This window comes from Scyliorhinus torazame, chromosome 10 (assembly GCF_047496885.1).
Source record: "Scyliorhinus torazame isolate Kashiwa2021f chromosome 10, sScyTor2.1, whole genome shotgun sequence".
Lineage (NCBI taxonomy): Eukaryota > Metazoa > Chordata > Chondrichthyes > Carcharhiniformes > Scyliorhinidae > Scyliorhinus > Scyliorhinus torazame.
In genome coordinates, this window is record NC_092716.1 from 97,718,080 (window position 1) to 97,826,538 (window position 108,459).

General features: G+C 46.3%; 1 protein-coding gene across 2 annotated transcripts; it reads left to right on the forward strand.

Annotated features, from left to right (window-relative positions):
- Positions 1-959: 959 nt before the first annotated feature.
- phaf1 (phagosome assembly factor 1) lies at positions 960-101,217 on the forward strand. 2 transcript variants are annotated; one of them, XM_072518471.1, is made up of 15 exons: positions 960-1,095; positions 12,153-12,236; positions 40,419-40,462; positions 49,835-49,914; positions 51,158-51,252; positions 52,753-52,850; positions 53,483-53,595; positions 63,021-63,154; positions 65,510-65,593; positions 65,685-65,767; positions 86,430-86,473; positions 95,121-95,173; positions 98,350-98,408; positions 99,076-99,148; positions 99,524-101,217. In XM_072518471.1, the coding sequence occupies exons 1-15, from the start codon at positions 961-963 to the stop codon at positions 99,611-99,613; spliced, it is 1,269 nt and encodes a 422-aa protein (XP_072374572.1). In that variant the 5' UTR covers position 960; the 3' UTR covers positions 99,614-101,217. The 2 variants fall into 2 exon arrangements, with proteins under 2 accessions (XP_072374572.1, XP_072374573.1); XM_072518472.1 differs by lacking the exon at positions 95,121-95,173.
- The last annotated feature ends 7,242 nt before the right edge of the window (positions 101,218-108,459 follow it).

The window sequence follows — 108,459 nt, forward strand, 5'->3', positions numbered from 1 at the left end:
GTACTGTTGTGCAAGCTGTTTACTGGAATTGAGTGGCTTGCAATGATTTGCCAGGTATTATTGATTTTGTTTTGTCTCTTGCTTCCCCCACCCCCCCCCAATCTTTCTCTTTCTGGCTGAACATTATTTTAACATGCCATTATACTTGAATGTTTTTAAGCAGCTTTTTTTTGTAAAATATTTTATTAAGGTATTTATAATTTTATTATAATAACAGTAAACAGTACAAATAAAAATATAAACATAGTGCGTAAACCATCTCCATCCCCAACAAATCCCACCTACCCTAAACAGAAAATAGCCCAACTTTCCCCCCCCCCGTCCCCCCCTCGCCTTTTTCCTATTGCCTCTGCTGACATTTAGTTTCCCCCGAAGAAGTCGACAAACGGCTGCCACCTCCGGACGAACCCTAGCATTGACCTTTTTTTAAAATATAAATTTAGTGTGCCCAATTCACTTTTTCCAATTAAGGGGCAATTTAGCGTGACCAATCCACCTACCCTGCACATCTTTGGGTTGTGGGGGCGAAACCCACGCGAACACTGGGAGAATGTGCAAACTCCACCCACATGGTCAGTGTCCCAGAACCAGGATCTAACCTGAGACCTCGGCGCAGTGAGGCAGCAATGCTTGCCACCGTGCTGCCCCAGCATTGACCTTCTTAAGGCGAACTTAATCTTCTCAAGTCTGAGAAATCCAGCCATGTCGCTAACCCAGATCTCTGATTTTGGGGTCTTCAAGTCCCTCCACGATAGCAATATCCGTCTCCGGGTTACCAAGGAGGCAAAGGCCAACACGTCGGCCTCTCTCGCCCCCTTGACTCCCGGATCTTCTGACACTCCCAAAAATTGCCACCTCTGGACTCGGCACCACCCTTGTTTTTAGCACCGTGGACATGACCTCTGCAAATCTCTGCCGGAATCCTCTCAGCTTCAGACATGCCCAGAACATATGGACCAGATGGAAAGACCTGGTTATAAACTGATTCATTTGCATTGTTTCTCTTTTTCAGGAATGCCATTGGCTCAGGGTGTTGCTATTCTCCAAAAACACTGTCGCATCATAAAAAATGTGCAGGTTCTCTACAGTGAACAGGTGAGTGTGACCAGCCCTCAAGCTTGCTTTGGGAGCAGTGTTTGTTTCCAGTCAGTTATGGTGTTAATTTAACACTCAGTAAAATGTACGTCACAGTTAAAGGCAAAAGACGTTATGCTATCGCAATATTTGCTCTCGCTATTGATTATTAACCCACATTTTACTAGCCAGGGTCTCTGACTGCATGTTTTGGATGAACCAAGAACATTGACGTGTAGTGTTGACCAGATTTGCGACCCGATAGGTAATTGGTGCAAATTTCACCGTTATAGTTTGGTACTCTTCAAGCTGTTATCCTTTTTCATAAATTGTTGTGGTGATTAGTAGGCATACTCACTGTTCTGGTGGGAACAGGGCTTGTTAGTACAGTGGGATTAGTCCTCCGTCTTTTATGGTCTAGTTAAGTTATTCTGAAGTGAACAATGAATGCTTTTGGGGTACAGTTGTTATCTAACGAGGTAAGAAATGCAGTTCTGAATGAAATGGAAGGCAAAGGGAAACTTCTGTGCAACTGTCTGATATTTCTTTTGCCTGGGAACTGGGAAGCTAATTTATTTGCTCCCATGATGCTTTAAGAATGAAATAGGGAAAAGAGCTTAATTTTGTATTGAAGAGATTGATATTTCCAATTACATTCAAAAGGTCCAAGGTTAACAGCTAAGCATAAAGAAGCTAGATTGTAGGTTGTTTTCCTGGCATCACTCCATAAGGATTAGGCTGGAAAGTGGTTAATTTGCTGGCTGACTGCCCAGTAGGTCTTCAGTTGAACTTGTCTAAACTTTACTCGTTTGCAGAGCTGCTTGATTCGGGACTTTTGCCATATAACCCCCACAAAAATTGAAACAAAGCCACAGAATTTTGAGGATAGTATGAGTTTCATCAGCACCTAGGAAGATATTTTATCGCGAACGAAGCACTAAAGTTTCTCCCTCTCCAGTTATGGTTGGTTGTGCTATGTATTTGTTGCAATTCTTTTATGTTGAACATTTGACATCTATTTAATAATGAGAAGTATTCGAGCTGCCCTTCAACATATTGTCAATTTTCCTGCGAGATTGTTTCGATTGTGGTCTGGGGAGGCATTTGAGAGCTGAGACCAATCTTCCCCTTGCTTGGTACCCAGACACATGATGGGATCACAACAGCCCTGTCAGTGAATTAAAGGGTAGAAATGTCAGTTTTTATAATAGTTTTGACATAACTTGGCTTAAAATGGAAACTGATGTCCTTTGCCCAACTTCAAGCTAGATAGCTGAAGTTGAATTGTCTATGGACTGGTCCATTTTTGATCTGCAAACCAATTTGTGAAAGCTTTGTTCCATGCACTAAACTCAATGGGCAAGTTTTAAAAAAAAAAAAAAAAAAACTTTTTATTCAAGATTTTTCCATAATTTTTACAAAACACTACAATAGGAAATATAATGCAAAGAAGGCAAAAGACTGTGCCAACAAAACAACTTAACCCCTTAACCAACTAAGAATTTAATAAACAAAAGCAAAGCAAAGTAGGGCATCAGTCCACCCCCACCCCCCCCTCGGTTGCTGCTGACCTCCACCTAACGCTCCACGAGAAAGTCAAGGAACGGTTGCCACCGCCTGGAGAACAGACCCTCGCAGGGCAAACTTTATCTTCTCCAACCTGAGAAACCCCGCCATGTCATTGACCCAAGCCTCTACGCTTGGGGGTTTCGCGTTCCTCCACATTAACAAGAGCCTTCTTCGGGCTACCAAGGAGGCAAAGGCCAGGACTCCGGCCTCTTTCGACTCCTGGGGCTTTATTCTCCGACCCCCCGCCGGGTCGGAGAATGGCCGTAGGCCGCCGTGAATCCCGCCCCCGCCGAAGTCTCCGGGACCGGAGATTGGGCAGGGGCGGGAATCGGGCCGCGCCGGTTGGCAGGACCCCCCGCTGGATTCTCCGGCCCCGATGGGCCGAAGTCCCGCCCAGAAATTGCCTGTCCCGCCGGCGTAAATCAAACCTCGTATTTACCGGCGGGACCAGGCGGCGTAGGCGGGCTCCGGGGTCCTGGGTGGGGGCGCGGGGCGATCTGACCCCGGGGGGTGCCCCCACGGTGGCCTGGCCCGCGATCGGGGCCCACCGATCTGCGGGCAGGCCTGTGCCGTGGGGGCACTCTTTCCCTTCCGCCTCCGCCACGGTCTCCACCATGGCGGAGGCGGAAGAGACTCTCCCCACTGCGCATGCGCGGGAAACTGACAGCGGCCGCTGACGCTCCCGCGCATGCGCCGGGAAACTGTCAGCGGCCGCTGACGCTCCCGCGCATGCGCCGCATTTCCGCGCCAGCTGGCGGGGCAACAAACGCCATTTCCGCCAGCTGGCGGGGCGGAAATCCCTCCGGCGTCGGCCTAGCCCCTCAATGTTGGGGCTAGGCCGCCAAAGATGCGGAGCATTCCGCACCTTTGGGCCGGCGCGATGCCCGTCTGATTGGCGCCGTGTTTGGCGCCAGTCGGCGGACATCGCGCCGTTGGGGGAGAATTTTGCCCCTGAACTCTCAGATCGTCCGATACTCCAAATTTCGCTATCCCCCAGCTCGGTTTCACCCGAGTGTCCAAGACCTTGGACATAGCCTTTGCAAAGCCCTTCCAAAATTCCGTAAGCGCTGGGCATGTCCAGAACATATGGGCATCGTTTGCTGGGCTCCCTGAACACCTCACGCACCTGTCCTCTACCCCAAAAAACCTACTCATTCTCACCCTTGTCATATGCGCCTGGTGCACCACTTTAAACTGAATCAGGCTAAGCATGCCGCAAGATGAGGAGGAATTGACCCTGCCCAGGGCGTCAGCCCACAGGCCCTCATCCAGCTCCTCCTCCCACTGGCCCTTCAGTTCTTCCGCCGAGGCCTCCTCCACCTCCTGCAGCTCCTGGTATATGTCTGATACTTTGCCATCCCTCACCCACACCCCCGAGACCACCCTGTCCTGTATCCTCCGGGCAGGCAGCAGCGGAAATTCCCCCACCTGCTTTTTCACAATGCCCGAATCTGCATGTACCTAAAGGTATTCCCTGGGGGTAGCCCAAATTTCTCCTCCAGCACCCTCAGACTGGCAAAAGTCCCATCGATAAACAAATCCCCCATCCTTCTGATTCCCGCCCTGTGCCAGCCTAGGAACCTACCGTCAATCCTACCTGGAATGAACCTGTGGTTGTTCCGTATCGTGGTCCAAACTGAGGCCCCTACCTCCCCCCTATGCCATCTCCACTGCCTCCAAATCCTCAGTGTCGCCGCCAACACCGGGCTCGTTGTATACTGCGTCGGCGGATGCGGCAACGGTGCCGCGCTAAGTTGAGCTTGTGCAAGATCCCCTAGTTCTTGGCCACCTGGATGCCCAAGTACCGAAAGCTCCTCTCCACCATCTTGAGCGGTAGCTCCCCCAACCTCTCTTCCTGGCCCCTCACATGCACCACAAAAAGCTCGCTTTTCCCCACGTTTAGCTTGTATCCAGAAAAGTCTCCAAAATCCCTTAGAACCTGCATGACCTCCCCCATCCCCTCCACCGGATCCGCAATATACCGGAGCAGGTCATCCGCATACAGCGAAACACGGTGCTCGCCCCCCTCCAGTTTCTGGACTCCCTCAACGCCATGGCCAGCGACTCAATCGCCAAGGCAAACAGCAGGGGGGACAAAGGGCACCCCTGCCTCATTCCACGATATAACCTAAAGTACCCTGACTGCAGCCGGTTCGTTGACCCACCCTATGAATTCCTCCCCAAATCCAAATGTGCCTAACACCTCCTAGAGGTTCTCCCACACCACCCAATGGAAGGCCTTCTCCGCGTCCATTGCTACTACCACTTCTGCATCGTCCCCCTCCGAGGGCATCATGATCACATTCAGGGGCCTCCGCACATTCGTATTCAGCTGCCTGCCCTTCACAAACCCCGTCTGATCCTCATGAATCACTCCCGGGACACAATCCTCAATCGTAGTGGCCAAGATCTTTGCCAACAGCTTGGCATCCACATTAAGGAGTGAAATCGGCCTATAGGAGCCGCATTGCAGCGGGTCCTTATCATGCTTGAGGGTAAACGAGATCAGAGCCTGCGACATCGTCGGGGGAGGGATACCCTTTTCCTTAGCCTCGTTAAAAGTTCTCAACAACAGCGGGCCCAACACCTCCGAGAATTTCCTATAGGACTCTACGGGGAATCCATCCGGCCCCGGGGCCTTGCCCGCCTGCATACTCCCCAACCCCTTAACTAGCTCCTACATCCCAATCGGGGCCCCCAGTCCCTCTATCCGCCCTTCCTCCACCTTTGGGAACCTCAGTTGGTCCAGGAACTGCCGCATCCCCTCCCCACCCTCTGGGGGTTCTGACTCATATTGTTTACCACAGAAGTCCTTAAAGACCTCGTTTATTTTAGCTGGACTCCGCACCATGTTCTCTTTCCCACCCCCCCCCCAATCTCTAATTCCCCCAATCTCCCTAGCCGCCTCCCTCTTCCGCAGCTGCTGCGCCAGCATCCGACTTGCCTTCTCCCCGTACTCGTACACTGCTCCCTGTACCTTCCTCAACTGGGCCTCAGCCTTCCCCGTGGTTAGCAAGTCAAACTCCGTTTGGAGGCTTCGGCGCTCCTTCAGCAGCCCCTCCTCGGGGGATTCCGCATACCTCCTGTCTACCCTCAGTATCTCCCCCACCAATCTCTCCCTCTCCATCCTCTCCCTCTTCCCTGTGGGCCCTGATTGAGATTAACTCCCCCTGACCACTGCCTTCAGCGCCTCCCAGACTATACTCACCGCCACCTCCCCATTATCATTGGCCTCCACATATCTTTGGATGCACCTCCGAACCCGCCCACAGACCTCCTCGTCCGCCAGTAGTCCCACGTCCATTCGCCACAGCAGGCGTGGCCTCTCTCCTCCCAACCCCAGCTCCACCCAGTGCGGGGCATGGTCCGAGATCGCAATGGCCGAATACTCCGCCCCCTCCACCCTCTAGATCAGCACCCTGCTTATCATGAAAAAACTTATCCGCGAGTAAGCCTTGTGTACATGGGAGAAGAAGGAAAACTCCCTCGCCCTTGGCCTGGCAAATCTCCACGGATCCACTCCCCCCATCAGGACCTTGGCCGCTGCCGACCGCTTACCCGACCTTAACCTAGACCGGTCCAGAGTCGGGTCCAGGACCGTATTGAAGTCTCTCTCTTCCCCCCCCCCCCCCCCCCATTACCAAACTACATGACTCCAGATCTGGAATCCAACTCAGCATCCGCTTCATGAACCCCGCATCGTCCCAGTTCGAAGCATACACATTCACTGGCACCACCCGGGCCCCCTGCAGCCTGCCACTCACCATAACATAACGACCTTGTCTGCCACAGTACCCAGCGCCTCAAATGCCACCCGCTTATTCACCAAGATTGCAACCCCCCCTGTTCTTCGCATCCAGCCCTGAGTGGAAAAACCTGCCCCACCCGTCCCTTCCTCAGCCTGGTTTGATCCGCAATCTTCAGGTGTGTTTCCTGTAGCATGGCTACGTCTGCCTTCAGCCCCTTTAAGTGCGAGATCACACGGGCCCTCTTGACCGGCCCATTCAGGCCTCTCACGTTCCATGTGATCAGCCGGATCGGGGGGCTGATAACCTACCCATTGCACTCCCGTAAGCCAGTTGACTCATGCTGACCCCGGCCGCTCCCTCCTCTGCCTCCAATCCCCCTTTGGATTCCCCATCCAAATCTCCAGCCCCCCCCCCCCAGTGGGGTAGAGAGAGCCCCCCCCCACCCCCCCACCTACACTGCATATAAACCAGTGCGGGCATCGAACACAGTACCACCCCCATCATTTTGCGGGGGAAAACGCGCTCCCTGCCTGGGCTGATCCCACCCCCTATGACACAGCACCTCCCAACTGCGACCTCGCCCCAATCCCCGAGGGCCCCAGGCCACGGAGCCACCCAGACCCAAGTAAACGTGGGGAAAAAACCCACCCAAACATCGCGCCATCTCCCTCACCCACAACCCTCATATCATACTGCAAACCATTAATTCGAGTCCAACTTCTCATTTTTGATGAAAGTCCATGCCTCCTCCGGCGTATCAAAATAATGGTGTCGGTCCTGATATGTGACCCACGGCCTCGCCGGCTGTAACATCCGGAACTTCACCCCCTTCCCGTGGAGGACTGCCTTGATCCGATTGAATCCTGCCCGCTTCTTGGCCAGCTCTGCACTCCAGTCCTGGTAAATCCGGATCTCTCTGTTCTCCCACCTGCTGCTCCGCTCCTCCTTCGCCCATCGCAGGACACTCTCCCTGTCGGTGAAGCGGTGGAACCTTACCACCATAGCCCTCGGCGGCTCGTTCGCCCTTGACCTCCTGGCCAGGACTCTGTGCGCCCCATCCAGCTCCAGGGGCCTCGGGAAGGCCCCGGGGCCCATCAGCTTACTCAGCATCGTGACCACATACGCCCCAGCATCCGACCCCACGCCTTCAGGGAGACCCAGAATCCGCAGGTTCTGCCTCCTTGACCTATTCCCCAGGTCCTCCAGCTTCCCCTGCCATTTTTTGTGCAGCTCCTTGTGGGCTTCTACTCTGACCGCCATGCCCAGAATCTTGTCCTCATTCTCGAGGCCTTCTGCTGCACCTACTTAATCGCCGTCCCCTGCATCTTCTGATCTTCTGGGTCTCCACCAACCTTTCAATCGACGCCTTCATAGGGGCCAACATATCCGCCTTCAAGTCCGCAAAGCAGCTTCTCAAAAACTCCTGCTGCTCCCGAGACCACTGGGGCCACGCTGCCTGATCACCGCACGCCGCCATCTTGTTTTTTCACGCCTGTTCTCTCTTCTCTAAAGCCACTCTTTTGACCGCTCCGCTCCTGGTCCACTCCATACAGTGCTGGGGAACCCTCACTGTTTCCTTCCCACACCGAATCGTTGTCCAAATGCCGCTGGAGCTCCTTAAAAGGGCCCAAATGTCCGTTATCGGCAGGAGCTGCCGACCGTGCGACCTACCAAGGCATAGCCGCAACCTAAAGTCCCTCAGTGGGCAAGTTATTAGTAGATGTGGGCATGCTCATGTTTTCAAAAAGAAAATGCTATTGTCACTTTATTGGTAGCTCTTTATTCTGAGGGGTTGCGTGTGTCGTAACTCTAAGCACTATACACCATGTAGGGCTGTGCGCTTGAAGGTTGTGGAACAGGAGAAATGTTTTATATAACATGAACAAATTGTTATTTCCTAAAGCAAATAAGAGGTGCTGACTGGGACATTAAATCCAGAACAAATGCTATGCAGTCCAGGTATTAGACCTTGGTTAGGCCTAGTTTTGGCCTCCTTGCTTGTGAGTAGTTATAAAGAACCTGAGAGAGGGTCTGAGGAAGTCCATCAGATCAATAATACAACAAATAATTACAATTATATAGCACAGTGGTTGTGGGGGGGGAAAAAACGAGGTTCATAGAAAAATCCGCACCAAGTCAAAAATAATATAAGGGGAGGTGACTTAAAAAGCTTGATGAAAGAGGTGGGTTTCAAGAAGGGCTTTTAATTCCAACAATGCAAGAAATGGACCGGTTTAGCTCAGTTGGCTGGACAGCTGGTTTGTGATGCAGAGCGAGGCTAACCGCAGAGGTTCAACCCCATACCAGCTGAGGTTATTCATGAAGGACCTGCATTCTGAACCTTGCCCCTCGCCTGAGGTGTGGTGATCCTCAGGTTAAATCACCACCAGTCAGCTCTCCCCCTCAAAGGAGAAAGTAGCCTATGGTCATCTGGGACTACGGCAACTTTACAAATGTGCCCCATCACCAAGAATACCCACCTGCACCTCCGTTCGTCCCCATTCATGTCTGAGCTCACCTATTCCTTTACCTCTAGACTTAACAATTCTAATATTTTCCTGGCTGATGTCCCATTTTCTTTCCTCCGAAAACTCTTTACTCATCCAAAACTCTGCTGTCCATACCCTAACTCGGACCAGGTCTTGTTCACCCATCTTTTGTGCTCATTTATCTATATTGGTTCCCAGTCCAGCAATGTTTCAAGTTTATAACTCTTATCCTTGTTCCAAAATCCCACCATTACCTCACGCTTCACACTCCCTGTAACTGAGTAACCCTACAACTCTCCAAGATATCCAAGGTACTCTAATTCTGTCCTTTTGCACATCCAAGATTTTATTCGCTATGCTATTGATGGCCATGCCTTCTGCTGCCTTAAGCTTTGGAATTCCCTCACTGCACCCCTCTCTACTTCTGGTTCCTCCTTTCAGACACATCAGCATAAGCTGCTTTTCTCCATGTACTTCTCCAACATCTCCTCAAATGCATCTGCCCTACATAACAACTGCTCCTTGTGGTAACAAATTCCACATTCTAATCATGTGCTGAGTAAAGCAATTTTTGACTAATTCCTTATAGGTTTATTAGTGATTATCTTGTATTTACAGTCCATAGCGTTACTGTATTTGGGGTGCTCCACGTGGCCTCGGAGTTGTGAGGAGACTGAAAGACAATCCTGAACCTTACTGCAGCCACTTGTCAACTTCTGGTGGAACTTGTCTATATGCATGAATAGCGGGATTAGACTCAGATAATTTACTTGCTATATTGACTCACAATTAAAGAGTGCCTGTTCGGTGAAGCACTAGTGGAACTGTACCACAGCAAGACTTGGTAGTTCCTTGAGGGGAGAAAAAATAAAAAATAACTTTCCAAATTGTATCCACTCCGTAAACTCAGGAATAGATTTATAGATTACAAGCTACTTTAGCAACAGTTGAATGGTGGTTTGTAAGAATTGAAGATTGGCTCATTGGAACCAGTCTCATCTTTGTAATTCCATTGAATTTCTTTGTCTTTGGTTCATCCACTCCTAGTGTTAAGCGTCCAGTCAATTGACCACATGTAACATCAAGAAACTGCAAGCTGTACTGGATGCAGCGATGGCTTTGGGGCCCTGACAACACCCTGATTCTGGTGCATAGATCTTCAGCACTATAACCACTCATTCCCCTTACTATTTTAATACAGCTACAACTCTGACACCTAGTTGACAATATGAAAGGTTACCCAGTATGCCCTTTATGCAGAAGATCATAAGACATAGGAGCAGAATTAGGCCTCTCGGCCCATCGAGTCTGTTCCGCCATTCAATCGTGGCTGATATTTTTCTCATCCCCATTCTCCTGCCTTCTCCCCAAAACCCTTGATCCCCTTATTAATCAAGAACCTATCTATCTCTGTCTTAAAGACACTCAGTGACTTTTTAAAAAAAAATTTAGAGTACCCAATTAATTTTTTCCAATTAAGGGGTCATTTAGCATAGCCACTCCAGCTACCCTGCACATCTTTGGGTCGTGGGGGCGAAACCCATCCAAACATGGGGAGAATGTGTAAACTTCACATGGACAGTAATCCATAGCCGGGATCGAACCTGGGACCTCGACGCCGTGAGGCAGCAGTGTTGTCCACTCGGTGACTTGGCCTCCACAGCCTTCTGCGGCAAAGAGTTCCACAGATTCACCAACTTCTAGCTGAAGAAATTCCTCCTCATCTCTTTTTAAAGGATCGTCCCTTTAGTCTGAGATTGTGCCCTCTGGTTCTAGTTTTTCTTACAAGTGGAATCATCCTCTCCATGTCCACTCCATCCAGGCCTCGCAGTATCCTGTAAGTTTCAATAAGATCCCCCTCATCTTTCTAAACTCCCAACGAATACAGACCCCGAGTCCTCAACCGTTCCTCAAACGACAAGTTCTTCATTCCAGGGATCATTCTTGTGAACTCTTGTAAACAATAACTCAGATGTGATAAATGGCTATCCTACAGCCTTCTCCCTGTTTTATTTGCTACTTTTGTTCATTCACCAATTTGCCTTTCTTGTAGCTTTCTCTTGGTCCTCAGAGTTATTTATTCTACTTCCAATTTTAATGTCTGCAAATATGAGCACTTAAACCGCTGCGCACAAATCATAGATGCACAGTGAACTGAAACAGTCCCAGGAAACTACGACTGTGCTGCACACTTCAAATTAGCTGGAGAAATTGCCTTTAACTGCTACGCTTTCATCCCTTCTGCTCAATTTTCCATTCCAATTTATTGCCCTTCTCTGAATTCAATTACTACTTAATCTCTAATGACTCCCTGTTTGGCACTTTCAAAGACTTCTGACTCTCCACATACACTACATCCACCCTATCCATCTTGTCTGCCACATCAAAGAATTCCATGAGATTTATCTGGCATGATTTGCACAACACAAGTCCCAGAGAATTATTATCTTGAACAAGGGAAAGCCCAGCCATCTCCTCTTGACCTTTGCAACACTGTCATTGCCAAATCTGCCATCAACAACTTGGGGGCCACCTTGACCAAAAACCTAACTGTATCAACACAGATGAGCAGGGTAGATGCAGTTTAATCTCGAGTGCCTCTTCCTAACACCTCAATGCTATTACTGTTCTAAAAGGTTCACCATTTGCTCGATTGGTGCATCCAAGCTGCTTGATCGATTGATTTTCCTGTCCCCTTCTCCAAGCGCATGGATAGGATGGGTTTGGAGGGATACGGCACAAAAGAGTGCTGAGGATTTTGGCAAAGGTTGGTATCATGACCGGTACAGGCTTGGAGGGCTGAAGGGCCTGTTGCTGTGCTGTATTGTTCTTTGTTCATTGCAAAAGGTGCAGGGTGTACAATCTTGAGATTAACTTGGATAATTCATCATTCAGCAGCATCTTCCTCCAGAATGACCGTGACCACCAAAAAGGGCAAGAGCAATTGTCCCATGGAAAAGCATCTCCAACCTCCCCACCCTAGTTATGGACCATTCTGATAGGCTGGCATCACCTTCTCCATAGCTATGCTGCCTTGCCAGGATTCCAAAACCCAAAAATGAATATAAAAAGAAACATTTGATTTAGTACAGAAGTGCAACCAGCTCTATGCCCTTTTTGAGGCCCTTGAGTTTTAGTGAGAGTAAGTCATTTATTGGCAATCCATTCCACATGGTTGTGCAAAAGAACTTTAATGCAACTATTTACTATAAATGTTATGATGGGTATCGTCACTCTTAGTTTTTTTGATGAAGTTTTCTTTTGCTTGCAGTCGCCACTCAGCCATGACCTCATCCTTAATCTGACTCAGGACGGAATCAAACTACTTTTCGATGCTTATAATCAGAGACTAAAGGTCAGAGACACACCTTTATGCTTTCTTTTCCCATACAGCAGTTAGTATGTGTAAAAATTAATTCTTATATGAAACATTGAGATATCGTGATGTGACAGGGCATTATATTTTGTTAAAATATATGACACTGTATTCAGAAGTAAAGCGGAGATATAATCAGTGTGGGAAGAAGGGAATAATTGAATGAGGGTTCACAGGTACAACTCAGTCCTTATTTTAAAGTCTTGCTTTTCATGAGTTTTTATTTGTAGCTAAATTAACAGACCCATAAGAAGATTAAAGTAATTGTGAACTGCTTTCTCCTAGTTGTAAAGAGTTGCATCTGATTGGCTCGATATTATTCGAGGAATAAACTCTTATTTCCTTGAAATCTGCCAGTTATAATTTCAGCATTTGTCTTTGAAGGAAGTGCTTCCTAACTACCATCTTTTTCCATGACAACTACTTATTTAGGATTCAAGTTTCCCATTGACAATCTAAACGCTCAATCCTTGAGTCTAATTTAGTATGTAGGCATGCCCATTGGAATTAGCCTGCATTGAGGCTCTGTAAGTCATGGATTGTAATCATCCTTTTCGTCTACAGAATCAATATTGATATAATTCTCTTCAGCTCTTCTAAGATGTTTTCACTAAATTTAGTGAATCTTATTTTTTAGCAAAAAGGATAGATTTCAAATAAATTGCATCAGATTGTCCCTGCCATTTTGCCACACTTAACCAAATCTTGCTCAATCTCCAGCCAGAGTAGCTTTGTTGGGCTCCCCGTGCCTTCACTCTCCCCACCCCACTCCTATCAGCTACTGCCATCAACTGCTCACAGCAGCATGTGCGTCATGCACTCCACTCGACTGCACGTCCCAGGTGTCTCCGCTTGCGCCAACCACCATCTGCCACACAATCTCACCAACAGACGTACCATTTAAAGGGACCAATCAAAACAATCCAGACAGACAACGGAATATTATTATAGAGAGCAAAATTTATGGAAGATTTTTCTGTATTATGAGCCAAAGGGCTAGGCAATACATAGTTGATGTGTCACAGCTCCACCATTGACAGAAGGGTGTAATTAGTAATGTAAGTTTACACAGGCAGTTTCCATTCTAACCATGCACATCATTTGTAATTGGGAAATTTGATTTATATTTCTTGGTATGCAGGTGTCAGCATGTATTATCCATTCCTAATTGCCCTTTGGAGGCCGTGTGGTCTTATCCCTGCTTTTGAGTCATAAGCTCGAGGTTAAGTCCCACCTGAGGACTTGACCAAGCAAGGTACATTCATAACACAGGAAAATAAGTTGATTATCAACCTGCAAATCATTCCAACGCATACCCATAGCGAGCAGTAGGATTGACATAGATTTTTCGTCAGCCATGTGATGGAAGGTTAGTTGGAGCCTCTACCATCATTATCCATAGCTCCAGACTATAATGTGCGTGTAAAAATACATGTTGCATGTAACACGCGCTACTAATTATACTTGAGAAGTTGGTGGTGTACACTACACCATCTGTTAAGGATGGAGTTCTTGGATTTTGATCCAGTGACAGTGAAGGAATGGTAATCTAGTTCCAGGTCAGAATGCTGTGTGACCTGATGGTGAATTTGCAGGTGGTGGTGTCCCCATGCACCTGCTGCCCTTGTATTTCTCGATTTTGCGGATTTGGAAGGTGCTGACGAACCCCAGTGAGTTGTTGCAGTGCATCTTGTAGGTGGTACACACTGCTGTGCTGTGCACCAGTGGTGGAGGGTGTGGATGGGGTGCTGATCCAGCAGGCCTTGGATGGCAACCTGCTTATTAAGTCTTGTTGATGCTTCACTCAACCGGGCAAGTGAAAGGTATTCCATCGCACTCCTGTTGACCTTGTCAATGCGGACATGTTTTTAGGAGTAATGAGGGGAATTACTTGTCACAGATTTCCCTGCTGTTGTACCTACAAAATTTACATGGCTCGTCTGGTTCAGTTTGGTCAATGGTAAACCTCTGAATGTTGACAATGGGGATGCAGTGATGGTAATGCCATTGAGTATCATGGGGAGATGGTTAGATTCTCTCTTGTTGGAGATGGATTCCCATCAATCTCAATTTTGCTAGGGCTCCTTGATGCCGCACTTAGTTAAATGCTGCCTGAATGTCAAATGCATTCACTCACCTCACCTCAGGTATTTGCCTCGTTGTGCCCAGATGCAACATTTTGAATGTGTTTGAGATGTGATGTACTAATTTGATCAGAGAAACTTCAAATTTTGCTGCAACGTTCGAGCAACTCTTAACAAAATAATATATATACCTTTTGTAGAGTGGCACACCCTGCCAAATTTTCTATCACAGTCTGCCCCAGTGATTTGATATTAACCATGTTGTCCTTGCTGAACTCCCAAAGCTGAAAGCCATTAGTTTTTACATAGATTACATAGAACATACATAGAACATACAGTGCAGAAGGAGGCCATTCGGCCCATCGAGTCTGCACCGACCCACATTAATCCCTCACTTCCACCCAATAACCCCTCCCAACCCTTATGGACACTACGGGTAATTTAGCATGGCCAATCCACCTAACCTGCACGTCTTTGGACTGTGGGAGGAAACCGGAGCACCCGGAGGAAACCCACGCGGACACGGGGAGAACGTGCAAACTCCGCACAGACAGTGACCCAGCGGGGAATCGAACCTGGGACCCTGGCGCTGTGAAGCCACAGTGCTAATCACTTGTGCTACCGTGCTGCCCACGTTGTTACAATGATTATGAGAGGTCATTTCTAATTTTCAAGTTCTTGGGGTTTTTATTGTTCCTAATACCAGTTAATCAACACTCTGATTATCTAAGCGTCCAGGAAAGTTCTCAATTCAGAAAGAAAATTGTGGAAAATTTAAGCTTTTTATGGACCGACACTTCTGCACTATAAATTCTATGACACTTCCGAAAATGACCTCGAGGGACCCTGGCTTCAAGCTCATGTGCACTACCCCTGAAATGACCTTGAAAACCTCCCTCCAATATTTCTCCAGCTTTGAGCAGGACCAAAATATATGTACATGATTTGTGGGGCTCCTTCCAACAGTGCTAACATGCATCCTTCACTCCCTCAAAGAGTCTGCTCATCCTTGTCCTCGTGAGGTGTGCCCTTCAGCTGTATCAGCCCCAGCCTCGTGCACCAGGTTGAGGCATTTACCCTCTGGAGCACCCCACACCACAGATCATCTTCCATAGCCTACCCCAACTCCTCTTCCCACTTAGCTTTGATCCATTCCATGGATAACCCATCTTCCCCCAGAATCCTCTTGTACAAATCGCCGACACCACCCTCTTCCCTGTGCCCCCTGCCATCAGTACCTCTTGCAACAATGAGGGGGCTGCCGCTGTCGGGAAGCTCTGAACCCCCTTTTTAGCCAAGTCCCGGAGCTGCAGGTACCTAAACCCTTCTTGCCCCAGTCCATATTTCTCCCCCAACTCTTCCAGCCTGGCAAAACGACCTCCCAGGAACAGGTCTTTTAATACCCTGGCTCCTCTTTCCTCACATCTTCGAAACCTCCCATCCAACTTACCTGGCTCAAACCTATGGTTCCCCCTTATTGGCATCTCCCCACACCCCACCCTCAGCTTAAAGTGCTGCCTGAGCTGCCTCCAAATCTTCAACGTTGCCACCACCACCGGACTCGAGTATTTACCTGGGGCCGTCTCACCTTTTTGGCATTTGCTGCCCAATAGTAGTATAACAAATTCGGGATGCCCAACCCCCTTCCTGCTGCCCTCTCTACAGAACAACCTTCCTAACCCTGGCCACTCCCTTGTAAAACGGCTTCGGCAAAAAGCCTCCCTCCCCCCGGTACTATGTACTATCCCCTTCCACAACCCCGAGCTCCTCAGAGCGATGGCCAAAGACTCAATCGCTAATGCAAATAAAAGAGAGGGCATAGGACACCCCTGCCTGGTCCCCTGGTGCAGAGCAAAGTATCGCAAATCCATATTATTTGTGCGGACAGGCACCCTCGGTTCCTTATATAGTAGCTGTACCCACTCTGTAAATCTCGGCCTAATCCCAAACCTCTCAAGAACCCGCCCAAACCTCTCGAACCCGCAATCAAATACTCCCATTCCACTCGATCAAGTGCCTTTTCCGCATCCAGTGCAACCACCACCTCTGTCTCCTTTCCCTCAGCTGCAGTCATGATTACATTTAGCACCCTCCTAACATTTGAGAATAGCAGCCTTCCTTTCACAAAGCCCGTCTGGTCCTCCCCTATCATCTTTGGGTGGCACCCCCTCCGACCTAGCCGCCAGTACCTTCGCCAATATCTTCGCATCCACATTCAAAGAATAATACAGCACAGGAATAGGCCCTTCAGCCCTCTGAGCCTGCGCCAATCACGTGTCCTATCTGCTCCAACTGCCTGTATCCTTCTATACCCCGTCTGTTCATGTGCCAACACAGATAAGTTTTAAAGGTCGCTAACGTATCTACCTCAACCACCTCACTTGGCAGTGCATTCCAGGCTACCACCACCCTCTGTGTTTTTAAAAAAAAAAACTTCCCCCACACATCTCCACTGAACCTACCCCCCTCCTCGTGAACTTGTGCCCCCTTGTAATTTTCAATTTTGCTCTGGGGAAAATCCTCCAACTGTTCACGCTATCTATACCCCCTAATAATTTTATAAACTTCTATCAGGCCCCTCAGCCTCGGTCTCTCGAGGGAGAACAATCCCAGTTTATTCAATCTCTCCCCATAACTAATACCCTCCATACCAGGAAACATCTTGGTAAACCTTTTCTGTACTCTCTCCAAAGCCTCCTTATCTGGTAATGTGGTGACCAGATTTGGACACTATATTCCAAATGTGGCCTAACTCGATCCCACTCCAGAACTAGACGCAAGCAGACAAAAGCTGCAGACACAAACTGAGCTACAGCCACCAAAAAAGCTGTTCGTCAGCTACTGCACTCTAGGGGTATTATGCACGAATATGGGGAAAAGGCCAGTCGTCTTCTAGCTCGCCAAATTAAACGGCAAGCAGCCTCCCGTAAGATGCCCCAGATTTTCAACCAGGGCCCCCTCAGGTCAGTGCAGCTTTTAAATCCTATTACTGTGACCTGTATAAATCTAAGCATCCGACAAGCAAGTCAATCATGTCTGATTTTCTGGATAACCTGCCTATCCCAGCTATTGAAACAGTCGAGTGTTATGAGTTGGACTCCCTCTTGCTCCCCGACGAGATTTTAAAATGCGTTGGTCAGATGCAGGCTGGTAAGGCCTCTGACCCGGAAGGTTTTCCGATCGGCATTTATGAGAGGTCCTCTGAACAGCTCACACCATTGATATTAGATATGTTTAACAGCTCCCTATCCCATGGTTCATTCCCTCCGACCCTTACTCAAGCCTCTATTTCCTTGTTCCTTGAGAGGGACAAGCACCTGACCATGTGTGGTTCACACCGACCCATCTCGCTTTTAACCTCTGATGTTAAGCTGCTTGGTGAGGCTCCGGTGCTCCATTTGGAGCCTTTCCTTCCAAGCATAATTTCTGAAGACCAAACAGGCTTTGTAAAGGGCCGTCAATTATCTGCTAATATACGTTGTCTTTTAAATGTTATACCATTCCACCTCTCCTGCACCCAAGCCAGAGGTGATAGCAATCCTTGGCGCAGAGAAAGCATTTGACAAGGTCGAATGGGACTATTTGTTTGAGATTCTTAGATTTGGATTCGGCCATAAATTTGTCTCATAGAACATAGAACGAACGATACAGCGCAGTACAGGCCCTTCGGCCCACGATGTTGCACCGAAACAAAAGCCATCTAACCTACACTATGCCATTATCATCCATATGCTTATCCAATAAACTTTTAAATGCCCTCAATGTTGGTGAGTTCACTACTGTTGCCGGTAGGGCATTCCACGGCCTCACCACTCTTTGCGTAAAGAACCTACCTCTGATCTCTGTCCTATAACTATTACCCCTCAGTTTAAAGCTATGTCCCCCTCGTGCCAGCCATTTCCATCCGCGGGAGAAGGCTCTCACTGTCCACCCTATCTAACCCCCTGATCATTTTGTATGCCTCTATTAAGTCTCCTCTTAACCTTCTTCTCTCCAACGAAAACAACCTCAAGTCCATCAGCCTTTCCTCATAAGATTGTCCCTCCATACCAGGCAACATCCTGGTAAATCTCCTCTGCACCCGCTCCAAAGCCTCCACATCCTTCCTATAATGCGGTGACCAGAACTGTACGCAATACTCCAAATGCGGCCGTACCAGAGTTCTGTACAGCTGCAACATGACCTCCTGACTCCGGAACTCAATCCCTCTACCAATAAAGGCCAACACTCCATAGGCCTTCTTCACAACCCTATCAACCTGGGTGGCAACTTTCAGGGATCTATGTACATGGACACCTAGATCCCTCTGCTCATCCACACTTCCAAGAACTTTACCATTAGCCAAATATTCCGCATTCCTGTTATTCCTTCCAAAGTGAATCACCTCACACTTCTCTACATTAAACTCCATTTGCCACCTCTCAGCCCAGCTCTGCAGCTTATCTATTTCCCTCTGTAACCTGCTACATCCTTCCTCACTGTCGACAACTCCACCGACTTTAGTGTCGTCTGCAAATTTACTCACCCACCCTTCTGCGCCTTCCTCTAGGTCATTGATAAAAATGACAAACAGCAACGGCCCCAGAACAGATCCTTGTGGTACTCCACTTGTAACTGAACTCCATTCTGAACATTTCCCATCAACCACCACCCTCTGACTTCTTTCAGCTAGCCAATTTCTGATCCACATCTCTAAATCACCCTCAATCCCCAGCCTCTGTATTTTCTGCAATAGCCTACCGTGGGGAACCTTATCAAACGCTTTTCTGAAATCCATATACACCACATCAACTGCTCTACCCTCGTCTACCTGTTCAGTCACCTTCTCAAAGAACTCGATAAGGTTTGTGAGGCATGACCTACCCTTCACAAAGCCATGCTGACTATCCCGGATCATATTATTCCTATCTAGATGATTATAAATCTTGTCTCTTATAATCCCCTCCAAGACTTTACCCACTACAGACGTGAGGCTCACCGGTCTATAGTTGCCGGGGTTGTCTCTGCTCCCCTTTTTGAACAAAGGGACCACATTTGCTATCCTCCAGTCCTCTGGCACTATTCCTGTAGCCAATGATGACATAAAAATCAAAGCCAAAGGTCCAGCAATCTCTTCCCTGGCCTCCCAGAGAATCCTAGGATAAATCCCATCAGGCCCCGGGGACTTATCTATTTTCAGCCTGTCCGGAATTGCCAACACCTCTTCCCTACGTACCTCAATGCCATCTATTCTAATAGCCTGGGTCTCCGCATTCTCCTCCACAACATTATCTTTTTCCTGAGTGAATACTGACAAAAAATATTCATTTAGTATCTCGCCTATCTCTTCAGACTCCACACACAACTTCCCATCCCTGTCCTTGACTGGTCCTACTCTTACCCTAGTCATTCGCTTATTCCTGACATACCTATAGAAAGCTTTTGGGTTTCCCTTGATCCTACCTGCCAAATACTTCTCATGTCCCCTCCTTGCTCGTCTTAGCTCTCTCTTTAGATCCTTCCTCGCTACCTTGTAACTATCCATCGCCCCAACTGAAACTTCACACCTCATCTTCAAATAGGCCTCCTTCTTCCTCATAACAAGAGATTCCACTTCTTTGGTAAACCACGGTTCCCTCGCTCGGCGCCTTCCTCCCTGCCTGACCGGTACGTACTTATCAAGAACACGCAGTAGCTGATCCTTCAACAAGCTCCACTTATCCAGTGTGCCCAACACTTGCAGTCTACTTCTCCAACCTATCCCCCCCAAGTCGCGTCTAATGGCATCATAATTGCCCTTCCCCCAGCTATAACTCTTGCCCTGCGATGTATACTTATCCCTTTCCATCACTAGCGTAAACGTCACTGAATTGTGGTCACTGTCCCCAAAGTGCTCTCCTACCTCCAAATCCAACACCTGGCCAGGTTCATTACCCAAAACCAAATCCAACGTGGCCTCGCCTCTTGTTGGCCTGTCAACATATTGTGTCAGGAAACCCTCCTGCACACACTGTACAAAAAACAACCCATCTAATGTACTCTAACTATATCTTTTCCAGTCAATATTTGAAAAGTTAAAGTCTCCCATAATAACTACCCTGTTACTTTCGCTCTTATCCAGGATCATCCTCGCCATCCTTTCCTCTACATCCCTAGAACTATTTGGAGGCCTATAGAAAACTCCCAACAGGGTGACCTCTCCTTTCCTGTTTCTAACCTCAACCTCTTGGAGCTTATGGCCAGCGTTCACACGAATGTTGGTGTTTATTGCAAAAAAAACTAGAGTATTAGAGTAGAGAAGTGTTGTTGCAATTGTGTAGGGTGTTGGTGAGACCACATCTGGAGTATTGCGTCCAGTTTTGGTCTCATTTGAGGATGGATGTGGTGGAATTGGAGGCAGTTCTGAGGAAGTTCACCAGATTGAGTCCGGGGATGAAAGGGTTGACATATGAGTAGAGATTAAAAGTTTGGGTTTATACTCGCTGGAGTTTAGAAGGAAGAGAGGGGATCTGATTAAGGTATATAAAATATTAAAAGGGATTGATAAAGTAAACGTCGAACAAATGTTCCCCCTTGTAGGGAAATCTAGAACAAGAGGTCACAGATATAGATTGAGAGGCTGTAGTTTTAGAACTGAGATGAGGAAGAACAACTACTCGCAGGGAGTGGTGAATTTGTGGAACTCGCTGTCCCATAGCGCAGTGGAATCTGAATCATTAAATGATTTCAAGAAGGTGGACTTCCGGTTGCGGCCATACCTGAATAGGTCGCACGTTCGGCAGCTCCCGCCGGGAACGGACTTTAGGGCTCTCTAGAGGGGCCCCAACGGAACTTGTTCGACGGCATCCAGTGTGGGAAGGTGACAGCAAGGTCCCCCCGACAGTGTATGGATTGGACCAAGAGTGGAGCGGTGAAAAAAGAGATCTTGGAGCAGCGAAAAGTGAGAGGGAGAAAAAGCAAGATGGCGGCGGGTGGAGACCAAGCAGCGTGGTCGCAGGAGCAGCAGGAGTTTCTTAAACGCTGCTTTGAGGAGCTGAAGACCGAAATGCTGGCGCCAATGAAGGCGGCGATTGAGAAGCTAGTGGAGACCCAGAGGGCCCAGGGGGCGGTGATCCGGGAGGTGCGGCAGAAGGCTTCGGAGAACGAGGATGAGATCTTGGGCCTGGCGGTGAAGGTGGAGGCACACGAGGCGCTGCATAAGAGGTAGGCGGAAAGATTTGAGGACCTGGAGAATAGGTCGCGAAGGAAGAATCTTCGGATTCTGGGTCACCCTGAAGGAGTTGAGGGGCCTGATACCGGGGCATATGTGAGCACGATGCTCAATTCGCTGATGGCCGCGGGAGCTTTCCCGAGGTCCCTGGAGCTAGATGGGGCTCATCGGGTCCTGGCAAGGAGACACAAGGCCAATGAGCCGCCAAAGGCTGTAGTGGTGAGGTTTCACCGCTTTTGGATAGCGAGGTGTCCTGAGATGGGCCAAGAAAGAGCGGAGCAGCAGGTGGGAGAACACGGAGATCCGAATCTACCAGGACTGGAGTGCAGAGATGGCCAAGAAGAGAGCTGGCTTTAATCGGACCAAGGCGGTGCTCCATCGGAAGGGGGTGAAGTTCGGTATGCTGCAGCCAGCGCGATTGTGGGTCACATTCCAAGATCGGCACCACTATTTCGAAACGCCTGAGGAGGCTTAGAGCTTTATACAGACTGAAAAGTTGGACTCAAATTGAGGGTTTGTTGTTGTGGGAGGGATGTTTGCTGTATATATGGTTTTAAGTACGTGTAGGGAATGTTCCCTTGGTTGGGTGCTGGATGGGGATGGGAAGGCGGGAGAGGCCGGGGTCAGCAGAAGTCAGCTGACTTACGGGAGTGTTATGGGGGGAGCAAAAGAGCTAGATATGGATCTAGCAGGGGGGAGGGGGGGGGGGGGGTGGGGGAGGGGGGGTATAGTGTTGCTGCTGCATTGGCCAATGGGGAACTGGAAATAGGAGAGGTGGTCGGGGCGGGGGTCCGCCGTCTGGGAGACTGGAGGGTGCGGGAGGCGCGAGCGGGGGACTGGCCTATAAAAGGAGATGGCTAGTCAGCAGGGGGGTGGTAAGAAGCCCCCCAATCCGGCTGACAACTTGGAATATGAGGGGCCTGATTGGGCCGGTTAAGAGGGCCTGAGTGTTTGTGCATTTAAAGGGACTGAAGGCAGACGTGGTCATGCTTCAGGAGACACATTTGAAGGTGGCAGACCAGGTCAGGTTACGAAAGGGATAGGTAGGACAGGTATTCCATTTGGGGCTGGATGCGAAGAACAGAGGAGTTGCAATACTGGTGGGGAAGCGGGTGTCGTTTGAGGCCAAGAATATTGTAGTGGATAATGGGGGTCGATACGTGATGGTGAGCGGTAGGTTGCAGGGGGTGTGGGTGGTACTGGTAAACATATACGCCCCGAACTGGGATGATGCTGGATTTATGAAGCGCATGCTGGGTCGAATTCCGGACCTGGAGGCAGGAAGTTTGATAATGGGGGGGGATTGCAACACACTGCTGGGTCCAGCATTAGATCGCTCCAGATCCAAGACGGGGAAGAGGCCGGCTGCGGCCAAGGTGCTTAGGGGGTTTATGGACCAGATGGGGGGGAGTGAATCCGTGGAGGTTTGCTAGGCCCCTGGCCAGGGAATTCTCATTCTTTTCCCATGTCCAAAGAGCCTACTCCCGGATAGATTTTTTTGTTTTGAGTAGGGCGCTAATCCCGAAAGTGGAAGGAACGGAGTATTCAGCCACAGCCTTCTCAGACCACGCCCCGCACTGGGTGGAGCTGGAGTTAGGAGAGAAAAGGGACCAGCGCCCGCTGTGGCGTCTTGATGTGGGATTACTGGCGGATGAGGAGGTGTGCGGGAGGATGCGGGGGTGCATTGAGAGATACTTGGAGGCCAATGACAACGGAGAAGTGCAGGTGAGGGTAATCTGGGAGGCGTTGAAGGCGGTGGTCAAGGGAGAGCTAATCTCCATTAGGGCCCACAGGGAGAAGAGAGAGGGGAGGGAGAGGGAGAGGTTGGTGGGGGAGATCTTAAGGGTGGACATGAGATATGCAGAGGCCCCCGAGGAGGGACTACTTAGGGAGCGGCGAAGCCTCCAGACGGAATTTGACCTGTTGACCACAGGGAAAGCAGAGGCACAGTGGAGGAAAGCACAGGGGGCGACGTACGAGTATGGGGAGAAGGCGAGCCGGATACTGGCACACCAGCTCCGTAAGAGTGTGGCAGCGAGGGAGATAGGTGGAGTTAAGGATAGCCGGGGGAATACGGTGCGGAGTGCGGTGAGAGTAAATGAGGTGTTTAAGAACTTCTATGAGGAGTTGTACAGATCTGAGCCCCCAGCGGGGGAAGAGGGGATGCGATGATTTGTGGATCAACTGAGGTTCCCGAGGGTGGAGGAGCAGGAGGTGGCTGGTTTAGGGGCGCCAATTGGGTTGGAGGAGCTGGTTAAAGGATTGGGGAGCATGCAGGCGGGGAAGGCCCCGGGGCCAGATGGGTTCCCGGTCGAGCTTTATAGGAAATATGTGGACCTGCTAGGCCCGTTGTTAGTGAGAACTTTCAGTGAAGCAAGGGGGAGGGGGACCCTGCCCCCGGCAATGTCCGGGGCGATGATCTCGCTGATTCTGAAACGGGAGATGGACCCGCTGCAATGTGGGTCGTATAGACCGATCTCGCTCCTCAATGTGGATGCTAAGTTGCTGGCAAAAGTGCTGGCTACGGGAATTGAGGACTGTGTCCCTTGGGTGATTCATGAGGACCAGACGGGATTTGTAAAGGGCAGGCAGCTGAACACTAATGTGCGGAGGCTCCTCAACGTGATTATGATGCCATCGGTGGAGGGAGAGGCGGAGGTAGTGGCAGCTATGGACGCGGAGAAGGCCTTCTACCGGGTGGAGTGGGAGTATCTTTGGGAAGTGCTGCGGAGGTTTGGGTTCGGGGAGGGGTTTATCAGTTGGGTCAGGCTCCTATATAGAGCCCCGGTGGCGAGTGTGGCTACGAATCGGCGGAGGTCGGAGCACTTTCGGCTGTACCGAGGGACGAGGCAGGGGTGCCCCCTGTCCCCCTTGTTTGCATTGGCAATTGAGCCTTTGGCCATGGCACTAAGGGAGTCCAGGAAATGGAGGGGGTTGGTCCGAGGGGGAGAGGAACATCAGGTGTCGCTGTATGCGGACGACCTGTTGCTGTATGTGGCAGATCCAGTGGAGGGGATGGTGGAGGTCATGCGGATCCTAAGGGAGTTTGGGGACTTCTCGGGCTATAAGCTCAACGTAGGGAAAAGTGAGCTCTTTGTGGTGCATCCAGGGGATCAGGGAAGGGGGATAGACGACCTACCATTGAAGAGGGCAGACAGGAACTTTTGGTACTTGGGGATCCAGGTGGCTGGGAGCTGGGGGGCCCTGCACAAGCTCAATTTGACGCGGTTGGTGGAGCAGATGGAGGAGGATTTCAAAAGATGGGATGTGCTGCCGCTCTCGCTAGCGGGCAGGGTACATGTCGGTTAAAATGATGGTCCTCCCGAGGTTTCTCTTTGTGTTCCAGTGCCTTCCCATTGTGATCACCAAGGCCTTTTTTAAACGGGTAGGTAGGAGCATCATGGGTTTCGTGTGGGCAAATAAGACCCCGAGGGTAAAGAGGATGTTTCTGGAGTGTAGCAGGGACAGGGGAGGGCTGGCGCTGCCGAATCTGTGCGGCTACTATTGGGCAGCCAACGTGGCGATGATCCGTAAGTGGGTAATGGAGGGAGAGGGGGTGTCGTGGAAGAGGTTGGAGATGGCGTCCTGCAGAGGCTCGAGCCTGAGGGCGTTGGTGACGGCACCGCTGCCGCTCTCGCCGACAAGGTACACCATGAGTCCGGTGGTGGCGGCAACGTTGATGATCTGGGGGCAGTGGAGACGGCATAGGGGCGAGATGGGAGCCTCGGTTTGGTCCCCGATTCGAGAGAACCATCGGTTTGTCCCGGGAAGGATGGATGGGGGGTTTCGGAGCTGGCATCGGGCAGGGATCAGTAGAATGGGGGACCTGTTTATAGATGGGACGTTTGCGAGCCTAGGGGCGCTGGAGGAGAAGTTTGGGTTACCCCCGGGAAATGCGTTCAGGTATATGCAAGTGAGGGCATTTGTGAGGCGGCAGGTGAGGGAATTCCCGTTGTTCCCGGCACAGAGGATTCAGGACAGGGTGATTTCGGGTGTATGGGTCGGAGAGGGCAAGGTTTCGGCGATCTATCAAGAGATGAAAGAAGAGGAGGTGGTTTTGGTAGAGGAGCTAAAGGGCAAGTGGGAGGAGGAGCTTGGGGAGGAGATTGATGAGGGTCTGTGGGCTGATGCCCTGAGTAGGGTTAATTCTTCCTCCTCTTGCGCCAGGCTCAGCCTAATACAATTCAAGGTTGTTCACAAAGCGCATATGACAGGGGCGAGGATGAGTAGGTTCTTTGGGGTGGAGGACAGATGTGGGAGGTGCTCGGGGAGTCCGGCAAATCACGTCCGCATGTTCTGGTCGTGCCCGACACTGGAGGGGTTTTGGAGGGGCCTTGCGAGGACTATGTCCAAGGTGATGAAAGTCCAGGTCAAGCCGAGTTGGGGGTTGGCATTATTTGGGGTAACGAACGAGCCGGGAGTGCAGGAGGCGAAAGAGGCCGGTATGTTGGCCTTTGCGTCCCTGGTAGCCCGGCGGAGGATCTTGTTATTATGGAAGGACGCAAAGCCCCCCAGTGTGGAAGCCTGGATAAATGACATGGCAGAGTTCATTAAGCTGGAGAGGATAAAGTTTGCCTTACAAGGGTCTGTGCGAAGGGGCTCTTCAGGCGGTGGCAACCGTTCCTAGACTATCTCGCGGAGCGCTAGGAGGAGGTCAGCAGCAGCAACCCGGGAGGGGGGGGGTATTTGGGTGGGGGTGGGGGCGGGGAGGGGGGTATTTGGGTGGGGGCGGGGGGGGGGGGTATTTGGGTGGGGGCGGGGGGGGTATTTGGGTGGGGGCGGGGGGGGTATTTGGGTGGGGGCGAGGGGGGGTATTTGGGTGGGGGCGAGGGGGGGTATTTGGGTGGGGGAGAGGGGGGTATTTGGGTGGGGGCGGGGCAACGGGGGTATTTGGGTGGGGGCGAGGGGGGTATTTGGGTGGGGGCGGGGCGAGGGGGGGCTATTTGGGTGGGGGCGGGGCGAGGGGGGTATTTGGGTGGGGGCGGGGCGAGGGGGGGGATATTTGCGTGGGGGCGGGGGGGTTCCCCCAAGGATACTCTTGAATGTCATATGGGGGGTTCATATATGCGGGAGAAACCCAATGTATAAGTAGTTTGTGTTCTTTTTGTTATGGGGCGGGCTTGTTTGTTAAAAAATTTTGTTGGAAAAATTTGAATAATTTTATTTATTTTTTTTTAAATGGTTTCAAGAAGGTGATCAATATATTCCTGATTTTAAAAAAACTGGTTAAAGGGCAACAGGTGGGAGGTGGATTTGAGTCCAGGAAGAGATCAGCCATGATCTGATTGAATGGAGGAGCAGGTTTGAAGGACTGAATTGCCTATTTCTCCTAATTTATATGTTCCTATGAATACTTTATATTCCGATTACTTCCCCTTGCACTAGGCAGAGGTGCCCATTCCCTCCACTTTTATTCGCCCTCGCAATAGAGTTAGTTAATTTTTCTTTGTTTTATCTGTACGATTGACATTTTTGTGTTTTGTTGGTTGATTGTTAATATGTAAAACCTGAATAAACTGAAATGCACAGTACATGTAAGTTGCCACATGGTGCTATGATAAAGTAGCAATAACAGATCTGGCTCAAAGAAAGGTAGGATTGGGAACTTATTCATACTGCAGAATATTCAGGAAAGATAGTCAAAAGTGAAGGGTGTGTTTGGGGTTGGTGGGGGAGGAAGTTGTAGCCCCCGAAAGGAAAGATTCCGTTGAGGGATCAAAGGCAATCTATTTCAGTAAAAATCGAGGAATGATAGAGGAGCTATTGCATCATTTGATGTCGACCAAACCCTACCAAATAGTGGGATGGAGATGAGCAATACATTTTCAGACAAATTCAGGCAAATTACAGAAAGGTGCAAGAACTGCAGAGCTGTGGTAATGAGAATTCCTAACATAGACTGGGATAGTAGCATTGTAAAGAGAGCAGGAGGAAGGGAAGGGAGGAAATGTGTACAAGAACACATTTTTGATCAATCTTTCCATCCTAACAAGAAAGGCAGTGCAGGATCTAGTTCTGGGAAAGAAGTGGAACAAGTTTCATTGGGGCAGCATTTATAGTGATCATTTCAGGTTTAGAATAATTATGGAAAAGGATGAACTATAATCAAACTTAAAAATACTATTCAGTGACAGCACGTGGTGCAGTGGTTAGTATTGGGACTACGGCGCTGAAGACCCGGGTTCAAATCCCAGCCTTGGGTCACTGTCCGTGTGGAGTTTGCGCATTCTCCCCATGTCTGCGTGGGTTTCACCCCCACAACCCAAAGATGCGCAGGTTAGGTGGATTGGCCACGCTAAATTGCTCCTTAATTGGAGAAAAAATAATTGGGTACTCTAAATTTGTATTTAAAAAAATACTGTTCCGTGAGTTGAAAAGGGATCTGGCTCAGGTGGATTGGAATCAAACATTGACAGGCAAATCAGCAATTGAAAAAAGTGGGGCCTTCAATGAGATGGTTCACGTATAGAGCAGACAGATTCTTCTGAGGGAGGAAGGAAAGGCATAAAATGTAAGAGCTCTCTGAATGACCACAGATATTGAGGTTAATGTGAGACAGAAAAAAGAGATGTAGAGGTTAACGTGAGACAGGAAAAATAGACTTTGGACAGTTGTACGGTTCAAAATACAATGGGGAAGAGGTAAAGAGAATAAGGGGTCAGGAGAGAACATGAGAATAGATTCACTGCTAAAATTAAAGGGGAACCCAGAAGTGTTTTATGAACACACAAATTGAAGAGCGGGACCATTAGTAGGAGCTGAATTTTCCAGGTCCATTGGAGTCAGGCTGGGAGGTAGGCAAACTGGCGGGAGAAGTTTTTGGGAGAGGAGCCTATTGTCTTCCTGCCACAATGGCATGTTTCCATTGTTAGGTACCTCAGTTGCTCAGCCATCTTAGTAAGCCTTAATTAACGCCCATGTCCCATTCCTACAAGATTTTACATGTGTTGGGAGGACCTGCAGTCACATTGGGAGACCGCCAGCTAAACTTTGGTGACCTCCCAGCAGGGCCTCCTTTTATTGACACTCCATGGCTCATGAATGGGCTCAATCCAGCTGCAATGCCTAAACTAACGGTTATGGTGCCACTGGAGCAACATGCTCCTGCTCGCTCTCTTTTTCCCGCCCCAGTTGCTGTGACCTTCCTGCAGCCAGTTTCCCCACTCCTTGTCGAGGGAACTTTGACATTGAAGTCCATTCAACCTGGTGCTGCAGCATGAACAGCAGCCACCATTAGCAGTGGTGCAGGTGAGTTGCCAGTCTAATCAGAGGACTGGGCTATTGTCCTCAATTGGATAGCAGCATGTTAATTGGCTATCCCCAGCAAAATGCCACCTATTGAACTGGGGTTGGCTCCCATTTTGGGCCTGGTGGTGGCACGTCAGGATCCCCAAAAATATTCAGCCTGACATCATGTTGAAGAGGCAGTGGGCATGGCTGGGATACTAGTTTGGATTTGTCCAAATTCCAGCTGGTGGGCCAGAAGCAGCCCGTGGAGCTCCTCTAGTTGGCCTACACCAGTTTCAAAATGCCGGTTGAGGAGTGTGTGCGTGTGCATGTGGTGTGTATGAGTCTTCCTGACACATAGACTCATTAAAGAAGTGGATGCTACCAATGTAGTAATAAAGAAGAGCACAGTAGTGCAGTGGTTAGCACTGTTGCCTCATGGCACCAAGAACCTGGGTTCAATCCTGGCCCCAGGTCACCGTCTGTGTGGAGTTTGCACATTCTCCCCATGTCTGCGTGGGTTTCACCCCCACAACCCAAAGATGTGCAGTGTAGGTGTATTGGCAACGCTAAATTGCTCCTTAATAGGGAAAAAAATAATTGGGTACTCTAAATTAAAAAAAAAAAATTGTAAAGAAGAAAACACTGACAATTATTGGATAGGATAAAAACAGATAGCGATATAAAAGCTTGACAGTCCTCAATGTAGAAAAGCCACTCCATCCAAATAGGATACATTCTAAGCTACCGAGAAGGGTAGAAATTGATTTTTTAAATCATCCTGGGCATGGTCAATGCTACGTTGCCATTGCCTTCCACTTTCCGGGCCAGGGCTGTATGGGCTAATAAATGAAAGTCAGCCCAAGTTTATGAAAGGCAAGTATAGTTTGACTAAATTGGTCAAATTCTTTGAAGGAACAGAGTGTCAATGAGTCTAGTGCGGTTCATGGGTGTATAGATTTTCAAGGCATTTGGCAAAGTGCCACATAATAGATTTGCTAGCAAGATTAAAGGCCATGAGGTTATAAGGGACAGTGGCAACCGAATACAAAATTGGCTATGGAACAACAAACACCGAGTTATGGTGAATGGTTGTTTTTCAAACTGGAGGGAAGTGTACAGTGGTGTTCTTTAGGGGTATAACTAGTGTTTCATATCGGGTTTAATATAATTCCATGCTTTTATGCACTATGCCTCTGAGTTTCTCAGTTGCTCCAACCCTTCAAGTTATCAAATTTAGTTCATGTTGCCCTTTCTGATTATAACTACCAAAATCTTTCACTTCACATTTGCTGTGTTAAATTTAAACTGTCTTCATTCTCCTGAAGCCTGTTATTACCAACCTCTTGTCCCTCCACTTCGAGTTTTGTGTCATATGCAAATCTGAAGTTGTACCCTGTATACCATAGTTTAGGTCATCAGCGTATATCGAGAAGAGCAGTGATCCTAATGCTGACTTCTGGGGAACACCACTGAACACTTCCCTCCAGCCTGCAAAACAACCAATCATTATTAATCTCTCTGCATTCTGGTCTTTAACTAATTTTGTACCCATGCTGCTACTTCTCCTTTAATCCCATAGGTTTTAATTTTACAACAAGTCCACTGTGGTCCATTTGAAACCTTGTTCTCTCTGGAAAGAAAACAGCATTTTGTTCCTCAATCAGGGAAAATTTGTTTTCTAAACAGATTGTACCAAGATTATTTCTTAATTTGGCCAACTGTTTGTTTTATGACAGCATATTAATTAAACCAATGCTATCTCGCCATAGACTGCTTAGTGTTGGTTTCGATTTGCTAAGTTATTCCTTAGCTAATCATTAAGCCATGAGTCATAACTTCTGAGACTAATAACTGAAAAATCATCATGTTATTTTAACTGAGCAGTATAGCCAAAATCTGTATCCTGTAGCATGAGCAATCCAAATCATTATTCCAAGTTAGATATAACATTAAAGTTGCCTTTCTTTGCACAATTAATTTGTATGTAAAGGCTGAATTAATTTTAGATTACATACCTTCTATTGATCCTACCCAATCTCAATGCAGTTCTTCCTCCATATGCAGAGCTTCCTTTCCATGACCTGGAGTGCTTTGACATTTATCACTAGAAAATCCATTTTGTTAGTTCAGTTGATTGACTTCTATTCTGAATTAGATCAACTGGTCGTACTGCCAGAAAGAGGTTTCTATTCTAATTTGTCACATTTTCTTCACAGACCTTGAAGGAATCAAGTCTAGATGGGTAGCCGCAGGCGATTTGACAGTGGGGGACATGGCCAAATGCAATCCTATTCTTGCACATCCATAGTGAGCACATCCAGCAGGAATCTTAAAATAGTGATTTAAGAGCAGAGGCCAGAGCTGATATTTTTATTTCTAGCTTGGACATTGAGGTTAATTGTAGTGTCCTTACTGAGACTAATATGACTTAACCTAAGAACCAACACATTGGTCCAATGGTCTTTGCTGCAGTTATTTTGCCAATTTAGCTTTGGAAGAAGCCCTACAAACAAAGTTTGAAAATGATGTGCGCTTTGATTCCTCCATTTGAATATGGAAGATCAACAGTGTTCCAAATAGTGAGTAGGAGCAGACCCGTGTAATGTAACATCGTCTGGCCTCCTTTCTCTTTCTCTCGGTGCATTATGAATGATACAGCAGTGAACTTGGGATATCTAAGAATAGGGAAGCCAACTTAACCACTCACTTTCCTCTTGGGATTGGAAAGTTAACAAGTAATTAGGAATGCAATTGGCATATTGGCATGTATTCCCAGGGCATTAGACCACAAGAATAAGGAAGCCTTGCTATAATTGTTACAGGGCTTTGATGGGACCACACCCGGAGTGCTGTGTACAGTTTTCCTTTCAAATTTAAGGACGGATGTACTTGAATTACAAGTGGGGTTGCAGCCAAGGTTCACTAGATGGGATCCTACGATGAGATACTTCTCTCTGGATTTAGAGGAATGAGGGATGATCTTATTAGAGCACGCTGGAGTCTAAAGGGCTTGACAGGGTAGACAACAAAAGATAATTTCCTCTGGCTGGAGAATCTAGAAACGGGGGCACAGTCCCAGGATGAGGGGCTGATCATTTAGGACTGAGATGAGAAATTTAATCACTTGAGGAGTTGAGCTGTTGGCATTCTCTACCCCAGAGGGTTGTGGATGCTCCACCGTTTAATATGTTTAAGGCAGAGATGCAGATTGTTTGCCCCTCGGAATGGAGGGATCTGGGGAGCGGAAGGGAAAGTGGAGATGAGGCTGAGCAGGTGGGGCTGGGGGGGGGGGGGGGGGGTGCGAGGTCGGTTATAGTCTTACTCCCTCTTCATGTTCTCTACTATTTTCTGTTCTGTATATTATTTTGATGTCTCCCATGTTTGATTACAAATGCCAAATTCCTACATTAGTACATCGTAATAAAAAGGGCATTTTAAAATTTACCAAATTGTGTGTTAATTTTGCTGGAGAAAGTTTTTAGATAGGTTTTGACTGCATTTAAAGTGATGGGCATTAAACTCATTCAAAAAAATTGTCACGTCTTGGTATTCTCGATGTTTTCACAATGTTTGCTGCTGTCGAATTTTTATTTTCCCTTCACGGCAGAAACCTTGCCTGGAGTTTTGTTCCCTCGGAATACAAGAATGTTTGCAACACTGTAGGCTGTGGCTTAAAGGATAACTTCAATAAAAGGCAAGCAGCTGAATATGTTCCTCTTTCTCAATGGGGAGTACAGTGTACTGCTCACACTTTCGACTTCTTCAGCCATGAACATTTTTGTGGTTAATTACCTGAGAGGCTGTTGCTAAGATGTGGAGGCCATTGACCTCTCAAGCAGCATTTAGATGTTGGTTGGAAAGCTGCCATGAAAATTTGAACTTCTAACCACCTTGTGGTAACCTGCCACAGCTGTCTGGCAGCTGAGCATAGGATTCCCGCCGATACTAACTGCTAGATTTATCTATCGGAACTTCGCTGCTGTTCGCAGGTATATTTGTTGGGTTTTTGGAGGATTACAGCAATAATTATAATAATATAATAATAATCGCTTATTGACACAAATAGGCTGCAATGAAGTTACTGTGTTAAGCCCCGATGCACTGTCAAAGCAGGAGAAGGCATTATCTTACCCTGCAAAGTACATTTTCCTTTGAGCATTTTAGGGTCCAGACTATCCTCTTGAGGATGATGGAGGAACGTGGGCAGGCAAGTAGAATGGGATGCTGAGGTGGGGAACAAATCGTGGAATCCATCTTTCATTTTGTTCACGAAAGTATGCGTACACTATTGCACCACATTTCATCACCATTTGTGCAAGTGTGCCAGCGCACTGGTAGTTTTATAATGTTCGCTAAATAGTTTAGAAATGGTGGAAAATTGCAGTTAACTTTCACAGGGCCAAAGGGAAGTGATCTCTCCCTGCCTCTGTTATGCTGGGTCTTAAATCTGCATTCTTTTTCAATCCATTGACAGTAATTGCAGTGTTTGTGAGGTACAAGGAGCAGGCCTATCTGAAAGCATGTCTTAATTAGTGAAAACCCACCCTGAAAGAGAGCTATTCCAAACAGCTAGTCCCTGAAGATGACAGCAATACTGTAGAAATGACAGGCTATTTAGAGAATACCATAAAATACCTGATGCCTCTGCATTTCTACAGAAGTGAGGTGTTTGAAAAAATATAGAATAATGAAATCTGTGCAACATACTCTTAAAGGGTTAACAGAAGCAGGATTTAACAAGTTGTTTTTTTCTCCACTAAAATAGGGGAATTTGAAACAGGAGCTTTTCTTTCTCCTGGCTGACTCTTTTTCCTGCTTGTAGCCCTCTTAGACAACCTCAGCAAGTCTCTCCCCACCTGCATTAGCTCTTCCACCCCCCACCCACCCCACCAAAAGAAAAGACTGGTAGGTATTTAAATATGGAGGTTCTGCTCTGCTGGTGATGTACCCAGTCAAAGGGATGCGGGGGAAAAGCCTAGGTCAATCTATTCGATAGTAGACCAAGTAGTGAAATAGGCGCTCGCTTCTGGCGCCAACCAATATATTATGAAGAGGTTGCGTTGCAGATTAAATTTCCATTTGCCTCTGTCAGACAGAGAGGTACGCTGATGCAGGTTTTACAAATTTGTAAATCTAAGGAGCTGTAAATATTACTTGTGCTTTGCTTTGGACAAACTCTGGATTGAAAATTTTACTGCATTTCATTGCTCTGTGTGCTGGGGATGGGAATGCACTTTTAAAATGCAATCTGTAGGGGACAGTGGTTAGCATTGCTGCCTCACGGAGCCAAGGTCCCAGGTTCGATCCCAGCTCTGGGTCACTGTCTGTGTGGAGTTTGCACATTTTCCCCGTGGTTACGTGGGTTTCGCCCCCACAACCCAAAGATGTGCAGGGTAGGTGGATTGGCCACGCTAAATTGCCCTTAATTGGAAAAAATGAATTGGGTACTCTATGTTTTTTTCAAAATGCAATCTGTAGAGATCCTGCTGAATGAATTATATCAACTTTGCTTTGCTGGTTGAACAGGCAAGTCTTCAGATCTCCTCTAACAGCCTCACAGGGCAGTGCTACCCAACCTGGGGTGTGGAGTTGTGACTGTTGTATTGGATTCTAGTTTTCTATTCTGACACTGTGAAACAGATCTGCTAATTGGTCTGAAGTTGGCATCGAGCTTCATGCTATTGTTCCTTTTTTGGGTTGGAGCCAAGGCATTGAGCAATGTTTTCAAAGTGGCATAATGTTCTTTTGCTCCTAGTTCACGGGGAATGGCCACAGTGTCACTTTGTTTAGACTTGTGCATCTGCCTTTTGTTTCCTCTTGGTTTTGAATGAACACTGGCAAGGTGTGGACAAAAGGGGAATAAAATCAAGTGTCAGCTTGGTTTAGTAGTAGCACTTGGGCCTCGGAGTCTAGGGTTTGAACGAGAGAGTTTTTTCTTTTAATTTCCCAATTAAGGGGCAATTTAGCGTGGACAATCCACCTACCCTGCACATCTTTGGGTTGTGGGGGTGAGAATGTGCAAACTCCACACCAACGGTGACCCTTGGCCGGGATCAAACCCGGGTCCTCGGCACTTGAACGTGCAATCGCGACCATGGTCCAGTGCAGTACTGAGGGACTGCTGCATTGTTGGAGGTGTTGGCTTTCTTTTAAACAAGGCTCTGGCTGCCCCTCGTGGTTGAAGAGGTACTGCTCAGAGAAGAGAAGCTGAGTTCCCCAGGTGTCCTAAGCAACATTTATCTCTTGTTCCAAAACAAAACTAAACAAACTAACTGTTCAGTTATCATGATTTGTATTTCCTGGACTATAGAGGGCTGAAGTGTGATTTGATTGAGGTTTTTAAGATTTTGGGGATAGAGAGAAATATTTTTCTGCTGTTGGAGGGAGTCCATCATGAGGAGATGTAACTTTCTGCCCATCCTCCTCCCTTGTTCCTCTTTGTCGTGTTCTCTCCTTTCTTCTCTTCCTCCACCACTCTTCTCTCTTCACACCCCCTCCCATACCCACAAATTGTGTGCTGATTTTGTAACCAAACAGTTGTACTTCAAAAGATATCCATAGGTTATATGACCGCATCCTGAGATGTGTTAATTTTGTCCTTTGTTCCTGCAATTGGTAGAGTTTGTTAGTATGTTAATTAAAAACTTAGTAAAGTACAATAGAGGAACCGGGTTCGGCCCCAAGTCACTGTCCGTGTGGAGTTTGCATATTCTCCCCGTGTCTGCGTGGGTCTTACCCCCACAACCCCAAAAAGATGTTTTGATGAGCAGACGGGTAAGTGGAGCTGAGTCCACAAAACGTTCAGCCATGATCTTATTGAATGACGAGCAGGCTCGAGGGGCCAGATGGCCTACTCCTGCTCCTAGTTCTTGTGTTCTTAATTTTATTCTCATCTCTCCTCCTAACCCAACTCATTACCATGTCTTATTATGGTTTTGAGCTGCTCTAATTAATTGTGCCAATACTTTTCAAAGCTCCAACAGAACCTCCAGTATTTGTATCTTTTTTCCAAAAATCATTTTGTGGGAAGAAATCCAAACCATTTGCATTTTCACCCCAAAATAACTAAATTATTAAAAGCACCGGTTGACAACTTTCCGTCACTTGAGCTATTAGCCTTTGGGTTTCTACTTCATCACCATAATCACTAGGCTGCCATATTCATTCTGGCTCTTTATCTCCGTATTCTTTTTCATTTAATAGCTTTACCACATTGTCCAGACCGTGAATGATGAGTAAACTATCACATCCAGGCCCTTTTGAGTAATGTTCTGCTCACCTGACGTGGAATCCCATGCTTGGTATGGCATTTGCTACCAGGAGGTCTGAAGAGACGGCCTGTGCAGTGCCGGTGACTCCATGAATTACAGAGACATCCAATCTCACAGATTGAAAGCCATTTTAGGCCATTAACAAAAAGCATATTTTAATCTACAGGCCCCTTATCTCGAACCATATGGTGCCAATGGTTAGAGTTTTTACTCCTTTGCAACCGGAATGGCCAAAATTGGAAATTTGAGGCGGAATCATAAAGTTCTCCACAAAACTCAATGTGGGTAGTTTTGCTTCCTATTGCTGCCAGTTTTTAAAGTGTTAATACACCAGTTTTATACTTTGTGAAGGGTGTTATTAACTCTAGGTAAGTACCAATCTGATGTCAAAACTCAGTCAGCACCCTGCATTCTTGGCTTTCTGATACGGGAATGTGTACAATGCCAAAGGGATCCTTGTGTGGCTAACTGAGGAAGATAAGGATAGTATGTTGAAAGCAAATCAGTGGATCTGCGAGGATTAGTGGGTAGGCCAGAAGATTGAGTGTCACAGAGGTTAGCACTGCTGTCTCACAGCATCAGGGACCTTGGTTTAATTCCAGCCCTGGGTCACTGTCTGTGTGGAGTTTGCACTTTCTCCCTGTGCCTGCGTGGGTTTTCTCCCACAGTTCGAAGATGTGCAGGTTAGGTGGATTGGCCATGATAAAATTACCCCTCAATGTCCAAAGATGTGCAGGTTAGGCGAGGTTGCGGGGAACTAAGCAATTCCTTAATCAACGGATCTGATCTAAGCTATGCAGCCCTGCCACATCCAGTCGTGAATGAAACAACTAACTGGAGGAGGAGGCTCCATAAATGTCCCCATCCTAAATGATGGGGGAGCCCAGCACTTCAGTGCAAAAGATAATACTGAAACAATCACAACAATCTTCAGTCAGATGTGTCAAGTGGATGATCCATCTCTGACTGCTCTAGAGGTCCCCAGCATCACAGATTCCAGTCTTCAGCCAATTCAATTCACTCCACGTGATATCAAACGATAGATGGCCCTGGATACTGAAAAGACTATAGGCTCTAACACTCTGGCAATAGCACCAAAGTCTTGCTATGCCCTGAGCCATGCTGTTCCAGTACAGCTACCCGACAATATGGAAATTGCGCAGGTATGGCCTGTACACAAAAAGCAGAACAAATCCAACCCAGCCAATTACTACTCCATTTGTCTACTCTCATGTAAAATGATGGAAGGGAACATCAACTGTGCGATCAGTAGGACGGCACGGTGGTGCAGTGGATAGCACTGCTGCCCCACGGCGCCCAGGTTCGATCCCGGCTCTGGGTCACTGTCTGTGTGGAGTTTGCACATTCTCCCTGTGTTTGCGTGGGTTTCGCCCCCACAACCCAAAGGTGTGCAGGTTAAGTGGATTGGCCACGCTAAATTGCCCCTTAATTGGAAAAAAAGAATTGGGTACTCTAAATTTATTATTTAAAAAATGTGCTATCAGTTGAGATTTGCTTAGCGATAACCTGATCACGGTTGATCAGTTTGGCGCCGCCGGGGTCACTCGGCTCCTGACCTCATTAGAGCCTTGGTTCAAACATGGACAAAAGAGCTGAATGCTGGAGGTGAGGTGAGGGTGACTGTCCTTGACATCAAGGCAGCATCTGAAAAAGGAACCCTAGCAAAACCAGAGTCAATGGAAATCTGGGGGGAACCTCTTTGGAGTCATACCTTGCACAAAGGAAGGTGGTTGTGGTTGTTGGAGATCAATCATCTCTGTTTCATGGCATCACTGCAGGGGTTCCTCAGGGTAGTGTCCTAGGCCCAAACATCTTCAGCTGCTTCATCAATGTCCTTCCTTCCAACATAAGGTCAGATGTGGGGATGTTTACTGATGACGTAATGTTCAGCACCATTCACAACCACTTGGATACTGAAGCAGACGTGTGCAACAAGACCTGGACAATATCCAGGCTTGGGATAACATGTGACAAGCAATGTTTGTGTCACTCGTGTGCCAGGAAATGACCATCTTCAACAAGAGGCAATCAAACCATTGCCCCATGACATTCAATGGCATTCCCATCACTGAATCCAATACTGTCAACATCCTGGGTGTTACCATTGACCATAAACTGAACTACGCTAGCCATATAAATACTGTGGCTACAAGAACTGGTCAGAGGATCGGAACCATGTGGTGAGTAACTCCCTTGACTCATAGAATTTACAGTGCCGGCTCCCTAAAGCCTGTCCACAATCATCAGGACACAAGTCAGGAGTGTAATGGAATACCCTCCACTTGCCTGGATGAGTGCAACTCCAACATCACTGAAGAAGCTCGACATCATCCAGGACAAAGCAGCCCACTTTGTCACCCCATCGACATAAATTTACTCCCTCCACCGCCAACGCACAGTGGCATCAGTGTGTACCAACTATAAGATGCACTGCAGGAACTCACCAAGGCTCCTTCGCCAGCACCTTCCAAACTCACTACCATTTTGAAGGATAAAGGCAACAGCAAACACTTGGGAACACCCTCATCTGGCAATTCCCCTTCAAACCATTCGCCATTCTGACTTGAAGGGCAATTAGGGATGGGCAATAAATGTTGGCCTAGCCATCGATATCTGCATCCCATGAATTAATTGTTTTAAATTGCTGTGTACGATTTATTAGCATGGAGAGAGGATTGGCGAGCTAACTGGAAACCAAAGTCAAGATAATTGGATTATTTTCAGATTGGCAAACTGTTAACTAATGGTGTGCCACAGGTTGACGGTGCCTCAACCATGTACCATCTACATTAATAACTTGTATGAAGGGGCCAAGTGCATTGTACCCAGGTTGAGTGACGGTGCCTCAACTATGTACCATCTACATTAATAATATTTTCCAGCATTTTCTCTTTCATCTACATTAATAAATTGGATGAAGGGGCCAAGTGCATTGTGCCCGAATCTACTGATAACACAAAAGTCGGGAAGCAAGTTGTGAAAGGACACAAAATGTGCAACGGGAAAAAGGCAGGTTAAGTGAGAAGGCAAAAATTTCCAAGGGCTATAATGTGCAGAAATTGAAGTTAGTCCACTTTGGCAGGGAGAATAGAAAAGTAGAAAATTATTAAAATGAAGAAAGACTGCTGAATGCTGTGGCACAGAGGAATGTGGGTGTCCTTGTACATTAATCATAAAGCCGGCAGTTACAGCAAGTTATTAGGAAATCAAATGGAATGTTAGCCTTTATTGCATGGTCATGGAGAACAACAAGAGGGAAGTCTTGGTACAACTGTACAGGGTATTGGTGAAACTGCACCTTTAGTCTCTTGAGGTATGTTGTACTTGCATATACTATACCTGCACAGTTGGCAATTCCGAGAAGGTTCACCAGGTTGACTCCTGGGATGAAGGCTTGTCTTATGGGGAAAGGTAGAACACATTGGGCCAATACTCATGGAAGTTTCAAAGAATGAGAGGTCATCATCTAGAAACAGATGAGATTCTGCTGGGCCTTGACAGGGTCAATGCGGAGAGGTTATTTCCCCTCGTGGTGGAATCTAGAATTAGGGCACAGTCTCCATTATGAGGAAGAATTACTTTTCCCAGAGGATAATTAATCTTCAGAATTCTCTTCCCCAGAGAACAATGGAGATTGAGTCATTGAATATAATTAAGGCTGAGTTAGACACGTTTTTCATCAACAAGGAAGTCGAGAGTTATGGGGAAGCAGACAGGAAAGTTTGGTTAAGGAAAGTAGGGTTACAGCTGCAAACTTATTGAATGGTAGAGCAGGCTCAAAGGATCGAATGGCCTACTGCTCCTTTTTCTTATGACTGATGATTCAGCCGCTCATAACTCGAGGCATGGAAAGAGTATTTAGCAGTGAGTAATTGTGAAACAAATTTTCTATGATTCATCCCACCACCATCTCCAATTTTCTCCTCTATCATTCTCAGCATCCCCACTCCATTTTCTTTCTCTTCAGTGCTGGGCACCTGCAACCCCTACATTTTTCCAAGTAAAATGTTGGGTGGTGAATAGTAGATGTGTTGGACTTTGTCTTCACACAGTAAACTTTTCATTTCAGTTAGCCAAGGTGAAGGGAGGTGCTGAAGGCTGTGAAGGTATCATTTAGTACTTGGTAAGAGAGAAATTTGAGCAAATTTTAACCGTGACCAGTTATGTATTTATAAGAGGTAGATGAGCAAATTATTTACCTGTTTCCCACCCCAGTTGTAGGTATAGCAGGAAGGGGACGAAACAATACAGAACCATGATGCACATGTAGCAACAGCAGGGAGGCCTCACTATCTCCAAATCTGATGTAATTTGTGGGGCACAATGGGAAAACTGACCTTTTTCATTTTTTTTCCCACCCCTACAGGTCATTGAAGTATATGACTTGAGTAAAGTTAAATTGAAATACTGGTGAGTATTTTACTGTGCTTCCCTCGTTAACCAATCTTGCCAAAGTATAGGCCAGTGACTACAGTGGTGTTAACCAGGGCTGTGAAAGAACATACTGTGCATTGTCCAAGTATATTCTGGTAAACTGATCCCAAGACTGAGTATGCTGCATTCCCATTTATCTTTTTGTTTAAAGATGTTAGAATGTAAGAAGTTAATGAAGATAATCGTATGGTGTGTTTTCTCTAATAAATAAAAGCTCCCTAGACTTTGTGTGTTAATTTTTATGATGGGACAGTATTTTAACATGAAAAGGGAAATCCAGGTTTCATATTTGGACTGAGCTGACCGCTGCCAAGAACAAGCACAGACCCAAAGCTCAAATCTAACACAATTGAAAATGCCATTATTTGAAAATTTCAAAAATAATGTTTTCTGTCGTGTAGTGGCTTTCACATTTGCCTAACACACAAGTCCCTGATATGAGACTAGGTAGAGATAGTGTCATTTAATTTGAGAGTGAGAAAAAGATCTATACTCTTCCCACTAGTATTGATGCCTAGGTGGAGTACGATTCCGCAGGAATAGAGCACTCCTTACATTAACTGTGTTCATGATGTGTGGCAGCTTTGTCTTTAGGCACTTCAGTCTCTGCTCTCCCCCACCTCTACTCCACTGATACTGAGACCAGGAGTGGACACTCGAGCTGCCACCCAAGTTTGAAAACTACTAATCTGGAACATTTTATTCATTAATAGTGCATAGATTACTGCATTTTCCTTCCAGTTGATTGGAAAAGCTCCACTTTTTTTCTTTTGTCTGGTAACTGGTGAGTAAAATGAGGTTGTCCATTTTAACGTTGAATAGGCTTATGTTTTTTTTAAGTTTATTTGACAGCAGCTAATTCCATTAGTTTTCACATGCCAATCAATTTATAAACGCAATAACAGAAAATGACATTTATTCAAAGGGACCACTGCAATCGAACATTAGAATTAATCTGAGATGTTATAATTTATTATTCTTCATCTATTTCCTAATTGAAGATTTTTGCTGGTCTTGTTTGTCAGATTGAATATTTCTGATATTTTGCATTCCTGTAGCCTACTTTTATCATGCGCCAACTTGAGAATAGGATAGTGGGTGTTTTTTCGCAGGCCTCTAGGCCTCTTTTAGGGCTGCTTTGAAGTTGCCAACAAACAATTTGTGAAGGGAGTTTGGTATAGCTATCTAATGGAAACAGCTCTTTTTGTCGTCTTATTTTAACCCTAGCTTCTATTGAATAGTTTGTTTTTCTGCCTATATAGTCACATTGGAAAAGCAGTTTTATTGGCCATTTGTGACACTCTTCATCACAATTGACTTGCTTACTTCGAACAATGTTTGTTTTGACAAATTTGTCACAGATCATTGAACAATGTGTAATCCAACAAAGCTGCCTTTCTTCTGCGTTGGTAATTACAAAGTATTTGTGCATCCTTATAACAGGATAGATATTTCAGTGCATGTCCAATGAAAATTGAGGCAAGGGTTTGTGGAGTTTTTAAGTTGGAAGCTGGAGGTTTTAAGTGTAACTGGAAAGGACAGGATAAGAATCCAGTTTTGGCGACAAGTTAAAACATCAAGAAAGAACAGGTCAGAGAAGGACTGGGTGGACAGACAACATCAGAAACTGGACAGAGGGAGGATTGACAGCAACATACATAATTGCAGTGAACAGCGAGTGATGCTAATACCACCCCCACCTGCCCCAGCGTAGACTATGACCAATTATGGATAAAAACTCAAACACAACAGCTCTGAGAACCATACTGGATTGCTTGTTTACTTTAGGAATTATCGCAGGACCTATAATTACTTCAAAGATTCCAGATCATCAGGGGGTTATACTGAACCTTTATAAAGCTCTGGTTAGGCCAGGTATGGTCGTCGCACTTTCGGAAGGATGCGAAGAACGTAATAGGGTTCAGAGGAGGTTTACCAGAATGGTTCCAGGGATGAGGGATTTTAGCTACAAGGTTAGATTAGAGAAGGTGGTGTTTCGATAATATAGACAAGGAAAAGCAGATAGGGGATTGGGGCGTTGAATGTGAGGAAGAACATTTTTACATAGGAAATGCCAATGACCTGGAACTCTCCACTCACGAGGGTAGTAGAATGATGACAATCACTGACTTCAAAGGGTAATTGGGTTCGGCACTTTACCTTGCAGAGCTCTTGGGATCGAACAAGACTGATTTGAATTCCTCTGCTGAGAGCAGGAGTAGGCTGAATGGATGCCTGATGTACTGTAACGTCTTTAACGTGAAAGATCAGTAGAGGTCTTTCTCTGCCGTTTCAAGTATCATAAGCACCAATGTATCACAAAATGTATGTTATAAGAAGTATAAGAAATAAGAGCTGGAGTAGGTCATTTTCCCATTTGTGCCGACTCCACCATTGAATAAGATTATAGCTGATCTTCAACCTCAATTCCATCTTGCCATACTGTCCACCTATCCCTCCATTCCTTTTGTACCCAAAGATCTACCCTGTCATGCCTCTTGAGAATTTTTGTATATTTCAATGCAATCATGTCAATCTTCCAAACTTCAGGAAATATGGGCCCAGTCCACTCGATCTCGCTTGGAGAGCCAGTGCAGGTATACTGGGACAAATGGTCTCCTCCTGTGCTGTAGCAAATCTGTGATCTCTCCTCATCAGACAAACCCCTTATCTGAGGAACTAATCCAGCAAACCCTCATTGTACTTCCTTTCTAATAATAATCTTTATTATCACAAGTAGGCTTACATTAACACTGCAATTAAGTTACTGGAAGTTTCTTGGACAAGGAGATCAAAACCGTTCACAATACTCCAGGTGTGGCCTGGCCTCTTCAATGCTCTATAGTTGTCGGAAGACATCTTTCCTTGTATACTGCAATCCCCTTGTACCATTTGCTTCGTTGAGTGCTAGCTGTACTTCCATGCTAACTTTCCATCAAGGAAAGCCTGGTCCCTGTGAATACAAATATTTCGCAGTGTCGTTTCACTTGGGAAATATTTTGCTTTTCTATTTTATACACTTGATCACATTGCTTTTCATCTGCCATGTTCCTTCCTCCCTCAACTGATCTGTCTATATCTCTCTGCATCCTCTCTGTGTCCTCCTCACTACTTACTTCAGCTGCCTAATTTTATATTGTGAGTAAATTTGAATCATATTATACTGAGTCTTTTCATTCAAGTCATTGATATGGAATTTCAACAGCTGTGGCTCAAGTGTTGATCCTTGTGATACCTCAGTAGTTATAGCCTGTTAACGGCAAAATGGCCAGTTTATTCCTACTTTGTTTTCTGTCCATACCTGTGCTGACTCTGTTTAATCCTATTAGAATTTTTAAGTGTGCAGTTATCACATTCCTGATAATGGATTTGAGCATTTTCTCGACAGCTAATTGGCTGATCATTCCCAGTTTCTCTCTTCCTCCTTACTTAAATAGCAGTGTTTATATTTGCTACCTTCCAATTATTGGGAACTAATCTCGAATTTAAGGAATTTTGGAAGATCAAAACTAATGCATCCACTTGCTCTGCAGCTACAGTAAAACCTTAGGATACGGGTTGTCAAGGCCAGGGGATTTTGTCGCCACTTAATCTTATTAATTTCCCCAGTATTATTTATTTTTAAAAAGATTTTCATTCTTGCTGGACCCATGGCTCCCCATTATTTCCAGAATGTTTTGTGTTTTCTACGATTCAAGACCGAGACAATGTATTTGGTTAATTTCTCTACCACTTCTTTAATCCTTACTATAATTTCACCTATCTCTGCCTCTAGTGGGCATATAGAATCAGAGAATGCCAAAGTGCAGAAGGAGGCAATTCGGCCCATCGAGTCTGCACCAACCCTCTGAAAGAGCACCCTAACTAGGTCCACACCCCTGCCCTATCCCTGTAACCCCACCTAACTGGCACAACTTTGAACACGTAAGAGGTAATTTTTTAGCATGGTCAGTTCACCAAACTTGCTCATCTTTGGACTGTGGGTGGAAACTGGAGAAACCCACGCAGACACCGGGAGAATATGCAAACTCAACACAGACAGTCACCCAAGGCTGGAATTGAATCCAGGTCCCTGGCACTGCAATCTCTTCCTATTTATGTACCTATTATGTACTCTATTTTTATGTCTCTTGCTAGCCTACTCTCATATTCTCTTTTCACTTTGCTTATCCGTATGAATTTTTAAATCCTCCCAATCCTCTGGTTTTACTACTCGTTTTGGCACCATTAGAAGCCTCTTCCTTTAATCTCGTTATCTTTAACTCTCCTTGTTAACGACAGTTGGACCACCTTTTCTGTGGGGTTGCTGTACCTTAAAGGAATGTACATTTGCAGTAAATTATTTATTCTTTGAATGTTAGCCAAATGCCAAATCTCTTAATGTAGTTTCCCAATCCACTTTGGCACCTCATCTGCGCAATTTGCTTTGTTTAGATTTGAAATCCGAGTCTCAGACTCTACTAAATCATTTTCAAATTCAATATAAAATTCTATAATTTCTTCCCTCGAGGCCCCTTTATTCATGGTTATTAATTAGCCTGTTCCTTAGTTGGCTATAGATCATATACATCTAAAACTTATCTTGTTTACATCCTGTAAACTCATTCCTCAATGTTGCTGCAAGTTTGGTTTTCCCGGTGTCTGTGAAAATTAAAGCCTCGATTACTGTATTGCCCTACTTAGGAGCACCTCTGATTTATACTCCACCCTACACCCCCACTACAGTCAGGGGGCCTATAAACAGCTCCTTCTAATGTTTTTTGCCCCTTGCTGTTTCTTAGCTCCCACCCAAACTAATCCTGCAACTTGAGTTAAGATCCTTTCTCTCTACTGTCTTCACCACTATTTATCATCAGAGCTATTCTTTCCATTTTGCTATCTCTTCTAAAAGATAGATATCCTGGAATTCTGTATTTAGTTCCCAACCTTTCAGTCAAGGGGAGGCCGTGAGTGGAGTAGCGATATTGTCACTGGACTAGTAATCCAGAAACCCAAGACAGGATGTGGGGACCCAGGTTCAAATCCCACCACCGTAGATGGTGAAATTTGAATTCCGCTTTAAAAAAAAAATTTGGAATAACATTTTTTCTTTAATAAATTTAGAATAACCAATTCTTATTTTTCCAATTAAGAGACAATTTATTGTGGCCAATCTACCTACCCTGCACATCTTTGAGTTGTGGGGGTGAGACCCACGCAGATACGGGGAGAATGTGCAAACTCCACACGGACAGTGACCCAGAGCCGGGATCGAACCCGGGTCCTCGGCGCTGTGATGCAGCAGTACTAAACACTGCGCCACTGTGCCGCCCAGAATTATAAATTCTAATGATGACCATTAAATCGTTTGTCATGAATCATTAAATCCCATCTGGTTCACTAATGTCCTTTCTGGAAATCTGCTATCCTTACCTGGTTTTGCCTACATGTAACTCCAGATACACAGCAATTTTCTCTTATGTAACTTTAGTCACAATTACCCTATCACCTTTGTCACTGTCGCTGTCCCTGCTTTGTCCAAACTGTTACTCTGCCCTTGACAATTTCTTTGCTGCTTTTGAATTTACTATTTCCTGAATCCTCCCACCCCAGCTTAATTAGTTTAAAGACCTGTCTGCTATCCTAATTATTCAATTTGCCAGGTCACTGATCCCAGCCCAGTTTAAGTGGATCCTGACCCAAAGGAAAATAGCTCCATCTTTCTCCAGTGCCAATGGCCCATGAAGTGAAACCCCTGCCTCCTACACCATTCTTTCAACTACCTATCTAACCTTTTAATTTGTTTATCTGAGCCCCACCGTTGAGGTGGGGCTCCGATAACCATCTGGAGGTTATGGCCTTTGAGTTCTACTTTTAATTTTAATCCTAACTCTTTGAACCACACTCAGAACATCATTCCTAATTCTACCATGTTGGTTCCTACGTGGACCATGGCACCTGGATCCTTCCTCTTGTCAATCCAGGTTTTTCTCCAGCTGGGAGGAGTTGTTGTTAACCATGGCAATCCAACTTTCGGAATTCAATAGCTGTCTTATTTCCCGGATTATACTGCCTCCTACCACCAATACCTTCCTTTTAACTCTGTCTTCTTGAATGGCGTTCTGAACTATGATGCCGTGATCGGTTTGCCCAATGTACCTGCTATCCTGCGCTCATCCACCTGGGAGCGAGTCCTTCCGACATGGACTGTTGGTCAAAGTAATGGACTGAAGTCCCTCCACTGCATCCTAGGTGCCCATACCTGCCTGACTCTCAGTCACACCCTCCTACCCATAACCATTGACCAACTCTGAAGGACTTTGACTGACTCCTGGAACAGTGTCCAGATAACACTTCACCTTCTCTACTGGCTCGCAATGTCTGCAACTGAGTTCAGCTCAACAATACTGAGGCAAAGTTTCTAGTCATGCAGGCGCTTAAGCAGATATATGATTGTTGGAGATCACAATGCTGTCCACAAGCTCCCACTACAAGCAGTATTGTGAAGTTGAAAGAGTACGTGGCTTCTTAAAGAAGCTACAACCATGATTGAATTATTTCCAATGTATTTAATCGCAAACAAGTGACCTTAACATGGAATCCAAGCCCAAGTCTTTCAAACGCTTCAGGTGTTGAATGAACCATCCAGTCAGCCCACAACTTCAGTTATTTGTTAACTTGATTTTTATTCCCACATTGCACAGTGCTCAGTGCCAATTCTGGAAAGGATTTGAGTGCAAGCATCATGGTAACTAATTCAGACCACACCAGGTTGGGTGTGTTCTTTCGGATTTCCTTGTGACAGGACCTTCTATCATTGATTCAAGCTTAGCAGAGCTTCTACCTTGCATTTATCTATTGCATACCTAAACCATCCTTGATTAATGTTAGCCAATATCCACAAAAACTCTGCTTTGATGTTTGCTGTTCTAATTAATTGATTTAATTATTTCTCAGTCGTGAAGGGAAAATTTGTCCAAATTCCTGCTCCAAATCATTAACCAGCTGCTGTTACAAGCACTCGGGCAGGACATTTGTCAGTAAGGATGTCACGCAGGCTTTCACAAATACCAGCCACTTTGGTAACGTACTGAAGCTCAACCAGTGCCAATTTGTGGGAAGGGTCCATTAAACACCTTTAGGCTGCTGCACATTCTAGAGCAAAATAGGGAATAGGGATAACCCTGGGAATTACAGGCCAGTTAGTCTTTCTTCGGTGGTAGGCAAAGTAATGGAAAGGGTACTGAGGGATAGGATTTCTGAGCATCTGGAAAGACACTGCTTGATTAGGGATAGTCAGCACGGATTTGTGAGGGGTAGTTCTTGCCTTAAAAGTCTTACTTGAATTCTTTGAGGAGGTGACCAAGCATGTGGATGAAGGTAAAGCAGTGGATGTAGTGTACATGGATTTTAGTAAGGCATTTGATAAGGTTTCCCATGGTAGGCTTATGCAGAAAGTAAGGAGGCATGGGGTAATGGGAAATTTGACCAGTTGGATAACGAATTGGCTAACCGATAGAAGTCAGAGAGTGGTGGTGGATGGCAAATATTCAGCCTGGAGCCCAGTTACCAGTAGCGTACCGCAGGGATCAGTTCTGTGTCCTCTGCTGTTTGTGATTTTCATTAATGACTTGGATGAGGGAGTTGAAGGGTGGGTCAGTAAATTTGCAGTTGATACGAAGATTTGTGGTGTTGTGGATAGTGAGGGCGAGGGCTGTTGTTGGCTGCAAAGAGACAGATAGGATGCAGAGCTGGGCTGAGAAGTGGCAGATGGAGTTTAACCCTGAAAAGTGTGAGGTTGTTCATTTTGGAAGGACAAATATGAATGTGGAATACAGGGTTAACGGTAGGGTTCTTGGCAATGTGGAGGAGCAGAGTGATCTTGGGGTCTATGTTCATACATCTTTGAAAGTTGCCACTCAAGTGGATAGAGCTGCGAAGAAGGCCTATAGTGTGCTAGCGTTCATTAACAGAGGGATTGAATTTAAGAGCCGTGAGGTGATGATGCAGCTGTACAAAATCTTGGTAAGGCCACATTTGGAGTACTGTGTACAGTTCTGATCGCCTCATTTTAGGAAGGATGTGGAAGCTTTGGAAAAGGTGCAAAGGAGATTTACCAGGATGTTGCCTGGAATGGAGAGTAGGTCTTACGAGGAAAGGTTGAGGATGCTGGGCCTTTTCTCGTTAGAACGGAGAAGGATGAGGGGCGACTTGATAGAGGTTTATAAGATGATTAGGGGAATAGATAGAGTAGACAGTCAGAGACTTTTTCCCCGGGTGGAACAAACCATTACAAGGGTACATAAATTTAAGGTGAATGGTGAAAGATATAGGGGGGGATGTCAGAGGTAGGTTCTTTACCCAGAGAGTAGTGGGGGCATGGAATGCACTGCCTGTGGAAGTAGTTGAGTCGGAAACATTAGGGACCTTCAAGCAGCTATTGGATCGGTACATGGATTACGGTAGAATGATATAGTGTAGATTAATTTGTTCTGGAGGGCAGCACGGTAGCATTGTGGATAGCACAATTGCTTCACAGCTCCAGGGTCCCAGGTTCGATTCCGGCTTGGGTCACTGTCTGTGCAGAGTCTGCACATCCTCCCCGTGTATGCGTGGGTTTCCTCCGGGTGCTACGGTTTCCTCCCACAGTCCAAAGATATGCAGGTTAGGTGGATTGGCCATGATAAATTGCCCTTCGTGTCCAAAATTGCCCTTAGTGTTGGGTGGGGTTACTGGGTTATGGGGATAGGGTGGAGGTGTTGACCTTGCGTAGGGTGCTCTTTCCAAGAGCCGGTGCAGACTCGATGGGCTGAATAGCCTCCTGCACTGTAAATGCAATGATATTCTATGATTAATCTAGGACAAAGGTTCGGCACAACATCGTGGGCCGAAGGGCCTGTTCTGTGCTGTATTTTTCTATGTTCTTTTCTATGTTCTATGTTCTAAAGGTTCACTGGGAAAATATCAAGGGTTCGAGTGCCTGTGCTGTATTATGCATTCTGACTGAACACTAAGAACAGTCTGTTCAGCTTCGGGAGCTTCCCACAAAGCGAGTAGTGGTGAACAGTGGTTATTGTGATCAGTGGAGAGGGTGTGGAAAGAATGCCTCTGTCATAGGGAGGAGCACTAAAAACTGCTGTCTACTTACACCCACTCGTATATTTCGGAGCAAGCTTCAAAGAAATCAAGCATTCCAGCTGGCAACCTCTTGGGTCTGCCGCTGCAAGTAATTGCCAGCTGATAATGCATCATTTGCCCCGAGGTTGATTTTTGGGTGGGCAGAGTGGGGGAAACATAAAAGTCTCCAGTCTCGGTTATAAACTCTCTTTTTAAATGGATCTTTCTGATTTGTTCCTTATTCTGTTGCAGTGGTGTACACTTCAACTCTCAGGCTATAGCTCCAACCATAGAGCAGATTGACCAGTCATTTGGAGCAACTCACCCTGGAGGTAACTGCTGTGTGTGCATGTGCATGTGCACAGCAAATCTGATTCGAGGTGTAAAAATGAAAGGCTTCCAATGAAATCAGTAGGGAAAACTTAAGACATAAATTGAGATCATTGCAAAAAGAATGGAGAATATATTTTGGAGCGTTGATGGTACCTAGGATGCCCGACCAGGAATAGTGGTGAAAACAGAATCCACAACAGCTTTTAAAAGGAGAAGTGGATAATATTTTGGGAGACAAAAGAAGCTTTAAATAGAATGGACAGGAGAATAGGATTAAGTGGGGGAGGCCCTTTGGGAACTGTTAGGGAGAGTGGGCTGAATGGACACTTTGACTGCTGTGAAATTCTTTTTGATTTGTAGAATTGCAGGTTCCAATTTTCCAACTGATTTCACCAGATTAGCACTTGGGTGGGAGTTGTTAAATTAAAGAAATGCAATTCCTGCCTCGTCATAGACATAGGCAGGAGCTCTGTACCTGAGATTGGTGAAGCCGTAAAAATGTTGATGTTTTGACAAGTGATTTATTTTTCATGCCCTCCTCATCATTTCTTATGATGCTGCTGAGTGCAGGTTAGCTGTAATGCATGCTTATAATGCGAATTAGTTGGAGGACGAGAAACCCGCATGCTCTTTTTATTTTTACGCCCTCTATTTTGTCGCTGTCATGTGTAGGTGTTGATTATAAATTTTACCCTTTATTGTGTAGGGGCAGGGCCTTTTGCTCTGATCCAAGGGAAGCTGTTTGTTGTTGGCCATGGTTTGCCTTGCACAGTGGGTGTTCCCCTCTGGGACCTAGGTGAAGAAAAAGAGAATGAGCAGAAAGGTTCGGATGTCAGCAAGTGAGGCAGCATTGTGCCTAATGTTTCTGCGTGCAGTAACATTGTGAGAATGATGCACACACACTGTACATTGCCAGAACAATGGTCAGATTCACCTCTCAAGCCATGCAGTTCTGTTGAGCTTGACACAGCCATAAGTGCTACAAACACAACAGCTTTGTAATCGCAACAGGTTCTGGATAATCAGGGTTTCCTAGAGCCTGTAGGCCAATAGGCCTGGGTATTTGTGAGAGAGAAACAAAAATGAACAAGTTTGGTACAAGTTGACTTGGATAAATATGCTTTACTGGTGTGTGCAACAGTGTTGGGAGGGATCCAAGAGAATCCTTTACAGTCTGCTGGCTCACAAGGTGAAGTGCATGAGTTTTAACCTTTAATGCTGTCCGTTTCCCTCGCATTCTAGTGTACAATGCAGCTGAACAACTTTTTCATCTCAATTTCCGAGGGCTTTCATTTTCCTTTCAACTGGACTCCTGGAAAGAAGCTCCAAAATTTGAGGTGAGGTCACCAGCTGTAATGATCCCGCTCGCAATTGAGCTGGAGCTTTCCATTGTTCTCAGATGCGATTCATTGTTTGCTGCCTGAAGCTCACAACTGCCCATCGCCCCCAACAGGCTCCCTTGATGGCTTACCTGGTACACACACTGCCCAGTGTGCATTGAGTCATACCAACCAGGAAGTTCTGAATTTGACCACGGGTAAATCTATGCCAAGGATGTGAGAACTCTCCCCATCAAATAGAGAAAATTGGCCCGGCTATCCAATTTCAATGACTGATCATTGATTCATGCTATCCGCATCGGTCATGGATTGGCTAAGGTTAGCTGTGATGCTCTCTCAATCTACCAGTCTGCCATCGTTCTATCTGGAAAGGTGTTTGGGAATTTTCCAAACAGCCCAGTTTGAAAAGCAAAAGGAAAAAAATGGAAGCAATTTCTCGCAGCTCAATATATGAGTCAGAGTTTTTACAGCACGGAAAGAGGCCCTTCGGTCCATCGTGAGCACGCTGGTCATCGAGAACCTATCTATTCAAATCCCATTTTTCAGCATTTGGTCCGTAGCCTTATGTGCTGTGGCATTTCAAGTGCTCATCTAAATACTTATTAAAAGTTGGAATTCCTGTCTCTACCACCCTTTCAGGCAGGGATTTCCAGATTCCCATCACCCTCTGGGTGAAAAGGTTTTTCCTCAAATCTCATCTAAACCTCCTGCGCCTTAGCTTAAATCTTTGCCCCCTGGTTATTGACCCCCTTCTCTAAGGAGAAAGGTCACTTCCTATCCACCCTATCTATGTTCCTCATAATTTTATACAACTCAATTAGGTCCCCCCTCATCCTTCTCTGTTCCAAGAAGCACAACCCCAGCCTATCCAGCCTCTCGCGATAGCTGAAACACACCAGCCCAATGCGAATCTCCTCTGCATCCTCTAGTGCAATCACTTCCTATAGTATGGTGACGAGAACTGCGCACAGTACTCTGGTGTAAAATAAAAAAACTGATGCAACTCTTCTATTAGGGCAGATTTTCCCAGTCTTTCTCTCTCCTTCACCTGGGCTGAGTATAGTGAGATTGCAGCCAAGGGCATAAAGGGGGAAGTGAGGGTGCCAGCAGAAGGTGAAGGGAGGGGGGAGTGTGCGACGGGAGAGGGGGAGTGTGCGACGGGAGAGGGGGAGTGTGCGACGGGAGAGGGGGAGTGTGCGACGGGAGGGGGGCCAAATGATGTGATAATGAGTGAGATCTGACTCTCGAGGACCAATCCTGGATTAGAAGTTGAAGATGAAGGTAAAGATTTGGATTGGTGGAGGCTGTATGGTTATTGGGTATGATGAATAGCGTGGATTGAGAGCAACAAGCAAGTTAATTGAGTTGGGCGTGATGAGGGAGGTGCGGGCTCATTACTTGGTTGTTGGCATCCAAACCTCTTTTTCCTTTATGCGCTATTTTCTCTTGCTGATTGTAATAAAACGAGAAATGTTAAACCAATTTGTGTTTACACAGCCCAAATTTGCACATGGCCTGGCTTCGCTGCAGATTCCTCATGGTGCTACCGTGAAACGCATGTACATATACACTGCAAACAGTCTGCAGGACACAAAGTAAGTAGACTGCCAAAAGAATGAATACCATGTGATTTCCCTGATTGGTTAGGTTGCCTTATGAATTGCATGTTCCATCGGCAAGAGATGTGTTTTTTTTTAAATTTGGCGATTCAAAAATCTGTGCTGTCCAATAACTTTAATGAAGCAGAACATTCAGTTGAACTGAACACTACTGAACATCAGCTTGTAGCAATTTGCCACTTAAAACATATCCCTAAAGCTGCACGTATTTGGTAATTGCTAGATCTGGCCCGCTGTTGAAACCTGGATTGTATTTGTCAGCAGGTGCCCCTTTAATGGCCAATGCCTTTGTGGTGTTTTTATGACAGCCCCACAGCCATCAGATAGTAATTAAAGCTTAGGCTTGGTTAGTCAATGCCACTTACTTGCGTTGTGTATGCATGATACTTCTGCAAAATATTAAAGGCTAATTAAAGACAGCCGGCGCAATAAAGTATGCTCACTATACAGTTTAATATTCACTGCAACCTCTTATCCAGGCAACAACAATCCATAAAAACTCAATGTGGGAATTATACAGGGAGTCTAAGCATGTGAAGATAAATATGTTTATCAGTGGAGTTTCCTGAATTGCTTGTGTACTGAGTGCATCAATCTGGCTTTTACAGAGCTCCCACAATGCCACTAAGTTGTTTCTATGGTAACGTGTATGCAGAGACTGTTGAAGTATTAAGAGATGGCGTGGGACCCCTGGGCCTCCGCCTGCGACTGCTGACGGCAGGTAAAACACAAATCATTTTGCACTTTTTTCTGGGGTATGGATTGGGAAAGGGGAAATCTAGCCACCCATTTACATAAAGGAGCACAAGCAATGCTACAGTCACCCTGTTTAGTGAACTCTTGGTTACTCGGCATATATAGAAAGGGTGCAGCTAAGGTGTGTATGTGAGAAAAGCCATACACGGTGGGAGTCACGCAGGCTGATGAGAATGGGCACAGTATTGGTTATTGGCATTGGCTGAGGTAAATCACAAGTACTGACAGGTCAACCCAATAAACATATATGCTTTTTATTCTGGAAAATGCAACCAACAACTTTTAATCTTGCACGACTTTGCTGCTTGCTTCAATCGGTGTGACTTGTCAGAATCATAGAATCCCTACAGTGTCAAAGAGGGCCATCCAGCCCATCGTGTCTGACCAACCCTTCGGAATACCACGCTACCTAGACCTAGACTTACCACCAAACTTATTCCTGCAACCCCACCCTAAGGGGGCAACTTAGCAAGACCAAACCGCCTAACCTGCATCTTTGGACAATGGGAGGCAACCTGAGGAAACCCACGCAGACATGGGGAGAATGTGCAAAATCCACGCAGTTACCAAAGGCTGGAATTGAACCCAGGTCTCTGGTGTTGTGAGGCAGCAGTGCTAACCATTGAGTCACCGTGCCACCCGAGTTTGAGAGTTTAAGCCTCATCCCTGACCTTGTGTGGTTAACCTAGGCTGATACTCCCAATGGAGCCCTGAAGAAACAATATTATCAGGGGCTTAAGCTGCGACTCTCATATGTTCTGGTCACTGCGGGGTCTTGGGTGCGGTTCAGTGACACTCTTCAAAGCAGAGCAGCGAGTTCTCTTTGACCAACCTTCTTAGCCAAACTCTACCGATTTTTAAAAATCGTGTTAAAATGTAAACTGATCCTTAATCATGTGCCGTTCACGGTATTTTGATGTGTAAAGTAGTGCTGTGTTTGCTTACGTAGCATTGCTGTATTTCAAAATCATTCAATATCTGACTTTTGAGGTGTCTTAAGATGCAGAAATGCATAGTCCGATATATTTGCAGTCTGTCACTGGGCTTTCTGATTTATTACCTACACATTGCCAACCCCTATCTGGAATATTGGCCTTTTCCCCATCAATGTGTGAGAGCACAATGTTTGTAAATGAGAGTTTACTCAAAAAATGTTCCAATGCATATCAAATTACACTATTTACAGATTGACCCCTTTGGCTTTATGAATCTTGCATTTAAATACCCTTGCAGAGGCCAGACTTTGATAAATGCCTATTGATTGAAAAATACGAGGTGTAACTGTGATGCTTTTCAGAAAGAGCTCCCAGGTATTGACAGCAGCAAGGCAGTTTTCTTTTCCATAATGCTGTGTGCTATTGATCATATTGCTTTATTCCCCATGAAGGCGGGAGGGTATCCTTGGAGTGTTGTTATGACTAAATAACCAGCGGAGCCCAAGAAGTTGTAGTTTGTAGTAACTGTAGTTCTGTAGTTAACCCAACCCCACAGGGCGTTCTCAAGCTAGCTGTATGTCTGAATCTCTCTTGGAATTATCCTTTGTCTCCCTCTGCTGGTTCAGATGAATAAATGCACTGCCTGGCTGAGCCTTGCACTGCAGCATATTGTTTATTGTGCCGAGTCCAGTAAACTGTCATGGAGGTGACAGATTGATTTGTGTTCCTGATTTAGGAGTATAAAATGTTTAACCATATCTCGTGGAATCTTCCAGTGCGTGCAAACTGAAAGTCCATGCATGTAATTTGGCTTGTCTGTGATGACTCCTGTGGTTAGGTAGCTCCTTTGTCCAAACTCAAGCAGAAGGTACAGGCACTTTGGAGAAACCAGGCTCACAAGTGGAATCGTACCCAAGTAGGAATCACTATCTTCAGAAGAAAATGAAGATTCAAAACATTTGTGCAACTAGAAATACCAAGGTCAATTAGCCATGTAGCATCACCTGAAGGACAGTGGTAATGTACTTGTTGAATCCTTTGATGGCTCAGTGGTTGAACAAGCCATGTTTTGTGATACTGAACTCCATGATCCAGGAAGCTCCCAAATTTAAATACAGTCAGCTGCCAGAGCAGCTGAGAGGAGTTATCTCCAATGTTCTTAGACCAACGCGATTGGGATTATGCTCTGTACAATCAGTGTTTGACTCTCATGTGAAACACCCATGATGTGGAAGTGTGTAAGAAAGGCTGAAGCTTAGGAAAGAGAAACAATCAGCATTCATCTATTTAGTAAGCCTGATTCTCGTGCTGCTGCATTTGGGACATCTCTAATGGTTTTTTGCTCCAATATCCTGATTAGCAGATTATTCCAAACATTTATCATCCTTGAAGTGCTCTTCCTAATCTGCTTTAAACATTTTATGCCTTCTACTCTTACTGCAAAGCAAATCTTCAAAGAAATGATGTGGGCTTGCCCATCTAAGTAGTACCTTAATATTTCATGTGCCTCATTGAAGTCCTTCCCTTTAACCGGTCTCTTTATCTTTAGTATCACAAGTAGGCTTCCATTAACACTGCAATGAAGTTACTGTGAAAATCCCCCAGTCACCACACTATGGCGCCTGTTCGGGTACACTGTGGGAGAATTTCAAAATGGCCAATTCATCTAATAAGCCCATCTTTGGGATTTGTGGGAGGAAACGGAGCACCCGGAGGAAACCCACGCAGACTCGGGGAGAGCGCGCAGACTCCACACGGCCAGTGACCTGAGCCGGGAATAGAACCCGGGTCCCTGGAGCTGTGAAGCAACAGGGCTAACCACTGTGCTACCGTTCCGCCCTCATCACCATAGATTTAGAGTTTGAACTGCTCTTGAGAAAATCATTAAAATGCATTAAATATTAAATGGTATATAGCTGGGTGAGAACTCGGTATTATTGAAAGCTGAAGCAGAGCCCATAAATGAGAACTTTGCAGTCTCTGTGCCTTGGAAATCCTTTGGGCAAAACCCAGCTGACCTCTTGTGTTTACATGTTTGTTTATTTATTGTTGTTTGGTCCTATTTATAGTAGTGGCAGAGGTTTGGAAAGGGCTGCTTTTAACGCTGTAGCTTCACTGGAGGGTAAATGCTAACACTGAACACCCAATCCTCTTTGTCAGTCATTTGAGATATGGAGAATTTCCCGAGAACCTGGATTGGGTGTGTTGTTAGTAGCTTTTACTTTCCTGCTTTCTCAACTGTCATGGTGTGAAATCTATTCCACTTGTGTCTCTGATCTGATATTATTTAGCCAGCTTATTCTTGTTATTGTGTGGAAGTAGGCCCCTCCAGCATCAACAGTAAGGATTTGATTTCCTGCAAAATGAAAAACAACTTGAGTGAGGCATTGGGCAAAATCTAATCTTGTAAGGCACCTCCTGTCCTTGGTATGGGTGTGCCCTTACAGACCCCATGCTTGCCTGCTCTGCATTCCTAGTTCAAAGCTCTAACTGGGACAGAATATTATTTATTCAGAAGGAGGTTGTGCCTTCCTAATGGTGCTCCCCAGAGTATAAGTCACATGATTTCATGACGAACATGGGCATGGTTGTCATGGTTACCAACTAATCAGAGTCAGTGAGACACCACAGAGTGCTGAAGGCAAAGGCTGGTGTACGTCAGCCCTACGCAATTGTCCCACAGAAATGGTTTTCGCTGCTAGAGTCGTTTTAGAATCACTTCTGGCCACTGCTGGGTAGATTCGGTGTGCAGTGCTTGCTGTCACTTGGAATGTTTCCCACTTCTTCCATCAAACGTGAATCTGTGGAATTCCCTGCCCAGTGAAGCAGTTGAGGCTACTTCGTTGAATGTTTTTAAGGCAAAGATAGATTTTTGAACAGTAAAGGAATTAAGGGTTATGGTGAGCGGGTGGGTAAGTGGAGCTGTGTCCACACACCGATCAGCCATGATCTCATTGAATGGCGGAGCAGGCTCGAGGGACCAGATAGCCTACTCCTCCTAGTTCTTATGTTCTTATGAACTTGTGCAACAGTTGATCCAAATGGAGTGCAAGCCAATCACTGAACATTTCCCGTTCTCAAGCATTTTTGTATTCATTTGATAGATATGGGTGTGGTAGCAAGACTAGAATTTATTGCCCATCCTTTATTGCCCTTGAGAAGAACTGCTGCATTGAACTGTTGCAGTCTATGTGGTGTAGATTCAGCCACGGTGTTGTTGGGGAGAGAGTTCCAGACTTTTGACCCAGTGAAAGTGAAGGAATGGCAGAACAGTTCCAAGTCAGAATGGATGGCAGCTTGCAGGTAATGGTGTTCCCATGCGCTACTGCTTTTGTTCTTCTGTTTTAGTGGTCATGGGTTTAAAATGGAGCCTTACTGAACTGCTTCAGTGGATTTTATAAATGTCATTGTTGTCACAAATCTCGCTGAAGTATCTCAACTTGGAGCACCAGTTCGTGGAGATGTATGGTTTTGGTTTGGGAATGGTGTGAGGAGTCAAGTGAAACCCCAGTGAGAATAATCATAGAATCATAGAATTTACACTGCAGAAGGAGGCCATTCGGCCCATTAAGTCTGCACTGGCCCTTGAAAAGAGCACCCCATTTAAGCCCACGCCTCCACCCCATCCCAGTAACTCCACCCAACGTTTTGGACACTAAGGGGAAATGTAGCATAGCCAATCCACCTAACCTGCATATCTTTGGACTGTGGGAGGAAACAGGAGCACCCGGAGGAAACCCACACAGATATGGGGAGACAGTGCAAACTCTGCACAGACAGTCACCTGGGCTGGAACTGAACCTGGAACCCTGGAACTGAGGCAGCAGTGCTAACCACTGTGCCACCCAAGACTAGCTTTAAATTCAAGACATTTAAAATATATTAATTGAAATTAATTTCCAACAGTTGCCATGGTGGGATTTGAACCCACGACCCCAGAACAATTAGCCTGGGCCTCAGAATTGCTCATCTAGTGGCATTATCACCACACCACCGCAGTCCAGTTGTTACGCAGCAATTATTTATTTATTAAATTGAAGAAAAGATAAATGCACATGAACAAGACTACACTAGTCTAAGACAATTAAGAACATGAATTACTAAACACACACAAAATATACCTTGATCCCTGAACTTCCTATGACTTCCCCTGTTCCAAAGCAACATCCAAATTAAGTAGACCTATAAATTAAATCCAGCGTATAATTACCACACAATACAAGAACAAAGAAATGTACAGCACAGGAACAGGCCCTTCGGCCCTTCAAGCCCGTGACGACCATGCTGCCCGACTAAACTACAATCTTTTACACTTCCTGGGTCCATATCAAGGCTGGGTCAAGGACTTTTCCTGGTTCAGTGAAGATGTTTGAACTGCCTTTACGAAGATTTCTGCACGCCTTTATTTCGGGTACACAGAGGGAGAATTCAGAATGCCCAAATTACCTAACAGCACATCTTTCGGGACTTGCGGGAGGAAACCGGAACACCCGGAGGAAACCCACGCAGACACGGGAGAACATGCAGACTCCGCAGAGACAGTAACCCAAGCCGGGAATCGAACCTGCTGCCCTGTGAGTGCCAATTCAACGATGGTAATGCCTTTGAATGCCATGGGAAGGGGGGGATGGTTTGGTCAGATTCTCTCTTGTTGGAGATGGTTATTACCTGGCACTGGTGTGTGTGTGTGGCACCTATGTTACTTGCCACATGTGACCCCAAGTCTGGATCTTGTCCAGATCTTGCTTCATTTGGACATGGACTGCTTCTGTATCTGAGGAATCATGAATGGTACTGAACAAAGAAATGTAAGGAACAGTCCCTTCGGCCCTCAAAGCCTGCCCCGACCATGCTGCCCACCTAACCTAAAACCTTCTACACTTCCGGGGCCCCTATCCTCTATTCCCATTCTGTTCAGATTGTGCAGTCATCAACGAACATCCTCACTTCTGATCTTATGTTGGAAGGAAGGTCACCGATGAAGCAGCAGAAAATAATAGAGCCTTGGGCACTGTCCTGAAGAACTCCTTTAGTGATGTCTTGGAACCGAGATGATAGACCTTCAACCACGACCATCTTTCTTTATGCCAGGTATAATTCCAACCAGCAAAGAGTTTCCCCCCTGATTCTCATTGACTCCAGTTTCGCTCAGACGTCTTGATGACAGACTCCTTCAAATGTTGCCTCTAGTATTCAGCTCTTCTGTCCAAGTTTGAACCAAGGCCGTAATTAGGAGCTAAGTGACCCTGGCAGAACCTAAACTGACTGTCAATGAGCAGGTTATTGTTGAACTATTCCATCATACTCATGATAGAGCCTTGTAGATGATGTTCCAATAATGGCAACTTTGAAAACAGCACTTCGGACATGTCTGGTTCTCCCCCCCCCCCCCATGTATCTGCTGCCCATGTCCTTCTAGTTGGTAGTGCTCATGGGTTTGGAAGGTACTGCCAAAGGAACCTTGGTGAGTTCCTGCGGTGCATCTTGTAGATGGTACACACGGCCGCTACTGTGGTGGTGGAGGGAGTGATGTTTCTGATAGGGATGCCTATCAAGTGGGCTGCTTTGTCTTGGATGGTGTTGAGCTTCTTGAGTGTTGTTGGAGCTGCACGCATCCAGGCAAGTGGGGAGTATTCCATCACAGGTAGTGGACAAGCTTTGGGTAGTCGGGGGGTGAGTTACTCACTACAGGATTCCATATGTTAAAAGGAAGGTCATTGATGAAACAGCTGAGGATGATTGGGTCTCAGACACTACCCTGAGGAACTTCTGCAGTGATGTCCTGACACTGAGATGACTGACCTCCAACAACCAGAACTATCTTCCTTTTGTGCCAGTTATGACTCCAACCAATGGAGAGTTTCCCCCCTGATTCCCATTGACTCCAGTTTTGCTGGGTTCCTTGATGCCATACTCGGTCAAATGCTGCCTTGATGTCAAGGGCAGTCACTGTGACCTCTGGAGTTCAGCTCCTATGTCCATTGGGGAGACTAAATGCAGGCTGGGTGACCACTTTGCGGAACACCTTCGCTCTGGTGACAAGCGTGACCCCAACCTTCCGGTCACATGCCATTTCAACTCGGCGTCTTGCTCTCAAGCCCACATGTCTGTCCTAGGCCTGCTGCAATGCTCCAGTGATGCCCAACACAAAATAGAAGAATGGCACCTCACCTTTCAATTAGGCACGTTACAGCCTCCTGGATTCAACATTGAGGACTGTAAACGTTGCCCCCCCCCCCCCCCCCGTTGTTTTTCAGCTCCCTGGCCTCTCCCATCACAACCCCTCCCCATTTGGCTGCCTGTCCCTAGCTGCTCAGTTTCTCCCATTAACACATTCAGCTATCTCCCCTTTTGCCGCTATTGGCACTCTTCATCCCTTAATGGCACCTTTAACGCTCCCTTTGTCTTGTGTCCCTGACAGATTTGTCAATCTCCCCTTTCCACTGACCTATCCCTGTTTTTCTAATCTCCACCTCCTCTGCCCCATTCCAACTATATAATTCTTTACATTTCTGCCTTCAATTCTGTAGAATGGTCTTTTAGACTCAAAATGTTAACTCTCTCTCCACAAACGCTACCAGACCTGCAGAGTTTCTTGGCATTTTCTGTTTTTATTTCAGATTTCCAGCATCCGCAGTGTTGTGCTTTTAGATGATGGGCCTGCTTTGGTTTGTTAGGAATGAATTATTCATTGCAGAATATCCACATCTGACCTGATCATGTAAACACTTTATTAATATGGTTGGCTCAGTTGATTCCTGGTACACAGTGGCCCATCCAAATCTCCGTCCCATTGCAAGATTCCAGTTGTTCACTGATGGGGTCTTGTTGTGCAGGCTGTCAACTATCTACACCTCTATTTGGCTCATCTCCATTGGGGCCTGACTCTTATATTGAGGGCCAACATATTTCTATATTAATTCAATAATCAGGAGATCAGCGCGGTGAATGGTGGCTAATTAACTTTTATTCGCTTAGGCAAGTCAGAAATAACTATTTATTCCTGACTACCCCTGAGTGTGCCTTTATCTGTATCTCTCTCTCTTCCTTTCCCCCCCCCCCCCCCATATCTCTCCTTATATCTTATATACTATATAATGTTGTATTTATATATGTCTATCTTGGGATTATATTTAAAACATGCTCTTGCGTATGCTTGCTCTCATGCTCTATATATCGCTCGCTCTTGCATTCGCTTACCCTCGTGCCCTCACTAGTTCTCTCTATTTTTGGGCACTGAGAGGTGAATTTTGAATTCCAGGAATTCTCAGTTGCATTGGCTCGGGAACCAGGAGCCAATGCAACTGAGCGAGCACAAAGTGGCTGTTCAGTGAGGATAGGGGTAGATAAGACTCCAAACAGCAGAGGTTTGATTGAGCTAAAGTTTGTAGCGCATGAGAGACTGGCCATAGAAGCATTGGAATTGTCCAATATGCTGGTAACAAAAGCAAAGATAACCTTAAACCTGAGTGATGAATCCAGTCACATGAGCCCTAATGCCAACCTACAGACTTGAATCATAGAATGGTTACAGCACAGAACGAGGCCATTGTAGCCTGTTGTGTCTTGTGCTTGCTCTCTGAAACAGCAACTCGCCTAGTGCCACTCCTGACTTCAGATCAGCTAACTTTGGACTGACCTTTGACCTTTTTGGTCTTGTTGATTGTGACAATTGAGAAGCTCCAACAGTACATTTTTATTCCAAATTAGAGCATTCCTTTCTGCATCAGGCTATCTCGATATGTAAAGCTGGATCTGAAGTTTGCATTGGAAAGGTAATGGAATTTGAGTGCGATGTACAAAACTTTAACAATCTTTGGAAATTTCATCTGATAAAAATAGAATTTGATTTGCTCATTGGATATATTTGTTGGTTTGCTTTTAAATGGGCAGAATTTCATAAACTGATCCCTAAATTGCTGGTTGAAGATCCTGGAATGCTATGTAATAAAGATGGAATTTGACTTCAATTGTGCTCTGGTTACGGTTTAACTGATTGTTGACTATTGCAGAACTTATTACTTATTAACACAGTAACTCTCCTGGGAACAGGGATTTCTTTATTTCTGTTCCTCTGAACTTGAGCACTCTGGGTCAGACATAGTCCCCTGACTGAGAATGCTGACAGGTGACCCTTCTTTAATTTCTGCTGGTGTTTATTCTGAGTTGCAGAAGGATAACCTGGTGCATTAGCTTTGTAGTGTCTCCAATTTCTTGCCTAACCCAGCTGGGCTACTGTGTTTGGTCAGGGGGTCGGAAGTGTAGGAAATGTTTGAAACCCATATGTCAACATTTCACAGTGTAGCATGTTGGCGAAGCAGACTGCTTTGTCACTGGGTGCCGGTATTTTGGTAACTTCCTTAAATAGATGTTACTGCCTTGACAGAACTGTAACATGTTCCTTTATTCCATGTAGTGAGCTGATTCTAAGCTGCCCTTTTCTGTCTGGTTGCAGGTTGTGGCCCTGGGGTATTGGCTGATACAAAGATGCATACGTTTGAGCGTTGTGTGTATTTTGGGGATTCCTGCCAGGATGTGTTGAGCGCTCTGGGATCTCCACACAAAGTCTTTTACAAGTCTGAAGACAAGGTAAGTTTGACTTGGGGGTGGTTAGGTGTACGATTATGGGACCGTCACGGTGCAGCCTTTTGCTGTCCACTTGTGAACCCTGAGAGTTACACTGTTAAGTCTGACTTTGAGATCATGATGCCCCCGGAAGGTAGGGAGGTGGAGTTAGTGATCGCAATGGATGCAGAAAAGGCTTTTGATCGGGTAGAATAGGATTATCTGTGGGAGGTGCTGGGATGGTTTGGTTTTGGGCGGGACTTTATTGACTGGGTCAGGTTGCTGTATCAGGCTCCTGTGGCAAGTGTACGGACGGATAGGATAACATTGGACTAATTTAGACTGCACCAGGGGACGAGACAGGGATGCCTCCTCTCCCCACTGTTGTTTGCGCTAGCTATAGAGCTGTTGGCAATTACTCTGAGAGTCAAGGAGATGGAAGGGGCTGGTCCGGGGGGGCAGTGGAGAGCACAGAGTCTCGCTCTATGCAGACGACCTGCTTCTGTGTGTATCGGACTCGATAGAGGGGATGGAAGAAATCATGAGGATTCTAGGGGAATTTGGACGGTTTTTGGGTATAAGCTAAATATGGGGAAAAGTGAGATGTTTGTAGTCCAGGCAAGGGGACAGGAGAGGCGATTGAGGGAGCTGCCGTTTAGGGTGGTAGGGGGAGGCTTTAGGTACCTAGGCATTCAAATGGCACGGGAATGGGGCCGGCTGCATTAATTAAATCTGGCCCGACTAGTGGACCAAATGAAGGACTGTTTTCGGAGATGGGATGCGCTTCCGTTGTCACTGGCTGGGAGGGTGCAGGCGGTGAAGATGACGGTCCTCCCGAAATTCCTGTTCATGTTTCAATGCCTCCCCATCTTTCTCCGCAGTCCTTTTTTAAACGGGTCAACAAAATGATCACTGGCTTCATTTGGGCGGGCAAGACCCTGCAAGTAAGGAAGGTAATGCTTGAGCGGAGTCAGGGAGAGGGCGGGCTGGCACTGCCAGAGTTTAGTACCTATTACTGGGTGGCGAATATAGCCATGATCAGAAAGTGGGGGTGGGGGAGGGGTTGGCATGGGAGCGTATGGAGGCGGCTTCATGCAAGTGCACCAGTCTGGGGGCGTTGGTAACTGCGCCTCTGCCGTTCCCGCCGGCACGGTACTCCACCAGCCCCGTGGTGGTGGCGGCCCTGAGAGTCTGGGGGCAATGGAGGAGACATGTGGGTGCAGAGAGAGCATCAGTCTGGTCCCCAATCTGTAGTAATCACCGGTTTGCCCCGGGAAGTATGGATGGGGGGTTCTGGATATGGCAGAGAGCGGGGATTGAGAGGATGGGGAATATGTTTATAGAGGGGAGCTTTCCGAGTATGAGGGCGCTGGAGGAGAAGTTTGGGTTGGCATGGGGAAACAAATTCAGGTATCTGTAGGTGCGGGACTTCCTACGTAAACAGATGTCAACCTTCCCGCTCCTACCGACCGCTAAGGGGGATTCAGGACAGGGTAGTTTCCAGAGGGTGGGTAGGAGAAGGGAGCATCTCTGACATTTACAAGGAACATATGGGGTCAGCGGAGATGCAGACCGAGGAGCTGAAGCGCAAGTGGGAGGAGGAGCTGGGAGGAGAGATATAGGATGGTCTATGGGTGGACGCGTTGAGTAGAGTCAACGCGTCCGCAACATGTGCCAGGCTCAGCCTGATGCAATTCAAGGTCATTCATCGGGCTCACATGACAGTGGCCCGGATTAGCAGATTCTTTGGGGTGGAAGACAGGTGTGCAAAATGTGCGGGAGGACCAACGAACCATGTCCACATGTTCTGGGCATGTCCAAAGCTTAGGGGAATTTGGCAGGGGTTTGCAGATGTCATGTCCACGGTGTTAAAAACAAGGGTGGCACAGAGTCCAGAGGTGGTGATTTTCGGGGTGTCGGAAGACCCGGGAATCCAGGAGGAGAAAGAGGCAGACGTTCTGGCCTTTGCTTCCTGATAGCCCGGAGACGGACAAATATTATTAGCTTGGAGGGACTCAAAGCCCCCGAAGTCGGAGACCTGGCTATCGGACATGGCTAGCTTTCTCTGTTTGGAGAAAATCAAGTTCGCCTTGAGAGGGTCACTGTTGGGGTTCGCCCAGAGGTGGCAACAGTAGACTATACAGTTTTACTTCATGTCCTGAAGACTTAATTAAGGTCCCACATCCAACATTGGGTGGTAACAGAGAGAAATGTCCTTTATTGGCTGTGGAGACTCGAGTTATGAAACCACATGTATTTTGTCCAAATTGCTGTCTGTTTTGTATGTGTATACGCAAAGCCAAGTTTGATGGTCTGCCCCATTGTAACACTGCGCTGTGCACATTCTGGCTAATTATTGTTTGCTCTTTCTTTCTACAGATGAAGATCCACTCTCCCTCCCCTCACAAGCAGGTTCCCTCCAAGTGCAATGACTACTTTTTCAACTACTTTACTCTGGGAGTGGTGCGTATTAGCAGTCTCACTTATTAATGAGGTGGCTTTACACTGTTCACTCACTTCTTGCTACTTTTATTCATCTCTTTCTCCTCGGCAGGACGTTCTGTTTGACGCCACCACACATCAGGTGAAGAAATTTGTCCTTCACACCAACTACCCAGGTCATTACAACTTCAATATGTGAGTGTCAACTGCAGCAGGGTACACTGCATTCCAGTGATACTTGTAGGCTGAAAACCCTAGAATGATGCAGCACAGAATAGAGGTTATTCCTACTCTGAAATTTTAAACAATGGTGTTTTTTGGCAAAAAACTCTACAATGTGTTGGTGTTAAATATTTACAATGTAGGCAAGGAAAAATTGACCAATGTGATGGTGTGGGTATGGATTTTGGATGAGGGCTGGGATTGATGTGTCTCGGCTGAATAGCTAGCCAATGTTCGCTGTCTTGGTTCCTGACTAAAATGTAGCGATTTAAAAGGGTAACAAAAGCATTGCTGATTCTTGTGAAACTTTACCTCTTTTATAGGTCTCAATGCAGAAGGCTTGCAGCTACTGTGAGAGTATAATTTGAATGTGTTGCCTGCTGCTGGACTGGATATTTCAGTGCTGCAGATTCGATTCTGAGAGCAGCTTTTGAACCATATTATGGAGCTGCTTCCATTTATACTAATGTACAACACCACAGAGTGCTCTTAGCTTGATCATCCATCTTAATTCAGGAGGAGGTCGAGCTCCGTTCAGTTCTGTATAGGTAGAAAGTATACCTTGTTCAGTACTGGGAAGTATTTGTTATTTTCCCCGGTACACAAAGTATATTCGCGAATAGATTATTTTGTGGTGGGGGTGGCGTTGCTGGCCGGAGTTGGGGGCTCAAAGTATCTTGGATCATGCACCGCATTGGGTGGATGTGGTCCTGGAGAGGGGGGTAGCCCAAAGGCCGGGGTGGAGAATTGATGCAGGGTTATTGGGGGACCGAAGCTTTTGTGACAAGATCGGGAAGGTGATTGAGGAGTATATGGGATTTAACTGTACAGGGGAAGTATCGCAGGTGGTGGTATGGTAGACCCTGAAGACAGTAGTGAGGGAGGCTTTAAGGCCAAGTTGGATAAAGATGGGAGGGAGGAACTTCAAAGAGGAGAATTTGGAGGTGGACAGGAGGTATGTGGGAGATGCAGATCCGGCCCTTGTCAAGAGGAAGGAACTTCAGGCTCGGTTTGACCGGTTGTCTATGGGAAAGGCAGTGCGCCAACTGAGTGCGGGATAGGACAGGAAAATTGGTGGTGGCTCTGGTGCAGATCAATAAAGCTTTTGAGGAGTTTTACGAGAAGCTGTATAGATCGGAGCTACCAGGAGAGGAACGAGAGATCAGGGAGTTCCTGGGCAGTTTGGAGTACCCAAGGGTGTGGGACGAGGATAGGACTGGGCTGGAGGGGCCTGTGGGGGAACTGGAGGTTGAAGTTAAAATCTCACCACTATTCGTAGAATTCTCCTTATATCAAAAAAGGATCAAGAGATTCTAAATGGTGGACAGGGATTCTCACTCCCTGACTCCTATGCAGACTTGGGCGGGTGCTATTCGGGTCAAACTAGTGTTTCAAGTTATCCCCTGATATAACCCGTTTCTTCATAGAAGAATTCTATCTACTTACCATTTAGTAGCAGCGATCCTGAGACCCGCGTTGCTAAGTAAGTAAAGTAGACTTTTGTAATAACCACTGTTTCAGGTTAAAACTTTTAAGTTATTTTCTTTTTTCTTTTAAAAGATAAAATCACTGTCTTTACAGAAAAGTAAAAAGATCTTGCTTCTGGATTCTCCTGGTTGACTGATCAGACCTTCGTGGGCCTCCTCGACAATCTCTCTTTATCTGTTGGTTGTCTCACGGTTGTTCTGCAGTTCTGCTCGGCTTTCGTATTCTGTCAGTCCCATGTACCAAAATCACTCTGCAAGCTGAGAGTGAGTCCCTGGCTGGGGCGATTCAGGATATATATCACCTTTCTAACAGCCTTGCTGATTACATGACATTATTTTAAAGTATTTTCTTCTACTCCTGATCGCAATACCTTTTCTGTCCATGTGATTCCACATCGTGTACTCGTAATGTCATGAGAGCGCCTTCATGTTAACTTGACCTTGGTTTTTCAGCTTACTGGCAAGGGAGGTTTAGAACATAGAACATAGAAAAATACAGCACAGAACAGGCCCTTCGGCCCACGATGTTGTGCCGAACCTTTGTCCTAGATTAATCATAGAATATCATTGAATTTACAGTGCAGGAGGTCATTCAGCCCATCGAGTCTGCACCGGCTCTTGGAAAGAGCACCCTACCCAAGGTCAACACCTCCACCCTATCCCCATAACCCAGTAACCCCACCCAACACTAGGGGCAATTTTGGACACGAAGGGCAATTTATCATGGCCAATCCACCTAACCTGCATATCTTTGGACTGTGGGAGGAAACCGTAGCACCCGGAGGAAACCCACGCATACACGGGGAGGATGTGCAGACTGCACAGACAGTGACCCAAGCCGGAATCGAACCTGGGACCCTGGAGCTGTGAAGCAATTGTGCTATCCACAATGCTACTGTGCTGCCCTCCAGAACAAATTAATCTACACTATATCATTCTACCGTAATCCATGTACCGATCCAATAGCTGCTTGAAGGTCCCTAATGTTTCCGACTCAACTACTTCCACAGGCAGTGCATTCCATGCCCCCACTACTCTCTGGGTAAAGAACCTACCTCTGACATCCCCCCCTATATCTTTCACCATTCACCTTAAATTTATGTACCCTTGTAATGGTTTGTTCCACCCGGGGAAAAAGTCTCTGACTGTCTATTCTATCTATTCCCCTAATCATCTTATAAACCTCTATCAAGTCGCCCCTCATCCTTCTCCGTTCTAACGAGAAAAGGCCCAGCATCCTCAACCTTTCCTCGTAAGACCTACTCTCCATTCCCGGCAATATCCTGGTAAATCTCCTTTGCACCTTTTCCAAAGCTTCCACATCCTTCCTAAAATGAGGCGACCAGAACTGTACACAGTACTCCAAATGTGGCCTTACCAAGATTTTGTACAGCTGCATCATCACCTCACGGCTCTTAAATTCAATCCCTCTGTTAATGAACGCTAGCACACTATAGGCCTTCTTCACAGCTCTATCCACTTGAGTGGCAACTTTCAAAGATGTATGAACATAGACCCCAAGAACTCTCTGCTCCTCCACATTGCCAAGAACCCTACCGTTAACCCTGTATTCCACATTCATATTTGTCCTTCCAAAATGGACAACCTCACACCTTTCAGGGTTAAACTCCATCTGCCACTTCTCAGCCCAGCTCTGCATCCTATGTATGTCTCTTTGCAACCAACAACAGCCCTCCTCACTATCCACAACTCCACAAATCTTCGTATCAACTGCAAATTTACTGACCCACCCTTCAACTCCCTCATCCAAGTCATTAATGAAAATCATAAACAGCAGAGGACCCAGAACTGATCCCTGCGGTACGCTACTGGTAACTGGGCTCCAGGCTGAATATTTGCCATCCACCACCACTCTCTGACTTCTATCGGTTAGCCAGTTCGTTATCCAACTGGTCAAATTTCCCACTACCCCATGCCTCCTTACTTTCTGCATAAGCCTACCATGGGGAACCTTATCAAATGCCTTACTAAAATCCATGTACACTACATCCACTGCTTTACCTTCATCCACATGCTTGGTCACCTCCTCAAAGAATTCAAGTAAGACTTTTAAGGCAAGACCTACCCCTCGCAAATCCGTGCTGACTATCCCTAATCAAGCAGTGTCTTTCCAGAGGCTCAGAAATCCTATCCCTCAGTACCCTTTCCATTACTTTGCCTACCACCGAAGAAAGACTAACTGGCCTGTAATTCCCAGGGTTATCCCTATTCCCTATTTTGCCCTAGAATGTGCAGCAGCCTAATGGTGTTCAATGGAACCTTCCCACAAATTGGCACTGGTTGAGCTTCAGTACGTTACCAAAGTGGCTGGTATTTGTGAAAGCCTGCGTGACATCCTTACTGACAAATGTCCTGCCCGAGTGCTTGCAACAGCAGCTGGCTAATGATTTGGAGCAGGAATTTGGACAAATTTTCCCTTCCCAACTGAGAAATAATTAAATCAATTAATTAGAACAGCAAACATCAAAGCAGAGTTTTTGTGGATATTGGCTAACATTAATCAAGGATGGTTTAGGTATGCAATAGATAAATGCAAGGTAGAAGCTCTGCTAAGCTTGAATCAATGATAGAAGGTCCTGTCACAAGGAAATCCGAAAGAACACACCCAACCCGGTGTGGTCTGAATTAGTTACCATGATGCTTGCACTCAAATCCTTTCCAGAATTGGCACTGAGCACTGTGCAATGTGGGAATAAAAATCAAGTTAACAAATAACTGAAGTTGTGGGCTGATTGGATGGTTCATTCAACACCTGAAGCGTTTGAAAGACTAGGGCTTGGATTCCATGTTAAGGTCACTTGTTTGCAATTAAATACATTGGAAATAATTCAATCATGGTTGTCGCTTCTTTAAGAAGCCACGTACTCTTTCAACTTCACAATGCTGCTTGTAGTGGGAGTTTGTGGACAGCATTGTGATCTCCAACAATCATGTATCTGCTTAAGCCCTGTTAATTATTCTGGGGCATTCAGCCTTTCATTCCCTTATCTTTTTAAAGCATTGTATTTTCTTGTATTCTTAAATGTTTCAAGTTATTCAAACTTAAGATTCTGACAATTCCAATCAATTGCTTGCTAAACTAAGTAACTTCTATTAAAGGGTATAAAACTCATTCTCTTTTATGTAACTTAAATCTCAACTTTTATAAGAATTTCTCTGTCTTGAACTAAAGATATCAGGTTACAGCTTGAACTGCTTCCTTATCTCAAGGCCTGTGTGATAATGGCTGTCTTCATTCTAAAGAACCTTGTTAACCCTTCGAACGCCTTCTGCTATTTCATTTTAGTATTTAATTACATTTACTTTTATGCGATCCTTTCTGTTACTTTGCTTTTTCTCATGTTCCTTGGGTTTTATCATCAGACCTTCATGTTTCAAATGACATCTTTCGCATTTTCCTTCACAAGGTAAAGGAGGTAAAGATGTAGTTCAAGAAGGCAGCAGGGCTGGATGGGTTCCCAGTGGAGTATTCAAAGAACAAAGAAAATTACAGCACAGGAACAGGCCCTCCGGCCCTCCCAGCCTGCGCCGATCCAGATCCTTTATCTAAACCTGTCTTCTATTTTCCAAGGATCTACTTCCCTCTATTCCCCGCCCGTTCATATATCTGTCTAGATGCATCTTAAATGATGCTATCGTGCCCGCCTCTACCACCTCCGCTGGCAAAGCATTCCAGGCACCCACCACCCTCCGCGTAAAAAACTTTCCATGCACATCTCCCTTAAACTTTCTCCCTCTCACCTTGAAATCGTGACCCCTTGTAATTGACACCCCCACTCTTGGAAAAAGCTTGTTGCTATCCACTCTGTCCATACCTCTCATAATTTTGTAGACCTCAATCAGGTCCCCCCTCAACCTCCGTCTTTGCAACGAAAACAATCCTAATCTACTCAACCTTTCTTCATAGCTAGCACCCTCCATACCAGGCAACATCCTGGTGAACCTCCTCTGCACCCTCTCTAAAGCATCCACATCCTTCTGGTAATGTGGCGACCAGAACTGCACGCAGTATTCCAAATGTGGCCTAACCAAAGTCCTATACAACTGTATCATGACCCATCCGATGAAGGCAAGCATGCTGTATGCCTTCTTGACCACTCTATCGACGTGCGTTGCCATCTTCAGGGTACAATGGACCTGAACTCTCAGATCTCTCTGTACATCAATTTTCCCCAGGACTCTTCCATTGACCGTATAGTCTGCTCTTGGATTTGATCTTCCAAAATACATCACCTCGCGTTTGCCTGGATTGAACTCCATCTGCCATTTCTCTGCCCAACTCTCCAATCTATCTATATTTTGCTGTATTCTCTGACAGTCCTCCTCGCTATCTGCAACTCCACCAATCTTAGTATCATCTGCAAACTTGCCAATCAGACCACCTATACCTTCGTCCAGGTCATTTATGTATATCACAAACAACAGTGGTCCGAGCACGGATCCCTGTGGAACACCACTAGTCACCTTTCTCCATTTTGAGACACTCCCTTCCACCACTACTCTCTGTCTCCTGTTGCCCAGCCAGTTCTTTATCCATCTAGCTAGTTCACCCTGAACCCCATGCGACTTCACTTTTTCCATCAACCTGCCATGGGAAACTTTATCAAACGCCTTACTGAAGTCCATGTATATGACATCTACAGCCCTTCCCTCATCAATTAACTTTTTCACTTCACAAAGAATTCTATTAGGTTTGTAAGTCATGACCTTCCCTGCACAAAACCATGCTGCCTATCACTGCTAATTCTATTTTCTTCCAAATGTGAATAGATCCTATCCCTCCGTATCTTCTCCAACAGTTTGCCTACCACTGACGCCAAGCTCACAGGTCTATAATTCCCTGCTACTCTTCTGAAACAAAGGGACAACATTAGCAATTCTCCAGTCCTCCGGGACCTCACCCGTGCTCACGGATGCTGCAAAGATATCTGTTAAGGCCCCAGCTATTTTGTCCCTCGCTTCCCTCAGTAACCTGGAATAGATCCCATCCGGACCTGGGGACTTGTCCACCTTAATGCCTCTTAGAATACCCAAAACCTCCCCCTTCCTTATGCCGACTTGACCTAGAGTATTTAAACATCCATCCCTAGCCTCGACATCCGTCATGTCCCTCTCCTTGGTGAATACCGATGCAAAGTACTCATTAAGAATCTCACCCATTTCCTCTGACTCCACGCATAAATTCCCTCTTTTGTCTTTGAGTGGGCCAATCCTTTCTCTAGTTACCCTCCTGTTCCTTATATACGAATAAAAGGCTTTGGGGATTTCCTTAACCCTGTTAGCAAAGATATTTCATGACCCCTTTTAGCCCTCTTTATTGCATGTTTGAGATTTGTCCTACTTTCCCGATATTCCTCCAAAGCTTCATCAGTTTTAAGTCGCCTAGATCTTATGTATGCTTCCTTGTTCATCTTAGCTAGTCTCACAATTCCACCCGCCATCCATGGTTCCCTAATCTTGTCATTTCTATCCCTCATTTTCACAGGGACATGTATGTCCTGCACTCTAATCAACCTTTCCTTAAAAGACTCCCACATTTCAAATGTGGATTTACCCTTAAACAGCTGCTCCCAATCCACATTCCCTAGCTCCTGCCGAATTTTGTTATACTTGGCCTTTTCCCAATTTAGCACTCTTCCTTTAGGACCACTCTCGTCTTTGTCCATGAGTATTCTAAAACTTACGGAATTGTGACCGCTATTCCCAAAGTAATCACCGACTGAAACTTCAACCACCTGGCCGGGATCATTCCCCAATACCAGGTCCAGTATGGTCCCTTCCCGAGTTGGACTATTTACATACTGCTCTAAATAAACACTCCTGGATGCTCCTTACAAATTCTGCTCCATCTACGCCTCCAACACTACATGAGTCCCATTCAATGTTGGGGAAGTTAAAATCTCCCATCACGACCACCCTATTGCTCCTACATTCTTCTATAATCTGTCTACATATTTGTACCTCTACTTCACGATCGCTTTTGGGAGGCCTGTAGTAAAGTCCCAACAATGTTACTGCACACTTCCTATTTCTTAGCTCTACCCATATTGCCTCAGTGCTCGAGTCCTCCATCGTGCCCTCCTTAATCACAGCTGTGATATCATCTCTAACCAGTAATCCAACTTCTCCACTCCTTTTACCTCCCTCTCTATCCCTACTGAAGCATCTATACCCTGGGATATTTAGTTGCCAGTCTTGCCCTTTCCTCAACCAAGTCTCAGTAATACCAATAACATCATATTCCCAGGTACTAATCCAAGCCCTAAATTCATCTGCCTTACCTGCTACACTTCTCGCATTGAACCAAATGCACCTCAGACCACCTGTTCCTTTGCGTTCATCATCTCTTCCCTGTCTACTCTTCCCCTTAGTCACATTGAGTTTATTATCTCGTACCTTACTGGCTTTAGTTGCTGCCTTTTTACTGACCTCTAACTTCCTAATCTGGTTCCCATCCCCCTGCCACATTAGTTTAAAACCTCCCCAACAGTGTTAGCAAAAGCACCCCCTAGGACATTGGTTCCAGTCCTGCACGGGTGTAGACCATCTGATTTGTAATGGTCCCACCGCCCCCAGAACCGGTTCCAATGTCCCAAAAATCTGAACCCCATCTCTCAAGCCACGTATTCATTCTGACTATTCTTGAATTTCTACTCTGACTGTCTCGAATTTCTACTCTGTCTCGTGGCACTGGGAGCAATCCTGAGATTACTATCTTTGAGGTCCTACTTTTTAACTTATCTCATAACTCCCTAAATTCTGATTGTAGGACCTCATCCCATTTTTTACCTATATTGTTGGTGCCTATATGCACCACGACAACTGGCTGTTCACCCTCCCCCTTCAGTATGTCCGGCAGCCGACCTGAGACATCTCTGACCCGTGCACCCGGGAGGCAACGTACCATTCGGGAATCTAATTTTCGACCACAGAAACGCCTGTCTACACCCCTTACGATTGAATCCCCTATGACCATAGCCCTGCCAGTCTTTTTCCCGCCCTTCTGTGCAGCAGAGCCAGCCAGAGTGCCATGAGCCTGGCTACTACTGCCTTCCCCCGGTGAGTCATCTCCCCCAACAGTATTCAAAACAGTATACCTGTTTTGGAGGGAGGTGACCGCAGGGGACACCTGCACTGCCTTCCTGCTCTTTCTCTGCCTTTTGGTCACCCATTCCCTGTCTCCCTCACCAATCCTAATCTGTGGTGTGACCAACTCTGAACGTGCTATCCACAACCTCCTCAGCATCACGGATGCTCCAAAGTGAGTCCATCCGCAGCTCCAGAGCCGTCATGCGGTCTAACAGAAGCTGCAGCTCGACACACTTCCCGCACGTGAAGGAGTCAGGGGCATCGTCCGCGTCCCTGAACTCTCTCATTGAGCACGGGGAGCATAACACGGGTCTGGGATCTCCTGCCATTTTTACACTTTACCTTAACTGATTACAAATATAACATCAAATAATGAATAAGTGATAGGAATAAAGATTTTACTTACCAATCACAATACTCACCAACACACGAAGAGTTAAATTTCTCCCAGCTACTGCTAATTGCACTTTCCTTACCAGCCAATCAGATCACTGCTTTGCTGTGATGTCACTCTTCAAGGTAAGTTTTTAAAGAGGAAAACTTACCTTCCCGACAGACCTCTGGGCACTGCTCCCGCCGAAAATAGAAGGCCGCTTCTCCGGCAGCTGTGTCCCTGCTGCTCTCCTCGCACCCTTTTAGCCTGTGTCCCCGCCGCTCTCCTCACGCTCTTTTATCCTGTGTCCCCGCAGCTCTCCTCGCACCCTTTTATCCTGTGTCCCCGCCGCTCTCCTCACGCTCTTATCCTGTGTCCCCGCAGCTCTCCTCGCACTCTTTCACGGAGTCTCCGCCGCTCTCCTCGCGCTCTTTTGTCCTGTGTCCCCGCAGCTCTCCTCACGCTCTTTTATCCTGTGTCCCCGCGGCTCTCCTCGCACTCTTTCACGGAGTCTCCGCCGCTCTCCTCGCGCTCTTTTGTCCTGTGTCCCCGCAGCTCTCCTCACGCTCTTTTATCCTGTGTCCCCGCGGCTCTCCTCGCACTCTTTCACGGAGTCTCCGCCGCTCTCCTCGCGCTTTTTCACCGCAGGTTGTGACGTCACGTTTCAACTTCCACCTGCCCTCGAGTCTCCCTCTTGATCTTTACTCGGCTGGGATCCTTACAGTGATTTTTTTTTTTTTTTGGTTAGAGGAGGAGGTAGGGAGGGAAACACAAGAAGTGTTTCGGGTTTAACTGTCACTTGACAACAGCTCCTCCACAAACCACCTTCAAGATATGGTGACCGCAATGGACTGGTGCAAATTTTCCCCGCAACAGCCAATCAGCAGCTCCGCTCTACTGCCCTCTGCTGGATGCTTGCCTTGACTTGAACACCTAGGGTGTCTTGCTCAGGTACACTTTCTGGATGCAGTGACCGCAATGCACTGATGCAAATTTTCCCCGCAACAGCCAATCAGCAGCTCCGCTCTACTGCCCTCTGCTGGATCCTAGTTCTAAGACAAGCTAGCGCTGCTGGTGGTGGGGTGTTTGAGGTGCTGGGAGGGGATTCCACCACAAATTTTGGGACAGCCTTCGATCTCCCTGTTGTTGAAGAAGGACAAAGGACCTGACGGAGTATGGGTCGTATAGGCCCATATCTTTATTGAATGTGGATGCCAAGATACTGGCAAAGGTGCTGGCAGCTAGGCTGGAGGGGTGCCTCCCGAGGGTGATAAGGGAAGACCAGATAGGGTTTGTGAAAGGAAGGCAGCTATTCTCGAATGTCAGAAGGTTATTAAACGTGATCATGTCACCAGCTGAGGGAAAGGAGATGGAGGTGGTGCGGTTTGGCATGCCTTATCCTGTCAGGGTTAGGATGGATGAGGGTTTGTGCAGGGGGTCGAAGTTGAGGGTGCTGGCAACCGTGCAGCTTCTGATGGCGCCAGGCAAGTATTCTGGGATTCCAGTGGTGGTGGTAACGCTAGATGCAGAAAAGACGTTTGGTCAGGTAGGGTGGGTGCACTTGATGGCAGTCCTAGAGAGTTTTGGGATTAGGCCGAGGTTTCCAGAGTGGGTACGGCTACTGTATAGGGAACCGATGGTGAATGTCCGCATGAATAATGAGTTTGGGGTACTTTGCTCTGCACGGGGTACCAGGGGTCTCTCCTCCGCCACCTGCTGTTTGCATTAGCAATAAAGCCATTGGCCGTCGCTTTAAGGAGTTTGGGACTGCGGAAGGGAATAGTGCGAGGGCGGATGAAGCATAGGGTATCCTTGTATGCGGATGATTTATTGCTGTATATTTCAGAGCCGAGTACGTCAGTGGGGAACATAGTGGGACTTCTCCAAAGATTTGGGTCGTTTTCAGGGTACAAACTAAATTTAGAGGAGAGGGAGTATTTTATGGTGTCCAGGCCAGGGCGCCAACCCACTACAGGTATTTGGGGGTGTGTGGGGGGGGGGGGGGGGAGCTCCATAGGTGCAATTTCACTAGCTTGACGGGGAGGGTGAGGGCCAACCTGACGAGGTGGGACAAACTCCCACTGTCGTTGACAGGCCAGGAGCAGGCGATTAAAATGAATGTGCTGCCGCGATTTTTGTGTTTAAGTGCTTGCCGGTCTTTTTACCCAAGTCATTTTTTAAAGAAGTGAGCAAGGTGGTCACCTCGTTCATCTGGGGTGGGAAAGATATCCAGGGTAAGGAAGGTGGTCCTGCAGAGAGGGTGACAGGCAGGGGAGTTGGGCGTCCCAAATTTATTATACTACTTTTGGGCGGAGAAGGTGTGGGATGGGTGGGTGGGGGAGGGGGGGTAGAGAAGAGAGTCCTGAAGGGTTAGGATGGATGAGGGTTTGTGCAGGGGGTCGAAGTTGAGGGTGCTGGCAACAGTGCAGCTTCTGATGGCGCCAGGCAAGTATTCTGGGATTCCAGTGGTGGTGGGAACGCTGAAGATTTTGAGGCAGCACTTTAAATTGGGGTCTGGGTCAAGGGAGTTGCCGATTACAGGAAACCGTAGGTTTAAGCCGGGGGAGGTTGGACGGGAGGTTTTGGGGATGGGAGGAGAGGGGGATCAAGGTAACTTGGGAGAGGGGGCGAACTTTTGAGGTTGGAGGAGTTGGGGTGGAAGTACGGACTGGCGCAAGGGGAATGGTTTAGGTACTTGCTGCTCCGAGACTTTGTAAGGAAGGAGTTTCCGAGTTTCACGATGACGCTAGCCTCCTCGTTGTTGGCGGAGGTACTGTCAGCAGGGGGACTAGAGAAGGGGGTGGTGTCCGCGATTTATGGGAAGATTCAGGAGGAGGCTAGTGTTCATGGAAGGGATTGAGGCCAAGTGGGAATAAGAGTTGGGGGAGGTAATGGAAGAAGGTCTGTGGTGTGAGGTGATACGAAGGGTGAATACCTCAACTTCTTGAGCAAGGTTGGGGCTGATACAGGTGAAGGTCCTGTCTAGGGCGCACCTCACGAGGGCGAAGATGAGCCGACTCTTTGTGGGGGTGGATGATATCAGTGAGCGGTGCATGATGGGCCCTGCAAACCATGTACATATGTTTTGGTTGCTCGAAGTTGGAGAGGTATTGGAGGGAGGTTCCTTAGTATCCTCTCGGCGGTACTACATGTGAACATGGAACCGAGTCCCCTAGAGGCCATTTTCTGGATGTAGAACCAGGTGGGTACGGGCGCAGATGTTTTAGCCTTAGCCTCGCTGATTGCCCAGAGGTGGGTCGTGCTGGGGTGGAGGTCAACTTCTCCGCCCTGTGCCTCGGCGTGGCGGGGGAACCTGCTGTAATTCTTGACCCTGGAGAAAGTGACGTTTGAGCTAAGGGGGGGTGAAGGAGGGGTTCTAAAAGTCATGGGGATCGTTTATCATGCACCTTCGGGAACTTGTTTCCATTGAACACTAAGGGAGACCTCTTGGCTGCCATCAAGACAGCAGTGGAGGCGACAATCGGCCCCCAGGAGGGAGGCTCTCGTCAAAATGGAGCGGCAGCTTGAGGCCCAAGAGTCGACAGCGAGAGTCCTCGAGAATGCTGCCACAGACCAAGGGGAGCGGATCGCAGCACTCGAAGCTGAGGTGGCGAACCTGATCAAGACCCAGAAGGGCTTAAAAGACAAAAATAGACAATCAGGAGAACGGGTCATGACTCCAAAACCCAAGTTCCACAAGTACCAGAATAAAGAGCAGGTCCTGAGGTGAGCGAAAAGCACGAGAGTGTGCAAGTGGGAAGGACATGCCATCTGCTTGTATTGAGACATTGGGACAGACCTGGCCATGTGCTAGGCTGAATTTTAACAGCACCAAATCTGCCCTATACAAAAGCAAGGTGCGGTTTGGCATGCTTTATCCTGTTAGGTCATGGGTCACACACCAGGGGAAAGGGTATTATTTCGAGGCCAACCAGTTTGTTCACAAGAATGGTCTGGGCAGGCAGTGATGGCGCACCTGGGCTCAAAGACTAGTTGCGAGAGCCGATGTGGGGGAATGCAAGAGGCAGACGGGGGTTAAATAGGGGAATCTGACCAAGAGTGGAGCTGCTACACTAGTGAGTAATCTGGTCTGCGGGAGTACAGTGGAGGAGGAGGCCGCGGCCCATCTTCCAGGAGGGAGAGGAAAGACCAAAATTTAGGGAAAGCAAAGGGCAAAAGAGGGGGGGGCTGGGAGGGGGAAGCACAAGCATAAGAGGAGAAAGGGGAGGGTGGGGGGGCGGGGGCAGAGCGTTGGTTGCAACAGACAACACGTGGAGATGGAGAAAATGGAGAAGAGACGGCCATTTTGAGTGGTCCGTGAGCGAGGGCTGGCCGGGCCCACAAGGTAAGTATGATTAACCCACAGGTTGCGGGGAGGGGGGGCTTCAACACCCCCCACCCCCACCCCAGAAAATAAATCTGGACAGTTACATGGAAGGTGACGGGCCGGTGAATAGATCCAGAGTCCTCGCCCATCTCAAGAGTCTGAGGGTGGACGTAGCCACCCTGCAGGAAACGCATTAGAGAGAGGGACCAACAGCGGGTAAGGAAGGGCAGGGTAGCAGACGTTTCACTCCTGTTTCAACACGGTAGTATAGTGGTTAGCACAGTTGCTTCACAGCTTGAGGGTCCCAGGTTCGATTCCCTCCTGGGTCACTGTGTGGAGTTTGCACGTTCTCCCTGCGTCTGCTTTGGTTTCAACCGGGTGCTCTGGTTTCCTCCCACTGTCCAAAGATGTGCGGGTTAGGTGGGTTGGCCATGCTAAATTGCTCTTAGTGTCCAAAAAAGGAAGGCTAAGTGGGGGTTACTGAGTTACAGGGATAGGGTAGAGACACGGACTTCAGTAGGGTGCTCTTTGTAAGGGCCGGTGCAGACTCGATGGGCCGAATGGCCTCTTTCTGCACTGTAAATTCTGTGAACACTAATTAACAGAACAGTCGCATTTACAACCACGAGCATGGTGACGGACATGGAGCAGTACGTAACGGTCAGTGGGACCCTGGAAGGCCCTGGTAGTTTTGGTAAACATACGTCCCGAACTGGACGACGTAGAGTTCGTCAAGAAAACAATGGCCGAAATCCCGGACTTGGGACACCCACCGCCTATTCATGGGGACGACTTTAACTGTGTACTGACCCCGACATTGGACATATCCAACCCCAGGACAGGTAACGTGTCAGGCATGGCACACAAATTGAACGCCTTTGAGGAGCAGAGGGAGGGGATATACCCGTCGAGGTTCCACCACCCGTGAGAAAAATGACACTCCCACGTGCATAAGCTCTATTCACGGATAGACTTTTTTGTGGTAAGGAAGAGGGTGCTTCCAGGGGTAACAAAGGCGAAATAGTCCGCTGGTTTAATCACCGACCACGTGCTGCACTACACTGACATGTGATTGGAGAAGGGACGGGCCCACCACCCCCCATGGAGGCTGGATGCAGCTCTCCTCATCAATAAGGAATTCAGTACAAAAATATCCCAAGGCATCAACGAGTATGTATCCTGCAAACAGTACAGGGAGGTCTCCCCCTCCACATTCTGGGAGGCACTGAAGGCGGTGATCAGTGGGGGAAATCATACCTTATACCGTGCTTAGAACATAGAACAATACAGCACAGAACAGGCCCTTCGGCCCTCTATGTTGTGCCGAGCATTGTCCGAAACCAAGATCAAGCTATCCCACTCCCTGTCATTCCGGTGTGCTCCATGTGCCTATCCAATGACCGCTTGAAAGTTCCTAAAGTGTCCAACTCCACTATCACAGCAGGCAGTCCATTCCACACCCTAACCACTCTCCGAGTAAAGAACCTACCTCGGACATCCCTCCTATATCTCCTACCCTGAATCTTATAGTTATGCCCCCTTGTAATAGCTACATCCACCCAAGGAAATAGTCTTTGAACGTCCACTCTATCTATCCCCCTCATCATCTTATAAACCTCTATTAAGTCGCCTCTCATCCTCCTCCGCTCCAAAGAGAAAAGCCCTAGCTCCCTCAACCTTTCCTCATAAGACCTATTCTGCAAATCAGGCAGCATCCTGGTAAATCTCCTTTGCACCGTTTCCAATGCTTCCAACATACTTCCTGTAATGAGGTGACCAGAACTGCACACACTACTCCAAATGTGGTCTCACCAGGTTCATGTATAGTTGCAGCATAACCCCGCGGCTCTTAAACTCAAGCCCCCTGTTAATAAACACCAACACACTAAAAGCCTTCTTTACGGCTCTATCCACTTGAGTAGCAACCTTCAGAGATCTGTGGACATGAACCCCAAGATTTCTCTGTTCCTCCACATTCCTCAGAACCCTGCTGTTGACCCTGTAATCCGCATTCAAATTTGTCCTACCAAAATGAATCACCTCGCACTTATCAGGGTTAAACTCCATCTGCCATTTTTCGGCCCAGCTCTGCATCCTATCAATGTCTCTTTGCAGCCTACAACAGCCCTCCACCTCATCCACTACCCCACCAATCTTGCTGTCATCAGCAAATTTACTGACCCACCCTTCAGTCTCCTCCTCCAAGTCATTGATAAAAATCACAAATAGCAGAGGACCCAGCACTGATCCTTGTGGTACACCGCTGGTAACTGGTCTCCAGCTGAAAATTTTCCATCCACCACCACCCTCTGTCTTCTATGTGATAGCCAGTTACTTATCCAATTGGCCAAATTTCCCTGTATCCCACACCTCCTTACTTTCTTCATGAGCCGACCATGGGGAACATTATCAAATGCCTTACTAAAATCCATGTATACGACATCAACTGCTCTACCTTCATCTACACACTTAGTTACCTCCTCAAAGAATTCAATCAAATTTGTGAGGCAAGACCTATCCTTCACGAATCCGTATTGACTATCCCGGATTAAGCTGCATCTTTTCAAATAGTCATAAATCCTATCCTTCAGGACCTTTTCCATTATCTTCCCGACCACCGAAGTAAGACTAACTGGCCTATAATTACCAGGGTCATTCCTATTCCCTTTCTTGAACTGAAGAACAACATTCGCCACTCTCCAGTCCTCTGGCACTATCCCCGTGGACAGCGAGGACCTAAAGATCAAAGCCAAAGGCTCTGCAATCTCATCCCTTGCCTCCCAAAGAATCCTTGGGTATATCCCATCTGGCCCAGGGGACTTGTCGACCCTCAGGTTTTTCAAAATTGCTAATACATTCTTCCTCAGAACATCTACTTCCTCCAGCCTACCTGCCTGAATCACACACTCATCCTCAAAAACATGGCCCCTCTCCTTTGTGAACACTGAAGAAAAGTATTCATTCAATGTCTCCTATTTCTTCTGACTCCATACACAATTTCCCACTACTGTCCTTGACCGGCCCTACCCTTGTCATTCTTTTATTTCTCACATAAGAGTAAAAAGCCTTGGGGTTTTCCTTGATCCAACCCGCCAAGGACTTCTCATGCCCCCTCCTCGCTCTCCGAAGCCGTTTTTTCAGCTCATTCCTTGCTACCTTGTAACCCTCAAGCGACCCTACTGAACCTTGTTTTCTCATCCTTACATGCTCTTCCTTTTTCCTCTTGACAAGACATTCAACCTCTTTTGTGAACCGTGGTTCCCTCACATGGCCATTTCCTCCCTGCCTGGTCATCTTCCAGGATTCTCTAGACTCTGGAATAGTTCCTGCAGATTGGAGGGTGATTTATGTAACTCCACTATTTAAAAAGGGAGATAGAGAGAAAACAGGGAATTATAGACCAGTAAGCCTGACATCGGCAGTGGGGAGAATTTTAGTATCCATTATCAAAGATTTTATAGCAAAGCACTTGGAAACCAATGGCAGGATCGGTCAGAGTCAGAGCATTGATTTATGAAGGGGAAATTATGCTTGACAAATCTACTGGAATTCTTCGAGGGTGTAACTGGTAGAGTTGACGAGGGGGAGCCAGTGGATGTGGTATATTTGGACTTTCAGAAGGCTTTTGACAAAGTCCCGCACAAGAGATGTGTATGTAAAATTAAAGCACATGGGATTAGGGGTAGTGTATTGAGATGGTCAAAAAACTGGTTGGCAGACAGGAAACGAAGAGTAGGAATTAATAGGCCTTTTCAAATTGGCAGGCAGTGATTAGTGGGGTACCGCAGAGATCGGTGCTAGGACCCCAGATATTCAAAAGATATATGAATGGGGACAGGAAGGAGGGGGAAGCCAAGCAGTGGCTGATTGACTCCATACTGGAGGTGGATTGGCAGTACTCCATGGCCCTAACTGTGGAACTACGAAAAGGAAAATGCTGCAGATGGAATTTGACGTGCTCTCCACACAGATGGCAGTCCACCAACTCTGCGAGGCACACATGGAGACAAAGCCAGCCACATGCTGCCACACCAGTCCAGAAAACAGGTGGCCGCAAAGAGATAGCTCAAATTAGGGACAGTAACGATAGGATGGTAATGGACCTCGGGGCAGCATGGTGACGCAGTGGTTAGCACTGCTGCCTCATGACACCGAGGTCCCAGGTTTGATCCTGGCTCTGGGTTACTGTCCGTGTGGAGTTTGCACATTCTCCCTGTGTTTGTGTGGGTTTCGCTCCCACAACCCATAAATGTGCAGGGTAGGTGGATTGGCCACGCTAAATTTCCCCTTAATCGGAAAAAATTTATTGGGTACTCCAAATTTATGGGAAAAAAAGGATGGTAATGGACCCAAACGAGGTCAATAAGGCCTTTATGAACTTTAACCGAGGGTTATACACCTCTGAGCCCCTGGAGAGGGTCTCGGGGATGGAAGAGATCCTCGACAGACTGGATATGCCGGTGGTGGAGGAAGACCGGAATTGGGCGCTGGAAACACCCAATTTGGGGGCTGGGTGAATTCGTGGAGTACATCAACTCCATACAATTGGGGAAAGTGCCGTCACTGTCTGATTCCCCGTGGACTTTTACAAAAAGAATTCTCAGCAGCACTGGCCCCGCACCTGCGGAGGATGTTCAACGATTCGCTGTCTGAGAGGGCCCTGCAGCCCACGCTGGCACATGCCTTGAGCTCTTTGATCCCCAAGAAGGACAAAGACCTGTCAGTGTGGATCACACATACCCATCTCTTTTCAACACTGCGGAATTTATTTTTTTTAAAAGGACATGGTGACAGACAAAGAAATTCTGTCCCTGGAAGGGTTCAAAATTGATATAGAGGAAGACTGAACAGACTGTCAGTACTGAAAGCTGACAAGGCACAAGGACAGGATGAGATGCATCGAAGGATCTTGAAGGAAGTGAGAATGGAAATTGCAGGGGCGCTGGCCTTAATCTTCCAGTCTTCTCTAGACTTGGGAGGTGTCAGACGACTGGAGAATTCCAAATCACAGAATCTCTGCAGTGCAGAAAGAAGCCATTCGGCCCACCCACCCTCCTAAAGAGCACCCCACCTAGGCGCACTCCCCCACCCTATCCCTGCAACCTTGTAACCCCACCTAACCTTGTGACACCAAAAGCAATTTACTACAGCCAATCCACCTAACCTGCACATCTTTGGACTGTGGGAGCAAAACGGAGCACTCGGAGGAAACCCACACGTACACGGGGAGAACGTGCAAACACCACACACAGTCACCCAAGGCCACAATTGAACCTCTGTCCCTGGCGCTGTGAGGCAGCAGTGCTAACCACTGTGCCACTGTGCCACCGTGCCTCCTTATGTCATTCCCTGGTCCAAAAAGGTTGTAAAAATAGCCCCAGCAATTACAGATCAATCAATTTACACCAGTGGTGAGCAAGCTTCTAGAAACAGTTACTCAGGATAGAATTAGTAGTCACATGGAAAAATGTGCTTGATTAACAAGAGCAAGCAGGGATTTCTAAAGGGGAAATTGGATTTCACTGATCTGATGGAGCTTTTTGAGGAGGTAACAAAGTGTCGATGAGGAAAATACTGTTGATGTGGTGTACATATTCTTTCAGTAAGCATTTGACACTGCCTCACAACAGACTTGAGAAAAGTTATAGCTCAAGGAATAAAAGGGATAGTAGCAAAGTGGGTACAAGATTAGCTGAATAATAGGAAGTAAGAGAATAATGGTCAATGGATATTTTTTGAGCTGGAGGAAAGTTTGTACTGATGTTTCCACGGGTCAGCATTGCGACCCTGGCTTTTCCTGATCTCTATTAATGATCTAGATTTTAGTGTGCAGGGGATAATTTCAATATTTGTGGATGATGCAAAACTTGGAAACATGGTAAACTGTGAAGAAGACCGTGTGGAATTTCAAAAGGACATAGACCAGTTGGTGGAGTGGGCAAATAGGTGGCAGAGAAGTTCAATGTGGAGAAATGTAAGGTGATGCATTTTGGTAGGAAGAACATAAGAGCAACAATATGAAATAAGGGGTTTAATTCGTAAGAGGGCGCAAGAGCCGAGGCACCTGGGTGTATATGTGCATTAAAGGTGGTAGGACAGGTGGAAAGAGCAGTCAATAAGGCATATAGTATTCTGAGCTTTCTTAATAGGGGTATAAGAGTACAAGAGCAGAGGGGTTATGCTTAACCTATACAAGACACTCGTTAGACTAGAATATTGTTTACGGTTCTGGGTGCCACACTATAGAAAGGGTGTGAACGCATTGGAGAAAGTGAAGAAGAGGTTTACAAGAATGGTTCCAGGGATGAGAAACTTCAGTCATGAGGATAGATTGGCACGGTTAGGACTGCTCTCCTTGGAGAGGGCAGACTTGGAGGAAATTTGTTGGATGTTCAAAATCATGAGGGCGGGCTGGACAGAGTAGATGGGGAGAAACTGTTCCACTTGTAAAAGGATTGATCACGAGAGGGCACAGAAGTAAAGTGATTTGTGAAATAAACAAATGTGATGTGAGAAAGAACATTTTTACACAGCGAGTGGTTCAGGCCTGGAAGTGTAATGGAGGCAGGTTCAAACGAGGCATTCAAGAGGACATTCAATAATTTCTTGAATAGAAACAATATGCTGGGGTATGGGGGAATGGCGCTAAGCCATGATGCTCCTTTGGAAAGCTGTTGCAGATTCAATGGGCCAAATAGCATCCTTCTGCGCCACAACAGTTCTGTGATTCTATGAAGACTAGGCTTTAATAATTTTTCCAACTGATCTTGCATCAGGTACCCTGTCTGGGCATCGGTTTTACTGGTACTGTGTTTAGGATAATGGGTTATAGTCCGAGTTTTATTTATCTTGTGATGATGTTTCTGCAATCCTGGAGATTGATTGTCAAAGTTTGTGCAAAAGTGAAAATTTAAGAATAGCTTAACTTTGGAAAAGAATACCTCATCTTGGTAAGTGCGTCTTCAAAAGTGACGCTTTATACTTTTGAAAGCTGCATTGTGATCGACAGGGCAACGGTCCCCTCCAGTGTTGCGGAAATTTTTGTTATATTCAAGCAAATGCTTCGCAGATTTATAATTTAATTGAGAGTTAACTTTCCTTCTGTTCCTGTCATTCCAGATAGGATAGGAGTCTTGACTCCTAAGTATTAGTTGTGTAGGATGGGAGGTCTTCACAGTCGTGTGTGTATTTGGTGTGTGGGAGTCTGATTTCTTTTGTGCCATTTGAGTTTAAATTTGGTGGGTTTTACCCTTTCGATACCCAAGAGAGTTGAAATCTCAGCTGTTCTGTGGTGTGGATGACTGCAGGCATTTGATAGACTGTCATTTTTTTCTGCAGATACCATCGCTGTGATTTCAAGATCCCACTTGCAGTTAAACGAGGTGAGATCCCTGTCTTTGGAACAGATGGGATTGGGATGGAGGGGTGGTGGGGGGAGGTTTGCAGTGCTTCTTTTGGGGCAGACTTCAGCTTTCTTGTTGCCATGGCAAGTCGATAGTCGCAGAGAATCCAAAACAGATGTTCTTGAAAGAAGAGGTTGCGGCTCCATTTTCAAATGAACTGCCAGCTATGGCACTGCCCAGATGAAGAGACGAATGAGATAGTTGCTGAGTGAGAATAGATCAATTGACAGAACAAATGAGCAGTTCATGCTCTCTTTATCGTTTTAAATACTTCAAACAAATGTAAATTCAGCATTTCATTATAAATACAACACTGTTTAATTTTATTACTTTTGTTTGAAAGCTCTGATTTTGTTTTTAGGAAAATGAGTATCTACTTGTTAAACTAATTGCTGGTGCCTCAAGTCTTGCCAGCAGAGTTTTTTATGGATCATGTGTATTTCTTGCTCCCTGCGTCTGTCTCTGTCAACCAAGTTCTGGATCAAAGTGTATTTAATAGCAACTTTGTTCATTCTTGAAGTAAATGTGGAGATTATTTGATTGTGGCAATGTGGCATATCCAAAATAACAACAAATAGCTTTGATACAATACGTTAACCCGGGAAACTATCCAGTGGCACTTCACAGAAATTAAATCAAGCAACAATTTACATTGAGCCCTAGGAGGGGCGGTGAAAGGCTTGTTTTATTTTTTTACTGGGGGAGATGGGGGAACTTTGGGTAAGGAATATCAGCCTTGGGGCTGTGAAATCATGGTCGTCAATGATGGGTCGAAGGGAGTAGAGAATGCATGAGGTCCGAGTTGGAAGAATGCAGAACACTCAGGAGGTCATGTGCTTGACAAGGAAGAAGGGGTGATGGAAATGAGATTTAAACACACAAATTGCAGATTCAAAGTTTGTGGACCCAGAGATGTTGGTGACCAGGACTCCATATAGATTAATGTGGAGGCAAGCATTGAATGAGTTTCAAAGAGTTTAAAGAAGGTAGAAAATATCGAACTGGCCAGGAACTCATAAGATTAGTGAAGCCTAGAAGTATCTAAAGTGTGGAAGAAGGTTTCAGCAGCCGATAGAACATACTAATTTGCCTTCTACCATCCTGGTAGTTACGTAATACAGCAATAATGGAGCTGCTGACTAATCGTGGCATCCATTTCCATGTATTTTTCTACAACAGAACATGCCCAGGTGGGCTGTTGTAGGGCTGGGTGTAGACGTTATGGGTGGTGGAAGTGCACTATCTTTATGATGGGGTAGATAAGGGGGTGAGAAGCTTAGTTTGCGATCAAATAAGCTGAGGTTATGAACAACTAGATTCAGTTAGTATAGCAGACTGGCGATAGGGGTGGAATCAGTGACAAGGGAGAGTTTGTTGGTCAGGGCACTGCAGGTGAAGTAAAGACAATTGCATGTTACACTTGCAGTATTTAAATCTTTGTGGTCCTTGGGGTTATGTAATCTTCTAAATGTTCTTTGTAGAGCGATACGCCACTCGGACCTGCTAAGGGCTTTGCCAACGCTGGTATCATGACCGGTACAGGCGTGGAGGTCTGAAGGGCCTGTTCCTGTGCTGTCTTGTTCTTTGTTCTAAATGGTTTTAGTTTTGATTAACTAAATATCCAGGTTGTAGATCTGCAACTGATGCTGAACTCCAGTCACCCCACACCTGCACTTTGAGTGGTATCCATTCCTATTTAAGGAGGAGACCCCATTTGTGTGTCTCATGCAGCAAGTTTCATTTTATCACCATCCCTTTAAATTTACTTTTGTGACGAATGGCGGATTTTAGGAAAATTGGATTATAAAGGTATTGGGCAATTTAAGGGTTAAAAGCCTTGGGTTAGAGTGTGATTGACTGCAGTGGTCCTGTTTTTTTAAAAAAGGATTCTGTTGTGCAGGTCCTGGGAGATTTTAGCAACCTGAAGGTGAAATTGACAGAGGAATGTGTTTTTTTAGTCTAGGCTAATGCACAGTGGTTTGACTGGGGACAGTCCCTGGGGAGTTGGGTGTGCTTTCAGTACTGGAATTTTAATTTATTTTTCAGCTTGGGGGAGGGGGGGGGAGATGAACGGTAGCACAGTAGGTAGCACTGTTGCTTCACAGCTCCAGGGTCCCAGATTCAATTCCCGGCTTGGGTCACTGTGGAGTCCGTACGTTCTCCCTGTGTATGCGTGGGTTTCCTCCAGTGCTCCAGTTTCCTCCCACAAGTCCCAAAAGACGTGCTGTGAGGTGAATTGGATATTCTGAATTCTCCCTCTGTGTACCCGAACAGGCGCCAGAATGTGGCGACTAGGGGCTTTTCAGTCACTTCATTGCAGTGTTAATGCAAGCCTACTTGTGACAATAAAGATTATTATTATGATGTCCATGCTGGATGGAGCAAAGGGAGAGAGAGACATTTTGGAAACACTTTTTGCAGGAAAGTCTGATCTGACAACCCTAGTTTTTGTACATTACAAGTAAAGGCAGTTTTCTTTCCCAATAGGATAGTTTAAAAAAACAGTAATAATATTTTACAACAGGGCAGTCTTGTCTGAAGCAAGGAAGAGGTTGAAACAACCCAGTTGAAGCAGCCATTTGAAGACATTCAGCCAGGGTCTGCAGGGGTTCTAACTGGGGCCCAAATCTGTTCTGCAAAGCAAGTATTACTCTGTGCCCTGCTCATTTTTAAGCTGGATTGAGAGCTGTATGTTTCTTTTCTTGTTTAATGGGCAATTGCGTAGTAGTGTTAAGGGATAATTGTAAGCTGTTCTTTTTGGGTGAGAAGTTAGAGTTTAATATTGTATTCATATCAAAGGCTTGTTTTAAAATACCAAAGCCCTGTCTTTTCATGCAATCACTCCTGGAGCAAATCATTCTCTTCGCACAATCTTACAGAATATTGGAGTTTTAGTCCAGTTATCTAGTCACTGTTGGGGTCTGGTCTGAGATCATAATACGTTTTTTAAGGGATTGTGTAATTTGTTATATTTTAGCTGGTCCCCTCACTAAATAGGATGATGATGGACTGCAGGATCTCTCTTGCAGTGGGCAGTTCTTATTGATATGGTTAAAGCAAACATTGGTGGCCTACCTGTCTTTGAAATTGTAGTGAACCAAGTCATTTCAGAGACAGATTTGTTGGAAGCTGGCAAGGGTGGCAGGAAATTGGCACCTATTGGGGGTTTTCAGAATGCTAAGCATTATCATTCTAATAACTAAAGATGCATAATTGGTACTCAGTCCCATTTCAACTTTTCTTAAGTTGCAAAATCCAATGAAAATGACCAACTGGCAATATTGACCAGTGGAGTTTGTTGGCCCAGTAATGGTTTTCTTTTTGACTATTTTGGACAGATGCTAATTATTGTCATAACTGTGGCAGTCTGGTAGTGCCAAGAGCAGGAAATCCTGTTCATGCTTGAATTTACAGAGTGTTGTTACTGGGGGGGGGGGGGAATGTTCTGCTGACGAGGGAGGGACTTTGGCCAAGGGACAGAGAGGAGGTTGGGGGCGGAGGCTGCCTGGGGGTGGGCCGGTGGAGGTGCAGAGCATGGGCTGGAGGTTGGTCCCAAAAAGCGGATGGCTGATCAGCGAAGGGGGGGGGGGGGGTGCGGCGCAGTGAGCCCCCCAACTAGGCTGATCATCTGGAATGTTTGAGGGTTAAATGGGCCGGTCAAGTGGGCATTTTAGGGGACTGAAGGCAGACGTGGTAATGTTGCAGGAGACACACCTTCGAGTAACTGACCAGATTAGATTGAGGAAAGGCTGGGTCAGTCAGGTCTTTCACTCGGGACTGGATTCAAAGACCAGAGGGGTCGCGATCCTGAGTGGTGTTTGAGGCGGGTAGAATAGTTTCGGATGTGGGAGGTCGGTACATTATGGTCAATTGGAGGGGGTGCAGGTGATATTAGTAAATGTGTATGCGCCAAATTAGGATTATGTGGAGTTTATAAAGAGGATGCTGGGGAAGATACAGGACCTGGACTCGCACAGGTTGGTCATGGGAGGGGACTTCAACACAGTTATTGACTCTGGCTTGGACCGGTCATGCTTGAAAATGGGCACGATGCCAGCAATGGCAAAGGAACTAAGAGCGTTCATGGAGCAGATGCAGAGGGTAGATCCATGGAGATTTGGGAAGCCGAGGGTGAAGGAGTTCTCCTTCTACACACACGTGCATAAAGTGTACTCCCGGATCGATTTCTTCATTTTGAGCAGGGCCTTACTGGCAGGGGTGGTGGACACGGGGTACTCGGTGATCGCAATCTCCGACCATGCTCCGCACTGGGGTTGGCCTGCAGGTTAGTAAAGACAGTAGCCAGCGCCCGCACTGGAGGTTAGATGTGGGACTTTTGGCTGACGAAGGGGTATGCGAGCGGCTGAGGAAATGTATTCAGAACTACCTGCAGGTCAACGACACGGGGGAAATTTCAGCAGCGGTGGGCTGGGAAGCACTGATGGCGGTGGTCAGAGGGGAGCTGATCTCAATACAGGTCCATAGAAAGAAGGTGGACAGGGCAGAGACGGACCGACTGGTTAAGGAGATACTGCAGATCGATAGGAGGTATGCGGAGACTCCAGAGGCAGGGCTTTTAAGGGAACGGCGGAGGCTACAGGCGAGGTTCGGCTTGTTAACCAAAGGGAGGGCGGTGGAGCAGCTGAGAAAAGCGAGCGAGGAGATCTATGAGTATGGAGAGAAAGCCAGCAGAATGCTTACACAGCAGCTTAGAAAGAGGGAGGCAGCCAGGGAGATGGGGAAAGTAAATGACGGAGATGGGAACCTGGTTGGAGATTCAGCAGGGGTGAATAAGGCATTTAGGGATTTCTACAGTAGGCTGTATAGGTCGGAACCACCTACGGGCCAGAGGGGATGAGGCACTTCTTGGGGGGGGGGGGGGGTTTGAATTTCCCAAAGGTGGACGGGGAGCTGGTAGAAGGGCTGGGGGCCCCGATTGGGTTGGGCGGGTAAAGCCCTGGGGCCAGACGGGTACCCAGTGGAATTTTACGAAAAGTTCTCTGGGGTGGCTAAAGGGGATTTCTTGGTTTTCCTGGCAACGAGCAAGGGGAAAAGAGACCCGGGCGGGGGCCGCCACGCTGGCCGGTTTAAGCCGGCCAGTGAACGGGAGTGAGGTGGGGGTAGGGGCTGCGGCCATCGGAGCCTGGCAGAACGGGTTCCGATGAGTCTAGCCGGGGTGGAAAGTTGGGGGGAAGGAACAGAGGTTGGGGGCAGGAGTTTTATAAAAGGAAGTGGAGGGGAGGAGTCGGGCGGGGAGGGGGGGTGGGGAGTTTGCAATGCGTGGGTGTCATGTGCGGTACTCTTTCGGGGATTGGATGGCATTGAATGTTAGGGGGAGGGGGGGGGGCTCTTATAGGTCAACGGTGACCATAGGCAATTCCTGATTCCTTTTTCTTTTTTTTTCTCCTTTGTTTGTCCCACCTTGGGAGGGCTTATTTTATTTGATGCTTATATTGCCACGGGGGTCTTTGTTTGGGGTGGTGGGAAGAGGGGATCGTTGTTGATAAGGGAATTGACTTTGTATTTGTTATTGTTTACTGCTTGTTGGTGGGGTGTAACTTTTGAAGAAAATGTGAAATTGGAGAATAAAAATATTTGACAAAAAAAAGGTTCTCTGGCATATTGGGGCCAGTGTTGATGAGGATGTTCAGTGAGGCAAGGGAAAGACGATGTCACAGGCCACGATTTCGCTGATTCTGAAGCGGGACAAGAACCCGGAGTTGTGTGGGTCCTACAGGCCGATATCCCAGTTGAAATTGGACACCAAACTGCTGGCCAAAATTTTGTCCTCCAGGATTGAGGATTGTGTTCCGGATGTTATTGGGGAGGGCCAGACTGGGTTTGTTAAGGGTAGGCAGTTGGTGGCCAATGTAAGAAGGTTGTTAAATGTGATCATGATGCCCCCGGAAGGTAGGGAGATGGAGGTAGTGATCGCAATGGATGCAGAAAAGGCTTTTGATCGGGTAGAATGGGATTATCTGTGGGAGGTTCGGATTTGGGAGGGGCTTTATTGACTGGGTCAGGTTGCTGTATCAGGCTCCTGTGGCAAGTGTACGGACGAATAGGACAACATCAGACTATTTTAGACTGCACCGGGGGACGAGACAGGGATGTCTCCTCTCCCCACTGTTGTTCGCGCTAGCTATAGAGCCGTTGGCAATTGCTCTTGAGAGCCTCAAGAGGCTGGAAGGGCTGGTCCGGGTTGTGTGGGGGGGGGGGGGGGGGGGGGGGGGTGGAACACAGAGTCTCGCTCTATGCAGACGACCTGCTTCTGTATGTATCGGACCCATTAGAGGGGATGGAAGAAATCATGAGGATTCTATGGGAATTTGGCCGGCTTTCGGGGTATAAACTAAATATGGGGAAAATGAGATGTTTGCTGTCCAGGCGAGGGGACAGGGGAGACGATTCGGGGAGCTGCCGTTTAGATTAGATGGGGGAAGCTTTAGGTACCTAGGCATTCAAGTGGCGCGGGTATGAGACCGGCTGCATAAATTAAATCTGGCCTGGCTGGTAGACCAAATGAAGGACAATTTTCGGAGATGGGACGCGCTCCTGTTGTCACTGGCTGGGAGGGTGCAGATGGTGAAGATGACGATCCTCCCAAGATTCATGTTCGTGTTTCAATGTCTGCCCATCTTTATTTCGCGGTCCTTTTTTAAACAGGTCAACAAAGTGATCTCTGGCTTTATTTGGGCGGGCAAGACCCGCCGGTAAGGAAGGTAATGCTTGAGCGGAGCCGGGGAGAGGGCGGGCTGGCGCTGCCAAATTTTAGTAACTATTACTGGGCGGCGAATATAGCCATGATCAGGAAGTGGGTGGTGGGGGAGGGGTCGGCATGGGAGCTTCATGCAAGGGCACCAGTTTGGGGGTGTTGGTATCTGCGCCCCTGCCGTTCCCGCCAGCACGGCACTCCACCAGTTTTTTAGTTTGGCGGCCCTAAGAGTCTGAGGGTAATGGAGGAGACATGTGGGTGCAGAGGGAGCATTGGTCTGGTCCCCAATCTGTAATAATCACCTGTTTTCCCTGGGAAGTATGGATGGGGTGTTCCGGATATGGCAGAGAGCAGGGATTGAGAGGATGGGGGATATGTTTCTGAGTATGAGGGCGCTGGAGGAGAAGTTTGGGTTGGCGAGGGGAAACAAATTCAGGTACCTGCAGGTGTGGGACTTCCTACGTAAACAGGTGTCAACTTTTCCGCTCCTACCGCCAAGGGGGATTCAGGACAGGGTAGTTTCCAGAGGGTGGGTAGGAGAAGGGAGCATGTCGGACATTTACAAGGAACTTATGGGGTCAGAGGAGACGCAGACCGAGGAGCTGGAGTGCAAGTGGGAGGAGGAGCTGGGAGGAGAGATAGAGGATGATCTATGAGGAGAGTCAACGCGTCCGCAACATGTGCTAGGCTCAGCCTGATACAATTTAAGGTCGTTCACCGGGCTCACATGACAGTGGCCCGGATGAGCAGATTCTTTGGGGTGGAAGACAGGTGCGCAAAATGTGCGGGAGGACCAGCAAGCCATGTCCACATGTTCTGGGCATGTCCGACGCTTAGGGGATTTTGGCAGGGGTTTGCAGATGTCATGCCCACGGTGTTAAAAACAAGGGTGGTGCTGAGTCCAGAGGTGTCGATTTTCGGGGTGTCGGAAGACCCGGAAATCTAGGAGGAGAAAGAGACAGACGTTCTGGCCTTTGCTTCCCTGGTAGCCCGGAGACGGATACTATCAGCTTGGAGGGACTCAAAGCCCCCAAAATTGGAAACCTGGCTACCGGACGTGGCTAGCTTTCTCTGTTTGGAGAAAATCAAGTTCGCCTTGAGAGGGTCACTGTTAGGGTTCGCCCGGAGGTGGCAACCGTTCGTCGACTTTGCGGAAAATTAATCGTCAGCAGAAGGGGAGGGGGGCGTTAGTTTAGCTTAGAGTAGGGGGTTAATAAAGGTGGAACCTGTAAGGGAGGGAGACGGCTTTTGCACTATGTTTATAGTTTCATGTACATTGTTTATTGTGTTGTTGTTACAATACCAAAAAAACCTCAATAAAATGTTTATTAAATAAAAAAGGAATAGATGACAACATGACATTAAGTCTGTAAGTTCATTTGGAAGGATGCAATGATTTTAGTGTTTATACAGACTCCTTGTCACAACTGGACTGAAATCTGAAACCAAAAGAACAAATGCTGGAAAATCTCAGCAGGTCTGGCAGCAAAGCTTTGACAAAGGGTCATCTGGACTCGAAACGTTAGCTCTTATCACTCCCTACAGATGCTGCCAAACCTGCTGAAATTTTCCAGCATTTTCTCTTTTGTTTTCAGATTCCAGCATCTGCAGTAATTTGCTTTTATGCACTGAAAACGGATTCTCCTTCAAGACCCAACTGCATTAAGTTAATGGTAATCGTTTTATGTATTTTCTTTTTGTGGTCAATTGTAAATGGTTCTTCTGCTCTGCAGTTGAGAACATATGGGTGTCAAAAATTGTGTCTCACACCCCCGCAGACTTGCACTACTTAAGACTTACTGGAGTAGGACAATTTCAAATTAGTTGTAGCATAGGAGGCGATAACTTTTTTTTGGCTTTTTTTTTTTGGCTTATTCTCCCTCTTACTGATGGCTTTGGTTTTCCCAACAGAGAACAGTGCTGATGCACATGCAATAACGTGTACTGTAACCACATACAGCAAGGTGAGGCTTTGGAAGTGTAACTACTGAATAATTCATTGCTATGTTTTTCTCCCCCCTCTATCCCTTGCATATATACCCAGAGTATCAAGGCAGTACTCAATAGTCTGTAGTCTTGAGTCACATAAGTGTTATTGTTTTAACTTTGATATTTATGGATTAATTATTTCAGTGCATTATGCTGATTGGATAAATGGGAGATGCAATGCTCGTTCTGTGTAGGACTGAAAAAAATGACATGGAGTCAAATTGGTGCAGGACTGTTTCAGAGCAGGTCTTAAAGTGCTTTTCAAGGTTTTGTGTTTGGGAACCACCTCCAAAATGTTTAATACACTTCTCCACTGACTTCCTGAAAGACTGTCAGCTACCCAAATGAAAATAGTGCTCTCGTTGTGGAAAATGTTTGGGTATAAAAGCATGAATCACGTCACCAGATATGGAAAAAACTAATATGTACGACAGTCAGAAAACCAATAACCAGGCAAGCTTTGATTCCAAATGAAGTCAGTACCTAGTGGATTCAAATACACTGCATAATATTGTCTATCTTCAGCTCAGGGTCCATTGTGATGTCCTGTTTGAAATCACAATGCCACACTGATGTGATGGGATATGTTTCTAGGGAATATATGATGGAGATGGCATCAAGATTTTATAATACATCTCGCTTACCTTGCATCTCCTGGAAATATCTGGTGGGATAGAGCAGTTAGTGGCAGCTAACTGGTCAATAGCTTTTAAGTTCCTGGGGGTCACCATCACCAACAGTCTGTTCTGGTCCACTCACGTTGATGCAACAGTCAAGAAAGCCCAACAATGTCTGCACTTCCTGCGGAAGCTGAAGGAATTTGACATGTCTGCATCGACTCTCTCAAACTTCTACAGATGTGAGATAGAGAGCATCCTATCCGGCTGCATCACAGCCTGGTATGGCAACTGCTCAGTCCAAGGTCGCAAGAAACTGCAGACTGTGGTGAACTCAGCCCAATGCATCACACCTACATTGATTCTGTATACACCTCCCACTGCCTCAGGAAGACACAGCATTATCAGCATTACCTTCCACCAGGCAGAAGGTACAGAAGTCTGAAGACTCACACATCCAGACATAGGAACAGCTTCTTGCCCACAGCTACAAGACTCCTCAACGACTCCCCATCGGATTGATCTGTTCCCTGTAAGAACACTATTCATGACGCCCTATGCTGCTCTTGCTGATGTATTTGCTTTGTTTGGCCCCTTGTTCCACACTGTAACCTAATCACTGTTTTGTCGATGTACCATTTGTCAATGTTCCCTGTTGATTATTCTTGTGTCTACTATGTACGTACTGTGTACGTTCCTTGGCCGCAGAAAAATACTTTTCACTGTACTTTGGTACATGTGACAATAAATCAAATCAAATCAGCTTTACTTTGAATTCCACTCTTTAACTGGTTGGGAATGCTCAGTTGAAACACTGGATGCAAAAGTGGCAATCTAGTAATGTCCCAACAAGAGTACAAACTTTACCCCAGATTTTCATGCCATTTAAAAATAAACCTTCACAGCTCCATTTCATTCTACATGAGCTTGACAGCATCCAGGTCAAAAACAGTCTCTTTGATTGGCACCCCGTCCACTACCCCACCATCAGTGTGCTGTTACTGTACATTCTACAAGCAAGTCCCTAAGCAGACACTAGAAGGGCAAGAGCTGCAAGCTCAAAGGAACACCATCACTATTGAGATCCACTTCAAGTCATGCACAACCTTGAATTGGAAATATATTGTCGTTCCTTCATCGGCTGGCTCAAAACTTCTTCAAGTCCCCATCTAACGACACTGGGAGGAATCTTCAAATCATGGACTGCAACATCATAAGGCTGCTCACCACCATTTATTTCAGGCAACTAGGTATGGCCAATAAATACCAGCTTTCCCAGTTGTTGTGTTATGCTTCTTCATGTAGCATCAGCTGCTTCCTTGATGTATGCTCTGACAAAGGAAGGTCCGGACTTGGAGATAGGTTTAACACAATTCTCCTACTTGAGATCGACTCTCCTGCTAATCTTGCTTTAGTAACTCGGTCTAAACTCCAAGCCACGTGGTGGGTGTGATGCTTCTGATCTGCCCCTGTGCTTCTCTCTAAGTGTCGCCTGTGGAGAGAGAAAGAGCATGTGTGCCCTGTCCTTTGATATGGGTTGTGTAAATGCCCCTTTTGGTAGTGTCACCTCTGGGTGCCTGGACTGCCCATTGGTCGTGTCCTATTCTATGTGTTCATTAGCTGTATGTCTGGATGTCATGATGTCTTTGGTGCTCCCTCTAGTGTTTACTTAGTCTTAGTGTATTTACATTAACCCCTTGTGTATTTACAATGATGCATATCACCACACCAGTGATTCCCAGACCCAAAGAATCACATAGTAATTTAGAACACAAGGGCACATTTTAAAAATGAGGGTTAGCGCTTCACGCCAAGTAACCCCGTCTCTTTGAATTCTTCTGTTCAACTTCAACTTTGCAAGAGCCACAATTTCCATCATTCCTTCACTAAGAATCACAGTTTGTCGGATTCTTAATTGTTTCTTTCCCAGCAGCCATTTTGACCAGCAACCATTTTGAGTTTGTTGAAGAAACTCCTCCAATTATACCTTCTATTTTCCTTTGTTTTATTGCATAAGAGTAGGATTTGAAACAAATTTTGGATAAATCACTGTCTGCGGAGTCTGCACGTTCTCCCCGTGTCTACGTGGGTTTCCTCCAGGTGCTCCGGTTTCCTCCCACAGTCCAAAGATGTGCAGGTTAGGTGGATTGGCCATGCTAAATTGCCCTTGTGTCCAGAATCGTTAGGTGTGGTTACTGGGTTACGGGGATAGGGTCGGTGCAGACTCGATGGGCCAAATGGCCTCCTTCTGCACTGTAAATTCTATGTCCAAATGTCTAACATGAGATTGTTTGAGCCAGCCGACTCAACCTCTGACCACTAACATCAATGCTGCCTATAAATTGATGGCAAAGGGAAAGACTGTAAGTTAAGTTGCCCTATTCAAGCACGCAAGTTTAACCTTTCTTATGCCCTGTCCAGGCCTGGCTGAAACTGTGATGCTGCGTTATAAATAACATGCAGGTTTAATTAACACACCCAATATATTGGTGAGAAATTGATGGCACTGATACTGGTCTTACGATTTTTTTCAGTGGGATGCCATTCAGGAGTTGCTTGGACACCCCATGGAGAAGCCAGTGGTCCTTCACAGGTAGAGTATGAAATGTAATGAAAATTGCTTATTGTCACAAGTAGGCTTCAATGAAGTTACTGTGAAAAGCCCCTAGTCGCAACATTCCGGCGCCTGTTCGGGGAGGCTGGTACGGGAATTGAACCGTGCTGCTGGCCTGCCTTGGTCTGCTTTAAAAGCCAGCGATTTAGCCCAGTGTGCTAAACCAGCCCGAGCATCTGGCATCTGAACGTGAAGTGGAACAATAAGAGGGTAGCAGTGGAGGCTGAGGTGCAAAACAGTCAGTTCGACAACTGAACAAACCAGATTAAAGTGCATGTGGAGGTTCCTACTGAGCCCAACTTGTTTATTTTACAAAGACGTGTTTAGAATTCCAGGTATGGTTAAAAGTCAGATATTGCACATGGATGCTGTAAACTGGGCAACATCCCAAGGAATTTTACTTGTTTAACAATAATTTTGGGTAGCCACTTCCTTAAAAAAAATCGAACTTATTTTCAAATGGCATCCATCATCCTCTGGATGATGCACTTTCATAAAGCAAAGATGCTTGATTTTTTGAAAAAGCTTTGAGGAGATGAGCAGTAAGAGGATCCAACCCCTTAACATGGAAGTGATGCCATGCTGGATGGTGTAGAGTCTTTCTCTATCTTTGAATTATATTAATTAACTTTGCTTTTATGTGTAGATCCTCTTCAGCAAACAACACAAACCCTTTTGGATCAACTTTCTGCTTTGGACTGCAGCGCATGATTTTTGAGGTATGATAAATTGGTCTCTGCATTGGGGAGAGGAATGTAGCCCTGTTTCTCTTTCCTTTGACTGTTACTGGAGTATGGCTATCGGCTCAGCACTTGTCTTCCTTGCAGCCAGATAGCCTAGCACTCTTCATTAAGACCCAAAATAATGGCCACTTAAAGCCAGGCACCAGAGGGCAGAATTCCCACTTATGAAACCTTATACCAGCCCGTAGAGGAAAAATAAATAACAGGAGGAACCTAGCATATGTGTATGTGGCTCTGTACATGCACATGTGCAGATTTGTTTCCCATATGTGTGTGCGTGCATGTCTTTGTGTATACATAAATATATGTTTGAAGTGTTTGAGATCACTTGTTCCTGTGTTTTCTTTGCAGGTCATGCAGAACAATCACATAGCATCAGTAACACTTTATGGCCCTTCCAGGCCCAGCAGCCAATCTCGAACCACAGAACTGACCCAGTGAGCCTCATTCTCGATGAACCAACCAGGACTCTACCGGTTTAGTACAGTGTGCCTTGATTTGCTGCCACAATTGTACAGAACAGCACGATCCAATCTACGCCGCGCCCTAGCCTCATCTGGATAGAGGGGGGGGGTTCTGGTTTGTCACTGACCTCATCGCTGGTGATGGCCCCTAGCGATGGGGTATGCAGCTCCATGCTTGCATTATGCCAGTTTCTGTCCTCAGTTGTACAGTACAAACCAGCTGGGCTCTGCCCTGCCTTGAGTCTGTAGAGATAGAGGCAGGCAATGGAGCTGCAGATACAAGAAGCACAAGTTGTATGAACCTCGTCTGGACAGTGTTTCAGGTTTCTGTTACTAGGTGTTCCTGTAGTGTTGTGGTACTCCATACACTCATATTTCTGTGTCCCAGCACAGTATGCAGAGACAGTTTGTCCGTGTGTTTAGGCACAGCCTATCTCTGTAGCTTAGACAGTAGCACGTTTTTATAGAAATGGGTTATATAATTTGCACTACATACACTTTAATTACTTGATTAATGTGTTTTATCCACTGGGGAGTGTCAGGGTATAGTGCCAGCTAATTGGGTGAGACTGGTGTGTGGAGAGGAGCCCAGTCCATGCACACAGCCGGTCCCGCTGCTCGGTTGGGGAAGGAGGAGTGATGATTTATTCACTTCACCGCACACTTTTTGGGTTGAAATGCAATCCTCTCTGCCATGTCTTGAATTGCATGTTATTAATTTGATGCCAAAGACATATCTTCAATGCGCTTAGTTTCCTCATTTCTCTCAGCGCTGTTTCACATGACGGGACTGCCTGTCCTCAACAACGTCACTGGCCATTGGTAGGTTTTTGTCAGTCAGCGGGAGAGATTGCACACGGCACATACGCAGTGCTGCTCTTTGCAGTATTCTCAAGGTCTGTTCATTCATAGGAAGATGTGAAGGTACTTGGGCTGTTCCCTCATCAAAATATTGAGAGCTTAGTGCTTTTCTTTTTTTTTTAATAAACTAAAACTCTTTTAGCCATGACTCATTTTTACATCATACATTGTAGCAACTTGTAATTAATAGACAAATTCTGTGTGTTTACACTGTGTGTACAAATATGTAAATAATGCATTTTGTAATTTTAACAAAATGTACAGGGAGTGCCTGTATACTTTAATGCTGAAGAATGAAAAGGATGTATTCTGAATTGTAATCAATGTTTTGACTCTGGACCAGTAGCAGGGATGTATGATGTGTGTTATGGTGACACTTTGCATTCTGTCTTCCCCTAAGCTGTGAGATTCCAGACTGTTGTACCCAACATACATGGATGTTGTTTAAAGACTATGTTACAGTTTACTTTTGAAGCTGAAAGCTGTTCTCTTGTAGCTGTTGATCCTTAACTAAACTTGCTTAGTTTAGTTCTTTATTCCTATGCTCTTTGCTTACCATGGGAACTATTTGTGCCTCTTCATTTTTTTGCTGCATAGTCCTCTGACCTTTATTTAAAAAAATATACAAAAAGGAAAAAAATATGCACATTTAAGAGCATGTATTCTGCAAGGTAAATAAAACTGACTCCAGTTCACTGAGATGATTGGAGTTGACTGGTTCTTTTGGGAGTTGACTGGTTCCTTTGGGAGTTGACTGGTTCCTTTGGGAGTTGACTGGTTCCTTTGGGAGTTGGACAGATCGAGAGGAACTTGAGAGTGGGAAATTGTCACCTTCTAGTCCAGCAGAGTCTGCACACCCAAATATCACAAGATGTTCGCTTTCTGTACAGAGGCTGTTTTAGGTGGGGATTTAAATCACCTTGCATGCCCCCTGATCACAGACTTGTCCCTAGGTGATAGAGAAACTCATCAAAACAATCTCATCTCCTTTCTATTCCCCCCCCCCCCCCCCCCCCTCTCTCTCTCTCTCTCTCTCTCTCTCTCTCTCTCTCTCTCTCTCTCGCTCTTTCTCTCTCTCTCTCTCTCTGTCTCTCTCTCAGTGCTACAGCAGAGGAACTGAATACTCATCACTTCTGCATTCTGGACCTTCTGAATGACCACAAAGCTTTCTGGTCAGTAAGAACTCTTTACATTGTAATATCTGTTACGACTGATGCAGTGTTAGGCAAGTTCATCCCATGGATGGAATCCCTGCTCATGTTGCCAGGAAACTTCAGAATATTTGAACTTCTTTAATTCTCACTCAAAACATGTCCAGCGCGATGGTTGAGTAGAGGTTTTAATATGAGACAGGATCTAATGGCTGAAGTTTGGTGTTTATGGAGGGAAGCAAGTGGGAAACCAGCGTGGACATAATTGGGAAAGCGTATGGCAGGTGAAAAATGTCTAACTGTGGATTTTGTCAATAGTGGGTTGATGTATGGCCTGAGGTAACCTGGATGACTGATGGAATGCAAGGTTTGAAGCTTAGTCCTGGGTTAAACAGCGTGCCAGGATTTTGTATCATTTGATTCAACCCTAGAGAATGGCTGGAAACTGGATTGACATTTGCCAGATGCTGAAAATAATGGTTCGGGTCACTTGCAGCCTATTCATAACTTGCAGCCAATCATGCAACCTGGCAAAGGAGGTTATCGACAGTGGAAGATTAAATCGGAGTATCAGTCGTGTACAGAAAAGAAGCTAAGACCTCATCTTTAAATTGTCAGCAAGATCCAGGTTGCTGATGAGGAGGAAATGGTCGTAGATAAACTAAGGAATTCCAGCAGAGATGAGAACAGAATCTATTGAAGATGTACCAGCTGTCTTGGGGACGATAGGCGTAGAACTACACCAGAATGACCGCCCAGAACTGGACAATGGAGGAGGAACCAGTGCTAAACTTTGTAAAATAAAGAGGGTTGAGACATTGGAATTGTAGTTGGTGTGTGGTTTTAGGCAGGGTGGTCTTTACTGTAAGCAGGGTAAAAGCAGTAAAAGTGTGGCAGAAAATAACAAGTGCGATGCAGGAGGAGACCATAAACTTGTTCAAGATTGATTTGAGCCTGGGTTGATGACAGGAGGTCACATAGGCTACAAAGGCACGTGGAAATGAATTGAAAGGGTCAATGGTGCTGGAGAAGGGAGTGTGGCTGATAGATCTAAAAATAGACCAGGGCTAGCGAATTACTAAAATTAAGAGTAGGGATTGGGTTTATTTTTGGAATGGCAGCTAGTACGCAGAGTAGTGTTATACACAGGCTTTACATGGATGAGTGGCAGAACGCTGGCCATGGCGATTAATATTCTCAGGGTAGGGCATTGAATTGAGGTAACAAACCCAATAGCTTGAGGGGCTACCTTGAAGGAGAGGTGGAACTTTACAGAACATTTACCCATCGTCACCAGATGGGAGTTGGTGCTGAGCTGATTTTGTTTTACGGACAGCCACAACCTGAAGGAGTCCCGGAAACTGCTGTTTGCACAACCCACTCGCAAGCCCCATTCAAACACTGAATTTAGCCACTTCAGAAGGGTGGAAGATGCTAGGGTTTGATCTCCACTGCTCAAATCCTTCCATCGAGAATTTCACAACAGATCTGTTTGATCTTCTGGTGCACAATCGATTAGCCAGTAATTCATTACTACCGAGGGCTTGAAGGTGACAGATTCAAAACCCACTGTGACTTTTTTACTGAACTGCACTTGGACTCATTTGTGTGTTTGGGTATATCTCCATTGCAAAACTGCTTCGGATGGCTATCAATGCAGCATTTTGTTGGCTATCTGGAAACAACAAACCCAACTGCCCTCCAATGCCAGGAGCCAATCTGCCCAGTGTGTTCTATGGGCACTAACACCTCTAAACTACTACTTTCATCTTCCATACTGGGGAGAAAATGGACACCATCTCTTAAATCCTGCAGTTCAACCTTGGGGTGACAATAATGGGTGTAATTTTTTTTTTAAACACAAGCTCTGATAATGACAGGGTGCAAAGTCAGGTGGGGATATTTGTGCTGATTAGAGCAGTTTAAGAAAGTGATGTAAATTCATCAGTCATTCAACAAAAACAAAATACTGCAACAGCTGGAAATCTGAAATAAAAATAAGATGTGCTTGAAATACTCAACAGGTCAGGCAATATTTGTGTAGAGAGGGAGGGGGGGAGCCTCTCAACTTGCTTAAAGCCTGCAACATTTCTAACTCTTGCCAGTTCTGCCAAAAGATCATCGATCTGAAATATTAACACTCTCTCTTTGCTGGTGCTACCTACCCTGAGTATTTCCAGAATTTTCTGCCAACCATTTATTGTTTGGTTTGTGCCCGATGCCTCTAATGGGCACTGCAACATGCAGTGGCCATTTATTCATTGGAATTATACTGTGTAAAAGCGGACTTGCAACATTACAGTGATTGCACTTCATAAGTGCTCCACTGGTTATGAAATATTTTGCTATAAAAAAAAAAAATTAGTTCTTTCAAAAAGGGAAGAAATATTCACTGGTCTTTTTGACTGTCCTAAATGTTAGCAAACAAGAAAATTCAGGGAAAATACTGTGGCTACTCAAATCTGAAACAAGAGCAGAGGATGCTGGAAAAACTCAGCACATTGGTTCTCTTTTTAAAATATTTTTATTGGGTTTTGGTATACATAAAATATAAATACACACAGAACAATAAGAATTTTGCAAGGGCGGTACCCCTAACATTGCGGTCGTTTTTCTTTTACTATTTAAGTGGATTTTCTTTTGTTTGTTCTTTTCGCTCTTGTCTTTTCCTTGCCGCGCTTGCTATGACCATTGTGGTCCCCTGTGTCTCAGTTCCTGCCTGTGTTCCCCCTCCCCCCTCTCTTCTCCCTCCTCCCTCCCACCATTGTTGTTCCTGCCCTCCCCCTGCGGCTCCTGGTTGCACTTTCCTAAATCTCCAGACCCTCCTCCCCGCCCCCCCTTCTTCCCTTTTGTGTCTTGGCTACCTAGTTGTTGGCCACAAACAGGTTCTGGAATAGCCGAGTGAAAGGCTTCCATATTCTGGAAGCCCTCTTCCACCCACGGATGACGAATTTGATTTCTCCATTTGGAGAAATTCCGCCAGGTCGGACAGCCAGTCTGCAGCTTTAGGCAGCATTGCTGACAGGCCAAATAGGATTCTATGGCGGGCGTCAGCCCTCCTCCCCATGAAGAGATCTGACTGATCCGATACCCTGAAGACTGCCACTCTGGGGCATAGCTCCACCCTCATCCCCACTACTTTGGACATTGCCTCAAAGAAGGCTGTCCAGTACCCGGCAAGTCTGGGGCAAGACCAGCACATGTGGGTGTGGTGAACCGGGCCTCCCTGGCACCATTCACATCTGCCCTCCACTCCGGGAAGGACTTGCTCATTCGGGTTCTGGTCAAGTGGGCTCTATGTACCACTTTTAGTTGTGTTAGGTTAAGCCTTGCGCATGTAAAGGTGGAGTTGACCCTGTGCAATGCTTCGCTTCCGGGTCCCCACCCTATTACGAGCCCCAAGTTCTCCTCTCACTTCTCCCTTGTCGCATCCAGTTTGGCGTCGGCCCTCTCTATCAGTCGTCCCTACATGTCGCTACGGTTTCCTCTGCCTAAAATGTCTGCGTCCAGCAATTCCTCTGGTAGTGAGAACAGAATTAACCTTTTGAGTCATAGACACTTTGTCGGAATTCAAGTTACTTGTTAGCCTCTCATAGCTTAGAAATGGTGATATCCAGGATTTCTATCCATCTCTTACTAATTATTGTGGAGCAATAGTTAATCTCAAACAATGTTCCCTCTGAGTTGTGCACACATCGTCTCCTTACGTTCCTGCATAAATGCAATTGTGTAAAATAATTTAAATTGCTTGTGGGCTTAATTGAACTTGCCGCACTTTGCAAGAGAAAATAGGGTATGGTGATCATAAATCTGCCTCTGTTCACCATCATGCTGGACAGCAAGGTTCGCACCAGTTCGTCTTTCAGATTGCCACAGATATGCTAAAAGAGATAGAACTAACAAATAGCAATCAAGTTACAGGCATCTTCTCTCATACAATGGGCAATTATGGGGCATTTCACTGAGATGCACCAATGAATAACTGAATAATTAGTACAGCCAAATATGTACGGGCAGATATAGTGCAAAATGTGAATAAATCTTGTATTTTTTGACTCTGGAGCCGAAACAGTTTGTCAATTGGATTTCCTGGCTGTGACATTAGACCTCTGAGAAATGGATCTGTGCCTTTGGTTGTTAAGGACACTGAAGCAAATTGGGAAGAATAAAACAAGCTGTGATTTCAGCCTGTGGTCAGAACAAGGGGCTGTGAAAGTTCAGTTTATTTTCAGCAGGAAGAGAACAGACACAACTCTTGGCGAAGTAGTATGAGTCAACTGAAAGGATTGAAACTTTAAAAGCTGTATGAGCTACCCAGTCAGACTGTTTTTTACCAGAGCTGACCATACTGTGTACGAGGGTGTTATTGAGTGAATGGATGAAGGAGACCTGGGAAGGCTATCCCATCAGGACCATTGCGACCTGAGTGAAAGGGATTATTCAGAAGTGCATCTTGTTGGTGATAATCATATTTGTGGATCGCAGATGGAATAAAGTGGTCGTTGGAGGATACCTAATCAAACCCAACCTAATGAAGAGTGATTGAACTCTACACGAGTGGGGAAAGACATTCGGTCTGCATTTGGTGCCACATATGTGCTAAGAGGGCTGCCTGAGAGACCCGTGAGATTTTATTGTATCAGCAATTTAAATTGTAATTTATAGTTTGTACTGAATACAATTTGCCCGTTAATTCATGTTCACTTTTGGTTGATTTTGGATTTAATTGTTACAGTAAAAGTTTTAAAAAGTGAAATATTTGTCCTTCGGTTTCTTCTGTTGGGGTCTTTTGGGAGCTTTGGTTCTTTCACCTTATTGGTCTCCACGGGGATTGTAACAAAAGATGTACTAGACTCCTTCAGCACACAATGTCCAAAGAGCAAATCGATCAGAATACCTCTCTGTAAAAGGATTTCAGTTAATGCTCCTTCCATTTATTTTGTATGGGAACCAGTGTGCTTAGCCAGCTCATGTCTCACTAATCCCCATTCCCCCAACATTTTTAATATTTCCCTTTTAACGAGTAACTATTTGATTTTAAGAATGATAGAACTTCAACAATTTGTAGCGAAGAATTCCACATTCCAGTCAGCCACTTGTGAAACAATATCTTTCTAAACTTAATTTTCTGCAATTATCTTACAATTGTGAGTTTTTGTTATTCTGTCAGTTGAAGCAATCATAACTCTTTGCTTAGAAGGCCTCTATCAGGTCTCTGTTAGCAATCTTCTGACCTCCAATGGGTAACCTCTCTCATCTATTCTAATGAACTCCCTCATTTCAGTGACAAACATTGCTACTTTTCTATTTAAACTCTTTCATGTTAGCTAAGGCCATTGTAATTAAAATTTTTCAATGAAGTCCCCAGGTGCAGTCGCTCTCTGCATTGCATAGCAGGCATCTTCAGGCAGGCTATTGGTTACACAAATTCACTGGTCTTCTAGACACATCTTATGTTGGTCGTTGCCCAGTTGTCTAATTCAGCATCATTTCCATTCCATTTTCAAGAAGGAATACTAGATGGCGAAAGAGTCCCTAATTCTGCCTTGTGTGCTCAGAACCCCAACCTCAGTTCATCATGACGGCATGGTGGCACAGTGGTTATCACTGCTGCCTCACAGCTCCGAGACCCGGGTTCAATTCCGGCCTCGGGTGACCATGTGGAGTTTGCACTTTCTCCCCGTGTCTGTGTGGGTTTCCTCCGGGTGCTACAGTTTCCTCCCACAGTCCAAAAATGTGCAGGCTAGGTGGATTGGCCACGCTAAATTGCCCCTTTGTGTCCAACGGTTAGGTGATGTTACGGGGATACGGTGTAGGTGTGGGCTTAAGTAGGAAGCTCTTTCAAGAAATTGTGTAGACTCGATCGGCCGAATGGCCTGCTCCTGCACTGTAAATTCTATGTCCTGTGGAATCCTAGGATCGTCTGACTCTCCAGCTGTCCCTTGCCTTCATCACTGGAGGGGGGCAATTAGATTGGTGCTTGCATTCATGGGATGGTGGGAAGGAGAGACTTATGTAAAATACAGGGTCATTACTAGGATACAAATTGATATAACATTGTACTCTAATTGAGTAAACTCCTTCCCCCACTCTTAGAGCTTCTAAGAGTTGGTATTGCCCAGCCAGAGCATCCCCATCCAGGCCTGTAGTATGCTCCCCAAAATGACAGAATATTTGTACTTGGATTGGCACTTTGACAAGAAGCTGATTAATTTGTCTGCCTCTGGGATTGCATAATGAATGTGAAGCTTCCAGGAATGTCGATACAGATGATCAAATCAGCCTGCCTTAACCAACTCCATTCAGACTGGACAAAGAGACACCCCTGTTTGCACTTATGTGAGCGACTGCAGTGATTCAAGATAATGGAACTTCTACACCTGCCTGTCATCCCCTTCCCATATTTAGGACATTGCAGTCATCACAATTTACAGACAAGTTGACACATGTTTGGGCAAAATAAACAAAGAATTGCCTTCCCTAAGTCAACTTGTTCACAAAAATTACTGTGGTTACTGGCCATGACAAATTTAGAATACTTTGCAAATCCTTTTGTAGCTCAGTGGTAGAGCGAATGCTTTGCATGTAAAAGTTTGTCACCATCACTGATGTTGCAAAGTGATTTGCAGCCATTGAAGCACTTTTGAAAGTGTAGTCCCGGTTATAATATAGGAAATGTGACATCTGATTTGAGCACAGGAAACTCCTAACAGCGTTCCGATAACGATCAGATCATCTTTCTGTGATAGAGACTGAGGGATAAATAACAGCCAGAATGGCAGCGTTGCTGCCAACACTGTGCTTGTGCAGT

What these genes read in the sequence shown, in the direction of transcription:
- phaf1 (XM_072518471.1), top strand. Translation starts at nt 961, where the DNA reads ATGGAAAGACCTGGTTATAAACTGATTCATTTGCATTGTTTCTCTTTT. An exon ending in AAGAAGCTCCAAAATTTGAG is followed by an intron (nt 51,253 to 52,752) that starts GTGAGGTCACCA and finishes GTGTTTACACAG; the next exon opens with CCCAAATTTGCACATGGCCT. An exon ending in CTGTAACCACATACAGCAAG is followed by an intron (nt 95,174 to 98,349) that starts GTGAGGCTTTGG and finishes GATTTTTTTCAG; the next exon opens with TGGGATGCCATTCAGGAGTT.